The following is a 140,793-nucleotide window of genomic DNA, read 5'->3' as shown; positions in this document are numbered from 1 at the left end:
ACCCCTTTCGTTTTTTTCCGTTTTTGGGCGAAAAATTAAGTTTCTCCAATCTTCTCAAAACTCTGGATTATGATAGAGGGCTGTGAGACTTTCACCTGAGTGCAAAAATGGAGGCTCTAGACCCTTCCAGAGCTGAGATATCGGAATTCAAAATTTCGACCCGAAAAAAAACGACAGTGTTACCCCTTTCGTTTTTTTCCGTTTTTGGGCGAAAAATTAAGTTTCTCCAATCTTCTCAAAACTCTGGATTATGATAGAGGGCTGTGAGACTTTCACCTGAGTGCAAAAATGGAGGCTCTAGACCCTTCCAGAGCTGAGATATCGGAATTCAAAATTTCGACCCGAAAAAAAAACGACAGTGTTACCCCTTTCGTTTTTTTCCGTTTTTGGGCGAAAAATTTAGTTTCTCCAATCTTCTCAAAACTCTGGATTATGATAGAGGGCTGTGAGACTTTCACCTGAGTGCAAAAATGGAGGCTCTAGACCCTTCCAGAGCTGAGATATCGGAATTCAAAATTTCGACCCGAAAAAAAAACGACAGTGTTACCCCTTTCGTTTTTTTCAGTTTTTGGGCGAAAAATTAAGTTTCTCCAATCTTCTCAAAACTCTGGATTATGATAGAGGGCCACGAGACTTTGACCTGAGTGCAAAAATGGAGGCTCTAGACCCTTCCAGAGCTGAGATATCGAAATTCAAAATTTTGACCCGAAAAAAAAACGACAGTGTTACCCCTTTCGTTTTTTTCCGTTTTTGGGCGAAAAATTAAGTTTCTCCAATCTTCTCAAAACTCTGGATTATGATAGAGGGCTGTGAGACTTTCACCTGAGTGCAAAAATGGAGGCTCTAGACCCTTCCAGAGCTGAGATATCGGAATTCAAAATTTCGACCCGAAAAAAAAACGACAGTGTTACCCCTTTCGTTTTTTTCAGTTTTTGGGCGAAAAATTAAGTTTCTCCAATCTTCTCAAAACTCTGGATTATGATAGAGGGCTGTGAGACTTTGACCTGAGTGCAAAAATGGAGGCTCTAGACCCTTCCAGAGCTGAGATATCGGAATTCAAAATTTCGACCCGAAAAAAAAACGACAGTGTTACCCCTTTCGTTTTTTTCCGTTTTTGGGCGAAAAATTAAGTTTCTCCAATCTTCTCAAAACTCTGGATTATGATAGAGGGCTGTGAGACTTTCACCTGAGTGCAAAAATGGAGGCTCTAGACCCTTCCAGAGCTGAGATATCGGAATTCAAAATTTCGACCCGAAAAAAAAACGACAGTGTTACCCCTTTCGTTTTTTTCCGTTTTTGGGCGAAAAATTAAGTTTCTCCAATCTTCTCAAAACTCTGGATTATGATAGAGGGCTGTGAGACTTTCACCTGAGTGCAAAAATGGAGGCTCTAGACCCTTCCAGAGCTGAGATATCGAAATTCAAAATTTCGACCCGAAAAAAAAAACGACAGTGTTACCCCTTTCGTTTTTTTCCGTTTTTGGGCGAAAAATTAAGTTTCTCCAATCTTCTCAAAACTCTGGATTATGATAGAGGGCTGTGAGACTTTCACCTGAGTGCAAAAATGGAGGCTCTAGACCCTTCCAGAGCTGAGATATCGGAATTCAAAATTTCGACCCGAAAAAAAAACGACAGTGTTACCCCTTTCGTTTTTTTCCGTTTTTGGGCGAAAAATTAAGTTTCTCCAATCTTCTCAAAACTCTGGATTATGATAGAGGGCTGTGAGACTTTCACCTGAGTGCAAAAATGGAGGCTCTAGACCCTTCCAGAGCTGAGATATCGAAATTCAAAATTTCGACCCGAAAAAAAAACGACAGTGTTACCCCTTTCGTTTTTTTCCGTTTTTGGGCGAAAAATTTAGTTTCTCCAATCTTCTCAAAACTCTGGATTATGATAGAGGGCTGTGAGACTTTCACCTGAGTGCAAAAATGGAGGCTCTAGACCCTTCCAGAGCTGAGATATCGGAATTCAAAATTTCGACCCGAAAAAAAAACGACAGTGTTACCCCTTTCGTTTTTTTTCCGTTTTTGGGCGAAAAATTAAGTTTCTCCAATCTTCTCAAAACTCTGGATTATGATAGAGGGCTTTGAGACTTTCACCTGAGTGCAAAAATGGAGGCTCTAGACCCTTCCAGAGCTGAGATATCGGAATTCAAAATTTCGACCCGAAAAAAAAAACGACAGTGTTACCCCTTTCGTTTTTTTCCGTTTTTGGGCGAAAAATTAAGTTTCTCCAATCTTCTCAAAACTCTGGATTATGATAGAGGGCTGTGAGACTTTGACCTGAGTGCAAAAATGGAGGCTCTAGACCCTTCCAGAGCTGAGATATCGGAATTCAAAATTTCGACCCGAAAAAAAAACGACAGTGTTACCCCTTTCGTTTTTTTCAGTTTTTGGGCGAAAAATTAAGTTTCTCCAATCTTCTCAAAACTCTGGATTATGATAGAGGGCCACGAGACTTTGACCTGAGTGCAAAAATGGAGGCTCTAGACCCTTCCAGAGCTGAGATATCGGAATTCAAAATTTCGACCCGAAAAAAAAACGACAGTGTTACCCCTTTCGTTTTTTTCAGTTTTTGGGCGAAAAATTAAGTTTCTCCAATCTTCTCAAAACTCTGGATTATGATAGAGGGCCACGAGACTTTGACCTGAGTGCAAAAATGGAGGCTCTAGACCCTTCCAGAGCTGAGATATCGAAATTCAAAATTTTGACCCGAAAAAAAAACGACAGTGTTACCCCTTTCGTTTTTTTCCGTTTTTGGGCGAAAAATTAAGTTTCTCCAATCTTCTCAAAACTCTGGATTATGATAGAGGGCTGTGAGACTTTCACCTGAGTGCAAAAATGGAGGCTCTAGACCCTTCCAGAGCTGAGATATCGGAATTCAAAATTTCGACCCGAAAAAAAAACGACAGTGTTACCCCTTTCGTTTTTTTCAGTTTTTGGGCGAAAAATTAAGTTTCTCCAATCTTCTCAAAACTCTGGATTATGATAGAGGGCTGTGAGACTTTGACCTGAGTGCAAAAATGGAGGCTCTAGACCCTTCCAGAGCTGAGATATCGGAATTCAAAATTTCGACCCGAAAAAAAAACGACAGTGTTACCCCTTTCGTTTTTTTCCGTTTTTGGGCGAAAAATTAAGTTTCTCCAATCTTCTCAAAACTCTGGATTATGATAGAGGGCTGTGAGACTTTCACTTGAGTGCAAAAATGGAGGCTCTAGACCCTTCCAGAGCTGAGATATCGGAATTCAAAATTTCGACCAGAAAAAAAAACGACAGTGTTACCCCTTTCGTTTTTTTCCGTTTTTGGGCGAAAAATTAAGTTTCTCCAATCTTCTCAAAACTCTGGATTATGATAGAGGGCCACGAGACTTTGACCTGAGTGCAAAAATGGAGGCTCTAGACCCTTCCAGAGCTGAGATATCGAAATTCAAAATTTTGACCCGAAAAAAAAACGACAGTGTTACCCCTTTTGTTTTTTTCCGTTTTTGGGCGAAAAATTAAGTTTCTCCAATCTTCTCAAAACTCTGGATTATGATAGAGGGCTGTGAGACTTTGACCTGAGTGCAAAAATGGAGGCTCTAGACCCTTCCAGAGCTGAGATATCGGAATTCAAAATTTCGACCCGAAAAAAAAACGACAGTGTTACCCCTTTCGTTTTTTTCCGTTTTTGGGCGAAAAATTAAGTTTCTCCAATCTTCTCAAAACTCTGGATTATGATAGAGGGCTGTGAGACTTTCACCTGAGTGCAAAAATGGAGGCTCTAGACCCTTCCAGAGCTGAGATATCGGAATTCAAAATTTCGACCCGAAAAAAAAACGACAGTGTTACCCCTTTCGTTTTTTTCCGTTTTTGGGCGAAAAATTAAGTTTCTCCAATCTTCTCAAAACTCTGGATTATGATAGAGGGCTGTGAGACTTTCACCTGAGTGCAAAAATGGAGGCTCTAGACCCTTCCAGAGCTGAGATATCGAAATTCAAAATTTCGACCCGAAAAAAAAAACGACAGTGTTACCCCTTTCGTTTTTTTCCGTTTTTGGGCGAAAAATTTAGTTTCTCCAATCTTCTCAAAACTCTGGATTATGATAGAGGGCTGTGAGACTTTCACCTGAGTGCAAAAATGGAGGCTCTAGACCCTTCCAGAGCTGAGATATCGGAATTCAAAATTTCGACCCGAAAAAAAAACGACAGTGTTACCCCTTTCGTTTTTTTCCGTTTTTGGGCGAAAAATTAAGTTTCTCCAATCTTCTCAAAACTCTGGATTATGATAGAGGGCTGTGAGACTTTCACCTGAGTGCAAAAATGGAGGCTCTAGACCCTTCCAGAGCTGAGATATCGGAATTCAAAATTTCGACCCGAAAAAAAAACGACAGTGTTACCCCTTTCGTTTTTTTCCGTTTTTGGGCGAAAAATTAAGTTTCTCCAATCTTCTCAAAACTCTGGATTATGATAGAGGGCTGTGAGACTTTCACCTGAGTGCAAAAATGGAGGCTCTAGACCCTTCCAGAGCTGAGATATCGAAATTCAAAATTTCGACCCGAAAAAAAAACGACAGTGTTACCCCTTTCGTTTTTTTTCCGTTTTTGGGCGAAAAATTAAGTTTCTCCAATCTTCTCAAAACTCTGGATTATGATAGAGGGCTTTGAGACTTTCACCTGAGTGCAAAAATGGAGGCTCTAGACCCTTCCAGAGCTGAGATATCGGAATTCAAAATTTCGACCCGAAAAAAAAACGACAGTGTTACCCCTTTCGTTTTTTTCCGTTTTTGGGCGAAAAATTAAGTTTCTCCAATCTTCTCAAAACTCTGGATTATGATAGAGGGCTGTGAGACTTTGACCTGAGTGCAAAAATGGAGGCTCTAGACCCTTCCAGAGCTGAGATATCGGAATTCAACATTTCGACCCGAAAAAAAAACGACAGTGTTACCCCTTTCGTTTTTTTCAGTTTTTGGGCGAAAAATTAAGTTTCTCCAATCTTCTCAAAACTCTGGATTATGATAGAGGGCTGTGAGACTTTGACCTGAGTGCAAAAATGGAGGCTCTAGACCCTTCCAGAGCTGAGATATCAGAATTCAACATTTCGACCCGAAAAAAAAACGACAGTGTTACCCCTTTCGTTTTTTTCAGTTTTTGGGCGAAAAATTAAGTTTCTCCAATCTTCTCAAAACTCTGGATTATGATAGAGGGCCACGAGACTTTGACCTGAGTGCAAAAATGGAGGCTCTAGACCCTTCCAGAGCTGAGATATCGGAATTCAAAATTTCGACCCGAAAAAAAAACGACAGTGTTACCCCTTTCGTTTTTTTCCGTTTTTGGGCGAAAAATTAAGTTTCTCCAATCTTCTCAAAACTCTGGATTATGATAGAGGGCTGTGAGACTTTCACTTGAGTGCAAAAATGGAGGCTCTAGACCCTTCCAGAGCTGAGATATCGGAATTCAAAATTTCGACCAGAAAAAAAAACGACAGTGTTACCCCTTTCGTTTTTTTCCGTTTTTGGGCGAAAAATTAAGTTTCTCCAATCTTCTCAAAACTCTGGATTATGATAGAGGGCCACGAGACTTTGACCTGAGTGCAAAAATGGAGGCTCTAGACCCTTCCAGAGCTGAGATATCGAAATTCAAAATTTTGACCCGAAAAAAAAAACGACAGTGTTACCCCTTTCGTTTTTTTCCGTTTTTGGGCGAAAAATTAAGTTTCTCCAATCTTCTCAAAACTCTGGATTATGATAGAGGGCTGTGAGACTTTCACCTGAGTGCAAAAATGGAGGCTCTAGACCCTTCCAGAGCTGAGATATCGAAATTCAAAATTTCGACCCGAAAAAAAAACGACAGTGTTACCCCTTTCGTTTTTTTCCGTTTTTGGGCGAAAAATTTAGTTTCTCCAATCTTCTCAAAACTCTGGATTATGATAGAGGGCTGTGAGACTTTCACCTGAGTGCAAAAATGGAGGCTCTAGACCCTTCCAGAGCTGAGATATCGGAATTCAAAATTTCGACCCGAAAAAAAAACGACAGTGTTACCCCTTTCGTTTTTTTCCGTTTTTGGGCGAAAAATTAAGTTTCTCCAATCTTCTCAAAACTCTGGATTATGATAGAGGGCTGTGAGACTTTCACCTGAGTGCAAAAATGGAGGCTCTAGACCCTTCCACAGCTGAGATATCGAAATTCAAAATTTCGACCCGAAAAAAAAACGACAGTGTTACCCCTTTCGTTTTTTTCCGTTTTTGGGCGAAAAATTAAGTTTCTCCAATCTTCTCAAAACTCTGGATTATGATAGAGGGCTTTGAGACTTTCACCTGAGTGCAAAAATGGAGGCTCTAGACCCTTCCAGAGCTGAGATATCGAAATTCAAAATTTTGACCCGAAAAAAAAACGACAGTGTTACCCCTTTCGTTTTTTTTCGTTTTTGGGCGAAAAATTAAGTTTCTCCAATCTTCTCAAAACTCTGGATTATGATAGAGGGCTGTGAGACTTTGACCTGAGTGCAAAAATGGAGGCTCTAGACCCTTCCAGAGCTGAGATATCGGAATTCAAAATTTCGACCCGAAAAAAAAACGACAGTGTTACCCCTTTCGTTTTTTTCAGTTTTTGGGCGAAAAATTAAGTTTCTCCAATCTTCTCAAAACTCTGGATTATGATAGAGGGCTGTGAGACTTTCACTTGAGTGCAAAAATGGAGGCTCTAGACCCTTCCAGAGCTGAGATATCGGAATTCAAAATTTCGACCAGAAAAAAAAACGACAGTGTTACCCCTTTCGTTTTTTTCCGTTTTTGGGCGAAAAATTAAGTTTCTCCAATCTTCTCAAAACTCTGGATTATGATAGAGGGCCAAGAGACTTTGACCTGAGTGCAAAAATGGAGGCTCTAGACCCTTCCAGAGCTGAGATATCGGAATTCAAAATTTCGACCCGAAAAAAAAACGACAGTGTTACCCCTTTCGTTTTTTTCCGTTTTTGGGCGAAAAATTAAGTTTCTCCAATCTTCTCAAAACTCTGGATTATGATAGAGGGCTGTGAGACTTTCACCTGAGTGCAAAAATGGAGGCTCTAGACCCTTCCAGAGCTGAGATATCGAAATTCAAAATTTTGACCCGAAAAAAAAACGACAGTGTTACCCCTTTCGTTTTTTTTCGTTTTTGGGCGAAAAATTAAGTTTCTCCAATCTTCTCAAAACTCTGGATTATGATAGAGGGCTGTGAGACTTTGACCTGAGTGCAAAAATGGAGGCTCTAGACCCTTCCAGAGCTGAGATATCGGAATTCAAAATTTCGACCCGAAAAAAAAACGACAGTGTTACCCCTTTCGTTTTTTTCAGTTTTTGGGCGAAAAATTAAGTTTCTCCAATCTTCTCAAAACTCTGGATTATGATAGAGGGCTGTGAGACTTTCACTTGAGTGCAAAAATGGAGGCTCTAGACCCTTCCAGAGCTGAGATATCGGAATTCAAAATTTCGACCAGAAAAAAAAACGACAGTGTTACCCCTTTCGTTTTTTTCCGTTTTTGGGCGAAAAATTAAGTTTCTCCAATCTTCTCAAAACTCTGGATTATGATAGAGGGCCACGAGACTTTGACCTGAGTGCAAAAATGGAGGCTCTAGACCCTTCCAGAGCTGAGATATCGAAATTCAAAATTTTGACCCGAAAAAAAAACGACAGTGTTACCCCTTTCGTTTTTTTCCGTTTTTGGGCGAAAAATTAAGTTTCTCCAATCTTCTCAAAACTCTGGATTATGATAGAGGGCTGTGAGACTTTGACCTGAGTGCAAAAATGGAGGCTCTAGACCCTTCCAGAGCTGAGATATTGGAATTCAAAATTTCGACCCGAAAAAAAAACGACAGTGTTACCCCTTTCGTTTTTTTCCGTTTTTGGGCGAAAAATTAAGTTTCTCCAATCTTCTCAAAACTCTGGATTATGATAGAGGGCCATGAGACTTAAACCTGAGAGCAAAAATGGAGGGTCTAGACCCTTCCAGAGCTGAGATATCGAAACTCAAAATTTCGACCCCCCAAAAAAACGACAGTGGTACCCCTTACGTTTTTTTTTTTCGGGCGAAAAATGAAGTTTCTCCAATCTTCTCAAAACTCTGGATTCTGATAGAGGGCCATGAGACTTAAACCTGAGTGCAAAAATGGAGGCTCTAGACCCTTCCAGAGCTGAGATATCGAAACTCAAAATTTCGACCCCCAAAAAAAACGACAGTGGTACCCCTTACGTTTTTTTTTTTCGGGTGAAAAACGAAGTTTCTCCAATCTTCTCAAAACTCTGGATTCTGATAGAGGGCCATGAGACTTAAACCTGAGTGCAAAAATGGAGGCTCTAGAGCCTTCCAGAGCTGAGATATCGAAACTCAAAATTTCGACCCCCAAAAAAAACGACAGTGGTACCCCTTACGTTTTTTTTTCGGGCGAAAAATGAAGTTTCTCCAATCTTCTCAAAACTCTGGATTCTGATAGCGGGCCATGAGACTTAAACCTGAGTGCAAAAATGGAGGGTCTAGACCCTTCCAGAGCTGAGATATCGAAACTCAAAATTTCGACCCCCAAAAAAACGACAGTGGTACCCCTTACGTTTTTTTTTTTCGGGCGAAAAATGAAGTTTCTCCAATCTTCTCAAAACTCTGGATTCTGATAGAGGGCCATGGGACTTATACCTGAGTGCAAAAATGGAGGGTCTAGACCCTTCCAGAGCTGAGATATCGAAACTCAAAATTTCGACCCCCCCAAAAAAACGACAGTGGTACCCCTTACGTTTTTTTTTTCGGGCGAAAAATGAAGTTTCTCCAATCTTCTCAAAACTCTGGATTCTGATAGAGGGCCATGAGACTTATACCTGAGTGCAAAAATGGAGGGTCTAGACCCTTCCAGAGCTGAGATATCGAAACTCAAAATTTCGACCCCCCAAAAAAACGACAGTGGTACCCCTTACGTTTTTTTTTTCGGGCGAAAAATGAAGTTTCTCAAAACTCTGGATTCTGATAGAGGGCCATGAGACTTAAACCTGAGTGCAAAAATGGAGGCTCTAGTCCCTTCCAGAGCTGAGATATCGAAACTCAAAATTTCGACCCCCAAAAAAAACGACAGTGGTACCCCTTACGTTTTTTTTTTTCGGGCGAAAAATGAAGTTTCTCCAATCTTCTCAAAACTCTGGATTCTGATAGAGGGCAATGAGACTTAAACCTGAGTGCAAAAATTGAGGCTCTAGTCCCTTCCAGAGCTGAGATATCGAAACTCAAAATTTCGACCCCCCAAAAAAACGACAGTGGTACCCCTTACGGTTTTTTTTTTTCGGGAGAAAAATGAAGTTTCTCCAATCTTCTCAAAACTCTGGATTCTGATAGAGGGCCATGAGACTTAAACCTGAGTGCAAAAATGGAGGCTCTAGACCCTTCCAGAGCTGAGATATCGAAACTCAAAATTTCGACCCCCCAAAAAAACGACAGTGGTACCCCTTACGATTTTTTTTTCGGGCGAAAAATTAAGTTTCTCCAATCCTCTCAAAACTCTGGATTCTGATAGAGGGCCATGAGACTTAAACCTGAGTGCAAAAATGGAGGCTCTAGTCCCTTCCAGAGCTGAGATATCGAAACTCAAAATTTCGACCCCCAAAAAAAACGACAGTGATACCCCTTACGTTTTTTTTTTTTCGGGCGAAAAATGAAGTTTCTCCAATCTTCTCAAAACTCTGGATTCTGATAGAGGGCCATGAGACTTAAACCTGAGTGCAAAAATGGAGGCTCTAGACCCTTCCAGAGCTGAGATATCGAAACTCAAAATTTCGACCCCCCAAAAAAATGACAGTGGTACCCCTTACGGTTTTTTTTTTCGGGCGAAAAATTAAGTTTCTCCAATCTTCTCAAAACTCTGGATTCTGATAGAGGGCCATGAAACTTAAACCTGAGTGCAAAAATGGAGGCTCTAGAGCCTTCCAGAGCTGAGATATCGAAACTCAAAATTTCGACCCCCAAAAAAAACGACAGTGGTACCCCTTACGTTTTTTTTTCGGGCGAAAAATGAAGTTTCTCCAATCTTCTCAAAACTCTGGATTCTGATAGCGGGCCATGAGACTTAAACCTGAGTGCAAAAATGGAGGGTCTAGACCCTTCCAGAGCTGAGATATCGAAACTCAAAATTTCGACCCCCAAAAAAAACGACAGTGGTACCCCTTACGGTTTTTTTTTCGGGCGAAAAATGAAGTTTCTCCAATCTTCTCAAAACTCTGGATTCTGATAGCGGGCCATGAGACTTAAACCTGAGTGCAAAAATGGAGGGTCTAGACCCTTCCAGAGCTGAGATATCGAAACTCAAAATTTCGACCCCCCAAAAAAACGACAGTGGTACCCCTTACGTTTTTTTTTTCGGGCGAAAAATGAAGTTTCTCAAAACTCTGGATTCTGATAGAGGGCCATAAGACTTAAACCTGAGTGCAAAAATGGAGGCTCTAGTCCCTTCCAGAGCTGAGATATCGAAACTCAAAATTTCGACCCCCCCAAAAAAACGACAGTGGTACCCCTTACGTTTTTTTTTTTCGGGCGAAAAATGAAGTTTCTCCAATCTTCTCAAAACTCTGGATTCTGATAGAGGGCAATGAGACTTAAACCTGAGTGCAAAAATTGAGGCTCTAGTCCCTTCCAGAGCTGAGATATCGAAACTCAAAATTTCGACCCCCAAAAAAAACGACAGTGGTACCCCTTACGTTTTTTTTTTCGGGCGAAAAATGAAGTTTCTCCAATCTTCTCAAAACTCTGGATTCTGATAGAGGGCCATGGGACTTATACCTGAGTGCAAAAATGGAGGGTCTAGACCCTTCCAGAGCTGAGATATCGAAACTCAAAATTTCGACCCCCCCAAAAAAACGACAGTGGTACCCCTTACGTTTTTTTTTTCGGGCGAAAAATGAAGTTTCTCCAATCTTCTCAAAACTCTGGATTCTGATAGAGGGCCATGAGACTTATACCTGAGTGCAAAAATGGAGGGTCTAGACCCTTCCAGAGCTGAGATATCGAAACTCAAAATTTCGACCCCCCAAAAAAACGACAGTGGTACCCCTTACGTTTTTTTTTTCGGGCGAAAAATGAAGTTTCTCAAAACTCTGGATTCTGATAGAGGGCCATGAGACTTAAACCTGAGTGCAAAAATGGAGGCTCTAGTCCCTTCCAGAGCTGAGATATCGAAACTCAAAATTTCGACCCCCAAAAAAAACGACAGTGGTACCCCTTACGTTTTTTTTTTTCGGGCGAAAAATGAAGTTTCTCCAATCTTCTCAAAACTCTGGATTCTGATAGAGGGCAATGAGACTTAAACCTGAGTGCAAAAATTGAGGCTCTAGTCCCTTCCAGAGCTGAGATATCGAAACTCAAAATTTCGACCCCCAAAAAAAACGACAGTGGTACCCCTTACGGTTTTTTTTTTTCGGGAGAAAAATGAAGTTTCTCCAATCTTCTCAAAACTCTGGATTCTGATAGAGGGCCATGAGACTTAAACCTGAGTGCAAAAATGGAGGCTCTAGACCCTTCCAGAGCTGAGATATCGAAACTCAAAATTTCGACCCCCCAAAAAAACGACAGTGGTACCCCTTACGATTTTTTTTTCGGGCGAAAAATTAAGTTTCTCCAATCCTCTCAAAACTCTGGATTCTGATAGAGGGCCATGAGACTTAAACCTGAGTGCAAAAATGGAGGCTCTAGTCCCTTCCAGAGCTGAGATATCGAAACTCAAAATTTCGACCCCCAAAAAAAACGACAGTGATACCCCTTACGTTTTTTTTTTTCGGGCGAAAAATGAAGTTTCTCCAATCTTCTCAAAACTCTGGATTCTGATAGAGGGCCATGAGACTTAAACCTGAGTGCAAAAATGGAGGCTCTAGACCCTTCCAGAGCTGAGATATCGAAACTCAAAATTTCGACCCCCCAAAAAAATGACAGTGGTACCCCTTACGGTTTTTTTTTTCGGGCGAAAAATTAAGTTTCTCCAATCTTCTCAAAACTCTGGATTCTGATAGAGGGCCATGAAACTTAAACCTGAGTGCAAAAATGGAGGCTCTAGAGCCTTCCAGAGCTGAGATATCGAAACTCAAAATTTCGACCCCCAAAAAAAACGACAGTGGTACCCCTTACGTTTTTTTTTCGGGCGAAAAATGAAGTTTCTCCAATCTTCTCAAAACTCTGGATTCTGATAGCGGGCCATGAGACTTAAACCTGAGTGCAAAAATGGAGGGTCTAGACCCTTCCAGAGCTGAGATATCGAAACTCAAAATTTCGACCCCCCAAAAAAACGACAGTGGTACCCCTTACGGTTTTTTTTTCGGGCGAAAAATGAAGTTTCTCCAATCTTCTCAAAACTCTGGATTCTGATAGCGGGCCATGAGACTTAAACCTGAGTGCAAAAATGGAGGGTCTAGACCCTTCCAGAGCTGAGATATCGAAACTCAAAATTTCGACCCCCCAAAAAAACGACAGTGGTACCCCTTACGTTTTTTTTTTCGGGCGAAAAATGAAGTTTCTCAAAACTCTGGATTCTGATAGAGGGCCATAAGACTTAAACCTGAGTGCAAAAATGGAGGCTCTAGTCCCTTCCAGAGCTGAGATATCGAAACTCAAAATTTCGACCCCCCCAAAAAAACGACAGTGGTACCCCTTACGTTTTTTTTTTCGGGCGAAAAATGAAGTTTCTCCAATCTTCTCAAAACTCTGGATTCTGATAGAGGGCAATGAGACTTAAACCTGAGTGCAAAAATTGAGGCTCTAGTCCCTTCCAGAGCTGAGATATCGAAACTCAAAATTTCGACCCCCAAAAAAAACGACAGTGGTACCCCTTACGTTTTTTTTTTCGGGCGAAAAATGAAGTTTCTCCAATCTTCTCAAAACTCTGGATTCTGATAGAGGGCCATGAGACTTAAACCTGAGTGCAAAAATGGAGGCTCTAGACCCTTCCAGAGCTGAGATATCGAAACTCAAAATTTCGACCCCCCAAAAAAACGACAGTGGTACCCCTTACAATTTTTTTTTTCGGGCGAAAAATTAAGTTTCTCCAATCCTCTCAAAACTCTGGATTCTGATAGAGAGCCATGAGACTTAAACCTGAGTGCAAAAATGGAGGCTCTAGACCCTTCCAGAGCTGAGAAATCGAAACTCAAAATTTCGACCACCAAAAAAAACGACAGTGGTACCCCTTACGTTTTTTTTTTTCGGGCGAAAAATGAAGTTTCTCCAATCTTCTCAAAACTCTGGATTCTGATAGAGGGCCATGAGACTTAAACCTGAGTGCAAAAATGGAGGCTCTAGACCCTTCCAGAGCTGAGATATCGAAACTCAAAATTTCGACCCCCAAAAAAAACGACAGTGGTACCCCTTACGTTTTTTTTTTTCGGGCGAAAAATGAAGTTTCTCCAATCTTCTCAAAACTCTGGATTCTGATAGAGGGCCATGAGACTTAAACCTGAGTGCAAAAATGGAGGCTCTAGACCCTTCCAGAGCTGAGATATCGAAACTCAAAATTTCGACCCCCAAAAAAAACGACAGTGGTACCCCTTACGTTTTTTTTTTTTCGGGTGAAAAACGAAGTTTCTCCAATCTTCTCAAAACTCTGGATTCTGATAGAGGGCCATGAGACTTAAACCTGAGTGCAAAAATGGAGGCTCTAGAGCCTTCCAGAGCTGAGATATCGAAACTCAAAATTTCGACCCCCAAAAAAAACGACAGTGGTACCCCTTACGTTTTTTTTTCGGGCGAAAAATGAAGTTTCTCCAATCTTCTCAAAACTCTGGATTCTGATAGCGGGCCATGAGACTTAAACCTGAGTGCAAAAATGGAGGGTCTAGACCCTTCCAGAGCTGAGATATCGAAACTCAAAATTTCGACCCCCAAAAAAACGACAGTGGTACCCCTTACGTTTTTTTTTTTCGGGCGAAAAATGAAGTTTCTCCAATCTTCTCAAAACTCTGGATTCTGATAGAGGGCCATGGGACTTATACCTGAGTGCAAAAATGGAGGGTCTAGACCCTTCCAGAGCTGAGATATCGAAACTCAAAATTTCGACCCCCCCAAAAAAACGACAGTGGTACCCCTTACGTTTTTTTTTTCGGGCGAAAAATGAAGTTTCTCCAATCTTCTCAAAACTCTGGATTCTGATAGAGGGCCATGAGACTTATACCTGAGTGCAAAAATGGAGGGTCTAGACCCTTCCAGAGCTGAGATATCGAAACTCAAAATTTCGACCCCCCAAAAAAACGACAGTGGTACCCCTTACGTTTTTTTTTTCGGGCGAAAAATGAAGTTTCTCAAAACTCTGGATTCTGATAGAGGGCCATGAGACTTAAACCTGAGTGCAAAAATGGAGGCTCTAGTCCCTTCCAGAGCTGAGATATCGAAACTCAAAATTTCGACCCCCAAAAAAAACGACAGTGGTACCCCTTACGTTTTTTTTTTCGGGCGAAAAATGATGTTTCTCCAATCTTCTCAAAACTCTGGATTCTGATAGAGGGCAATGAGACTTAAACCTGAGTGCAAAAATTGAGGCTCTAGTCCCTTCCAGAGCTGAGATATCGAAACTCAAAATTTCGACCCCCAAAAAAAACGACAGTGGTACCCCTTACGGTTTTTTTTTTTCGGGAGAAAAATGAAGTTTCTCCAATCTTCTCAAAACTCTGGATTCTGATAGAGGGCCATGAGACTTAAACCTGAGTGCAAAAATGGAGGCTCTAGACCCTTCCAGAGCTGAGATATCGAAACTCAAAATTTCGACCCCCCAAAAAAACGACAGTGGTACCCCTTACGATTTTTTTTTCGGGCGAAAAATTAAGTTTCTCCAATCCTCTCAAAACTCTGGATTCTGATAGAGGGCCATGAGACTTAAACCTGAGTGCAAAAATGGAGGCTCTAGTCCCTTCCAGAGCTGAGATATCGAAACTCAAATTTTCGACCCCCAAAAAAAACGACAGTGATACCCCTTACGTTTTTTTTTTTCGGGCGAAAAATGAAGTTTCTCCAATCTTCTCAAAACTCTGGATTCTGATAGAGGGCCATGAGACTTAAACCTGAGTGCAAAAATGGAGGCTCTAGACCCTTCCAGAGCTGAGATATCGAAACTCAAAATTTCGACCCCCAAAAAAAATGACAGTGGTACCCCTTACGGTTTTTTTTTTCGGGCGAAAAATTAAGTTTCTCCAATCTTCTCAAAACTCTGGATTCTGATAGAGGGCCATGAAACTTAAACCTGAGTGCAAAAATGGAGGCTCTAGAGCCTTCCAGAGCTGAGATATCGAAACTCAAAATTTCGACCCCCAAAAAAAACGACAGTGGTACCCCTTACGTTTTTTTTTCGGGCGAAAAATGAAGTTTCTCCAATCTTCTCAAAACTCTGGATTCTGATAGCGGGCCATGAGACTTAAACCTGAGTGCAAAAATGGAGGGTCTAGACCCTTCCAGAGCTGAGATATCGAAACTCAAAATTTCGACCCCCAAAAAAAACGACAGTGGTACCCCTTACGGTTTTTTTTTTCGGGCGAAAAATGAAGTTTCTCCAATCTTCTCAAAACTCTGGATTCTGATAGCGGGCCATGAGACTTAAACCTGAGTGCAAAAATGGAGGGTCTAGACCCTTCCAGAGCTGAGATATCGAAACTCAAAATTTCGACCCCCCAAAAAAACGACAGTGGTACCCCTTACGTTTTTTTTTTCGGGCGAAAAATGAAGTTTCTCAAAACTCTGGATTCTGATAGAGGGCCATAAGACTTAAACCTGAGTGCAAAAATGGAGGCTCTAGTCCCTTCCAGAGCTGAGATATCGAAACTCAAAATTTCGACCCCCCCAAAAAAACGACAGTGGTACCCCTTACGTTTTTTTTTTTCGGGCGAAAAATGAAGTTTCTCCAATCTTCTCAAAACTCTGGATTCTGATAGAGGGCAATGAGACTTAAACCTGAGTGCAAAAATGGAGGCTCTAGACCCTTCCAGAGCTGAGATATCGAAACTCAAAATTTCGACCCCCCCAAAAAAACGACAGTGGTACCCCTTACAATTTTTTTTTCGGGCGAAAAATTAAGTTTCTCCAATCCTCTCAAAACTCTGGATTCTGATAGAGGGCCATGAGACTTAAACCTGAGTGCAAAAATGGAGGCTCTAGACCCTTCCAGAGCTGAGAAATCGAAACTCAAAATTTCGACCACCAAAAAAAACGACAGTGGTACCCCTTACGTTTTTTTTTTCGGGCGAAAAATGAAGTTTCTCCAATCTTCTCAAAACTCTGGATTCTGATAGAGGGCCATGAGACTTAAACCTGAGTGCAAAAATGGAGGCTCTAGACCCTTCCAGAGCTGAGATATCGAAACTCAAAATTTCGACCCCCCAAAAAAACGACAGTGGTACCCCTTACGTTTTTTTTTTTCGGGCGAAAAATGAAGTTTCTCCAATCTTCTCAAAACTCTGGATTCTGATAGAGGGCCATGAGACTTAAACCTGAGTGCAAAAATGGAGGCTCTAGACCCTTCCAGAGCTGAGATATCGAAACTCAAAATTTCGACCCCCAAAAAAAACGACAGTGGTACCCCTTACGTTTTTTTTTTCGGGTGAAAAACGAAGTTTCTCCAATCTTCTCAAAACTCTGGATTCTGATAGAGGGCAATGAGACTTAAACCTGAGTGCAAAAATTGAGGCTCTAGTCCCTTCCAGAGCTGAGATATTGAAACTCAAAATTTCGACCCCCAAAAAAAACGACAGTGGTACCCCTTACGTTTTTTTTTTTCGGGCGAAAAATGAAGTTTCTCCAATCTTCTCAAAACTCTGGATTCTGATAGAGGGCCATGAGACTTAAACCTGAGTGCAAAAATGGAGGCTCTAGACCCTTCCAGAGCTGAGATATCGAAACTCAAAATTTCGACCCCCCAAAAAAACGACAGTGGTACCCCTTACAATTTTTTTTTCGGGCGAAAAATTAAGTTTCTCCAATCCTCTCAAAACTCTGGATTCTGATAGAGGGCCATGAGACTTAAACCTGAGTGCAAAAATGGAGGCTCTAGACCCTTCCAGAGCTGAGAAATCGAAACTCAAAATTTCGACCACCAAAAAAAACGACAGTGGTACCCCTTACGTTTTTTTTTTTCGGGCGAAAAATGAAGTTTCTCCAATCTTCTCAAAACTCTGGATTCTGATAGAGGGCCATGAGACTTAAACCTGAGTGCAAAAATGGAGGCTCTAGACCCTTCCAGAGCTGAGATATCGAAACTCAAAATTTCGACCCCCAAAAAAAACGACAGTGGTACCCCTTACGTTTTTTTTTTTCGGGCGAAAAATGAAGTTTCTTCAATCTTCTCAAAACTCTGGATTCTGATAGAGGGCCATGAGACTTAAACCTGAGTGCAAAAATGGAGGCTCTAGACCCTTCCAGAGCTGAGATATCGAAACTCAAAATTTCGACCCCCAAAAAAAACGACAGTGGTACCCCTTACGTTTTTTTTTTTCGGGTGAAAAACGAAGTTTCTCCAATCTTCTCAAAACTCTGGATTCTGATAGAGGGCCATGAGACTTAAACCTGAGTGCAAAAATGGAGGCTCTAGAGCCTTCCAGAGCTGAGATATCGAAACTCAAAATTTCGAACCCCAAAAAAAACGACAGTGGTACCCCTTACGTTTTTTTTTCGGGCGAAAAATGAAGTTTCTCCAATCTTCTCAAAACTCTGGATTCTGATAGCGGGCCATGAGACTTAAACCTGAGTGCAAAAATGGAGGGTCTAGACCCTTCCAGAGCTGAGGTATCGAAACTCAAAATTTCGACCCCCAAAAAAAACGACAGTGGTACCCCTTACGTTTTTTTTTTCGGGCGAAAAATGAAGTTTCTCCAATCTTCTCAAAACTCTGGATTCTGATAGAGGGCCATGAGACTTATACCTGAGTGCAAAAATGGAGGGTCTAGACCCTTCCAGAGCTGAGATATCGAAACTCAAAATTTCGACCCCCCAAAAAAACGACAGTGGTACCCCTTACGTTTTTTTTTTTCGGGCGAAAAATGAAGTTTCTCAAAACTCTGGATTCTGATAGAGGGCCATGAGACTTAAACCTGAGTGCAAAAATGGAGGCTCTAGTCCCTTCCAGAGCTGAGATATCGAAACTCAAAATTTCGACCCCCCAAAAAAACGACAGTGGTACCCCTTACGTTTTTTTTTTCGGGCGAAAAATGAAGTTTCTCCAATCTTCTCAAAACTCTGGATTCTGATAGAGGGCAATGAGACTTAAACCTGAGTGCAAAAATTGAGGCTCTAGTCCCTTCCAGAGCTGAGATATCGAAACTCAAAATTTCGACCCCCCAAAAAAACGACAGTGGTACCCCTTACGTTTTTTTTTTTCGGGCGAAAAATGAAGTTTCTCCAATCTTCTCAAAACTCTGGATTCTGATAGAGGGCCATGAGACTTAAACCCGAGTGCAAAAATGGAGGCTCTAGACCCTTCCAGAGCTGAGATATCGAAACTCAAAATTTCGACCCCCCAAAAAAACGACAGTGGTACCCCTTACGATTTTTTTTTCGGGCGAAAAATTAAGTTTCTCCAATCCTCTCAAAACTCTGGATTCTGATAGAGGGCCATGAGACTTAAACCTGAGTGCAAAAATGGAGGCTCTAGACCCTTCCAGAGCTGAGAAATCAAAACTCAAAATTTCGACCCCCCAAAAAAAACGACAGTGGTACCCCTTATGTTTTTTTTTTTGGGCGAAAAATGAAGTTTCTCCAATCCTCTCAAAACTCTGGATTCTGGTAGAGGGCCATGAGACTTAAACCTGAGTGCAAAAATGGAGGCTCTAGTCCCTTCCAGAGCTGAGATATCGAAACTCAAAATTTCGACCCCCAAAAAAAAACGACAGTGGTACCCCTTACGTTTTTTTTTTTCGGGCGAAAAATGAAGTTTCTCCAATCTTCTCAAAACTCTGGATTCTGATAGAGGGCCATGAGACTTAAACCTGAGTGCAAAAATGGAGGCTCTAGACCCTTCCAGAGCTGAGATATTGAGATCCCACATAGCATGTATCCCATTATAAATATCTCAATATCTCAGCTCTGGAAGGGTCTAGAGCCTCCATTTTGGCACTCAGGTCTAAGTCCCATGGCCCTCTATCAGAATCCAGAATTTCAAGAAGATTGGAGAAACTTACTTAATCGCACAAAAAAAAAACGAAAGGGGTACCACTGTCGTTTTTTTGGGGCGAAAAATAAGTTTCTCATGCGTCTGAGGTCATACTAGTCATTTTCTGTGTGAATCTTTCTTTTTTTAGAACAAAACTTGAACATTATAACATTACAACTTTAATCGTAAGTTTTTTCCTTTATATTGCACATTTGTTTATTCATAACAAAATAAACCTAGGAATCAATCAATGCATTCATGTTAGAGTCATTTCCTGTGTGCATCCTGTGTTTTCTTGTATTTTTACAGTACTGGCAGGACGGTTACCAGCAAGTCACTGTATTTCGATTTCCAGTAACTCAAGGTAGTATCTCGTGGCCTCAAGATAGACACTATTTGAGTTACTATCTTGAGGCCACAAGACAGTTATAATTAATTTTTTTGACAAAGTGGGACTAGAGGGGCTCCGTAGAAAATGGATCTTTAACACGCAACGACATTTTACTTAAAGTATTTCTGAAGAAAACGAAAAAAAAAGGGTGGGACTTAATGTTTTGATCAGAAATAGACTGAGTCATGGAAGGTGGGTGGTAAAAACCAGAATAGAGCCTCACCTGAATGAGTTTGCAGTCAATGGGGAAAAGAAACCTATTAGGTCTTAAGCACTTATATATTTTGTGCATAAATCTTAGGCACAATGTATTGTGTTCATGTTGTTTTGTAAAACACTTGCTGCCATTGAAGTGGGATACGGGTAAGGTGATAGACAGGTTGTGGTGTGGTTAGGTTTAAGGGTAGGTTAAAGCAATGGTTCCCAACCCCATTCATAACAGTAAACTTTCAAACTTTTCCTAAACAAACACCTGATTCAACTCATTAGAAGAGACTCAACACCTGAAACAGACGAGTCAGATGCGACCGATATCCAAAATGTGTTGGGAAACACTGGATTAAGGGGTGAGGGGAGGATCAAAAAGTGTTATTACAGATATAATTACATTCTGGTACAATGTAAAAATATGTATTTACCATAGATTGTAAAAAAAGGCATTTAAATAAGTGCATTGTATCAAATGATTAATTTAAATGTAAGTACATAGACACCAAAATTGTCTCAGAAATCAGACCATATTTATTCGATCCCTTACTTGCTAGGTCCTTACATCCTAACATATTGGGAAAATGTTAGGATGTAAGGACATATGATTAATGTTAACGAACAGCCTGTGTGGCCATAGTGAGGTCAGCCAAATAAAGTTGATGCATTGTGATTAACAATTATCAAGTAAGTGTATTCATTTTGATTCCATGTTGACTTTGCCATTCATTCATGTAAAACAAACATCAAAGAAAGTCATGCCAGAAGTATAATTAGGAACTTTATTCTTTTACAAAAGTACAAATTTAATAGAGATGAGCACTTTTTTTCCAAACCAACCAAACATTCAAAAATTGTTAAATTTAGCAAAAATAGAAATTCTAATAGATATGTTTTTCAGACAAAAGACAATCCCTTGAACAACAATACTGTTTGTCCAAACGTCAGCACAAACAATATGAATTAAAACCAATCTGAGTGATGGAAAAAGATTTTGCCTCAGATCTCAAAGGAATCATTGCACATGACATGACATGAACGTTGACCGTGTCCCAATATACATCTGTACAACGCCAAAAGGTACATGTCAAACAATGTCATTTCCTCTCCTACTGCACGTCATAAAGGGCAGTTTGCAAATACTTGCTATTTGAGACATAAAATAATGCCCGATGACAGATACTAAATTTATTGTGAAATTGAATTTCATACACAAAAGTACAGGATCCAAAATGCAACATAAGTATTCTAAAATCATTACTGCAGTCTGAAAACCACCCTATTTTGAATGTATTTAAAAAATGGTCAAATTAACAATACGTACAACCTGCCATTTCTCCACAAATAAGTTACGAGAGATCCTGCTCTAGAATCGTTGTTGAAGCGATGCATATTAGTATTAGCATATTAGATAATTCCATGCCGTGAATTTGATTAAAAAACAATGGTGCCCTAGGAGGGCCACGTAAGGCACCATTTCACAGTATACTTAACACAGACACTAGTGAAACCGTACACACATTTAACCCCACACTGAGTGTGCGAGACAAAACTGTCACTGAATTTCAAAAGACCATCCAATAGGATGAAAGACAGTCAGTGTTTTACAACACAGATTTTCTTCATTTTGCATAAATCTGTAACAAAAACCCCCCCCCCAAAACATCCACACGTTTCCTCGGAGACTTAAAGATGAGCTACTTATAAGTTACTAAAAATACTCCAGACTCATTAGACCTCTAAAAATTTGCATTCACATTTCCAGTGTCTCTATTGCAAACGAGGCTTTCGGTTAAAAACAAGTCCAGCCGCTATTTATATAAAACAAATCTCAATCTCTATCCTGAAACGTAAAACCAGTCTGAGTTCAAGTTAATGAATAAAAAGATCAACATTGCTCAAAACGATGGCTCATTAATCCAAAACAAAGGGGAAATAAAACCATAAAAGGGTCACCCAAAGGGGATAATCACATGGTGTCCACAGCTGCCGGCTTACGTGCTTTTCCAGAACCTTCTCATCTCCAGAACGGCCATGTTTAGAAGTTTCACAGCAACACGCTCGTACTGATCAAAGAGTTCATGCCACAGGTGAGTCTGAAGGCACAAACCGGAGATGAATGTGGAGAAGGAGAGGAAGACTTGAACGTATTACTGAGAGTCAAGCAGGTGGAGTACCAATCGTGGATGATCTCATCCATCTCACTGGATCAGGGCTACTTCAGAAGGGCCTTGTAGAGCAGCATGGACCTGGCTGTGGTTCGCTCCTGCTCCATGCAGAAGATCAAGTCCCTGAGGCTGACCCGGGTGATGCGCTGACGGGTCTGCCGGACTGAAGACGTGGAGGATGAGGTAGGACCGGTCGCTGATCCAGAGGAGCCCGCAGGAAGCTGAATGTGAATAATGTAAGAATTTATTAGGTCATTGTCAAAGGTTGATAAACGTTTGTCAAGGCTGTGATTGATGACAATAAATGGTTTCTACATTAAGTAAGCAGTTCATTTTTTTTCTTTTCTTTTTTATTTAAACAAACAGCCCACAGTTAGGAAAAAAAAAAAAAAAAAAAAGGTTAATTTTAATAAATGGTAACATTTATTAAATGTCTGCCTTTGCGGTTACCAACATTTTACTGTATAAAATCTCTGGTCTGCAATTAGCCTATTTAAAAAAAAAAAAAAAAAAAATAATAATAATAATAAACAATGTTAAAAAGAAAACGTTAAAACAAATTTTAAGATTGGATGAGGTCGGATTATTGTGCTTTTAATTTAAAACCGTAAATTTTAAATGGAATTTAATTTTATTCCATTTAATTTAATTTATTTAATTTTAAATGGAAAACAATTATATATATATATACATATATATATTCATTCATTCTCAAATATTTAATAGGGTCAGATAGTTGTCTAATTTAAGAGCAAAAGGAAATAAAATGAAACCTTTTTTATTCTCAAAGATTAAGTCAGATTGTTTTGTGTTAAATTTAAAATGGTAACAAGACAAAAAAGAAATAAAAATCAGGGTTTATTTGGGTTTATTTAAAATAGTCAAAACTAATTAAATCAAATAAAATGCAAAATATAACTGAAGTCTTTGTGCAACCTAAATCTGAACCGAACCAGTCTGTCCTTGATTTTTTTTTTTTTTTGGATTTTTGCAGTAAAGACCTAGCAGTCATCAAAGATCCTTTGGTTTTGTGCTTTTTGTGTGTTTGTCAGCACACCTGCACGACATGTGATCATCTGTTCTCAGCTCGAGGCTAGAGAACCACACCTCATGCCCCAGGCAGCAGACTTTTGATCTCAACTACAGTATCTCAAAGCAGTTCCTCTTCAGATTTGACTCAAACAAATGTGAGTGGGAAAGAGTGAGATCACAGCCACACTCTTACGAAAAAACAAAGATCATTCAAATAAAATCTATGCTTACATATTACCAGTAAATACGATGAAACAGAGGGCTAATGACCAGCTTTCGCAACATTATGAATATTTACGTAGTCCACCTTGAGGGGAAAGACCTTACAACCAATTTACTGGAGGAGTGAGGAAGATCGCATGTGTATGGTATTCATCAGCCGTACAGGGGGTCTAGAGCGTGACATCACTTGGCTAGAATGAGGTTAGGGTCTCCAGCCTTCACTGAATACTAAGTGTACGTGAGAAGGTGTAAGATGGCCTCTGGGCACAAAACACACACCACACCCTGCAGAAACAACATGCAGCTTTGTGGGATCTATAGCACCCTCGTACATGCTACACACCCTGAATGACTGCAACTCTCACACACACCCAGGGCTGGCAAAGCTCACGACATGTTTACGCGGGCAGGTCGGTGCGTGGTCTTGTACGCAGTGTAATGTTAGCTCATTATTCGAAAATTGTTAGCAGCACTTTAAAGGAAGAATGAAATGCAAAACTAAAATCAGAGATTACTGCCAAAATTTTCACCGATTAACCACACCCAGAAGAGACTGTTCCGGGAAGTTAAGTACACGATCAAGGGATAGCAAGCCACTGGTTAGATATAGCACACACTGTCTTAAACATGAAATCGATGCCAAGCATTGGATGCTGTATGTGTGTGTGGAGAAACACTGTACTTGGTGATTTCAAATTAATAGGTCAATGACATCTTACTTGTTCAAAAACGTGATTCTTACCAGCAACGACTTAAAAATACTATTTTTGAATTAAGTTTAATTTCATATTTTTTAAAGCGTGCATAAAGGTAAAACATGTCCCGATCTTATATAAAGAAAGTCTTATTTAAATAACAAAGCATTTTCATTACAAAATCAACATCTTAAATTATAAACATTTTGCAGGTGGTGACATGTGGTACAACTAAATAATGCTATTGTTGATAAATTATTAAATTGTTTGTTAATTGAAATAAAGCTGAAATATATACATATTTTTAAAGTAAATATTACATGGAACACTTAAAAAAATTACCTAGGCAACTAACTAAACAATACAAAAATAAATCAAAGCTTAATAGAAAGTATTATGGCGTTATCACTTAACATGGCGGTTATATATGACATTTTTATCATTGAATTGAAACTTGTTTTTCAAAAAAAAAAGTTTTTCAAAACCATTTTATCGTTGACCCATAATAAAATATTAACAAAAAGCAAAACGTATCTCAGTAAATATTCGTAAAAAAAAAAAAAAAATCTAATATGTGATCACCTAAACTCTAGCCTTTATTAAGAGACAGTTTTACTTGCTCAACTCGATTCTGCAGTACAGGAAGACTGCGTTTCACAGTTAGCATGTGTGGGTGAACACGCTCAGGGCATTTTGCCACTATCCTAGTGGTGCGTTAGAGATGGAGCTTGTTAAGCCTGCATAAATGTGTAAAGATATGGATGAATATATTACAGATGTGAGCATTAACATGCCCCAGGCACTGAGAGAAATGTATTTTTTAAACCACATTAGTTGTGGAGGGGAATGTGTATGGTGCACAAGCTATCTTTTCGAGTGTCATTAGGGTTAAAGTGTGTTGTAAAACCCTTGAGTTGTGTTTGTGTGTTCACTGTGTGTAGGACTGCAAACACCTCCAGAGGAACTGACTCCAAACCCTGAAGAGATGAGGCAGCTTACACTTGTAGGTCTCTGAAAGCCATGAATTGAGCAGAAAGGCATGAAACGTATCCTTCAACCAGATGTAAAGGTCTTGAAATCTTCAAAACATGTACAAGTCATGCAAGAAGCAGCTCTGCTCCGAAGCTACCCTAGAATTAAGAAAACCTTCAACTCAAAGTGACCAAACCACCACAGAGAAAACCCTCTCCAGACAAAATGGAGAGAAAAAACCTTATTACTCCACCTTATTCCTCCAAACGACTGTGAGCACTTCTGGCCTCTAAAGGTTAGAGAGTGCCTGAGGGTTCTGTGTGTCTCCAGCGTTTGGGGAAATGACTCGCTTTGCCTCTGCACGAACACAGCCCAGTCTCTGCAGAACTGCCGCCCGGGGCTACACAACCCTGCTCCACTTCACTTTAACCCTATACAATCCGGCTTTTTGATGGCAGGCTTTTACTTTGATCCAGGACCATCTAACCTTGTGCAATTACAAAACTATGAGAGACAGGGTTGGGCTTCAAAACAAGCCGCTTAAACCGCAACAATCATCAGGCTAAAAGATAAAGATTCTTTAAAAGATAAAGAACCTTTAACATCCATTGCAAAAATAATTTTTTAATGGAAAAAGGTTTAGATTATTAAGATTAAGTTCTTTGGAGAACCAAAAATTTTCCTGCGAAGACACTAGGTCACTAGGACTGGGTAATAAATAGATTTCTCAATATTATTCGATTCTCATTTTTACGAACCGATATCGATTCTTAAATCTCTAGAATCGATTAGTCATCCTGTTTCATTTGAATGAATGGAACATTGTATCGCGGCTGCACGCATCCAAAACATTGCAATAATCTTTGTCCTTTGTTACTATTGATATGAAACAAAGTCTCAAATTTCAAATTACGTCCATTTTCTTTAGAAATTCAAAAACATAAATAACGATTTGGCGCTGTGGCGTGAGATCGCTCTGGCGCAGCTCAAAAGAAGCAGCAGCGCTGATCTCTCTTCCGGCTTAATAATACCAGTCACAGCACAAAATAAACATGAATGAGCATCTTAAAGTGTGTTAAAAGATAGAGTACAACTAATCGAAATCCCTATCATGTCACAATGATTCGCTCAATCAGCGTTTCAACCGTGGAATGACATCAGTTAAACAGCTTGTAATCAATGTCATGTATCGTCATATTTACCTCAGAAAACCCACATAAACTCGCTAGAAAAAATAACTCTAGAGAGGAGCATTTTGCTAAATATATACACCATATTACATATGCATTATAATCTTAATGTTCTTCAATATTTAATAATGCATATTTGAATAAATCTGGTAAGTTTTTATGACAGCCACCATTTAATGTTTATATTTCATTTAATCTTCTTATTATAAAAATAAATAAAAGTGTAATTTAAGTGTTTGTATAGCTACAAAACAGTTCATTATTACCTTCATATTAGGCCAATGAAGCCTAGGCTGCAACTAGAATCCCATAGTTTACAACATTAGTTGAGATTTGATTTCCTTGAGAAAATTTGCCATTTATTGTTACTGATATCCAAAACAATCAATATTGAATCGAAATCAAATCGAATTGCAAGCTTGTGAATCGAATTGTGAAATTTGTGTCAATACCCAGCCCTAATGGTCACTTTTCCAGCCCATTTATGACACAGTCCTTTTTTGCGGTTCGGTGTGTATTATCCACGGATTAAATCTGTAAAGTAGTTGACACTACACGTAATTAAAAAGTCTTGCTGTGGGGAAGGGGATTTTCTAATTAGTGAAATAGTGGCAAAGCTGCAGTTCCTTTGCCTCCAGTGAAGTTGAGGAGCTGAGGGGCAGAGCTGGGATAAAATCCAGGCCTGCGGCCCCAACCAAAACGAGAGCATGTAAGGTTTTGTGGTTTTCCATCATTACCTCACACACAATTAAGTAGAGACAAAACAAAGTCTAACTGGTGAAGATACTACTATAACCCTTAAATCGGACATTGACGGCCAGAACAAGAGCCTGCTAGCTTAGCTTCCAAAAAAAAGATGGCTGACACTATGTATATTCTGTGAGTGAGATCACCCTCTATGGTCGGGTTGAAAACAGTCCCTACTACTGACTGTAGTCTTTAGCCTCTGGCCAAAAAATCCTCCGATGACGCAAAATGACAATCTCTCGTCTCAGGGGGATATGAGGGTGGAAAGTATGGTAATTTGAAAATACTACCGGTACATGTTTTCTACAAATACAAAGCTTAATGCTAAATCCTGAAGTGTCATGAAGTGTCTAATTTGACACATTGACAATCTACATCTCTCAAATTTGTGTGGTAAAGATCCACTGTGCAAATTCACAAATATTCAGCACACATTTTAGAAACAGCATATCCCTTTCTCACTCTCTCAGCACAAAGAACCGGGACGCTTCAGGCAGCACTTGCGGGAGAACGAACATTCTGCCTACATCTGCCTGCAATTCAAACAGCTCTCCCACATTGTGTTGCCTGTATAAAAAAAGAGCACTTGTCAACAGCTTACATGGCTACAAGGTACACATTAACCTCGAGGGCGATGCTATACAAAACACACAAAGTAGCTCAACAAAGATTGTGGCATGATGGTCTTCAAAAGACTCTTAGTTTGGAATACAAAAAATGTTCCATTACAGTGTACTGGATGGTGAATATCTCGACAACTACTGATTTTGAGTCTCAACTTTCAAAATAAGCTGATTTAACAAACATTGTTGCGGTCACATTCCGAATGGCGAAATACACGCCTACTGTGTTTCAATCCAGAATAAACACAATGTATAAAGAGTAATAGCATGAGCTGTAATGGTAGCTGAACAGCTTGAGGGAATCAGGAGGGTAGGCCAAGATGGTGCCAATAGCCCTCTGGCTTCTACATACACATAGGGTCATTGCGGTAATATGAAACAGATTATTTACACAACCAACCAGAGATCTCTGGCAGTGGGGGAGAAAAAAAAAAATGAAGGGCAAGAAATCTTAGAATGTATATAACCATTTAGATTTACTCCAAGCCGTCAAGTCGACAAACACACCGGAAATATATCTGCACGTTTTTTCCTCTTAAATGCAATGATACTAATATAAATATGAAGAAATTATTCATTATTTTATGTATTATTATTATATAATACATAAAAAAATATCACAAATGATTTACATAAATTAGACCACCATTTTGTTTTTATTTTTATAGCATCAACAAGTAAATGCTCTTGAATTCTTTAAGGGTGCTTTGGGACTGACTGTTCTGGTTAATAACTCCAGAAAGGTGTTTACATTTAAGATTTAGATACAAACGGATCTGTCAATGTGACTTGTGCAAGGTTGTAACTTGTTCTAACTGATGAAATGGAGTGCGAATTAAACTAAACGCAAGGAAGGACATGGCGAATCGGGAAGGAAAGCGATAAAGAGAGAGAGGGAACGAAAGAGAAAGGAGAGAAGTGTGTAGAGTACGACTTGAATTTAATATTTCATGATTGCCTGAAGGATTTTTCACAGATCAATGTGACTCTGTACCCAAGCCAGTGTCAGCCAGAGAGCGTCAGGAGAAAGCAAGAGTGAGAGAGGGCAAGAGAGAGAGAGAAAACAGTTGAAAGTATGAGATTTATAGAGTGAAAGACAGAGAAAAGAGTTAAAGGAGGACAAGCATAAAAAATTAACACAAAAAAAAAAGTGACAGTAAAAGAAATATTTGGCTCATCGGTTTAGGAGACTGTTAGTCTTCTAAACACCAGTGTGTGTTTGCTCCATGAGACATACACCCTCCACTGCCTCCGTGCCGTGGGCTTCGCCAGAGGCACACATTACCTCCGTTAATGGGTTTCCATTTGAGCAGCAGAAAGGAAGCCAATAACCTATCCACACTAATGGATTAGTCTACATGTAGGCAACCTCTGCAGCTAATCTTGGACCAACTGTTTTCTTTCTACACAAAACAAAAAGGAACAAAAGGATGTCACCATATGTGGGTACAAAAGTAAAATTCTTGGGGGGGAAAAAAGAGAGGGTAAAAACTAATCTTAAAAGCTATATCAGGCCAATAAATCCAAAAGAGTCTCCAACTGTTCTGATGTGCGTCACTAAAGCCAGCTTTCACAAAAAAAGTTGGAGGGAACACTCACCAAGTTGTCCTTCCATGGCCATCATGAACCAATAAACTTACAATTTTAATTAGCAAAGATTAACAAGGGAGGTAATTAATTTCTGAGATGGGCATCTTAAAAGCGCCAAAGGCTTGACTTTGTTGACGGAGCCGAATGCTTTTTCATTGATGTGGGCAAAATAGAGGGGCATCATTATAAGCTGGCGAAAAGCATGCACTTGCATTCTAAAAGAGTTGATGGCTGGAAACGTTCCTCTTTGAGGTCTATTGTGCTTTTATTGCTGGAACTGAATTTAGAGCACCTTATCCATTTTACCAAATTAGCCATGTCAGGTAAAAAAAAGACAAAAGGGTGCAACACCAAGAATGAAAACACAAACAGACTGCAGTAGTAAAACTACTCTGAAACACGTTGAACATGAACTGGTCATGAAAGCTGAAACATATGGTTGGGCTGCCATTCGGCATTGCAAAATGGCAACAATGATGCTTAAATTGGAGCAAGAACAACACACAAACCCCAGAGCAATGGAAAAAGGTAATGTTTTGAAGAGCCACGTCTCTTCCGGTCTCCTACATCCAGACAGGTATAAGGTTTGATGATACGTTTTAAGCCAAGATAAGGTCAAATGCATTTGTGGTCTCACCCAGTTCTCAATCTGAGCATCAAACCCGAACCATCATGTGAAGTTCTCAAACACACAGTAGGAATAGAAAATTCCATCTCCTTCATCCTTCAAGGCACTTTTCTCATGGAGAATGATGCAATATTCCACTCCTCACACATCAAGACTTTTATAACAGTATCCCAAGGACTGAAATATTCTGGAGGTCCTGCTCTTCATTTGATCATAGCTACATACTGCAAGGAATTTTCCATTTTGTCAACTTGCTACATACTGCAAGGGATTTACCATTTTGTCAACTCCCTGTACAAACTAGTGTAAGTCCATCAAGTGTTACATATTGCTTGTGTCTTTAAGCAAGATTTCTACTATGCGTGTTGCTGCAGGACAAAAATAAGTGATCTACAGAGAAATATTTCACAAATATTTCATATCATGCATAAATTAGGGTTATAAAACCACAAAAATATTTAAGACAACATCACAGCAAAATCTGTCTCCATTTAAAATAAATAAATAAAAACCGTAAAAAAACAAAAAAACAAAACACATTTCTGACTTAATTTGAATTTTCGGTAACTGGTCCTCTACCTTAAAATGCTTTTCAGTCTGACACTTTTCTGGGTCGAACAAATAAACCCAATTTAACCTCCCTTAATATATTGGATGAAAAAATGCCTGTCAAAGCAGGAATTGATCAATACAAAATTAAGAAAAACGGAACACATCATCACTCTTACAAAGCCCAAACAGCTAACAAAGACCTTCCACTTCTTGCAATGATAGCCTGGGGTCAGAAAGAGGCAATTTTTGGCATTATGTTATTCCGCGTAACCCCTAAAAAACTGATAACAGACTCTTCATGCTCCTCCTTATCATGTCAAAACACATGCAGATAACCCACAGATAGCGCACACAAGACTCATCACATCACTGTGCATAAAAAACACTGGAGCTCCAATCAACCGGCAAAATCTGCCACAGGAACAAGAGAATCTGTGTGAATTTTATATTAATGATCCGACTTTACACAACAGTAACAAACCGCAGAGATAAAGCACAAGGTTAAGGCATGTAGGGGACAGAAAATGGGGGCCTTCTAGAAACCTGAGGATGAACGGACAAAAAAAAAAAGAAGATTTTATGGCTTACGTCGGCTTGAAATATTGTGCACAAGTCATACAGACAGTTTTTTGGAAGTTTAACAGTGCCAGTGCCCATTATGGAAAAATAGCTCTGGATACTATGCAATTAGGATGCACCAATATTAAAATTGTATTACTATTTTGTCTAAATAAAATTAAAAAACGAAAACAAAAATTAGGAAAAATTAATCTTGATTTTGAAATTAAAGTCGCAATGAAACGTAAATAAAAATAAATATTTTCTTACGTATTGTGTTGATTGATCAAGCTTGCAGTTGAGGGATGAGTTGTAAGCTGACTAAATGATTGGAGAAGTATGGCATACTTCGAGAATGTGTCATTAATTAGAGAAGATGTATAGAGAGATCTGTCAACTTTCTGAAACATCAATTTAGATCAAGAATTACAAGGTCAAAATGGCAAATAATGGCAAATGGCATATATATATATATATATACACACACACACACAAATGCAATCTATATGCAGTTTGTCTTTGTTGCAGAAAATAAAGTCATACAGGTTTAGAACAACATGAAGCTGAGTAAATGAAGACGATGTTCAATTTTGAATGAACGGTCCCTATAATGATACATTCAGAACAACCATACTCTCAGTTCAATGACTGGTAATGTTTAAACTTTAGACCGCTGCTGCAAAAAGCTATGCTTTGGTAGTGCTCATTACTGGCTACACATTTCAATCTGCCTTTGGTATTCCATGTCTGCCCCCACATCCCCCTCCCTCCCCGATCCAGTCTCTGCCCTCTGGCCGATCTGGCAGAGGGGGAGATTTTAATTGTGGCTATAGAACTCTGCACGGTTCTTTGCCTGTGAGCGAGCCCTCACTTCAGTGAGTGAGAGCTTGCTTTAGTGATATTGGGTCCAGTCCATCCCTTCAGGCTGCTTTTAATGGCCCTCTCCTCTCTTTCATAGCCGGGGCTGAGATTGTTTTCCATGTGATGCCTGTTAATTCTGCTGCAGGGAAGGGCAACCGTATATTCATTCTCCTTTTCTGTACGAGAGATACATTTCTTCTTGCTTTCCGTCTCCATTTTTCCTTCTCACAATACTCGCTTTTCTTGACTTGAACTGAAAGTTAGAGCCAACATGTTACAGAAAGCATTCAGGCTGAGAATGCTTGTGGTTAGTGGATGCCAAGAATCATGGTGATCTTGAAAAAAATAAAAATAGTAGTAACAATATTAGATGTGCACAGACAAAAAAATAGTAATCAATGGTGCATCCATATTTTCAATTTGTATTTTTGTTTCAGAAGAAGGTTTGGAACACAACAAGGCGTGTAACACTAACTCTTCACAAAATTTATAGCCAACATGTTACACTTATGAAACTCATGCAGGGTGAGAAGATGATAACGGTTAGTTTTGCATCGAGAATTATGATGATCTTCCGAAAAAAGAAAAGAATAACAACGGTTCAAGAAGTGCACCAGATAAAATGAAAACATCTTCTCTTCCTCTTTTTCCACATGGATTGTTTCTCAATCTGTCATCCTCTTCATCCCCCTGGCCTCAGGACTGAGATGAACATGTTAATATGGGCTGCCCATGTTAGGACAGCTCAACTCTGAACCCTCATGTGTGATCTGCCCCCAGGCTCAGTCTGGTATGCAGGCCCACAGGAAAGGCACGGCCTTTATTACAGCGTGCCCTAAAACTCGCCCTTCAGAAACGTCCTCATCACCTGCCCTTGTGACTAATCTACCCTCGAGCAGTCCTGCAGGGCTGCCCTCTGGCCTAAACGCTTCATCAACCCAAAGACAGACGGAATAGCAATTAAACAACAAACCGCCTCAAGGGCGTCGAGGCCAGACAAAGGGCAAGCCGAAAACTGCGCACTTTCCTCAACCGCTGCAAACTTGAGTATTTTATCACTATGTCCCCGACAAAGTTCCCCGCAGAACGACACCACAGGAAGCTCACGGAGAGCGAACAGGGAGCAAGGACGAGGTATTTTGCTGTCAGGACACGGGGTGGGGGAAGAATGAGTGGAGCCATAATGACATGGCTGCCTGCCGCTCCGGGCCATGCTGCCCTTCAGGCACATTGCTGTGATGAAATCTCTGACTGGACCCTTCAGAGCAGGCCCAGCCACGGACCTCTGGGCGAAGAACGACCCCTTTAGAAAAGTCATATTCACTTTGCTCCACACTGAGGCAGTGTGTGTGTGCGCGAGTTTCTGCGCACATGTTGGGGGAGGCACTGCCGAAGGCAATGTTGAGTTGGATGTGAAAGACAGAAATGATGGGATGAAAACAAAGAGAGAAGACATCTACTTGCCTTCATTCCGGGACGCATTGGATGCAAACGCTCTTACCTGTGACACCAAAAAAGGAATCTGGGAAAGCATGGAGTTGTGTAATCGAAGTTTGGTTCTGTTTGCTGATCTGTTTTGGTTATGTTTTATGTGGGTGGATGAAGGTAATCCATAGTGAAAGAGGTCGGCAGTGCATTCATAGAGCAGAAATAATGCTTTTATTTGGTTATTTATGCTCTCCATAAAGGGACATTTAGTGCCCTCCACTGCAGCAGGCTGTTCCAATGCAAGTAAAGAGAAGATCTAAAACATGTGGCGGATCATTAGAAGGCAGCCCCTACTGTTAATGTTAATAGTGGTAATGATCGTTTATGTGCAATATCATCTGGCACATCTCTTATTGATAATTTGCCATGGGCGGCAGCATGTGAAGTCACATTATTTACATAGAACTGAAATGACACTCGCATCATTTACTAAATTAGCACAAATAAGCTTTACCAAAGCCAAAAAAGCCAATAAGCATAGCTCTGGTTGGGGCATTTATTATGGTCATATATTAAAAGCGTGTGAGTGCAACAGTCAAATGGCAAAACGAAAAATATTTTTGTTTTACCAGGTTTTTTGACAAGATTACCAGTGCTTTGTAGTTCATTCACCTCAAAAGACATTTAATAGATGTTTAGAAGAACACAATCTTTATTCCATTTCATGTTACTATTTCATGTTTGTAATATGAACCACATGAGCTGGTTAGTTTGGTTTATGGCAAACGTGTCTGGTCATTGTTATACTACATTAAACTAGAAAACTACAAAAATATGTTTTTTGAACATTTGCTGGGTTTAAAGAATTTTGAGAGAATCAGAAGCTGACATGCTTTAATCTATTTAGCATTGGCCCAAATGAACCTTAGTTTGGAGGCCCATATAAATAAGGGCCCAAGGTTCTTACCTCTGCACCTGCTGAGGCCCCAGGAGAGTCAAGCTTGCGTTTCTTGCGGGGTCCAATGGCAGCAAGAGCTGTGAGATTGGCATCCCGCTGCCTCATCTGGGCGAGTTCCTGTTGCTGCATCTGAATGGCAAGAACATACAATCAATATCAACTGCATGAATGGTATAACAAAACAATTCATGCATTGTCTATGTCTGTGAAAAACAAGTCCCCAAATAAGTATTACTGTGCATCACATTCTTTTACTTGAATTATCATTTTCAAATATTTGCATTCTGTGTATTTTACATTCATTCCAAACTGCCCTGAAGAGCTCTATAGAGCAAATGAAGCTCCGAACATCATGCACAGCTTCAATGCAGCAAATAACTCAGAGCTTTTGCCGTATCTGGGTGCTTAATTCAATTTCTTTTCACGAGGGAATGAGAGAGAAAGTGAGTGAGTGTTTGAGAATGAGAGAGCGAGCGATTTTCAAAAAGCACAGCCCGCAGGTAAAGTCATCTCACCCTAGCAGGCAGTGACAGAGCCAGCCATGCCGGGAGGGATGGATGAGGAGGGGGGCAGCGCGTCCTCTGTTCCCCCGCTCGGAGTGAGTGCTGCTGGGCACAGATTGCAGAGAGAGTCCTCACCTCTCCTCACCCTGACACTCACACCACTGCGGCCATGAACTCGCAAAACAACACTGGCAGCAAGAACGGTTTTGTGTGTCATCGACAGCCCTATTAGAAAGTGCATTCACTGAGCAGAAGTGGCCACAGGAGTTATGAAGTGAAGCGGGGGAAATGTGGGACCAAATAATTAGAGGTGGGGTACAGGACGGATGACGTTCCAAAAAGAGATTCCCATACCAGGAGGACCTGGAAATGGTTTCATATTGTTAAATTTACTTATAAATAAAATAAAAATTAATCTTATGATTTTTGTTTTATTACCATTTTGTTTCATAAAATATGTCTAATATTCATAATATATATATTACAAGAAAATACTATTTTTATATGCATGCCTGTATAAGTGTGTGTATATATATATATACACGCATATATGCACACTTTTTTGGTGTAATAGGAACAAATTTCTGGTTTTGTTTCAATCGATAAAGTGGTACTTCCATTTTTGATGTACCTATAGACTATTCTACACTAATATTCCAGGAATTATGTAAATCATTGACAGAGTGACTGATTTTCATGGTGTATGTATATTACTTTTAATTGACTGAATTTGTCACTTGTGCTGCTAAAAACAATTTGTTCAAATAATTGTGCAGCCTGCCCCTCCTTTCACAAATACAAACTAAATAACATAATGAAGAGGGAGAAATTGACAAACCGCTAATTCAAGGCAACGTTTACATGCTAATTAAGCCAGGGTTATGCTAATCGGAAGGGAAGTTGTGCACATTGCATGCACACGCATGGATGCCCGGAGAGAGCGAGCTGACACGTAAACATGCCCAGTGCGACTGCTGCATGTCAGTGATCTGGTGCACTGAACTTTCACCTGACCCTGACAGCTACGGTGAATGGGCCCGAGGACACATAAAAGACGCAGACGGCATGGTGTGTGAATCTATTTGAAGTAATGGGAGGTAAGAAGGCCCTGAATGGACACAATGCAGCCACTCTTGGGGTGTAAAATGGAAGGTTCTAGAAGGACAGGCACTGTTTGGTGTTGCCGCCTGCAGCTAGAGTGCTGACTTGCGTTCATATTCGATTATTTGATGAGGAGTGAAAGGGGAACCTAGTTATGCCATCTGTAATCCGGAGCTCTGTAGCTCCACATAATCACTGTTTAATGACTGACCTCAATCACAAATCCTGCTGCTCAACTTCAACACGGTTGCACTGTGAATACTGATTGAAGATTCTCCAATTACCTCGCGCTGCAAAACTACAGCTATGTTTCAGAATGGAACGGTAGCATACTGCTCGCTTACTACACAGGATATACTTTAAACAATTATACATTTTTTTTTCGCAAATTATCGCATTTAGATTTGCATTTATTTGAAATAAAAATATTTTGTAACATTATAAATGTCTTTACTGCCATTATTGATCAATTTAATCCATCCTGACCTCAAAATTTCAAACAGGAATGTATTTATATCTAAAATATATAATAATAAAAAACACATCTGCATTTTCTTTTGTATTTTCTTTTTGTGTACTTGCCCATAAGGCTGAGTTTAGAATCTACTAGTTTTGTTGAAATGCCATTTTCTCTCAATTGCCTACCTGTCTGTTAGCGAGACAGAGAGACAGGAGGCAGTGAAGAAAGAAATGCTTGTTGTAGTCTATAATCATTTACAAAGGTCAGGCAAGAAAGAGAAAGGCAGAGACAGTGAGCCTGCCAGCACTGCTCTCCATCTCTATTGATCCTTATCTGCAGTCCGGCCCACCAGAATGACTCGCCTGAGAGAAACACCTTAATAACGGCACAGGTTGATGCTGAGTGTAGCGGTTCAATTAGGGGCGCTGGATGAAGTCAAGGATATGAGAAAACACGAGCGTGATTCTTGATCCTAATTCCAGGATGATGCTAGGAGTCTTTGATATGCTGAATATCAGCTGCAGTGTTTTTCAGTGAGTGAGTGAGTGGCAGTTTTGGGCTCTGGAGGTTTTGAAGGATCTATCACCTTCCAGAACGCCGTATTAAGAAGGTGAAGCATGCGGAGTAAACTCTTAATGAGCCAACAATCCAAGAAAATAAGACGGCAGAGCAACTTTTCAAAATCTGTCTGTGTCACAGTGGCATCAGAATATGTATACAACATGGGCAGTTATGAAAATTCTAGCTGCTAAATTAAGTTGTTGATTGGCTTCAACAACATGACGAATCAGTCAATATAATCTGTGCAGTTAAAAATATGATGTAAAAACATAGCTGACAACAAACACCTTGAGGAGTGTTTAACAATTTTAAAATGTAACAAGTTACAACACTAAAATACATTATAAGTATATAATTTAAAGCATTTATTGCAAATTAAATAAAGGTTAACGGCATTATTCTTGTTTTATATATATATATTTTAATTTAATAAAAAAAGTAATTGTTTATTAGTATTACACACACACACTACACACTATATATATCTAAAACTTAAATTACAATTAAATATTCAGCTATTTTTTTGAAGAATATTTAATAAAACGTAAATATATTTCGGACATCAATAATTGTATTTATATATTTTTAAATATATCTACATTTGCAATAATCTCTGTAAACTATACAGCTATAATGTAATTTCAATGTAATGTAAATATATTTGCATGTTAATTTTAATACATGAAAAATATTTTACAGACGCACACACAAACACTAAAAATCTGCGATATCTATATATATATATAAATATATAAAAGACAACCCTTTAACACGCCCGACTCCAACGTCTTCTTTCAGTAAGAAGTTGAGGTAAGAAATCAGGAGATTTGGAGAAGAGAGGAGGAATCTGTCTAGGCTTTAAGACAGGCCTTCAACAATGACGAGGATCTGATATCTTGCTTTGAGGTGAATCGTGTAAATAAATATATAGAACTGTACTGTTCAGCATTTCTATTTAGTCTAGTTAGCTATACTGTGATCTGAAAAAAGATGCTTCCAAAGAAGCTTCAAGAAGTGCTTCTCTGTTTCTCCATAACTATATGCCCTCAGGTAAGAAAAACAACAGAGTGCTGAAACAAACAATATATCCACAGCAACAGAGAGACAATGGGCTATGCGGCTCTAGATTTGAATAAAACATGCTTTGAATGATCACTGGGGTTCAGAAAAAGTCATTTTAGACGGATGAGATCCAACAGTAGTTGTCAATACAAACAGAGACATATGGTGACATTGAGACATATGGTGTGTAAAAAGCTTATTTACAGAAAGGGAGGGGATTTGACAACAGAGACATGTGTCTTTTTCTAAAAATGGGCCAAATTGCTGTATCCAAAATTTTAAGTTCCTGCTTGGCATTCAATGAAAATTACAGCCTGAACGCAGTTCACTGGGCTAATGAGGAATCTTTTTTTAAGTAGTTTTTAGTAGTTTCAGGCGTCCAAACAGGGCATAAAAAATATATAATAATAAAGATCCATCTATCTGTCTATCCATCCATTCATCTATTTATCTATCTATCTACAGTATCCTAAAGGATTATTAGGAACACCATACTAATACTGTGTTTGACCCCCTTTTCCATTCAGAAACGCCTTAATTCTACGTGGCATTGATTCAACAAGGTGCTGAAAGCATTCTTTAGAAATGTTGGCCCATATTGATAGGATAGCATCTTGCAGTTGATGGAGATTTGTGGGATGCACATCCAGGGCACGAAGCTCCTGTTCCACCACATCCCAAGGAAGCTCTATGGGCTCTATGCACGGCGTTATTTCCGGTGAAGGATTAAGGATGCTCGATAACTTCCGCCGATCACAGAGTCCAATGCAATACTGAGAATTTATATTGAATTTTATACTCCATGGTTATACTAATGAAACGTTAGTCACAAAAACAGATAAAACAGACACCCCTCGTTGTGTTTATGCTTCTTTTTAAAATTATATTAAATAAATATAACTATATATAAAATTACATCTAAACGTATGTACGTTTCGTTTCAAAGACGGGAGGACCGTAAATATTGAAGACTCTGCCATAATCCCGTTTTCTCCGGTTTTCCTCCGCTTTAATCTACACAACCGGAAATGGACGAGCATCCTTACGTCAAATACGGAACTTATGCGTGCATATAGCCCATTGGGTTGAGATCTGGTGACCGTGTTGGCCATTTTGAACTCTGTCATGTTCAAGAAACCAATTTGAAATGATTCAAGCTTTGTGACATGGTGGATTATCCTGCTGGAAGTACATAGTTTGGTACATGGTGGCCATAAAGGGATGGACATGGTCAGAAACAATGCTCAGGTAGGCCGTGGCATTTAAACGATGCCCAATTGACACTAAGGGGCCTAAAGTGTGCCAAGAAAACATCCGCCACACCATTACACCACCACCACCAGCCTGCACAGTGGTAACAAGGCATGATGGATCCATGTTCTCATTCTGTTTACTCCAAATTCTGACTCTACCATCTGAATGTCTCAACAGAAATCGAGACTCATCAGACCAGGCAACATTTTTCCAGTCTTCAACTGTCCAATTTTGTTGAGCTCTTGCTAATTGTAGCCTCTTTTTCCTATTTGTAGTGGAGATGAGTGGGTATTAGCTATTCTTCAGAAGACGTGGAATATAGCACATCATTGTATTATAATATAGCATATGAACCCTTTTTTTTTAAATACTTTTGGTGATTTAGAATCCATTTAAAGATGACAGCACCAGGGCCCATGCATTCTTATTGCATGGAAAACAGCAAACAGGCCATTCTTCAAAATATCTGCTTAGAGTATTTTTGCTTTCAATGGCATTAAACCTGATGAAAAATTCATAGTGCTCAGACATGTCATGCCCCCACAAGCCAAAGATTAGCCCATATTAGACTCATTATGGCAGCGGTGCAGTGTGACATCTGAGCAAAATGATGACTTCTCCCCCATACTGTAATAAACTTGTTAGCAGACGTATAAGACCATTTGTCTCAATGTCAGACTAAATGATGTCAAAGTCATAGCAATGGTATAATCATGAAAAATGTATGTCGAGCACTTTTATTAGTACTATTAAATAGTCTTCCATAAAGCTCACCTCTTTAGCTTTCTGTTTAAGCCGGGCCTGTTCGGGATCCTCCTGCCTCGAGCGACTCTGCAAGCAAAGAGAAACATTAGAACTAAAATAGACTGGTTTAAATTATATCCAGCATTTATATAAACAATATTAGAGTAGAAATATATGTCCAGAAAACAATCAAAAGGTAACAAAGTATAAAAAAACAACTCTAAATGTGTTCATACAAAAGAAAAAAACAGAATACAGATTTGGAACGAAAGCATTTCAAGTAAATAAAAGTTTTTTTTTCCCCTCGGTGACCTAGTCATTTAACCTGACATTTACCTGAACTTTTGATGTATATTGAAAAAACAATGTCTCCAACTAGGACGCGTCAAGTAACTCTACCATGTTGACAAACTGCTGTTACGCGGTGATGTGCATGTAAATAGGTCAAATTTATTCCCAAACAATACTTGTATGAGACCAACAACAGCAACATAAGAACAATTATCTTCTGGCTGACATCTCAATTACCCGACTGCATTAATTAGAATAGGGACGGCGCTGCACTGGGAGTTGCTTTGGAGCGGGACATTGTCAGCGTCATCATCAGCAGTTGTCGTTTAAGTCAACTAATTACCTCTTCTTTCATGTTGCCATGTCATTTTCCTGTGGGAAATTGTCCCACCCCCACCAAATCTTAAGGAGTGAAACTTCAAGAGAGAGCAATGCATGCTGGGAAGTTGCTACTAGCCGTTTGTTGCTGCTTTGGAATCTATATGTAGTCTCAAGTGTTACCATCACAAATGAAATAGTTAGAAAGTGATGTGCGAGTAATATTATTTCCTGAACAGACCTATATATAGGGATGGGAATGAATGGGTTTGGTTAGCCTATTTTGCTTCATGTGCTTGGTCATTATTGGCCAGATCAGAAACTCTGTTTTACTTGACTTTGCTTGCACTGCCAGCCTACCAATACTGCGGCTTAACTTACTTATAATTATTAATAATAATAATTTAACTATTGTTATTAATTGCCATTAATATGCAATGTTTTAGAAAAGCATAAATTAGTAGAATATCCAGTCTTATGAAAACAGTAGGACAACATACGTTCTTAACATTTTTTTAAAATTACTTTAAATATTTTATGTACACTTATTTAGACAGTTTATTATTTATATTTTTACAATTTACTTATAAAGGGACGGCATTAAAATTATATGCATTTTAAGTTATATAGCTTGAAAACGATCAGCTAAGCTTATCTGTGTGAAGCAGAATTTCAAAATCGGTGCATCCCTGCATTTTAATTATAGAAATTTAGTATCGAAAACCAACATCCCTTTAAGTCCATCCCTGCTGATAGCACTTAACCTGTTTAGAACCCAGAAAATCCCTCCTAATCCTCGTGTCTGGCTATATAGCAGTTTTTTAAAAAGCCATGTAGTCTTGATTAATTTATAAGCAGTGTTCACTTGATTAGTGCCAAAAAGGTAAAGGTAGTGATGCCTTAAGGTTCATCCATTACATATAACATGATTTTTTCCCCCAACAAACTCAGTGAGTGAGATGGTGTCACTTCCTTAGAAAGAAAGCAACTTCAAGGCAAATTTAAAACATCCTCTCTCGCTTCCTAACAGAAGACTCATTCCTTTTCCCTGATGTACTCCAGTCCAGGCAACAGTACAATCAAATCAACTCGAGACTGGATAAATCCCTCTGGCTTTGCCATTACTGCAATTTGCTACAGTATGAAGCTGGAGAGTGCAATCTTGTGTCTTAATAACACTGTCTTTCCTCTCCGAGGCTTAAAAGCACAACCGGTTTTCTGTTAAACAGTGGCCAACTCGTGCAGGAAAAGCTAGTGTATGCTGGCAAGGTGCTGATGGGCAGACTGGCGCCGATGGCCACACCCCCACATCACTCAAACCTACTTTTGCGGCTTTCATTAGTAGCTCCCGTTCCTCGTCATCTTTCCTCTGCTTCTCGATCTTCTCCAGCTGCTCAAAGAACTTCAGCTGGGTCCGCACATCCGACGCCTGCTCGTACAGCTCCTCATCCTGGGGAAACAAAAAAACAAAACTCCTCATCAACAAGTTCGTCACCTTTACGTTGTAATAGAAGTGAACAAACTTTTCCCCAGCTTGCCTAAAGTTTCACTCTTTTCCCTTTCGTACATAAATGAAAGTGAAGTTAGTAGGTCACCCAGAGCTAATGGGATAATTGTGCGTTTCGCAGTGTTTCTGCAAGGCAACCCCGACTCTCTTTCCTGCGATAGTTGTTCTAGCGTTGCAGGTAAAAGAGCTGCGTGAGGCGCAGTGGAGGACCAAAGCAGAGCGACACACATACACAGGAACCTTCACATTTTGTGCACTTCTAAGGCTACAGCCTATTAGCAGCGGGAACGGCACTGCTCTTCTCATCTCTTCTTGCATGCTTTCTTTTGCGCTGAGGCTGTGCCTAACTCGCAGGGCCAACTTTTCCAGTCTCCATTCAAGTCTGGCTTGTTTTTCGCTGATGTCAACGGGCTGACTTCATACAGCTGTGCCAGTTACTCATTTCGAACAGTTTGTTTCAAATCACAACATGACACCATATCCTCTTTGCGACATTCTTTTTCTGCTTAAAACAAAGTTAAAGTCTAGATTTTAACGTTTTACTTCTCAAGCTGCATTACATTCAATATTCTATGATAACAAGGTTAACAAAACTACCATATATTAAAATATAATAATACTAATAATTAAAGGGATAGTTCACTTTGAAATATTTTTTTTTGATATGTTTTAGCTTACCTCAAGGGCATCCAAGATTTAGGTGTCTTTGTTTCCACAGTATTTTCAATTTTGATATTTTTGGGTCAAACCGTTCTTGTCTGTCAGTCGTATAATGGATATATTACATATATTAATAAAATGCTTGGTACTTTTTACATGATTCAATCCTCACAGGCAGAAGTTTCCATATATAAATTGTCTAGTGTAGTCTACTTTTTACTAGTGTATCTAGACTCATGATCAAAACTCTGGTTAGGGTTAACATTAAAAGTTACATTTTCAGCGTGAAGGACATATAATGAGAAATGTTCAGTGGGTAAAGTCAGTTTGTGGTCTCTCTTTGAAGTTTTGGAGTGAGTGGTTTAGGCATTGGTTCTTACTTTGCAGGAGTCGGCACGGTGTTGCGCAACGGCAGAGACTTTCTCCAGCATGGAGCGCAGCCTGGACTGAGTGGCGTGAGAAATGAGAGTGACCGTCTCCATTGACACCTCAGTCACGCCGAACTTCTTGGCTGAAACGATACAAAGTTTGGTGTTAAAGTTGCTTGGGAAGGTAGAGCAAAAGTGAAGAAAAGCGATTCTTTGGTCCTGGAGCGTTGAACCAATTAAAAGACAAGTATTATTGTTTTCCCTTCTCAAACCTGCCTCATGATATGACCTAATTTAACTGGTAAACACTTCACAGCCACACTTAGCATCTGTCACACCCACACACTCACTTCACATCACTCTTCACATCATATCCAGCAGGTGGCGCTAGCACCACCTCCCCGTTCCCCCCTCCAGCCATCAAGCTGAAATCGTCACACACACACACACACAGTACTCCCCCGGAGGAAGATTTACATTTTTAACACACTCCACCCCCTGGCGACAGCATAACAACCACAGCCGGGCTCCATGTAATAGCACATATCCGCGGGCGCTCATTGGTATGCACTGTGTGCTAAATCAAGCGCACGGGGGGAGAGAGTTTGCTTAAATACAATAACGGAGGGTGCTTTTTTGGATAAAATAGAGCCAGAGACCTGCCTCATCTCAACGTGACAGTCTCCTGTTTCTTCGTGCTCTTTGGGATATCTTTAAGTGATCTATGTGAAGGTTCATTGATGGTTGAACTTGATTATAGACCCTTTTGGTGTTGATGTACACATTTTCCCCATTTAATTATTCTAGTATGCTGATTTGCTGCTCAAGAAACATTTCTTATAATCAATATTGAAAACAGTTGTACTGCTTTATATAGGGATTTTAAAAGGAACAGCCTTTATTTGAAATAGAAATTATTTGTAACACTATAAAAGTCATTACTGTCAAAAAATGAACCTAGACTTAGCAACCTAGAAGGCCTCAGCATCACCACAGCACAACAACATGGCTGCGGGTATTATGGGGACAAGCATGCTCAAATTGTCTTTGCAAAATAATCTACAGGTATTTAGATTTGAATCCATCTAGTGTTTGAAATGTGCATTGTTCGTTTAGGCAGGGACATTCAGAGTGTGCATGCAAGTGACCTTGTCAGGGAAGAGGCCTGAGGCAACCTCACATTTCAGCACAAAGCAAACTACCAGAGAGCCATCAGAAGACAGCCTATAAAGTATTCATCTATAGCCCAGGGACGCCTCAAGCTCGGACATGGGGCACTCATTAGACTGACTTAGCAAGTGAGTGACCAGCGGAAGTGCACTAGAAAGTGCTCTAGTCTTACGCGAAGATCAAGGAGAGGGGATTTGAAGAGTACTAATCATTGAATCTCTATTTTTAAGTCTAAGGTGGGTCAATAGATAGATAGATTTTCAAATAATTATACAATATATATTACACAGGTATACAATCTTTTTTGGTAGAACGCAAAAAATAAATCCAGCCTAATTATACAGTGCTTCGTTAACACTCGTTATTTGATTTTGAAATTATAAAATACAAACTATGCAGATCCCTTCTATTCATATGGCTGAAATGTTAATCTGGCCCAAAATTATTAGCTATGCAGTTTTTCTTTATGGCATTTAAATCAAGAAGCCGAATCATAAAGCTTTGAAAAGAGTGACACATCTTTCCTGTCTCATCGGGCCAGCTTTCATCAGCTTTTTGTTTAAATCCATTCATAATCCCACACCCATTTAAAGATCCTCCCTCAAACAACGTCAGTCAACACTGATACAGTAATTAGACAGAATATTAACTGCCCACACAGTGGCGGTACAGCCTAAACCTCTTTATGACTGTAAACCTGCCAGGAGAAACTGATCCTGACAAGCACATTGCCAGACTGCCGCTCCAGTACATGAGAGTATTGTGGTGGTGAGCTATTTTATACCAGTCTCCAGGAGACGTTTGTGGAGCAGGCTGGCAGGAAGGAAGGCCTCGTCCTTACAGGAACGGATCTGGGTGCCCACCAGCTCCGAACCCGTGGCCAAGATACGGGCGTTCTCCTCGTTCAGGTTCACACCAGCCATGGATGCTACGTCATTGATGTCATCATCATCCCTGCATACACAAATGGAGGAGATACAAGAGCTTTACCATAGATGAAACAGGTATATTATTATTTATAAATGTATTCAAATATTTTGTGTTATAAAAAAAAAAAACATATTTATTAATATATATATAATACATACACGCATTCACCTAAAGGATTATTAGGAACACCACACTAATACTGTGTTTGACCCCCTTTTAATATTATATATATATATATATATATATATATATATATATATACAATTATATATATATATACAATTATCTCTTGTACTTGGATAAAATCTGACTTTTGTACAAAGTAATTTACATAGTCTGTCACACTTTTTTATATTTTCATTAAATGTATAAATTGAGCTGCTATATATATACATATTTATATATGTAAGCAAATCTTGCAGAATGAGTTTGATACCAAACGCATTTCAAAGCTTTACTGAATCTTTTTTAAATTATTCTATTTTCTTTAATATATAGTCATGAACATGACTTCATTCCATCACCCTCATTTTTACATTCTCAAATTCTGTGTGCACACATTAAAATAACTAACAATTTTAGAGAAATGCTGCCTCCTACTGGACACTTAGAAAACCTACCTGAAAGTCCCACCCCCAGGGTCATTTAGCTTTTGTTTCTGATTGGCCGAGGCTTGAAAAGCCACACTCATGGGGTTCCTCACTTGCAAGTGCGTCCCAACAGCACCTGCAATAAAACTTGTAATTATACTGGGGTATTTCTTTTAGACTCTTGCATGAGAAAAGGAACAATTAAGCCTCAATCACTTTCCTTTGGTGTGTTTAAAATGGTCTCTAAGCTCATTAAGTCTCTAGCTTACCTTGAGTACGAACCGTCTGTGTAATCACCACCGGCATCCGTGTCGGAGTAGCCTGAAGCCCAGGCCTCTTAACAGCCTAAAGAGAACCAAACCACAGAGCATATGACATTTTTTTTAGACACGTTCTGGACGATATAGCTTTTGTAAAGCTTCAGAAGATATTCAATAAGTCACTATATTAATAGATTTGCTCTAAATTAAAATGTTTTATATTATATAAAGCATAATTTCAACCAAACAGCCTCAAACAATTAGACTCAATAGAAGAATGTTTATCACATAGACAAAAATATTTATTTATATGCATTAATACTACTTTTTTTTAAACTAATTTACAGGGTTCCTACACATTTCCATTTCAAAATTCCATACTTTTCCAGACTCAAATTTCCAAACCTCTCTGTAGATTTTCAGACCATATTTAATGTGTGCACCATTAAGCTTTTTTATATTCCCTTTCATGCAATGTGTAATGCAGCTATCTGCAAAGTTATGAAGACGAAAGAGCACACTTTAAATAAAGTTATTGTTTCTCAAAAGAACCGCCTAAAAAAAAAAGTCACCAGGAATTTGAATCTTACTTCTGTGATGGCTACACATCACTGGGTAACACATTTATTTTTTCATGAATAAATGAACAATGTTAAGTTGTCTTGATTGATATTGTGAAGCAGCTTTGATACAATATCTGTATTGTGAAAAGCGCCATATAAATATATTTGACTTGACATTTGCCTAATGCCCACAACTATATAATTGTGTAGTTCTCCGTCTAACATATGCACTATTATTAATACAGTTAAAGATACAGTTCACATGTGCACCACAATAAATTAGAAATATTATCAGTTTGTTGATGGGCATACATTTGGTCTTTAGAAAACATAACATGATCTTTAGAAAACTTTATAGCAAAATTAAAAAGTGCACATTTTCACATTGTAAATGTTACAAATATTCAATGTGTTTTGTGTTACGGACTTGAATATTCAATATAATGACCAGCCCTACAATAGACCATAGGAAAAAATGAGTACCATAGTGGGAGTCATGGCAGCACCCGGCCGGATGGTAGATATGCTGGTGGGTAGTGTGCTCGGCGCTGGAGCTTTAATGGTGTTCACCGTCAGTGGTGTGGAAGTAGTCGAGGCCTGAGACAGCTGAGTTAAAGACTGCTGGGAGTTCAGAAGTGTCAGACGCAGAGCAGGCAGGCTTTTCTGTACAAAGAGAAGGGGGAACAGATTTAGTGTAATTTAGAACAATAAGTGGAACTGCTTTATAAATGAAAAATAATGAGTCCTACCTTTAGAAAAGGGATCAGGTATGGTTGAGGAGATGATTTCAATTCTGTCTGCAGGCGATTTGTAAACTCCTCAGGCTCAATTTTTGCATCCTTTGCAGATTTTAGAAGGCAAAATGCATATCAGTTCAAATGTGCAAATATGAAAACAATTGCTCTTGTTATACATGTACTTCTATAAATAATTTGCTACAAAGATAGGAATTCACAGTAAGGAGTTTTGTTGGAAATTGGTGCCATTAGGTGTGAATTCAGAAATATACACTGTAAAGGTGGCAAAGAAGTGCTTCAGCAGTTGCATTTAAATGCAATTACAACTGTGTACTTTGAAAAGCAAAATGTAGTCAAGATTTTATGCGACAATGTCGTTACGCTGAAAGCACAAATCAGGTTTAACATGGCTGTGTAAAGAGACCTTTACTGGCCTATCTGATCAGGGGAAGAAACTCATATTTTTCAGCCCTGCAAATGCTGACATAAACAGTTTAACATGAGAAAAGCACAAGATGAAATACTATCACAAAAAAACTGCTATATCTAATCTTAAAAAAAGTAAAAAAATAATAAAGTGGTCCAATCAAAACACTACCACTAGAGATGAAGAGATGACACCTTTAAACACTACATGGCTAAAGCTTACCAGCAGATCCTGCACTAGCGCCTTCACATTCCTAGATGTTTCCGGGGAGGGTGAATTATGGGATGCCAGTTTGATGAGAGTTGCAAGGAAGTTCTTGCACTTCTTTACATTCTCTTGCATTTCCTGAAAAGAAAATTCTGGTATTTTACAAAAAATAATGAACTAGAATCCACATCTACCAATAGTTGAGTCAGACTTCATTTGGTTAAACTAGTCTAAACGGTGCTCTATACATCTTTTTATTGATTGTCTGATATTCTTATTTTTGATTACTCTTATATTTCAGATGTAAAGCACCTTGTTGACACTTGCTCAGAAAAGGTGCTATAGAAATAAAAATGACTTGCTACATGATGAATGAAAAGAGTTTAAGTTGAATAGTACCTGAGAGAGGACAGGTGCTCTGTTGGCTGGGGCAGCGGCAGAGGTCGTGCTGGGACTCTGAGGTGTCACAGAGGGTTTGAGGACTGTCTGTGGTGCAGGCTGAACACGGGCTCCTGCTGTAATGACTGTGGTGGTGGGCTTCTGAGCTGAGGTAATCGTTACCACTGCTGTCTTCTGCTATGGAAATAAAGAAAACATGATGAGTTAAGAATTCTTGTCTCAGTACAAGTAGTCCTGCACCGTCCTGGTCTCGTGTCTCATGCTGAGCAGGTTCCCTCTACAGTGACATGACAGAAGAAATATTTTGCCTGAGCTTCCAATTTGAATGAAAAGTGGTGCAATAACAAGACAAGGTACCATGAACTAATATAAAAACATTTACCATTTTACTTTACATTGTTCCAAACGTGCATGTCATAATTTTTTCAACAAAACAGACACAAATATAACTTTTCCTTATACCTATTTGCCATTCAATGAGTTCTTACACTGGCTGTCAAACAAAAAGTTCACTATACTCCACAAGCGATAGATATCAAATCTAAAACCACTCTATGACTTTGCATTATAAACAGATCAAATCCAAGTATGGCACATATGATGTTTGGTTTTGAACCACTGGATAAATAACAGTGTTTATTGTTAATGACATTTAATTAGTGTCACATTTGATTTGAGAGCTCCAGCAAATGTAAATTATCTGTCATTTTTTTTCTTCATACAAAGCTTCAATAGGGCTTCAGAACAGAAGTCACATGGACAACATATATGGTGCTTTTTTGTCCTTTTGTAAGACTTTTCAGATATTTTCCATACAACAAGAGTTTGTGTGCCAAAAAAAAGAATAAAAAGTATGCCAGTTTTGAATAGCAAAATGAGAAAAGTAGATGCTCATTTTCAATTCAGAATTATTATAATTAAAAGAAAGTTGCAATGGAAATGAATGGTGATGGAGACTTCATTCTGTCTGAAATGTAAATCTTTCATGCATTGGGAACAACATGATGGTGAACTATCCCACTGAACTTTATATATGAAAAGTCAATTAGCTCAATAGATTCATTTAAGTGCAATTTTAGCAACTTCAGTCACATTTACCATTGTTCTGCAAATTCCCATGGGCGAAATAAAGTCATTTCAATAAGATCAGTAAAATCCAAGTGACAATTCTGCACAAGGTCAAAAGATTTCCCCACTCAGATTTCATTCACAACAGTTTCAAATTGGTCATGCAGATTTTCTGTGTTGATCAACAGAAAGCTTGTTTACATTTTATTTTAAAGGGACATTTCCTCCAAAAATGAAAATCGTGTCATTTTTACTCGCCCTCATGTCGTTCCAAACCCGTAAGACTTTCATTCATATTTGGAACAAAAATGAAGATCTTTTTGATGAAATCTGAGAGCTCTCCATCCCTCCATTGACAGCAACGCAACTACCACTTTAATGCTTCAAAAAGTTCATAAAGTGATTGTAAAACAACCATATGAATCGAGCGGTTGAGTTCAAATTATCTTTAGAAAATGAATATTGATCAGCAAACAAAAACAGAAGCTCAAATGAAACTGCTTGACACACGAGAACAAACCTCACGCTGAAGCTCAAACGTGCTGGTTAACACGAGAATGAATCTCATTGGTTCTCGGACGGCAAGTGAACGTGCTTGTGCTTCCGGTTACCACGACTAATGTGTGAGTTTATGAATCTTCGTATGTGAATAAAAGCCTAAATTGAATCTGTTAATCATTATAAAGCGATCGTGTCTCTTCAGAAAATTTTGGAATATACCGCACGATTCATGTGGATTATTTGAGAAACTTTAGTGTTGATTGCATGAAATGATGCATTGTTTACTATTATTACTACAATAAGTACATGTAACATGTACCAAGGACACTGTAAAATAGTGTTATTGAAAGCTTCTTGGTTTTTCAAGTGACTTCTGTGTGAGCTCTGCTTCATACATCACCACATTATTGGCAATTGACCTTTTTAGCCCATGAAATTTTGCTAATGTGATCCTTAAATTAATAAATCAATCATCTGCAAATATTATTCATGTGATATCCAACAAGAGTCTTGCTCATACCTGGGCAACAGGTGTGGTGACTCTGAAAGCCGCTCCAGCAGTGGGTGTAGCAGGTCTCGGTGACATGGTGGCTTTATTTTGGTTCTGAGCTTTGGCCTGGGCCAGGACCTGCTGAGGAACCAACGCCAGCTGACCGGCCTCCGTACGTACCAGCACCATACCTTCAGAACAACACAGAGAAAACGGTGTGAACAAATCACATAGAGGCAATAACAATAGCCACAACAAGTATTCAAATTAGTTAACAAAATTTAAAGGGACAGTTAATTTACTCTTATGTTGTTCTATATCTGCATGACTAATTTTGGTTTGTGGAACATAAAAGATATTTTGAGACATGTCTTAAGGTGAGGTCACATTTTAGAAAATGCATAAAATGTCAATAATGTAGCGATGTTTGAAGCACAGAAATCACTTTCAAACAAAGCATTTTTTTTGTTGTTGAACAACATTACAAATCCACATGAGTCATGACCAACTTGAACCCGTTGTGAGATTTTTCGCCCTCAAGTGCAATTCCCAATAAGGTGTAATCCTGTTGAAGTGACTGGATTTCGCCAGCGAAAATGCACAATCTTTAGATTTTGATTTGCCAGTGCAATGACATTAAATGGGGTCCATCCAATGTCGTTTTGGACCCCATTTACTTTCACTATATGCACAAATAATGTCCTACAAATATCTTTATGTCCCACAGAAGAAAGAATGGCATGCAAGTTTGTCAAATAGCATTAGAGTGATTAAATGTCCATTTTTGGGTGAATCATTCCTTTAAACCATTTTTTTCACAGCCGAGCTATTACCTGGTGGTATGGTGAATCCTGGTGGTAACTGAATAGTAGTTTGTTGCTGGGGTCTGACAATCAGCTGGGTCGTAGGTGCCCCTGGTCGCTGCTGGCCCGTCGTGGTCGCTGTCACTTGAGCGGGCGTACCAGGTCTCAACAGGGTCGTGTGCTGTCCTACGAGAGTGGTTGTTGCCGGCTTTGCAAGGACAGAAGGGGTGCTTACCACAGGATGTGAGGTCACCACTGGACTTGAGGACACAATAATTTGAGTGGGCGTGCTGGGGTGCAACCCTACAGGAGCCCCAAGGAGCTGGTTCGGGACGATGGCTTTAATCTGGTTTTGAGGGTCAGATTTGGGCTCTGTGTTTGTGAACGCCACAGAGGTGGAGACAAGACCAGTGCCCTGCATGGGCAATCCTGAGACTTTAGGGTCACCTCCGTTGTGTACGACACTTGTGATGGTGTTAGGAGGCCTGTGCAGTGCTATGGTGGGGTTTGCTTGACTATCTAGTGACACATTCGCATGTGGCAGTGTGCTGTTGGGCTGAGCGGACACAAAAGCAGTATTTGTACTAGTAGGAGCAGACATGTTGCTTTTACCAGTGCCTACACCTGCACTAATGTCAATACCGTTTACAGAAGCAGGCGCGGAAGCGATAACAGAAGAGTTTAACGTGCCACTGCTTCCGTTCACAGTCTGTATTCTGGCGGGAACCGTCCGGACAGCAGCAGACGCAATGTGATTTGTATTGGAATGAGAGTCTGTTGGTGCTGCGTCACTTGAACAAGTTGATGAATTTGATGAATGATATTGCACCCGGTTCGTTGCTGTAACGTTAACTAAATTCGCAGAGGTACTGGGCAGGTTCGAGGTGGAGGGGACAGAGCTGGACGCCGCTATCCTGTCCGGACCGTTTTCTTGAGAGTTTCCCTCCTGGTTTCGCTGTGGCTGCCGCTGCTGCCCCAGTGTTGTTCCTACTTGGACGGGCAGTAATTTCCCCAAGTGTGGATTTAGCGCGTTTGCGGGTCTCCTGATGTCACCTTGAGGACCCACCGCCTTGTTTTGTCCACCCAACTGCGATTCTAACGAGCCTACGAGGTCACTGACGGCTTTTTCGTCCACTTCGGAGTACAGCATATCTTCCAGTGGATCGGGGACACCCGCCATCTTTGTGAGACGCTTGTGAAATGCGCACGGCGCGTGCGTTGTTTTGCTGCTGAGGCATTGTGGGAAACGTAATGACATCATGGACAAGGTTTGCAGCTGTTGTCATAAGCCTGTCATATCTTAAAACAAATTTGGAAACTGCCTCATAAATATTCAGTGTAAAAATAAAAAATATATAAATGTATGTTTATTTTTAATGTATTGTACATGTAATTTACAAATAAATAAATGTAAAAATAAAATAACAAAATAAAAACCTTGTATGATACTGATAAATGGTGAAACATCCCTTCATTTATTATGAAATTGTTCTCAGTCACCTTGTTTTTAGTCAGATTTATATTCATTTATTAGGCATCCAGCTTTCAACTTTGTTTTGGAAAAAATAAAATAAAAATTTAATGTTTTTTTCACTCAAGTATTTAAATAATATGCTACTTAAAAATAAGACTAGACTTTGTTCTAAATATAGCTAATATTAACTTTGAAAAATAATAAAAAGTAAAATAAAATACAATGTGTTAATATATAACACATTGTAAATCTTTAATTAAAACAAACATGCCTGTCATATCACAATAAGCTCTACTGTAGTTTTGAAATTACCTAATATTTTCATCTCAGATAAAAAATTCTAATTATACTGATATATTTAAATTGTTATGCACAGATTCTCTTGGCCTACCCTACTTTTAAACTGAAACAGAATAATCATGTTTTTGTTAAAAAAACAAGAAAAGTTTTATTTTGCCCTTGTGTAAATAACATCAGGAATAAGAGTTTAGTTTAGAAAACTTTGATTTTATGTGGGCCTCTTGGCTCTGCGTAAACACAACGCAACAGTGATTGTGTTTGGTGTTTGGCTTATGCAAAGATCACGTGGTACAGAGCTGCACCAATAGGATTGAGAGTCGTGTTGTACGGCCCAAATATTGAAAACACCAGTATCAGTTTTGATCATTTTCATCGGTGCTGTCAGGAACAGTAAGTACATGTTTCAAAATATGCCAGAATTCACGTCTTATTATTAATTGTTTTCATTTAAATGGCATGTTTTCGTAGTTGTTGTTGATAATGCGATTGGCTTATATGAGACATAATGTTCATGTTAGCAAGCTGGCTAAATGAGTTCGTCAGTCTTATGAAAGTTGGTTTCGAAAGGCGTATTGCGGGGGTTTATCATTCTTAATCAATTAAACAATATAAAGAAAATATATGGCAATATTCAAAATATAGTAGAAATGTACCGAATACTGTAACGTTACATACGCTGGCAAACGCAATATTCTTAAAAATAATATAATAAAAAAAATACTGTTATATTTAATAAATAATTTTATTAAATAAATAATTTTATTAAATATATACTTGAAATTTCATTTTTCAGTATGAATAAATGTTAAAAACAGCAAAACTAGTGTTAATCAAGGGGGCGTGGCGCATGGGTAAAGCTAAATATATGTAAGAGTAACGATATATAAACACATCAGGAATATTATGATGTGCAGCACATGTTGAAAATCCTATGGATGAATTCCACTGTACAAAGAAGTAACATTGCTTTTGTTTATTTTATTTCATTTCCTGAAATGTATTCATAGATTCATTTTAATGTGACATTACATTGTTATTAAGAGGTATAGATGTTCATTGTTTAGACAGGTCCAACTGACACAATTCAGCTATCTCTTCTATCATCTTGTCCATCAGCCAGAAGCATGGCCACGGCACAGTCAACACTGATGTTCGCAGTGTGCATCCTGGTGATAACAGAACTCATACTGGCCAGAAAGGACTACTATGACATCCTCGGTGTGCCAAAAGACGCTTCCGACCGTCAGATCAAAAAAGCTTTTCACAAGCTTGCCATGAAATATCACCCTGACAAGAACAAGAGCCCCGATGCGGAAACCAAATTTCGAGAGATTGCTGAAGGTCGGTTATACTGTACACTACCCTCAAAAGTTTGAAATAATTTCTTTTTTTGTTTTTTTAATGTCTCTTATGCTCACCAAGGCTGCATTTATTTGATTAAAAATACAGTAATATTGTGAAATATTAGTAACTTTTTTTTTTTAACATGTAATTAATATACTAATTCTCCAGTGGTTCCCTCGAGATTTTCAAGTGTGTTTTTATAATGGGATTTCCTTGTTTTATGAGTAAAATAATAACTGTGGTAAACATAACTTGACGATACTTGAATGTTTTTTTTACACAAATTACTCACACCCATATCAAAAATGCAAATTTTGAAGCTGTATGCAAGTGATTATCGATTGTTATTGTGCTCAAGTGTTAATAATGGTTCTTATCAGTATCACTGTTATCTGTTTTTATGTAAAACATGTTTTTTCCAGGATTCTTTGATGAATAGAAAGTTCAAAAGAACAGCATTTATTTAAAATATAAATATTTTGTAACATTATAAATATTACAGCTTTGCCATTGTAGGAACAAATGACATTTTAAAATATATTAACAGTTCTTGTAAATTGTAATAACATTTAAATAAATAAATTCAGCCTTGATTGAGCATAAGATACTTCCTTCAAAAACATAAACTTAAAATTTTTCCAAACTGTTGTCTGGTAGGTGTAATCATGTATTCTGCTTGATTAACTACTTAATATAGAGATCTACAATTAAATAGCATGTTTATTAGCAAAGATTCTTCACATTACTTTCTCTGTCATGAATAATTTTTGAAAACTCGTTCTGCAGCATATGAAACCCTATCGGATGAGAAGAGGCGGCGAGAGTATGACCAGATAGGAGACAATGCATTCAGCAATGAAGACATGAACGGAGGGCAGCGTTTTCATCATTCCTTTGATTTCAACTTTGACGACATGTTCAGAGACTCCGACATCTATAGCCAAAACAGGCACGCTCGCCAAAAACGGCACTTTGACGAGCACTTAAAGGCCCACCAGCAAGCACACAACCGCCACAAGAGACACTTCCAGGGCGCTTTTGGTACCGGAACCTTCGAGGACATGTTTGAAGATATGGAGAAGATGTTTACATTTGACAGACACATAAAAAGAACAGAGAGCAGGTTTCAGGGCACGACCAAACAACACTGCAGAACGGTGACCCAGCGAAGAGGAAACATGGTCACCACGTACACGGACTGCACCTCATCCTGAACATTAGCTCGGACTGTCACGCTTGTGTTTTTATGTCTGATTTAGATTGAGTTATTAATCTGCTGCTGTGATGATGATTGGGGTTTGATTTTACCTGTGACTGATCCGTTATTTAAGATGCATTTGGAGTCTACAATTGACACTACATTGGATAGTGGCCTCTTAATAGCCTCAAAGTCTAGGTTTAGACTTTTTATGAGTTTGTTTTCATCCCTGCAGCACCAAAACATTTAGAAAAGGTCATTAGTTGATTGATGAGAAACTATTTGATGACGCTCTAATATTAGTGTGAATTAATGTTGAAATCGCACTTTCTTGACCATATGAAGCAAGTTGTTATGCCTGGTTAACTACTAAACTCCCCTGTTATATCGAAAGAATGAATGTGCAGAAATCCTGAATCATCATGACAGACCATTTAGCTCTTCCATTAACTTTTCCACTTATCCAAGGTTGTTTTGGTGCTGAGCACTCATAATATGAATATTTGGGATTTACATCTTCATAAACTGCTCTTTTATTTTTATGTGAAGCTAAACAAATGTTTGCTGCATTGCTGTGAATGATATAGTTTCCCCAAGTAATTTCTTTCAAACTCACACTTATTAGTTAGAGAGGTGCCTTTCCCACTTATTGTGTTATATTCAGTTTATTGTGATCAGATTGGAGCACTTTTATGACCTCATGTGTATTATAGTTTGCATGGCTGAGAGAAAGTCAGTCTCTGTTTTTGTCATGTACATCAGTTATCCGTTTGGGTTTGTAAACAGCTTTTGGAAAGTACAAGTCTGACATTGTTCTCTAAGCCAAAGTGTATTTTGGCTGAACTTTTTATATGTTTGTAACAAAACATAAACATTTGATTGTTTCTTTTTATATGGCAGTGTAACCCCTAAAAAGAAACAAGGGGAACATACCAACTTAGCATTTGCCAGACAATGGTTTTTTTTTGTAAATACCATGTATAACCCAGCTGTGTTTCTGTATGACATCACCTCATCTGTGCTGTGACCTGTTGTGTTGAATGATCCCATGTGCAATATTTAAAGGCAGCTGTCCTGTTGGTTTTACTGTTACCCGCTGACATAGTTGTTATGTTCAGAGTCTTGGTAGACTCATCTGGCACTTTCTTTATTTTAATCCTATGGATGAAATGTAAATCTTAAATAGCCTATTTGAACCCAGATGTATGTCTACTTGGGTTAAAAATAAATTGTGTTCAAAATTATTTGTTTGAGGACCCTTTTCTTTAGAATTTTATAAAACATTAATTGCTGTGCTGTTGAGATACAGGAGCATTTTTAGTATGCTCAGTAAACTTGGAGTTTCTGTCATACATAGAATTTGTCATATATTTCAACAGCCATGGGACAGAACAAGAAAAAGGCATGTTATATAATTATTAATATTATTGGAGAAGTTTAATAAACTTACATTGATAGGTTTGCTCTGAACCCATTTAAAAAAAATGACTTAAAAGTGTTTCGTATATATGAAAACAATATATCTTTTTACGTTTTGTATTTAACTGTTAATAATTTATCCAGTTCACGTTTGTTTAAAAAAAAAGTCTATTATTAATGAACATTTCTCTTGGTGTTGATGCTGTCAGACAACCATATTAATAACACCACTTGGCTACATGTGTTGTAATTTATTATGTAATAGTGGTACTTGTTCTACCTTACCCAAAACATGTTTTCCTCTCCAAAATATTTTGTTGCACCCCATAGTTACGGTTGCCTTGGCGCATCCACTCAGAAAAATGCTTGGTTATGTAGTTTATTTCCAGAAAATTCAAAAGTGGGTCAACAGCTGTTGTGCCGCCTGAAACTACAAGTCCCACAATGCACCATCAGTGCGCAGTTTTTCCGCGGCCGGGTTGGTTTTGGTTTTCATGGTGTCACAGTGAGGGACATTGAATGACTTTGTGCCGTGTTTAGTCGCGGTAGTCTCTTTAGCAACTCGTTTTGACAGTGGAACAGATCGTCAACGCGATGGAGGCTCTTATTCCTGTCATTAACAAACTCCAGGATGTTTTTAACACAGTCGGGGCGGATATTATCCAGCTGCCTCAGATTGCAGTGGTGGGAACGCAGGTAATTTTGTAGTTGCTGTTTCCATTCAGACTGATACAGGTTTATGGTGGTGTTTCAAAACCTAGTAGTGAGTTAACGTTACCCACCTAGACTGCATTTCGGAATGGAATGGAAAGTTCGAGGGCGCCTATGAAGCCCCTATCTAACGTTATGTGGTTCACTCATTTTGGAACACAACCTATTATTAGCTACGTTTTTTTTCCCTGCGACATTGTTTATATTATATGGCAAGATCAACGACAAATAAATCAATGTCGTTTTCAATATCCTGACAATTAAGACGATAACATTTAAATCTTTAACTAGCTTTCAAATAATGTTATCTGCGCTATCCAGCTAACTAGCGTGCTAACGTATGCACTCTCTTGTTTCCTAATTCATGTTTAAATAGTTGACCTCAAGTATATTATCATTATGTGTCCATTTCTACTGTTAGGAATTTGTTTGTTTTAAAAGCACGAGTAATATCATAAAGTAAATTATAAAGCTGTGCTGGTCTGAGTACACTTCTTAGCTAACACATGATGAGATGCGCCATGGTAGGTCTGAACTTGACAGTTCAGGCTGCATGTTGTTTGGACTGAGCAGCTGCAAGACAAGACTCACTGTATATCAAGGACCAAGGTGAAAATGATGATGGACGTTACACTAGATATCTGCATCATTTCATTGTGGAAAATACTGCATAATTGATAAAAAGTGTTGTAGTAATATGGAGCTTTAATGTAAGTAAATCAGAGACTGACTCATCAAGGAGAAGAGTTTACTACCATCTGCCTTACACACTTTAGGTATAGTACGTTTAAAGAGTCTTAAAGAAGAGACTTTCACTGACCTCTTAAGAGGATATGGCTGTCTGGATGGCAAGTGTTGTTATCCCTGTAAACCTAACATATTAAATAGAGGTTCGGAAAGGTTACCACACAGAGTACCAACCTATCATTTTCCAACCAATAGTGTAGGCTATTTGTGTGGAAAAGTTAATCCAAACTCAACTTTTTCAACTCGTTTACACCTTTACAACCCTGTTTTGGGCCATTTAAGGAAAGAAAATGTTGGATCCCAATGATTTTTTTTAATGGAGCATTTTATTAAACCTTTAGACAAATTATGTGTTTTATACTATGCTCCAGACTTTTATGGCTCATAAAGTATAATATGTTTGGAATATAGAGGTTGGTTTGATTTCAAAAAAGTATGATGAAGTTTTGATAACTTTATAAGATACTTGCATAAAATGTGTATAAATATCATTTGTCACTATATATCTCCCAATAATATATTATTATATAGTCTTAGTTTTATGATCAAAGCTCTATAGTTTTTATTAAGGTTCAAAACATAATGCAGTTCAATATAAACAGCGATGAACATCTTGAAATATTTCTAGCAATATAAAAAAATCATTCTTATGTTTTTCTTTATAAAAATCAGGAAAGATCTGTAGGTGGACTTTTTTTAGAATGATACTAAAAAGCCTTTTACTTGCTGATAATAAACTATTAATCAGACGACAGAAGATATGTAGTAGATTGTGTGCAACTGGTTTTTCAGCAAAATTTTTTGATAATGTTGATAATTTAGAGGGCTTAGAAATTCATGTATGATATAGTAACCTTTATAGACATCACGTTATCTTTACAATTTTGACTTTGAACGTCCGTTTTCGTCGTAGCTCTGTGGCATCGCTATCGAAATTAATTTAGGTGGTGAAGTGGATTTATTTATTGTAGAATTAATGAGAGTTATCATGAGCATTGGAAAGCCAATGTCAAATATCAGTAGACCGGGAAGATTTAAAAAGAGCAGTTCATTCATAAATCCGTAAAATCTTACCTTCATGCTGTGCAAATACAAACTGTGCTGCTCTGAAAAGGGGCGGAGCTACATAACTTCAGTACGGTTAAGCTGTTTAGGTACATGTTTGATCAGCAAGTGAACTTTTAGTTATGGTTCCAAACAAGTAAATGTTCATGTAATTGACAGTCCGGATTTATTTGTATTTTGTGTGGTGCATCTGATTTCCAGAGCAGCGGGAAAAGCTCTGTGCTGGAGAGTTTGGTTGGCAGAGACCTTCTGCCCCGCGGGACGGGCATCGTCACCCGCAGGCCTCTCATCCTCCAGCTGGTGAACGTAGACCCGGAGGACAGAAGGAAGTCCAGCGAGGAGAATGGTATGTACTACTTGGGATTTAGGTGCTACTTTTTCTCAAATTCAGTGGTGCAGTGGTGTCAGGTACTTGTTAGGTTGCCATCTGCCAAGTTAAGTCAAAAGAGAATGGAAACCATAGTGTGCTTTTACTTTAAATGAACTGTGTGAACTATCAATACACATAGAATCCAGTCCGTAAGAACCTGCTGAACCTGATTTATTTCAGATGACGCTTTTAGCATGGGCATCTCTGCATTTGTGTGGATTAGGCTAACTAGAGTCCTATAAAGACTGCACTGCTGCAGGCTAACACTCTGTCATCTCTCTTTAAACGCAGAGCCCAATGCCTGGAAAAATGAGCGCCTTTACAAAGGTCTCCTTTTCCTTGTTTCTTACCCTTTTGCTTCTGTTGAGCAGCTTTGTGTTTTTTTCTCATCCTGCTTCCATTATTAGATTTTAAGCTTTAGTTAAACTGCTAGTGCAATGGCTTGGCTTAAATCAGTGGTTTTCAAACCTGTCCTGAAGCACTCCCTATTCTAATACACCTGATTCAACTCGTCTGCTAATTAGTCAAGACTGCAAGACCTTAAGTGGGTGTGTCATGGAATGACACATTGTATGATTTTGGGCTGTCCCGGATGAAAGATGACCAATCGTGGTGATTTCTGTGGTCTTCTTGGTTCCTGAACGGTGGTCTTACGTCGTACATTGAGAGAGGTTCAAAAACGGCCGTTGATCGTCGCGACATGGCGCTAAAACTTAAAACTACTTACCTCAAGCTCCATTTGCAAAATTGACATGCCAAGTTCGCCTCTTTTCCCTAGCCATGGCAGTGTCCATGTTCTCCTCTTTTGGAGAATGCTCATTAAAACATGCAATTTGACGTCACTTCCAAGATGTTGGCAAGTCCTGCTTCCAATGAGCATAAACGTAAAAACATTAACATTAGACATTAAGTTTAATAATAATGTAATAATACCTTAGTTTTTTTCTTTTTATCAGCTGTGATTTTATGTTGTTTTTTACTTTGTTGCCATAATTGACACAAAAACACATCATGCTCTTGTGTCAGGGCAACATCATGTGGTCAACATGTGAATGTGATGTCTAATTGCCTGAAATTTGCTGAGGTCTGAAGTGGGACATTTACAGTAATGTGGCATATTCCCATGTCCAACCTCGTCTGGAATGCAGCATAACTTAAAAATGGGCAGTGCTGGGTGGAGTGCTTCAGGACAGGTTTCAAAACAACTGGCCTATACAAACCCAGACTGAGGAATGTAGAGTACAATCTAGTTTCAGATTGAAGTGGTGACTGGTGAGTATGAACGATTTGGGTCTCAAAAGTGACAATGACAGTGATATGATGTGAATTTGTCCTCTGCATTTAACCCATCCATGTTAGTGCACACACATCGAGTTGTGAACACACACATACACACTGCAAACAGTGAAAAAGGTATATAAACCATATCACACTGCAAAACGTCTATTTACTCACTAAAAACTAGTAGTCATCAACTACTATTTATTTTAAACATTACTTTGTTGTGAAAAGTCGAGTTCTTTAATAGAATAGAGTTTTAGTTTGAGCTAGGTAGGCTGTGCTACCCAATGCACTGCACTTTGCCTTTGTTTTGTAGCAGTTTTTGTTTAATTTGCTGTCATGGTGCTTTAAAAAAATAAAAATGATGTATTGATGTGGAACAAAAGCAAATCCTACTTGCAGAGTAAACTCTGTTTACAAAAGTGAAAGTTACATTGTGTCGTCAATATTTTTCCCACAGGAGTGGATGGAGAAGAGTGGGGGAAATTTCTACACACCAAAAACAAGGTATGGAAAGCAGCACAATAGATGTTTGGACAAAGAATTCACAATCACCAGCAGCTAAGGTCAAATGTGTGTGACCCTTTTAACCTTTTTAGGAGTCCATTATGAACCATTTAAGAATAATAATAATAGTTCTCATTGACTAAATTTTGCTTGGATTAGTTACTGGAGAACTTCTCATGAACTTCTCTTTCTTATGCTATTATTTGCTAGTTGTAAAAATGCATGTTTAAGATTAAAAACACATGAAATTTTATCTTAACATGTTTATAAAACCACCAAGACTGTGATTTTTGTGCACAGGTGGTTTCTTTTGAAGGTCTCCTACAATAGTCTTGCCTACATCCAAGGTCAATTTTTTCTTAATTTTCTCATAATATACATTGCAGCTTCACTTCTTTTGTCACACTGTCTGAAACAGTTTGACAAAGGATTCAGTCTCTCTAAACCCCTCCTTTATGAGAGCCTACTCTGCTCTGATTGGTCAGATGGCCCAGTCTGTTGTGATTGGTCTACCGCTTACAGTGTGCGTCAGAAACAAAATGGCTATACATACTGCAGCACTTCTATGAAAAGTAACAATGGAGACGGTTTTACAGTATCAATTCCAGTCCTCATCCTTTGGAAGTGCATGCAAAGTAGATTTGTTTTCGTCTCCTCGACATGTCCACAACTCGAACCAAACTCATCCAGGCCCAGGCCTCAACTACAACTAGTGTTTGAGGGCGAGTCAAAGTAGAAATTGTTAATGGGAAGCCAATGAAAAGGAATGGCATGATGCGAATTACAATAACTCTGTTCTTTGATTTTTGAAACTTTGCAGACTTTTTACATTCACAAAAAGCTATATTACACACTGCATGAAAGTTGATATCCAAAAAAGCCTAAAATGGTGATCACTTTAGTCATACTCGGATAATTACACACACGTTTGTGCATATGCACAGTTAGTGAATAAGACCCTATTTCTCAAGACACATGTTTAAATTGGGAATATTCAACACCTCACATTTGAGTAAGTCCAAGTGGAAAAGTTGTTACATCAAAGAGACGCTGCACAATGTTGGTTTATTCAGACATTCTGGCCGTCAGACACCTTTATGTGCTACAAACAACAGTGCTGAGAGTTTGTTTGATTGTTTGACAGTTGAAGAACAAGGCCTTTAATTCATGAACATCAAGAGCGTGTTGGTCCAAATGATCACTGGAGATAAACTGCAGTGTGGTCTTGTGTCAGACACATGCTTTGTATTAACCTCATGTTTCCCTGATGTGTTTCTTGTTCTCTTTAATGTTATAGTTTCTGTGAAGTGAGATATCATGATCGTTTATATTGTGTCTCTGCCTTTTAGGTCTACACAGATTTTGATGAAATCAGGCAAGAAATCGAAAATGAAACAGAAAGAATTTCTGGCAATAACAAGGTATGGACTACATGAGATGATGGTGTAATTTTGAATCCTATATGTACATTACCATTTTACATTATGGGGTCAGTACGTTTTTTTCTTTCCTCCTCTCAACAAGGACTTATAAAGGTTTCTAATTCCAAAAATGCTTTTCTTTTAAACGTTCTATTCAATCCTGAGAATCCTGAAAAAATATGTCACTGTTTCCAGCAGCTTAACTTTTTTCAACATTGATCATTACAAGAAATCTTTCTTGCGCAGCAAATCAGCATATTAGAATGATTTCTGAAGGATCATGTGACACTGAAGACTGAATTATTTCACAATATAACTATTTTCCACAAACAAATCCAGCCTTGCTGAGCATAAGAGGCTTCTATCAAAAAATCTTACTGACCTGTAACGTTTGAACTTTAATGTTGTTTCTATATGCATTAAGCTCTGCATTTTGACTAATTCAGAATGTGGAGGGTCTTATAAAAACATCTTGTGTCATTGTTTAACAGGGTATTAGTGATGAGCCAATACACCTGAAAATCTTCTCACCACATGTTGTCAATCTCACGCTGGTCGATCTGCCTGGCATCACAAAGGTGTTTGATTCAAGTTCAGCTTGGCCTGTTTGAGTATTCTGTTTGTGGATGATTTTTTTTTTGACGCTGACACTGATCTATTCATGTTCAGGTCCCAGTGGGAGACCAGCCCAAAGATATCGAGCTGCAGATCCGTGAACTGATCCTAAAATACATCAGTAATCCCAACTGCATTATTTTAGCTGTCACTGCAGCGAACACAGACATGGCCACCTCTGAAGCGCTGAAAGTGGCCCGTGAGGTGGACACAGATGGTCAGCATATTTACGTTGATTTTACTCGTGCATTATTTTTGCTCACAATATCTGTATCTTTCACTTTGTGTGATGTGATGTTTCTCCGCATAGCTGTGTGATGCAGATTTTTTCGAAAAGCAGCATTTTTATTTTCTCCTACTGTCAGGTCGCAGAACACTGGCTGTGGTGACTAAACTAGATCTGATGGACGCCGGTACTGATGCAATGGATGTACTTATGGGCAGAGTCATTCCTGTCAAATTAGGACTGATCGGAGTGGTCAACAGGTAAAAAAAAAAAAAAGATAAATGATTATTAGCAAGACTGTCAATCTATTTAAAGTATTTTAACAATTATCATATATATAAATGTCTTTATGCAGGAGTCAGCTGGACATCAATAATAAGAAATGTGTGGCAGACTCCATCCGTGATGAGTATGCCTTCCTGCAGAAGAAATACCCCTCCCTCGCCAACAGAAACGGGACCAAATATCTTGCCAGAACATTAAATAGGTGAGAATTTATGCTTGAAACATCACAGTTTGTTCATTTTTGCTGAGCAAATCTGCTTTTAAAGTATTAAAATCTTGTTTTTCCCCATCAGGTTATTGATGCATCATATTAGGGACTGTTTACCAGAGCTGAAGACGCGCATCAATGTTCTAGCAGCCCAGTATCAATCCCTGCTCGGCAGCTACGGCGAGCCGGTGGACGACAAGAGCTCCACCCTGCTGCAGCTCATCACAAAGTTTGCCACAGAGTACTGCAACACTATTGAAGGGACGGCCAAATACATTGAGACTACAGAACTGTTAGTTCCTCTTATCTCCCAGTTACTGATATAAAGCTAATCACAGTGCTAGTGCTAACCACAGTTGTTTATGCTATTTTTTTTTAGGTGTGGTGGTGCAAGAATTTGTTATATTTTCCATGAGACGTTTGGTAGGACACTGGAGTCAGTAGATCCTCTTGGAGGACTTACAACTATAGATGTTCTTACAGCTATTAGGAATGCTACGGTAGGTTGCGTCTACATCCTTTTGTTTTAATATGGATACGAAATAAAGACTGCAGCCTGCAGTGCTCTGAATTGTGCTGCGGTTTTCTCAGAGTCTGCAGATTTCTATTTTAGCACAACTCCTCAGAGGGACATTTAAATATTAGAGTGACTGTGGAGGTATATCTAATGATAAAACGGCTACTGGTTTGAGAATAAACCACGATAAAATGTCTGATGGTTAGTATTATCGTTTTGTTTTTTTAGTTCTCATTAAAACAGCATTGTATTAAATATTGTATTTATTGTTCACCTATTGTCTTTAATAATTAATTTTTTTAACTTTGATTTAAAAACTGTATAGTGTTGCCAATTTTGTTGTTAGGTTTCGATATAAAACTTGATTGATTTCAAGTGAAAAAATTATTTCAGTGTGTGTATCAGTACATTTGAGCATTTTCAGCATATTTTAACAATACAGTGTTTAATATATGGAACTGGTACTTATGTTACCGGACTGACTCAAAACGCAGATTTCGGTGCCTCATTTCGGTGTCACTTAAATACCTCAGCTGTCTGTTGAATCAGTTTACTACAACAATAGAACTTAACATATTTTTAAAAATCCATAAAATCTCATTAAGAGCTCATTGTCACAGTTGTAAACATGATGTCGTTCTTCTTCCACAAGGGGTTTCGCGTCACAGCATTTAAGGTGATGCGTTCTAAAATAACGCTCACCTTTTGCAGGACATGCGATAAGTCAGGAGAGTTGTTGTATTTTGCCAGAGAAGGCAAACAATGTAAAAAGGATTGCTGAAATTTAAAGCTGGTTTGTAGCATACCAAGAATACAGACTTTGCTGTTATTAGTACTGTACTGTTATTTAGTGGTAAATTATTGGAGTTGGTTTAGGTGGTTTAGGTTTTATTGTGAATTTATGATGTAAATTTGTTGTTTTGTATTTGGACTACTTATATTTATATATACTTAAATTTTATTTTTATTCAATTTTAAGAATTTTTTTATTTTATTATTTTTTTTTTTTCAATAAAAAAAGTATTTTTCAACGTTTTGAAGCTCTTTTTTTAAAGTATTGTTTCAGGCACCGTTTTAAAAGTATTGTTTTGGCACCAGCATTGAAAAAAACCAAAACAAACGATAGTGACAACTGATTATTTTGGTCACTATAACGGTGATTTTACACACCATTACTTATCTCAAGTTAGATCACATTTTGCAGCATCTTCGGGTATTTCTGTAATGGAGTTCCTGTGCGTTTCCTCAGGGTCCACGTCCGGCTCTGTTTGTGCCTGAGGTGTCGTTCGAGCTGCTGGTGAAGAGGCAGGTGAAGCGCCTGGAGGAGCCCAGTCTGCGCTGTGTGGAGCTGGTGCATGAGGAGATGCAGAGGATCATTCAGCACTGTAGCAACTACAGCACTCAGGTAGACCGCAGACATAGGAGACGTAACAGTTTTTGCCCTTCATACTATTTGTTTTTATTATTATTAATTATTATCTTCTATATACTAATTGTTATCTTCTCATTTTTGCCAGGAGTTGCTTAGGTTTCCAAAGCTCCATGATGCCATAGTAGAAGTGGTCACCTCTCTGCTCAGGAAGAGGCTTCCAGTCACCAATGAGATGGTTTGTTTGTTTTCACTCATGCTCTTATTCTTTTACATGTTATGGCCCAGCAGTTTATGTGCATGTATTTCTTCTCTAAAGCTGCGTTTGCTCTGCTCCAGGTTCACAATCTTGTGGCGATTGAGTTGGCTTACATCAACACAAAACACCCAGACTTTGCAGATGCTTGTGGGGTCATGAACAACAACATTGAGGTTTAGTGACTTTTTGATGATGATTTAAATTAGATTTCTGATTAGAAAATGTTTGAGTGTGAGATTAATATTTGTTGTCTTCGTAAACAGGAGCAGAGACGTAACCGAATGAGAGAGATTCCCTCAGCGGTGCCTCGTGAGAAGGTATGATGTTAAATCTTGAGCGATCAGTGAACTGCGTTTTCTCACTGGAAAATGCAAGGGGCTGCTGTTTGCAATGTTCTTTTATCTCTTTTCCTCTCTGGAAAAGTCTTGCTGCCTTTTCTTCCAGTTTTGATTTGAATCGGACTCAAATCTGCTGCTTTCCTCTCTAGCTGACTAGTCTCTTCTCTTCCTGTGTCTTTTTTTAGTCCTTAAAAGGTCCTGGTGGGCAGTCAGTGTCGCCCACCGAGTCTGCTGAGGGTGATGGGTCTAAGGTTTGTGGCGCCCCTGTGTAGGGGCAAAGCATGGAGTTGATTTTCAACCCACTCAATCTGCTCCCCCTGACCTTTAACCCCAACTGCATGGTCACCAACCACTAAACTGACGGCAGTTTTGGTTTTACTCATCAGAACCTTCTCAAACTACTGTTGTGATTTTAAAGACCCAGTATTTTTACAGTTTGTAGCCAAAATCTGTGTTTTATGTATTGGTTTTAGGCTTCGAACTGAACAAAAGCTTTGTTCACACATAAAACATAGATGCACTGCATGGGAGGGTGCATAAACACTAGTTGGTGCTCAATCCTGTCTTGTTCTTCCTGTGTATGTGTATTAGATGGCCGGAGGGGCTCAAGGGGAGCAGGAAGGAGGAACAGGGACCTGGAGGGGCATGTTGAAGAAGGGAGAGGAAGGCCAGGGTGAAGACAGGCACAAACAACAGAGCTCTGTCCCCGCCAGCCCTCAGAGAGGACACGCAGTGAACCTGCTTGATGTAGTGAGTCCATAAAACTTTTGATTATGCTACAGAAATGACTTAAAAGCTTGCAGTGTGAAAGTAAATAAACACCCGTAAGTATTTGTGGTCTCTTTGAGAGCTGTTCGCTAACAGGGTCACAATGAATTAGTGTTGATTTGTTCTGATCTCTCGCAGCCTGTGCCAGTTGCTCGGAAACTGTCTGCTCGCGAACAGAGGGACTGCGAGGTCATCGAGAGGCTCATCAAGTCTTATTTTCTCATTGTTCGTAAAAACATCCAGGACAGGTATGTAGAAACCGCATTTAACCTCTACACGAGACTATGGAGGAACCATGAATATGAGTTTCTAGTTTCAATACTCACTCAGTTTCTCCGTCTCTGCAGTGTACCAAAGGCTGTGATGCACTTCCTGGTGAACCATGTGAAGGACAGCTTACAAAGCGAGTTGGTGGGACAGTTGTATAAACCCGCCCTGCTGGACGACCTCCTCACGGAGTCAGAGGACATGGCCCAGCGCCGCAATGAGGCCGCAGATATGCTGAAGGTGACGTCAATCATTTATATATAATAATTATTATTTATATAATGTATGTTCATGTAAAAAACGTGTTTAGCAGTGCCGAGTAGCCTTTACATTTATACATAAAATTAATTATAATGAATATTATTATTATTAAACAGTAAACAATAGTATGACAATTTATTAAAAATTATTATTATTATATATAAGTAATAATGAATATTAATGCAAAATGTTTATATCTGCAACCTTTACAATAATATTATTAATTTAATAACAGTACTAATAATTTATTGTTTAATATTTCATAATAATTGTAATAAGTAATATATAATAATAGTATTGTATATTATTGTAAATCTACTAATGAGTAGCCTTTACATTAAGAGTAATTGTTATTATTAGTAGTAATAATTAAATTAAATGTATAGTTATGTTAAAATGTTTCTAAATGCAGAGTAGGTTTTAATTATTAAAATGTTAATTAAAATTAATTGTTTCTAAAGTAAATTATTTTAATTGTATTAATAATTTATTTTTGCTATTATTAAATTAATAATAATTCATATTGTTGTAGAGGCTAATCTGCATTACTTAGCATTAAATTAAACTTTGAATTATACATTATTTTAAAAATGTTGTATTGTATTTTATCATTAAATAGAAAAATAGAAAATTTTAAATGTTTTCAAACTGGCATCCTTTCGTCTGCCCATAGGCCTTGCAGAGAGCGAGTCAAGTGATCGCAGAGATCCGTGAAACGCACCTGTGGTGAAGACCTGCGCTGATGTACAGCCCCTTTTTTCCTTCTGCTCGAACCCTGCGGTCTGCGTCACCCGTCTCGATTTCACAGACAGCCAACTTGAAAAATGCACTGGTGTCAGTTAGTGTGTATTGAATATAGTTTTATGTATGCAACGGACTCTTCTCGAACTACATCAAGGCAGCACATATCATGTCACACCTGCACACCGTCCCAGCAGTGACCCCTTTCATGTATGTAAACTGTCGTATACGCTGCAGGTAACGTGTGCGGCCTGTTAAAGGACCATGTGTCCCTGATGTAGTCTAAATTAAAGGTAGTGATATAAACCGATCAAAGCGTTTGTCATTATGTTGTAGCTTCATTTGGTATGATTGGATTTCTTAAAAATATCTTTTTGCTGTCCAATAAGACAGTGAACATGGGATTACATTGGAAAAATCTAGGACCACCACACTACTCGTTTCTTTTGTGTAAATGTGCACCTTTAATTTGATAGCATAAATTGATACTTTTTTTTTCATTGTTGGTCATATAAAATAATAATGAGTCAAACTTTGAGATTTATGTAGTTTGATGCAATGTTGGTGTTTATGTGCATGATTGTCATACATAACAGTTAATTTTATGCTGCACTGCAACTTTATATATTATAATATATTATATTTATTATACATTTTTAATCAAATGCTGCAGCTATTTATTTTGAATTTACAGATAATATAATTTATTAATATTATTGACATCACTAATGAGTACACCACACAATGAACAGTCAGCAATAGCATTTATTTATGGCAAAATGCAGAGCAAAAATGTACAGGCAAGATTTTTTTTTTTTTTTTTATGTTCAGAACAATGACTTTTAAATGTCACCATCAATCAGACAAACAAAACGAATGCACGAGGAAAAAATCCTCTCACATCTTCTGCTGTCAACAACTATCTCAGCCTTCCTCCCATTTTGCCTTTGCCGCGTCCCTTGGCACTAAGAGATAGAAAAGCAAGAGTTTAAAAATAATTTTTGGATATAAAACCGAATGACTCAACACTTCTAGCGGTTGGTGAGATGTGAAACTTGTGATTATTACCTCTGGTGATCCTGGACGCGGCAAATGAGCTGATTTATCTGTGAGAGACAGAAACGTGACAAGTGCTAACAGGATACAGTGATAATGAACACAACCTATTACTACCTCAGTCGGTCCACGCTCCAGCCGTTGAAAGTGAACTGAATTTTGTGAATCTGTTAATTGCTGCAAAACCTCAAAAACGACCTTACAGAAGCGCCATAAAGCCCCACAAGCAATTTTAAAGTAAGTAAAAGAAGTTTAGATATCACTTACATCATATTTCTGGCGTTTCAGTTTTTCGTTGAGATCGTATTTTTCTGCTTCCAGCTCCATCAGCCACTGCCACAACTCATTGGCTTTGTCTCTGCAACGATTGATAGAAATATTAAGGTGGGTTCACGCAGAAAGCGTTTTGTTTTTGAGCATTTTTCTCCATATAATGCACTTCGATGGGAACCGAACGGTTCAAAGTCCAAAAGACACTTTCAGTACAAACTGCAAACTGTTTAAAGGGCTTTAAACGATTCCAGACGATATTATTATTATACTCTATATTTTCATACTCCAGGCGTGTTTAGACCTTTATTTTGAAATAGTGTGAACATGAAAAATCATGAAAGAAGGGTAGACACTTCAGTTTGTTTTCATGCTAAGTACATAGCATCCATTCAATTATTTAGAAAAAAAAAGGTCTGAATTTTTTATTTTTTTTAAATATAAAGACAAAATATATAGATTCACCATTTGTGGCAGAGGTGGCAGCGAGCCATAACGCACATAGGCCTAACTTACTTGTTATTTTTGTATGTTTCTTAGAGGTTGAATTCATATCAAAATCTGCCAAACTTCTCATATTACTTCTAAATAGGATGTCTACTTCATATATTGTATGAAAATTGTGAAAATAAATAATGGTTCACATCACTCAAACACATATGGAAACGCAGGTGCCCTTATATGGGCAGTAATGGAGTCTGGTTGTGCCCTAGTGAAAAAGTCTTACTGAAAGCTCATTTTTGAGATATCGACCTAAAATTTGAAACACAACTTGTTCAGATTTTTGGCTTTGATTTGAGTCGCCCAGGTTTTGAAAATATGACTAATTAAATTTTCATAAACTCAAACTTCTTTAACTTTTTTTCTGTTTCACTTTCTTCATTTATTTCACTTCTACAAAAATCCGCCAAATGTCTTCTATAAAACGAGACTGATCTTACGTCTATAGTCCAAAGAATTCTGGAATCACAACCATTTAAGTTCAGTACAGTAACAGGTTAATGTAATTCATTCCTTGGCTTGCGGTCACGGTAGGCTACTATTATTCTGGGTTCTAAGAAATTTAATTATTCTCATTCTAGTTCTAAATAATGAATTATTTCCTGCAGGCCTGTTTCCTGCCCTGTCCTTAGCAACAACTAAATAAAAATACTGTTAGAAATTATTAAAACGTTGGACATATCAATCACTTTGGTGTCTTGTTTTTTTATTATTAAAATGTTATATAGGCTATAGTATAGTAGTATATCGTACCTGAGTTTGTCGTCACTCAGGTGGTCAATATTCAGTGGTTTTCGGCGGTCGGCCAGGATCTTCTTCTTTTTCTCCCTCTCGGTTTGTTTCTTGGCACCTTTGCGTCCTTCACCCTTTAGTTCAGGGATAATTATAATATTAGTGAAAGAATCTGCAAAAATAATCATGTAACTTGACAATATTTATTGACAGCCTTAAATATGATGAACACTGACCCTTTGTTGTACGCCACCGTACTGCTGGGTCATGTTGGTGAGAGCTTTCTTCTTCTTGGCATCTTCATCATGCTTCTTTCTTTGCTCTTCCTGCTCCTTCCTCTCTCTCTCTTCCTGTAAACAGTTTAGATTGTAGATTGGTTTCATCTCTGGTAGGAGTCTGTGGTTCATTATTTTACTTCACTGACTGGACAAATTCATTTGGTTTTGTAGAAATGATTCAACACCAGATTAGTTTGACAATATAGGGTGGATTTTGCTAACATCCTCCACAAAGGTAATTCAAAAGTGCAAATTCAAGACTTCTTTTCTGGGGACAGTGTTTGAAACTGCCTTTTTACAATTTTTATGATCATATTTGCATAAAGCACTGGTTTGGCAGGTGTTTGTGCAGAATTTGACAGTTACTCACAGCGAGTCTGGCCTGACGCTCTTTCTCTTTCTCTGCTCTTACTCGCTGCTGTTCGGCCCTCTCTGCTCGCCTCTTCTCCTGTTAAAACACAAATTTACATAATTCTGTTCAGAAGTTCCTCTTTCAGGATCTGTGAGGTGTTTATCCAGTTAATGTAGTTCTGCCTCTTTTTTGATTTACACGTTTAACAAAAACATTCATGAGGAAAACACTCACGATTCTGTTGACCAGACTAATGAGTTCCTCTTCATCTTTCTGTCTCTGGAGGAAATGAGCCTCTATAAGAGACTGTAGTTCTGTTAAATCCTTCTCCTGACGCTTTTTTTGGATGTCCTACATATACACACAGAGAGAGATAGAGATTTTAGGGTTTGAAAGTGAGAGGTGCATTTAAAGGGAGTGTAACAGAGAGGCAAATGTCCTACTTACATCAAAATCGACTTTATCTCCCTCTGGGATCTTTGGTGCTTGGATATTTGATAGATACCTGAAGATAAAAGATTAAGACATTACATATATATATATATATATAAATTTAATCTGATATATAATGATGCATACAAGAGAATAATGGAACTTACTTTGGTTTGGATTTTGATTCGTCCACTATATATATTGGAGAAATATGTTTTTAACAGCAATTGATTACAACAGTTACAATAAACAATTAAAAACAAATAAAAGGTTATCATTATTATAATATAAGTATTGTCGATTTTTTAAACTTTGCTCAGATTTACCAAATAGCATCACTTTTATTTACAGTATGAATTTACTATTTGTAGTTATACTTGGTGTAAACAATATTTAACAATGTAAATGTAGGTAAATGGCCACTTGCATTGTAATAAATAAATACATTTTGGAATTATATATGTAAAATTATGTATATAGACAGTGATACAATACCTTCCTCCCTTTTATAAAATTAGATTTAAAAAACACACACAAACACACAGACAAAAAGATTTATAAGCACATGGAATTAATTGCAAGATTGATAACTTTTTTTTTTAAATATTTGCGGAATTAAAACTGTTACTCACTGAACCCCCTCATCCATCACATCTTCTGTGTCAGACATGACTATAACGGTCAAAGATTTCATGTAGCATATATTAAGCAACAACAACAACAAAAAAAATATATGCAATACAAAATGCCAAAATACATAATGCTCGTTATTCCTATATAAGGGATTGGGTTTGGAGAATATGCTGAATATACTGATTTATCTTGAAACTCTTACCTGGGTTGTTCCTCGGTGATCTCAGTGATGGAGCAGCTCTCTTTTAGAGTGCGTTAGAGCATCGGCCCTCAGTCTCAAGGCTAACATACTAACACACCACGTGACCCCATTGTCCTCTCATTGGCTTGTGCTGAAAGCCTTCTTCTATTGTTAGACTGTCAGATGCATTTCTGTCAAGTTCTAAAACCAAACATTCTCTTCGACCTGCTCATAGTCGGCCTTGTTTTGTCACCCCGTGAAATTCAATCCATTCAGAGAAAGGAGCAGACAGCTTGTCTCGAATGACAATGATTGTAGAACAGAAAAGACACAGAGGCAATGTGTGCATGTATCGTTACTTTACTGTGTAGGATTGCTTGAAAATACAATAATTGTACAGTTGTTGGGATCATCATTCATCACTGAACTGTTCAAGTAGGAAATATTTAAAAAATGTATATATAGTTTAGCTATATTACTTCCCAAATACTTTATAATGCTATCTTTGTACGATTTTTATTACTGTCTTAAGGGGCGGTCACACTACACTTTTCGTTCCATTGACCTCCATTCATACGGTATGCGTGTGTATATGTCAGGCCTCAAACGCAAGCTCATGCGAAAAGTTTTGCATTTTGATGCGTTCCAAAGTTCAAGTTTGGGGAACTCGGACCTTCGAATTCGCATTACGTGACGTTACTTTACATTTTGAATGTAGGCCTATTACTATTTGTTACATGTTGAATTCATGATTATAATTTCCTTTATAAAAATGTGACTAATGTGACCCCGCGGATTTATCAGATGTGTAGTGTTCATAACATGACTTTGAGACTCCAAGTGCAAAGCATTTGAATAAAAATCATACTGGCAAAAGCTGCATCAGCAAAGCACAATCAAACATCTCAACCACAAGCATTAAATCATGTGTCAATTCAACAGGCCATCTGAAACCCCAGAGGGAAGATGAGAAGTTCAAAAGATTTTTCTGTTGTATTTTTATTATTATATTTTTATCACTATTCCAATTAAAATCGATATTAAAATTACTCACAAAATTGTCACTAATGTGACTGCATCTATTAGATATAATGGTTACTGGTAGCTGTTTATATAGTTAAATGTTTATATAGTTGAGATTGAGATTTTTGTTCAAATTTGTTTTCATCTTATAGCATTATGAACAGCAGGAAAAAAAAATAACCGTAAGCATGCATTAGTATAGCAAAATAAATAAGCTTATTAATGTTTAAAACGGAGGTGAAAACACTTTCCACTTAAACACTTGCGTCCAATCAAACTCTACAGTGTTTTAGCGTAAATGCACATGTCTCTTGTTAATGTTTGATAGTAATACTAATACTTTATTATGCATTATTGGAAGATATTTTTGTATGATTTATGTTTTGTACTGTGTTTGGTTGCCACTTGTTGTAAAATCTGTGTTCTGAAGTTGCGAAATGATGCACATATTATGCAAGCGTCTTCCATTTTGGCTGATCTGGGGTTATTCGGATGTCCTTATTTTCTTGTTCCTGTAGAACGGAAGGCAATGTGTTGTTAAAGTGTTAATGAGTTCGCAAAGAGACTATGCAAGAGAGTTACATTTGCTCTACATACGTCATGTGTATAACTCAGCAGGCTTTTTCAACACATCCTCAAATACACGAAAGCAAATAGACTAGCCATCCGCACCTGTTCCCAGTTAGTGAGTTAACGCGTTGGGGCCGTGACCCCGACGAAAATGCACAAGTGACATTGTAATGGGTGTCTCAAGTTGTTCCACAAGTCGGACAAATATCTAGTTCATTGTCATCTATGTGACTCTCAAGGACAGCTGAAAGAGAAGGGAGGATTGCTGCCACTAGCTTCTTTGTTAACATCTTTGCTAGTATCTTTGAATGAATAATAATACATCACAAAAAGCCGAATCCCTTAGAATATGTGCTAGATGTGGGTGTTAAGGCGGGTAATTTGACAATGTGATACTTTCATCCCTCCTGTAACTCTAAATATTAAACTGCTTTGCCATGGGACATCATGCTAATCCAGTGATTCACGTCTATGCAGGGGCACGACTGAACAGCTGCGGGAGGGAATGCGATGCGTTATGATGCTACACGAGAGGTGCTGGGTGAAATGAACACACTGGAATTATGCCTGACACGCCAGCGGTTCGTGGAGTACCAATGCAGGAGAACAAGGTCGGTGCTTTAAATATAGAGTGGCGTGATATGCGAACGAGAGATTTACAATAGCACTAGCCAGTTAAAGACATTTGCTGTCACCGCGCCGCTGTCAGTTAAAACAGACAGCGCTCCCACTCCCCATGTTTTAAACTGTTAAAACATTCTTCATAATATCTCAAAGTCTTTTGTATATACAGTATATGAGGGTGAGTAAGTGATGACAGAATTTTCATTTTTAGATGTACGATCACTTTAACAAATGTAAAAAAAGGCCTATATAAATAATGATATTTGGAACTGAATGAGAAAGAAAAAACTAAAAACTACAGGCACTCACCATTTGTGACGAATTTACTTTTGGCTGCGAACACCTGGGGAAAAAAGCAATGTATTATATTTTGAAAAAGTCTTGAATGAATGAATGAGGCATTTATATAGCGCTTTCATGTGTACTACTGTACACCCAAAGCGCTTTACAATCATATAAGGGGATCTCTCCTCAACCACCACCACCATTAAAGCAATGTCTTGCTTTAGGTATTTTAAACCTAAAACAAGGCATGCACTAATATATAAAATGTGGCCTAAAGCGATAACCGATATTTTATATTTGAAAGCCAATAACCGATACTATTTGAAAGCCGATATTGATACTTTGTACTATGGCCAATTTTCCTTATATATGTAAAAAAATCTATTGCCATACACATAAATAATATAATGCCTAAATAATGCCACCCAGTCATTGGATAACATACAGTATGACAAACTAAAATAATCCATTATTTATCGGCTTTAAGATATCAGACTTTTTTTCTTATTGGACCGATTACAATAACATAAAAAATTAACATATAGCTACCGATACCAATGTTCTGGTGGCCAATGTATATTGTGCATCCCTTATTCGTACGATGTGATTTTTAGAAAAAAGATCATCACGAAGGCCCACCCCTAAACATTAACTTTACTTGGCCATAAGCAGATTGTACAAAAACGTACTAATGAGATTATACAAATTCATACTAATTAGACAATATTTCACCAAAATTTAAAATAGTTACAAATTGCCATGAGAATGTGTTTTGTCAATGTGTGAAAAAATATTATAAGAGCAACTTTTGGGGGGAAATTAAAAATAAGAACATAAGCAAGCATTTTAATCTGACAGAATATTTTAGTTATGCCTGAGAAAGGGACAATATAAAATCAATATGCAGTATAAAATGAACCACTAAGATAAAAGGTCTTTTTGGAAACAGGGCCATCACTTGAATTAATTGGCTGAGGGCTGAGATAAATCTTTCACATATATTCAGCAACTTAAAGACTTGCTAGTTAATTGTAAAGTTGGTAGGTGAGCCAATAATTTGTTTGAAGTGAATAATTATTCATAACATCAACAGGTATCAGACGTGGTGTTCCCGTTATACCTCGAAATCTGTTAATGTCTTTTCTGGGCTGGTGAATGGAAATAATAACTGACTTTGATGGATTGAACACGTCATTATATTTCAACCTCAGCTCACCTTGGCAGGTGTGGAGCCCTTTGTTTCCCATGGGCCACGTGGTTTAGTGACATCAGCTGGCTTCTGGTCCTGTCAAAACACAAAATTACAAACCAGACTCCATTAGATTTGCATATATATATATATGAAGAGTTCAGATGCAAAAGCCTCTAAGTGCCATTTGAAATTTTCTTCTAGAATGATAATTTTTATCAAGCTTGTGTATTTAAGTTCAGTAATTTCACTTAAATGGCAATAAAGATTACCTATAAATTGTCATTTAAGTGAAATTACTGAACTTAAATATACAAGTTTGATAAAAATCATCATTAAAGAAGAAAATTTCAAATGGCATTTAGAGGCTTTTGCATCTGAACTCTTCATATATAGATTCCATGAACAACCTATGTTTCCTGTATTAAAGCTTACGTTTTTAGAGGGGGAAGGTGAGGGTAGAAATGTGTATACAATCATATACATATCTATAATTCTAGCGTGTCTTTTTTGTGTGGTGTGTGTGTAAGGATTTTCGTTTTTGCCGTAGTTTTCTATTTATTCCCCTTTTTTATTTATTCAGTTTATGTTTTCTGTTTCTTGTATTTGCTGCCTTGTTAAATATTTTTGATGTATATAGAATTCGCTTTTTCTAATACAGAAAACATTTTATTTGAAAAAATTGTGATTGCTGCAATTCTTAAATCTAAACCAGAATCAGATGGTCAAATGCAATACACTAAAGACTCACTGGAGGGCCACCCTGCACCATACAGAATATAAGAGTGTTTACTTACACAACCTGTGTAAAACCACTCCTTACTGTTCCAGTGAACGTTTTGCTTTCTATGATTTCTTAGAAAATGTAGATATATAAATTATATGTTAAATCATGTAAACCTAATGTTCTACTTTAAAGACGTCTTGAACATTCGGGGGGACCGAATGTTTTTTTTTTCTGTTTTTTTTCTTCTGTTATTGGTCTTTTTAAATCATTTTAAAACAACCATAAAGATTTCACTAATTTAAAAAAAGCTGAAATAAAATAAAATGTAAATGTTACATGGAAAAACATTGTTGCCTTGGCATCTAACTGAAATAAGTTTAAATTGAAGTACTAAAATGACACATAAAAAAACTAAAACTGGAATAAAAAATTTAATAAAGAAATGTTAAAATGACAAAAGCACATCACAAAAACGTTTAAACTACATTTTAAATAAAACTAAAATATAAGCTTGTTATAATAATAAATACTATAAAGATGGATGGATGATAGATAGAAGATAGATAGATAGATAGATGGATGGATGGATGGATGGATGGATGGATGGATGGATGGATGGATGGATGGATGGATGGATGGATGGATGGATGGATGGATGGATGGATGGATGGATGGATGGATGGATGGATGGATGGATGGATGGATGGATGGATGGATGGATAGATAGATAGATAGATAGATAGATAGATAGATAGATAGATAGATAGATAGATAGATAGATAGATAGATAGATAGATAGATTAAACTAAGACTCACTGTTTTGGCTGGGGGTTTTTCTGGTTCAGGGGCTGGTTTCGGTTCAGTGGACTTCGGCTCTGGAGTCTTTGTTTTCCAGCTGTTAATGCGCCCAGCCACGCCGATGTTCAGACCAGCTGTTTCCTGATCGGACATTTAGGACATTTTATACTTCTGTTTTCAGACAAAATAATCCTGCTGTATCGGTTTCTTTCAGCAGTCATGTACTAAAACAGCTTCTCTCCTCTTGTACCTTGGTGACCGCTGGGGGGCTTGCAGGATTTGGGGTGGGATTGACCACATTCCCCTTCTCCCACATACTCTTGATGCTCCGCAGCCCTTCAGCCATAGGTACGTCCACAGGAGATTTGGGTGACCTGGTCAACTCTTTGGTCTGGTGAACAGATAAAGAGTCTCATACTGGGTCATAAGCGAGAGATGGCCGCTCTAGTGTTCGCGATTCCTCACCTGAACAGCAGAAGTGTACTGCTCCAGTCTGTTTCCAATCTTGCAAACTATTGGAGTGTGTGACGTTTTCACCGGACTGGATATATATATAAAAAAAAAATAATCAACTGAGTATATCCCAGACCCCAGTATTTGGTCAACTGTTACCGCATACTATAAAATTACTTCTTACCTTTTTAAAGCAGATTTGTTAAGAAATTCAGCTTTCTCACCAATCTGTCAAATATACAAATACAGCATAAAGTGTATCACATTAAACGCATTAGTTTCATATCACCCAAAAACATTGTGCTTTTTTTGTAAGTGACACTAGAATAGGTCCAAGAGCCACTGACTTTTGCAGAGGCGCTCTTTGGAGCGATGAAGGGTGCTTTGCTCCCTTCTTTCGACTCCTCCTTCTGTTTTTTTTTCTCGGCTGCCTCTGATCGCCTTCGTTCAATCTCTTCCTTCATCTTCCTCCTCTCTTCCTGTTCATTTTAGTGGAGAGAAGACGACAAGGGCCACATTATAATAATCACAAAAAAAGTCAACCTATTTTGTTTATCCTGGAACAACATTCCTGTCCGAAACCTAACCCTACCCATAACTTGTCCCTAAAATCAGAGGCAAACGATAGGTGAAAAAAATGTAGAAGCACCTATAGGCTTACCCTGGTTGTAAGCCTAAACTTGACATAAACTGTAAACTTTACTTGTCTCTCAAATCTGATTGGTTGATTAGAATGTTGTTCCAGGATCAACAAAGATTATTGGAACATGTTGCACTGTCTTTGTGAAATCAGGTTCTGTGCAGCCATCACATCAAATGTTTTGTGCAGTAATTAGTTTGTTCACAAGATGGCAACACTGGGCTGACCCGCTTTTTCACAGGCAAAAAAACCCAACCAACTACTGGAGATGGCAATCGTTAAGATGGCAATCAAATAAACAATAGATGCCCACGTTAAGCGCTTGTGTGACAAGTAACAACTCATTTTATTAGTAATGACTTCTAGAGATACAGGACAGGGATGAAACTTCTAGTTCACGTGCCGAGCGCCTGTGTTTCCACACGCTATCAAATAGTTACTCATAATTCCTTTAAAGCAGATCATTTCACTCGGCGGCCATCTTTGAAACATCTGTTTGAATGGGGAAACATCAAATTCTCCAAAGCTGTTATGATTTTATTTCAACTTTGAAACAACCAATGAAATCTGACTAAAACTGTCTCATAAATTTCTAAACGCTCCAATCATGAGAAAAAAAAAAGAGCATTTTTCAGGCAGGACTAGCTATGCATGTGCAGTCCTAAGCGTACGTCTCAGAACACTGACTGTTTCTAGGAGCTTCCAAAGGCAATGGCTTTATACCAATTAGTTCATTTCTATTTAGAAGGCGGGACTTATTGCACCATATTGTCCTATTCATATAATATAAGTGTCTTTGTATATCTAAAGTCTTTGGTATACTTTGGAAGCCTATGTGTTCGACAGTGCACAATACACTAAAAACCGGAGTATACTTTGGGGTTTAGTCTTAGATTTTAATTCTTGACAATTTGATTGATTCCAATTTATACACTATTTTTACCAGATAGCATGCCAGAATAGAACTAGCATTCATAGCAAAATCTTTGAGAAATCTACCCAAAATCATTTGCACTATACGTCAGGTTATGCTACCCTATCTCACGACCAATTCGTACAAATTCGACGAATGATTAAAAAGTGGCTAATTCGTACGACCTCACTCGTACGAATTCGTACGATTTTGTCTAAACCCACGTGATGGGTAGGTTTGGGGCGGGGTAAGGGGTAGGTCATTCGTATTGAATTGGCCAATATGTAAAATATGTACGATTTAGCAAAATGGTACTAATTCGTATGAGTGAGGTCAAATGAATTGTTACGAATTAGCCACCTCGTAAAATTCGTACCAATTCCTGTGAGATCAGGCTGGGTTATGCATTAGTATCAAGTTAACTAAATACTGCTATACTGTCTAAATATATACTTAAGAGTACATACTTTCCCACCAGCAGCACAACACTTTTAGTAAGCATAATTAGTATGCAAATTAGCATTCAGCCATACTTTATCCTTTACAGGTAGAAAAACAAAAACAAATCTACCTCCTCTTTGGCTTTCTTTTCTGCCAGCTGTTGTTTCTTCTGCTTCTCCTCCTCCTCCAGAACCTTCTTCCTCTCCTCCCTCTTCTTCTTCAGCTCTTCCAGTTCAGCCTCGGCCACTTGCTGCTTCTGCTTCATCTTCTCCAGCGCCTCGCTTTCCGTCTCGTTCCGCCGGCGCTTCAGCTCCTGCAGCTTGCGTTCTGCTTCCAGCTTGGCGATGGGATCCTGCTTCTCTGTTTCAGGAGAACGCAAGCTGGTTGGACTAAAATGTGAAGAAAAAAAGGCTTTACACTCATTGTGGCTCTCCAAAAACAAATAGAATCAATTGTTAAATGACAAATCAATCTGTCTGTGCCTTAGTGTCTTCTCTGGTTTCTTGGCTTTGGCGGTGCTTTCAGCTACATCTTGTGGCTTTGTTGACACTTTTAGCTTTGAATGGAGAAACAGTAAATTAGCTTTGTTATTTTATTTTCATGTTGAGCTGTCCTTCTGTCAAACACAAACGTTGTGATGCTAGAGTTGTGATGCTATTTGGACCATTCACTTACTTTGTCACGCAAATGGGAAGGTTTTGGCTTTTCCTCCATAAACTGAAGAGACAAAAACAAGCACCATTAGTTTGAACAATTGATTTTCTAACATAGCAATCAATGGGTATTGCATGTAGAATTGACCACACTGCATGCAAATTACACAGCAAAAACAGAGCAACACAGGCAGTCTTGACACAAATATTGCATTTTCAGAACTGTATATTTGTGGTCAGAATGATTGGCAGCCCAAGTAAATATGATCAATATGCATTGTTTATCCTTTTAATCTTTCATTCAAAAAAATCGCACAAATCTAACCTTTCATTGAGGTAAAAGAATTGTAAGTGGGGGGAAATCACGTTATGAAATAAATGCTTTGATCATATTTACCAGGGATGCCAATAATTATGACCACAACTGTAGAAAAGTGATATGTGATCATAAATGGGTAAATCTTATGAAAACATGTCTAGGTGACATTTCACCACAAAATCAAAAGGAAAATTAAGCAATTATTTTTTTAACTGTGACACACTCTAAAAAAATGCTGGGTTGTTTCAACCCAAATTTGGGTCAAATATGGACAAACCCAAATGTTGGGTTAAAAATGCAATTGAAAAATATACAGTTGAAAGTGAAAGTTGAAGTTGGTTTAAAATTTTAAATTACATTTTTAACCCAACATTTGGGTTTGCCCATATTTTACCCAAATTTGGGTTAAAACAACCCAGCATTGGGTTAGAGTGCACCCCCATTGGTAATTCCCAATATTCTCAATGCTAATTCTCATTAGATTATTATTACTGTAATACATACATTTTTTAGTGTATTACAGAACAAAAGTTGTGTACAACAATGATAAACCAGTATTAATTAAATGAAACAAATACAACTATGATTTATATACATATTTAGATTATAAATCTTACAATTTAAATAAAAAAAACATTTTGTATTAAGGGAATGAAACATCCTTTAGGGGGTGAAATGACCTGAACATGTTCTTCACAGGTTTCATGAGATTCACACTGTGTCCATTCAGTCAAATGGAAATGCGGAATAAAAGCGTGAGCTGTGCATACTAATGTGATTTCTATGCATCACTCGGGGTAAGAGGCGAATACCTCCTCCTTTTTTGATTTGACTTTTTCTTCAAGTTTGGCCTTCGTTTCTTCAGCCTCTTTCTTCCATTTTGGCTTTTCCTGAACCTCTTTCTTTGGAGTCACAGGTTTCTCCTCAACCTTCTTCTTTGGTGTTGATGGTTTTTCTTCAAGCTCCATCTTCAGTTGTGGTTTCTCCTCTTCTTTCTTTGGGGTTTTGGCCTTCACTTCAACTTCCCTGAATGATTTTTTTGGTGTTTCTTCAACAGATACAGGGGGTTTCTCTTGCTCTTTCATAGGTTTCTCAGCCGCCTCCTTTTCTGGAGCTTTATCTTGAATTCGAACCTTCAACTCCACAAGTTTTTCTTCTTCAGGTTCCTTTGAATGTTCTTCAGGTTCCTCAACATGTTCTTCTTTCGTTACCTGCTTTTCTTTCTCAATCTCTGGTGTATCTGGCTCCACTATGACTTCCACCTCTATTTTGTCCTCTTTTGCTGGTTCTTTTCTTGATATCGGACTTTCAGATTCTACATTTTTCTTTTCTAAATCTGGACTTGCTAAATCTACATTTGTTTGTTCTTTAGTCTCTATATTTTCACTAACAGATTCTTCCTAAAAATATAACACATCATTTCAGACAAATAACTTAATTCAAAGACATTCACCAATTTTTTTTTGTTATAAACTCAACTTTTAAGAACCTCATACCTCATTTGGCACTGCTGGTTCTTTGGGTTTCTCCTCCATGGATTCCTGTAACAAATGAAGTGTCAGAATAAACGAATAATGCAGAAACCACATGAAATGCCTCGCTAATGTACTGAACCTTCATCATAAGTTGGAATGACAGCAAAAAATGTTGAGGAAATGACCTGTTCTCTGAGGTAGGACCTCTGTGGTCTGTCTTCCTCTTCTGGTTTGTCTATCTTCTCTGAAGATTCTTTAGGTTCGTCTACTGCTGTAAATGACATCGAATCCGACTTTACCGCGATTGTCTCCTCAACCTCCACGTTGCTTTCCTCTATCTTTTCCTCCTCTTTTATCTCTTCCTTTTCCTCCTCTTTTATCTCTTCCTTTTCCTTCCAGGAATTGGTTTCCACTGAGGAAATGTCATTTAGGGAGGACTCTAATTTGTCGTTTCTACGACTTGGCTCGTCCTCTGTGGCGGTGGTGACCGTTTCATCCGTGATGGTGGGATCAAGTTCCTTCTGTCTCTCCAAAGCTTCCTTCATCCTTTTCTGTCTCCGCTCCTCTCTCTTGGCGATCTTCTCCAAGAGAGTCTGATCATCATCCTCAGCTGGAGCAGAACTAGAGATCAATGAGGACGTCTCTGTACTGAAAACAACACCATTATCAGTGTAGCCGAGTGCTTTTATGAGTTATAAAAATATTTTAGATTTTATATCATGCTTTGGTTAAGTTTATAATTAGGTTTTTACATTACATTTACATTAAATAAATAAAAAATACACTTTATTTTAAATCAAAACATTTGATGTAAAGAAACTTTATAAATGAATTCTGGTAAAGTTTTGTAAATAAATTTAGATTGGTCTACAAATGTGTTTTTGAGCATTTAAGCCTACAACTTAGTAAAAAGCTTTTCATTTCGAAAAGTTTAATTTTTTTTTTATGTAGTACATGACATGCAGACAAACATATAATTTGTTCCCTTTTAATTCATTCCCTCATTTTAGTAAATCGTGGCCATGTTATGCTTGTTTGTAAAACGAGGGAACACTTTTTTAATTTGTAGCCACGATTTAACTAAAATAAGGGGAGGAATGAATAAAATGAGGGAATGAATTCTCAATTCATGGCCACAATATTTATATACATTTTTTATTCCAGCATTTCATGTGTAGTGCTTTGTACATTTTTTCACAAAATGTATGAAAAAGATGCTTTTGGATGGGTCTACCTGTTTGTTTCTGTTGTTGTGTTACTCAACTCCTCATTCTCCATATTGCGCAGGCGTTCCTGACGGGCTCGTCTCCGACGCTCCCGAGCCACTTCCTCATCATCATCATGAGAGTTCATCCTGTAGAGGCGGCGGGACACAGACATGAGTTACAGTAAGACTCTCATTCTTCCAAATGAATGCAGACAGACAATACTGACAGATTTATGAATGCTTCTTGGCTCAGCCCTGAAAGACCATGTGAGAAATAAACATCACCGAAGAGTCAAATTTGATAATACAACCAAATGTAATCTTAAATATACAGAGTCTACTAAAAAACATGATCAGATTTTTAAGCTAAAAGAGTAGAAATTAATATGTGCATAAAAATGTATTATTATTAAATTATTTAAATTTAATAATTGTATTAATTAACATAGTTAAGAGTATTTTTTAAAATGTAGTATTTAAATGTATTGTTTTTTTATTTTATTTATTTGTTTAATACATTAAAACATTGACCATGCTAAATGTGGTTGTTTATCTATAATATTTTATATTACTAAAAAAAAAGTTAAATTTTTTTTAAGTAAAAAGCATAAATTACTGTATAATTTAAAGTAAAAATCTATATTATCTTCATGCGCTCTTACAATAAAGTACTGTTTGTAAATACAAATTGCAAGTTATTTTATAATTTATTATTAGAAAAAATGTTCCCAGAAGTCTCTATATTACTATGAAAAGGCCACTTGTTACTTTTAATTTCCTCTAAATGTTCTTTAATTTACAATATTTATTATAATCATACCCAGCATTGAAACGATTGAAATGTATAACCACGTTACATCATCAAAAAACACGGCGATCCAATGCCAATGCAAAATACTTTTTTTAAGACTTTGAGATTCATATAAACAGTTTCTTATGTTTATTTATGTTTGGTTTACCAGCTTGCTTAAGATGCCAGTCAGACCCGAAAACCTCAACTGTAATGAAATCTTTGAGGCATGGGAGTATACAGAGAGATGTTTGGACTGCAATCTGAGGGGAAATCTTTGTTAGCATCTTAGCGTCATGGTAAATTAGCCAGATTGTAAATCTTTATCCCCTTAGAGTTGCCTCATTGTCGGTCTCAGATGTTGCACCCACAATGTTGTGCTCAAATTCTCTCTCTTGCTGCTGAAGTTGAGCGAGTCCGTCCTGGCTTGAGTTTGTCATGGCATGTTGGTGTATATAAGGCAGTGAGAGCGCTTGAAATGACCAATTGATGGAGGATGGGTTTTATTTTTTCCCCCCATCTCCTCTTCACTTCCCTTCCCAATCATTTGCAGATGTTGTAGATGATAGAGAGAAACCCATAACAGGGACCGCAATTTTGTTTCTCAGACCTAAAAGCGGAAATCCGAAACAATCCGGTCCTCTCAGGGAGTTCCATTTGGAAAAGGTCATCCAAAAAGACAGTCAGATGGAGTATCTGTGATTTTCTTGGAGGAATACGTGTCTTTTGTAAGAAGTGTTTCTGGATGAATACAATAGCTTTCAGCCCTCCCGTGCTACAGATGAAATGCAATGAGAGATGGAGGGAGAAAGCTCACACTCCTGAGAGATACTGAAACATTTTGGCTGAATCTTGGAATGAAAGCAGCAGTTATATTACATTCAACAAGACAATACTTGTTCACTTACAATACAATATTGTGAGTACAAAATACAAGTAATTTTAAAATGTAATATGAAAACACAGTATAAGCATTCCTTTAAGTACTATAGAAAGGCCACTCATGATGACCAAAAATCCTCTAAATATGGACTGATACAATAGATTTTTGAATTTTTTGGATGCCGCCATTGTGGCACAAAATGAATGTAGAATGAATCCATGTAATTCACATGCTGAATACTGTATTAAATTAGAAGCCACACACCATTTCTTTGACAGTCTAGTTCATACTCGGATGTTTGAAAATTAAATTGGACAGAATTATGATGGCATTGTTCTCTGAAGTGGTAAAATTGAAAGAGCAAACACGCTCAGAAAATATGCTGATGCATCTGAGTTGTTTAATCAAGCACAAGGGATTTAGTGGCGATGCCATGATCACTTCCTTTGACGGAAATATGCGGGTGCTCTCCGTTGCTGTTTTGAACTGGAAACCATGACAGGCGGCTGGGATTTGGGGGAGTTTGGATTCTTTAGCATCAATAATTTTCATAGAGAATATTTCTTTTCCAGATATGATTCCAATAAAGTTTGTTTTCTCCACTACAAAGCCAGTGGATGTGGTAGAAATGCCTTGAGGTTTCTTTCTTGAGACTCATCCATCTCAATAAAGTTTTTCTCTGGGTCATTCCAGCACATATGCACTGAACAGCTTCTGAGACCAGACTGAAATATGACATTGTGCAGCAGAAGTGAAGGATTACACAGAAGAGAAATATATCGCCCTCACTCAGAGTTTAATATGCACACAAAAAAGCAGAAAGTGTCAGAATTCATCATTTCTCTAGAAGATGAAAGGCTTTTATTAAGGCGTGGTGGATTTGGCTTGCGGGAATCAACTGGATTCGAAAGTTCCTTTTTAGATCGGATTGTTGCCACAATGAAGCTTAAAAGTGATTTTTTTTTTAATTTATGTGTAATTTTCAGTCTATTGTCTCATAGTTTAATGTGCTGAGACCACAGGGTCAAAGACAAGATAATCTATGATCATGAAAAACGAATGATGACCATGATCTTTGATGCGTTTCTCATTTAACACAACAATGACTTTAGAGCCAAATTTAATATGTGATTAATTTGCAGCTAATTTGATTATTATTCGATCTGCATGTAATTATCATGTAATTAATTATATATATATATATATGTGTGTGTGTGTGTGTGTGTGTGTGTGTGTGTGTGTGTGTGCATGGATGGATGGATGCATGGATGGATGGATGGATGCATGGATGGATGGATGCATGGATGGATAGATGCATGAATGGATGGATGGATGCATGGAGGGATGGATGGATGGATGTATAGATAAGTAGATGTATACATATTAGGGCATATATGAAATTACCCCCAAAAAAACATTTAAATTAAAGTAATTATTGTGTTAAATCAAAGAAAAAACATCAAATTGAAAGTAGCTTTAGAAATAAATATATATATAAAATATTTTTTAAATTCTTTCTAAGACTTCTATTATTTTAATTAGGCTCTTTATTCATTATGATATCAGGACAGTGGTGATTTTTGACTTTTTGCCATCAAAAAAAAAATTATCCAAATGTATTTTATGCTTATCATAGAAGTTTCAGTCTTTCAATATGAAATGTATTTTTCATGCATTTCTAATTAATTAACATTAATCATAAGAGTCCATTTTTAACCAGATAGTCTTCTCCTCCTTTATCTGAATAGATATCATAAAGACTTTTGTATAAAATAAAAAATTCTCGCTGTAAACACTGTAATCTTCTAGACCCTAAATATTGCAATTGCAGAAACGGAAAACATGGAAAGTTTAAGACTAACAGTGTATGCTATCATTAGAGCATCTTCTTGCACCCTTGCCACAGACACCATCCATTAACCTCACTACCTTCCACAATTACACAAACAATACGAAACTGTTCATCTGCATTCCAAGCTGTGCTAAAATATGATCAAATGTGCTGACAGTCATGTGTAACATTAGTACATGCTGTCATCTGTTCTCTGGACTGAGTATTACCCCTCACAAAGAGCAGTAAAGTATCTGTCATCTCCAGATCAGTCCTTACATGGAGCTCTGGACAGTGGGAGTTGTAGAGGGATGGAGAAACTGCAGCTCTCGGTCTATGAGTGGGCCAAGTCATCGTGAACTATAAACACTCCGAACAAACCTGGCCTGCCAAACCCACAGCACACATTACCCATGCTAATAGAAACTTTTGTTGTATTTCAAGAATTAATATGACGGGAATAAAGGGTTGCAGGCCTTAAATGACCATTTTAAATGTCCATACTTTATATATTACACAAGAACGTTGATGTTCGCTGCTGGAAAGGACTATAAGCGGTTCTTGAAATAAAGACGGATTTCCACAGAAGGCTTGCGTAAAAACAGACATGCATAAATAAATCTAATCTGGTTTATACAAACCCAGTGCAAACACAGAATAATTGACATTTATTGTGTACAAAAGACCTGTAATGCAATAGAATGCTATTTCTCTTTTCTTTATAATGACAAACAATTCTCCCTTAGTGAGCTGCATTGTATCTACTAAAAGCAACATGAAATCATAAGTAAAATCTTAGACAGATAAGTAGGTCAATTTTACAAAATGCACAGGTCACCATTCGCAAATAAAAAAATATTTAAACATTTTTTTTATTCTACATTTTATTGTAAAAAAAAGTCTCATAAAGAGAATTAAGCCAGTTTATGACAATTTGAAGATTTTTTTTTTGCTTCTTGTTACATTAGTTCCATTATTGTTAAAGGTGATTTTTATTAGAAAACTACTATAAGGTCACATAAATAATAACTAATGTAAACAATACCTTATTGTAAAGTGTTACCAAAATTACTATAACAAATGTATTTTTATTGAAATCATTACTTAAGCAGTACAAAACAAACATTTAAATAATAGCATATCATTACTTTTTCATTACAACTAGGATAATCAGGGGGGGAAAAAAGCTTTTCTGATTTCTTTATCTTAGGTTTTGCGGTAAAACTTTGCGGTTTTAACTAACTAGTGCACATCCCATCTGCCAGTCGAACCATTCTGTGTCCGAAAGAAACCATCACACTCTTAAAAATATATACCCAATGAGCGTCTGTCCAAAATCACATATTATCTGGATTTACTCTACCGCCCCATCAACTGTAACAAAGCACCGTAAACATAGGAAGACATTTACAAGCATGTCAACCTTTATAAGGAATAGAGAGGCGAGCAGAGGCTCTGTTGTTTGGACCTCGCAGACACAGGCCTCTCCAACTTGGCCAGAGTTTTTCAGACAGCTCTTAAAATAGTATTCAGTTCATCATCGGGATGACAGTGATCTGAATTTTATTGAAATGATGATTGATGGTGAAATCGATTGACTGTAAATTCAATGTATAAAAAAATGAGGTAAAGGCAGTGTGTAACTTACTTCTCTGCCTCCCGCTGCATTTCTTCTCGCTTCTGTCTCCGTATCTCTCTGCGACGCTCGAAATCGAACTCCTCGTCCATGATGATTCACGCAGAGTTCTTTGGGTGCAAGCTGAAAGAGAGGAAGACAGTCAGACAGTGTGATCCTGATCACTCTAATTCAAAGTCAAGACGCTCCCTGTCAGCTGTTTGGCTTATAACTCACCAGGACCAACCACAACATTCCAGTTTCTTGATTCAATTTCCCTGGAACAACTACCAGGAAAGGCAAACTTTGCCCACATTCAACTTAACCACTAATCCTCCTCTAATATTTAACATTTTTGTATCTTCTTTCCATTTTCTCACCTTTCTCCATACATTGTACTTATCATTTAGGTTGCACTTTATTTTACGTTGCACTTATGTTTACCTACATGCAGTACAGGACTGTAAAATAAAGTGCTTCTGCCTTTTTTGAGAGAATTTTATTAAAATAAATCATGCTTTTATGTTTTCTGATTTTAAGTCCAACACATTGCTAAAACGGAAATGACACATTTCAGTTAAACCGTGCGCATTCGCTTGATAAAGACAAAGCCAAAAATCGTATTATGCATGAAGAGGCAATCTGCCAAGTGCCCAAGTGCCTTCACCAATATAAACAAAAAAACATACATTTTTGGTATAATATATATAATAACTTGGTAATTCAGTGTTTAACTAGCAGCTCCAAACAGAATTTGCGTAAATTTGGAGATGGCTCTCACTGCAGAACATTAAATCCACATCGGATCCACATCCAACTCCTCCCACCTTACATACACCTAAACGTACCCAACTCCGCCCCCTGATCCCTAAACCCAACCCTAATCCTACCCATCTCCACCCCTTGAATCTTGATCCGACTCCCGTGGATCTCATGTACTGCATTGAGGTGCTACTGTAAATTTGGGGTGCATAGGTTGCCTCGTGAAATATTAAATTAACACAATTTTAAGTTGCATTTTAAGTTTCTTTTCTTTCTATTTGCTAATTTCTTGTCTTTGTCGTTTGTCAATTGCTTTTCTTCATTGTAGAATTCCATTGGACAATTCACTTGTTGGGGCAACCATACAATTCGAAGTATACTAGACTGTCTCATTGGACAGTAAGATGCATCCATTTATTTATTTTTATTCAAAAAGATTCATTAATTTTATTGTTATCCATTTATTTAATTGATCTTAAAACACGACAATAACTTATTCCTTCAGTTTATTTTTAAGTGTCACTCCTACTTTTCTATATTGTTGAAGCCATTGAATTGGTTGGTCAGCACTTCAACATCCAAGATAGGGAACTAATTTTGTTAAGCATTTTATAGTCGTCTCTCTCCATTTTATATTATAATACCTTTGCATCGATGTGGGAACAATTAGGTTGGTGGTGTGACAAAGCCTGTTCTGTGTTCTTCTCTACATATCACATGTGTGGAGTGCTGGGCTAGACAGCAGGCTAGAGGTGAGTGGACCTGTTGGACGGCTGCTTCCACCAGAGCTGCAGGCGTGTTTGGTTTGGCTTTCCTCCAGAGGCAGAGGAAGAAGGCTCTTGCACCACAAGAGTCTCCATATGTGCATAAACTGAAAAAGTCCTATAATAGTGACCTCATGTGAAGGCTTTCTGGGTGATAGACGCAGACGGCTTTCCTGAACCTTCTTAACCTCTGCCTACAACCCGTCACATCTGTCAACAGAAGGCTGATGTGCTTTGACCACGGGTTGACGCATAAGACAATATGTATGCAATTTCCTACATTCGCATTGGGCTTTTTGAATAACATGGTGTGAGAACGTTTTGGTGACCCCAGTGGCAAATTAGCAAATTTATCGTATTTCAATTGAACACTTTTCACTGCATTCATCAAATGCTACTAAAATGCAGTTTTCAGCACTTTTTAAAAATGAAATTTGTGCAATTGTCTAGTAAAGTAACCAGTGGACAAGAAGTGGTCCATATAAACCTTTGTAGAAAAGGTAATTTAATTGTTAAAAATTTGCACGAGTTTGCAGAAATGTAAGTTTAAGAATTGAAATGACCAGCATAACAAAGGATATATCAATGTACTAATATACTGTGTGATACTGAAATTACAAAAATCTGAAAAATGTAAAAAAAAAAAAATATATGAATGATTTAAAAGCATTAATTATTAGCATTAATATCATATAATATCATATTCTAAAACTACTTTATTTGCACTGTTTATTTATCAGTTTTAATGCCTTTGAACCCCACTGCATCAGAATAATATTTTTTGTGATATAGTTTTAAAAATCTATTTTTATGTTGGAACAAAACTTTAGGAACAAATAGAGACATTGACGATTTTAGGAATTTTACCTATGTAAAATAGCTGATATATAGGTTAATTAATTTCTTAAACCTATTTTCCACTTTCTGCTCATCTTAAAGGGGGTTTCAATAAAACTTGGCTGATTATACAAAAATTGAAATCGCTGCTACCTGACTAGACAAAAAAGGCTGTTAGATTCCCTTTTGCAAAATAGGTTGGAAAACACCCATAATGCACTGGGCATGTTGCCGTCCAAGGCCACTCCCACCAGTCTGCTATAGAGCCGCTTACGCTTACCGTTAAAATCCTGCCTTGCTTTAGTATGAAGTACTTCTTAGCAAACTTTTAGTATTTAGTTCTTTGTTCCCGGAGTAAATGTGAGTGATTTAGAGTGAAATGCCTTCGGTTTCCAGTGACGCATCCAGCACGTTGTAGGCTGCAAAGCTGCGGCGGAAATTCTGAAAAACCTTTGTGTTCGTAGTGAACATTTCCAATGGGATGTATATCCCAAAAGTATGTCATCCAGCAGACTTTTGCTTACAAATAAATGTGAATTTCTCCAGCTAACACAGACAATGACTAAATGTACTACCAATGCATTCTCATCCTTGGGCGTCATATAGTGACGCTTTTGACAATGCATATACTTCCAACGCACATGGCACCTTTTAGCATCAATTTAACATGCTTCAGTTATGGGTAGGTTTAGGTCTGGTGTAGGGTTAGGGTTAGACCCTGGTTATACGTTGGATGTATACGCATTGTCAAAAGCGTCATTATATGATGCCTTGGGAAGAGAACGGGCTGGTACTTACATTGTGACAATATAAAGCAGGTTGAAAATGGCGAAGCTACACTTTAACTCTTACATACAGTATAGAGAAATTACAGAACGCTTTTGGGTATAGTAGGCATGTTACACATTTCCCAGACTCCCTTTCCATGTCTAGTCTTCCTTCCACAAAGTATCGTAGGATCCACAAATCATTTCCACATGACAGATAGAGAACACATTTTAATTTACACATCTGCGACTGATTCCAGGTCCTGGGCAATTTGCCCTCTTCATGGTTTTCATTCTTTACCCAGAGTGTTTGAATGCACTATAGACTCTAGTATGACCAGCATAATGCTTTTGCTCTAAAGCGCAAACAGATGAAAAAAAAAACAAAAAAACTTGATGATGATGTCCAAATGCATTAAAAAGATGTATATACCGTATCCTAAGCCCGTAATGGAAGCCTGTGTGTTAGGAAGTCAGAGCAACCACCCAGGTAAGAGTGGGTGAAGCCGTTTACAATGACATATCGAGCTGTCTTGTGGGTTTTCTATAAAGCTTTAATACGTGCGGACAGGACAAATGTGTGGAGCCAGAATACACATCAGGGTGGGATCTATACGTCCTAGCCAAAACCAACAAGAGCTGTCCAAGATGCTGAAATGTTTTTCTAGTCACTGTTAGAGTACCTGCTTTTCACTTGATTTATTCACTTATTCAGACCTGTTGCTACAAAGCATGAGGAATGATTATTACATTAGGAAGTACCTGTGCTATAGTTTAATCTCTGTAGCATCACTCTGGGGTCTCTTTCTTCTCATATTATAAAATAATTTCAACTGAAATTAACATCTTATGTCCAATATATATATATATATATATATATATATATATATACAGTATATATATTACAGTATATATATATATATATATATTATTTAATAATATATTAAATATATATATTTAATATATTATAATATATTTACAGTATATATATTAATATATTTATATATAATATATTTATAATATATTAATATATAAATATATTTATATATTAATTTATATATTATATTTATATATATATATTAATATATATACTAATATATTTACAGTATATATATATTTATATTTACAGTTATATTTAAAGTAGACATGTAATTGGGATAATATGTAGGATAATGCAGGCATTTTTAAACATTCTGATATCATTTGCTGTACAATAATATAAAGCCCATAGTTTGTGTTGGAGTGAAATGTGGAATCATTTCTCACTCGCTCTTCGTGTCGGCGCACACCACAAGAGTTAAACAATAAACCAGAATAATAGATCATTTGCTCATCTACAGCATATTTGCACAACTTTTGAGGACAAGATGAAAGATTTAATTTATGGCACGTCTGTCATGCTATTTCACACTATCAAAGGAGGCTGTGAGATGTTATGTTTTTCTTAAACCCGTCTTTTTGATGTGTAATTAGCATTAATGCTGGCAATTACACGAAAACCTCAAATCACATCAAGATCATCTCGCCCTAGCAGTAGAAGCAGCTGTACACTGGCAGTGAATCAAGCCCTCTCAATTCACTCCTCTACTTCCGTTACACCAATCTCCAGATGCACAAATCAGGGGAACCCCAAACAGAGGTGTGCTGAATCAATGGCTAGGATCGTAAAAGTCAGACCAGATAAATATGTGAAGGCTTTTGTACAATGATGTGTAACAGGACGGAGTTTCTGCTGACTGGTGAGGCATTGCTTAACCAAAAATGGCTAAAGATGCTCACCCTGCGAAACTAACATGGGCTTCAGTTCAGAGTGGAAGACTAGTATCTATAAATAACTATAGTGTATATCACGTCCAGCACAAAGACATGCTTGTCTTTTATTGCTTTTTGAGAGGGTTTGTGTTTTGTGCGTTAGCAGCAAGCGTTACTAAAAAAGAACATGACACTCTTACATTGCTAGCAATGTAAGCCTTTATTCCCCAAATAATATATCAAGCAAACTCCTGGAGCAATCAAGACACTTAGATTTATATATATATATACACACTCTCAGAAAGAAAGGTACAAAAGCTGTCACTTTTCAAAAGGTACACTTTTGTACCCAAAGGCTGCATATTGGTACCTTAGTGGTACATATTAGCACCTAAAATGTACATATTAACACCTTAAATGTACATATTACCATCTAAAATGGACATATTAGGACCTAAAATGTACATATTAGCTCCTGAAATGGCCATATTAGCACCTAAAATGTACATATTAACACTTAAAATATCCATATTAACACTTAAAATGTACATAATAGCACCTAAAATGTACATATTAACACCTAAAATGTACATATTAGCACCTAAATTGTTCATATTAACACTTAAAATGTACATATTCGGACCTAAAATGTACATATTAGCACCTAACATGCACATATTAGCACCTGAAATGGACAAAAATGTACCTTTTGAAAAGGTACAGCCCCCGTGACAGCTTTTGTACCTTTTTTTCTGAGAGTGTATATATTTATATACCATAACGGAGAAAGTTAAGAAATACATGCCTGCATCTTGACATCCTTTAATGAACAGAAGTAGCAAAAACACCCGAATAGCAGTGATTAGTCATGACTCTTGATGTTTTGAATAGGTTTGCCCTCTATTACCCTTCTGCCTCTGTGTGATGCCTCTCATTTCTGTACACCAGCTGTTAAACATTGAAAATTTGGGGAAATGGCATTACTTAGTACACCCCTGAAGCACTGGAGCACAAATTGTCCTCAGAGTCCTAAACTGTAGGGTCTCGATCATTTAAATGAGTCATTCTCTTTCTCTCTGGCCTGCCCATTTCCTCCTGAATTAAGGGTAGCATTTTTACAGTGCGAAACAGGAGGACCAACTTACCCGTAGCGCTAATGATTTTGAAAGGAAAAGCAGCCATTTGAAATAGGCATATGGTGAAGTGAAGTTTTGAAGCATTGCATTACTATTGTTTCAAAATATTGCATTTGTGCTCTCAAAGTTCCTTCCCTAAAACTCTCACTAGCATGCAAAGAGGAAACATTTGCAGACTTCTGTCTATTTAATGCATTCCAGCAGACCCCCTCAAGCTGAGTCGAATAAGAATGTTTCTGATTATAATCAGATCTGTGCATCCTACCGTCAAAATTTAAGATTTATTCATTTGAATTTCATATACGATTTCCTTTTCAATTTGGATTACATAAACTAATAAATTTAATGTGATGCATATTTGTCAGCAGGTAAAATTTCTACACTCAAAAACTTGTGGCATAGTTTATTATTAACTATTTGCATCTATTTCATTGAAGATAAATATGTAAATACATTCAGTTTATTAGTAATATTACAGAAATCCTACCTGTTTAATGTATGGATGGCTGTTATGTATCACATTAAGTTTATTAGTTAGTTCATGTTAAAACTAAGATGCAATTCAAATACATTAATCTTAAATTTAGATCTAAATATTTTTGAGTGCACAAATTATCAGTCATTTCCAGCATGCCATTTTGAAGTAAATATTAAAGCATTTTAAACGTTTCAATGTGCTATTGGACAGGTGGCCGACTATGACCAAGAATGGTGTTTATTTAGCAAAACAACCCTAAAAAGGTAAGAATGATCCCACTTTTAACTATGTTAAAAATTTAGCAAGTAAAATCCTCAGTGTACAAATTGGTCTTGAGAGTGCAAAGGAGTTGGACTGCAGAACACCGAGATGCTTGGAAAGAAACCTCAATTGCAGTTAAACACATTCCAAATTTCCTGGGCAACAAGACATTGATCATGGCCAGACGGATCCACATGTGTCGGAAAGGAGATGGTCTCATGCCTAGTGGCTTATACCATGTAAGGAAAAGACCTGACTTGGCACACGCGCACTCCAGCGTCAAAGCTTTTCCACAGCTTGACACCTGGATAACGTATGATAAACAGTATGTTGCGAAGGAACACATTCAAGGAGTAAACCTCAAAACGAATTCAGGATTACGGCCTTGCGCACAAAAAACAGCTGCAGACTTCCCCATACATATTTTTGATGGACCTACCCTAAGAAAGTTCAGCTTCGTCTCACTCTGACCTCACACCTTTGGAATGCTACATGTGCCAATTGTCCATCATTTTTGGTTAAGTGGTACACTCCAGTTCCAATATATATAATTCCATCCCAAAAAGTGTTTGCTGCATAATTCAAGGCAGCACTATGGAAAATTTGTCTTCAAATTACCTGCTTTTCAACATCTGGCAGCAATGAACTGTGAACAGTCTAAGGAATTGTGTCTTGTTATATATTACTACGAATGGTGCTAAAAGTCCAAATCCAGCTACTAGCACAACTGAAATAACTATAGATTACTTTGAGTGCATAGTCTGGTCCATCTCCAATCCTGATGGATTAAGCTGACAGGAGGTTTCAACAGAAAATGTAATAGGTGATTGTGATTTTTAAATATCCCTTTTTAGTTTTGAATATTCATACTGGAATGTCTGCCAATCAAAGCAACCAGTTTGATATCAATGTCACTTTCCGTGTGGTTGGATGATTCCTTTGAGCACAATGATTCTACCTGATCCTTAATGGGCCCCTGCTGACCCAGCATCCCTTGCTCTCTGATTTCCCCCCTGAGTCTGGGCACTGAGGGCCAGCAGCATTCCCAAGCTTGATCCCATCCCACTCCGGAAACATAGGGCAGTACTCCTAACATCCTGCCCGCAGTCTGTGCCAAGGCCCTGTTATCGCTGTGTGCTGAATTGCCTCCAGATTCTGTTCAGCTGCGCAAAACACACACACTGCCGCTGTGCATTCCATACACTGCTTCATCTGTCACCAGATCTGCACTCTGGGATATAATACTGAGACATTCTCAAAAAAAAAATGTCTGTAATGGTTTATTTACTCAATCTTAAAATGTAAGTCGCATGACATGCATTCATCGTGAAATATTTTTTGGTCAAAATGTTTAATTATGTACAGTATGAAATAAAAGACATAATAATAATTATAAGAAATAATAATAATATAATTATAATTATAAGAAATAATAATAATTTTATTATTAATACATACTTTTGGGCTATATTATTTATTTATTCATTTATTAGATTAAATGTATTTATGGCCATTATTATTTTTAATTTTTAAATAATTTTGACTAATTTTTTTTTTTTCATTAAAATGTAATTAAATTAACAGTGTTCAAATTTTTTGTTACCTTTCTATATTTTCGGTGTTTTTAATTTTCTTTACAAAAATAAAACCTATAGGCTGCTTAATGGCAGGTTCAGCTGTGACAACTTACCCCATACAATACAGCTTAAGAACATGCCTCTCTAATTGCTCAGTGTCTGAACAGTATCTATTTTCCTGGGAAATAACATGAAATAATAAGAAATATTAATACCATTTTTTCTTGCTAAAATTATTATTATTTTTTTTTTTAGAATAATGTTTTTGCTAAAATTATTATTGTTTTTATTTAATTGTATCTTTTGCAATTGGTCAAAGTGTAAAAAGCATCTATTTTGTTGGAAAATAACAGTGACAATGTTCAAGAGCTAAAAGAGTAAAGACTCTTTGTGATTGCCCCAGTTTACCCTCTATACAATGAGCAGAAACGATTTTAAAGTAGCATGATGCAGGTGTACTAAAGCTATGCTATGCAGGTGTACTTAAGGTGTAAAGCTGGCCGTTAAATGCAACACACACACACATACACACTCATTAGAAAGATCCAAAGGCTGCATGAGCTCATGCTAAAAACAAATAGTTAGTGATTTTGTGGGAGACCCTCCAATTAACTTTGACTGTAATTTAAAAGCAAAGGGAATCTAGATGTTCTTGACAAGGGAGCAAGTGCCAGGGGGAAACATTTTTCACACAATTAATTTGTCTTGCAAAGACTACAAATTTAACTTCCAGTAAATTATGTTGCCATTAGAAGCATGTTTTAATACATTAAAAGCATTAATATAAATGAAAGCATTTCCATTTGAATTCAAAAACATATTAAAATGCTAAAATGAAGCACTATGCTTCTAACCCCTACCTGTAACAGACTGGAGCAGGTTTCAGTGCGCTCTCCAATTTAGTCTTCAAGTGTGATCGTGCTGCTGAAAGGGCACTGAAGGAATTACATGAGTCGTGACTCCACATTTTATAAAATGTGCAGCATTTCAGACTCCGCCTCTGCCTTCATCACATCAAAGCATTTGGCAGCAGTTTTCCTCCGCTTTCCTCCATCCATAAGTAGCCTAATAGATCACTGTCATATATTACACTTGTAAAGCCCCCCACACAAAAAAAAAACACAAACTACACGAAAACAAAACAAAGAATGAAAAAATACACTTGCAATTAAATTACACTAACCCTACTAAAAAAACAAAACATCTTATGTGGTTTAGGGTACGTTTACAGAGATCTGCGTTTTTGTTATTTAACTGGAGACCGTTTTCAAAAACGTGCACTTTGAAACCTGTTTTTTAAACGCCCCATTGGACATTATGGGTGCTTGAAAATGGAAACGGGTTTCAAAGTGGAAGCTTTTGAAAACGGTCTTTGTGTGAACAACAAAAACGTCTCATCTGATGTAACCGATGTTCTCTGAATAGGGAACGAAACGCTGTGTAGCTAAAGACGCAGTGGGAATGCCCTCTGGGTGTGCCGATTGTCTGAATCCCTTATAGAATCACACCAATTCATTGGCTGATGGCGCAGGCGCTGCCCCGACGCTCTTGCGTTGTAATATTACATTAGCGCGCCATCTGCTCCTAAGATTTCTCTGCCGAAAAAGGAAGCTTGTCGGCAGCGCAAGGAGCTTGGCAGCGAACGCAGTGTCTTGTTCCCTATTCAGAGAACATAGGTTACATCAGTAACCAGAGACATTCTCTTTCATAAGTTCACTCAACGCTGCGTATAGCTTAAGACGCAGTGGGAACGAAATACCAAACTCGCCAAGCTAAGCGCTGCCGTAACTGAGACCAGATAGCTCACACGACTGGTTCAAGTAGATAAAACTTGGGAACCTGGAGTCATGTCAAGATCCAAACTGTAGAATGTGACAAAAGTGCAAATTCTGAAAGTAGTAATTCTGATATTTTGGTGTAATTGGCCAGGTTCGACGCCATATTGAATTTAACGTGGTAGAAAACGAGGTTGTGAGGGATATACTTCATAGCACGCCACACACTGTATAAAGGTCCTAGATCACTTCATTTTCACAAAAAGTCTCATACTGGCAGTGAAGATGAAGGCTACATTGTGTCCAGGACTCTCTAGGCTTCAGACAAACAGAACAGTTCTCAAATTAGATCCTTGGCAGAGCTTTTAGTCAGATTCCTGTGATGCTTTTTGTACTGTTTCGAGACTCAAGTAAGGGCCGTCAAATCCATGTTTTGGTCCATGACAAATGTTTTCTTAAAAGGAGTTTATATCGAGTGTAATCAGAAACTGGCTGTCCGGTCACGTCTTCATAGCACAGCAAATAAACTCAATGAAAATCACATTACTTTTTAATAAGCACAGAAGAAGATGGATGTGGCATGTTTTCCCATGAGCATATAACATTTTCAAATGTATATACTTCTAAAAGACCATGAGGATATGTTTTAGTGCCTCTCTTCGAACATTCCAGCGCAACAAGAAAAATGTGAGCGATTAAGTTTAATGAATATGTACTGTGCCAAGTGCTACATCCTATTGAATAACCAAAATCAGTTTCCTTATGTCATTAGTGCTTTCTGTAATAATAAACGTACCATCCACCACTATTATATTTAGATCATCATCTACTGGAGAAATGTCTCCTCAGAGAACACAGTAGCAATGCAGCGCCTCCTCCTGGTTAACTCAAGTGTTTTCTACTTTTTCACGCACACTATTCAATACACATTAACCCATTTTATTCAAGTCATCTTTATTTTTATATATTATTCTTTCAGGAAAATGTATCAGGGATGTGCTAAACCAGAGCAGACCAGTTCTTCTGGGTAGTGAAAAAGAAAGTGAAACTACATAAGATGTGCCCCGGTTAAATAATAGTATGGTAGAACAGGGATAGAACATGTAGACATGTAACAGTGAAAGACACAATGGATATTATAACAAAAACAAGACACATATAGCATTTCTTTACTTGTACAGTACAGTGTTGGACAATAAAAAACACAAAAACAAAATTATTACAGTGCACAGACTTTATAAACCACAACTATGTCTTAGTTTTACTCGCTAGGTTTTCTTTGCATTTATGTTGGTTAATGTCGGATGAGATAAAGAAAGAGCTAGCGTTGGTAGCATTTGGCATTGCATGATAAAACTGAATATAAGTTAATCTTAACACATATTAACTTTAAATATATTTATGGTAATAAATACATTAGACATAAACAAAATGACCTTTTTAAATAATCCCACCCAAAATATGCTACCTGTAGTATAAAACACACATTTTTTAACAATTTAATATTATAACATCCAATTGAGTCTCTATTTTTATATATATATATATCACTTGATGGATTATGAATATGAATCAAATAACATTAGGTTTAATCTGTGCCTTGGAAGTCCAGACAGTGGAGTGAATAATTTGTGCTTATTTATATTTTATTCAGCAATGGCACATTAAATTGGTCAAACGTGACATTAAATAGTAATTATTGTAAAAAAAAAAAAAAAAAAATCTATTTCAAGTAAATGTTGCTCTTTTTTAACTATATATTTATCAGAGAATCCTGTGTCACAATTTCCACAAAAAATATATTAAGCAGCACAACTGTTTTCAGCAAGATGAATGAGAAGTTTCTTGAAAGGATCATGTGACTGGAGTAATGATAAAAAAATTCACATTATATTATAGTAAGCAGTTATTTTAAAGCAGTTCAGAATATTACTGAGTTTACTGATATATATATATATATATATATATATATATATATATAGAATTTGTTAAATATTTGTATTGACCTACAATAACAAATTCTATTAGAAAACAACGGATGGATGCTATTTTTACCCAAATGAAGGCACTGGTTTTCTGCGGCCTAAAATCCATAGATAATAAAAGTAACAGGTTCAAATACAAGAGTTAAGAAAAAATAACACCACATTAAATGATCATTTAAAAAAAATAATGTTATATCAGTATCTGCTTCATTATTTGGTCTACAGATCTCCTGCAGTGACAAAATATATGCAGCAAGTCTGCATTTGGGATAAGTAACCATTGCCTGAATTCAATACTAACATATAACTCTTCTAGACTCTTAAAGTACCAATCTAAACAGGACGCCTACCTCGGACAGTGCATCAGGACATACTGAACGACTAATGTTTCTGTGTGAACAATTCCTATCTGAAGATTCTGACATTTTCCTCAAGAAAACCCTTATTTATTTTCTGCATTAACCTTCCCTTGATCCTCCACCTTTTTGATGGCCGCCTGAATTTTGGCCTGGTCGCCCAGGAGCTGGCGTGGCTTGACCGGTCGGAGATTTTCATCCATCTCCAGTAAGACTGGAACTCCCGTGGGCAGTGTTACATTGACAATGTCTGTTTCCGATATATCTGTTGAGAAACACAGCATATACATTAATTAGCATATTAATGCATATTATTTGCATATTATTTGATAATGTTTAAAAACAAGCTATTAAAATGATAGAATATTAAATAAAAACAGGATTAAGAGCATTTTTGGGGGTTTTATAACTTGCATCTGAATGTTTAGGGATTACTGAAGGCCTATATGGTACACTAATGTTCAAAAGTTTGGGGTCTATAAGATTTTTGAAATGTTTTTGAAAGTCTTGTGTCTCACAACAAGGCTGCATTTCATTCAAATACAGTAAAATGGTGAAATACTGTATTATTACAATTTTACTGTTCTCTATTTAAATATATTTCAAAATGTAATGTATCCCTGTGATGCAAAGCTGAATTTTCAGCATCATTGTCAAAGTAAGATATTTTTAAGACTGTTTCATGTGTATTTGTTCATATAATGAAAACCGGATGCCACTGGCTTTCACTGTATGAACAAAATATCTTCTTTTGTGTTCCTTCTTTTGTGTTTGGTAAAAAAAAAAAAAAGCACACTGACAAAAATATATATTTTTCACCTTCCAGATGTTTAAGCAAAGCTCTGCAGCTGTTGCCGTGTCCAGAGATGAGAACTGTTTGGCCACTCTTGATCACAGGTACAATGACATCATTCCAGTAAGGAAGAAGTCTGTCTAGCACTTCCTTCAGACTTTCCGTTTTGGGCAGTTCCTCTTTCGGAACGTCACACGTACTGTATCGGCGGTCATTGTAAATTTCAGCGTAATAGGGATGTGACTCATGAATGGGGGGCGGCATGATATCATAGCTACGCCTCCACAGTTTAACCTGATCCTCGCCATGTTTCAGCGCCATCTCAGCCCGATTGAGGCCGATCAGGGCACCGTAATGCCGTTCGTTTAACCTCCAGGATTTGGTGACTGGGACCCACTCTTCTCCCATGGCCTCCAGCACCAACCAGGCTGTGTGGATGGAACGGCTCAGTAAGGAGGTAAAAACCTGGTCGAATTGATAGCCCTGCTTTTTCAGGAGCCTGCCGCATTCTTGGGCTTCCACCACCCCGTTCTCGCTCAGTTTCTGGTCAACCCAGCTGCAGAAGCGGTTCTCCTTGTTCCAGGCCCCCTCCCCATGCCGGAGCAGGAAGAGTTTGTGTTTGGACATCCAGAAAAGGCAGTATGGAAGCCTGAAAGATATGCACATGCTGATTAATAACGTTACTCTATGACAAATCTCAACTGCTTGATTATGAATGTCAAAAATATCATTGCCCATCTCGATTCTCTATACTTATTTACTACAGTATGTACATCCAATAAAACATGATAATGAGTTCCAGTTACTTGTAGAATGACATTTAACTTTAAATATAACAAACTTAAATATAATCACCCTGCATCAATCTATCTGGAGAACAGAACTGAAAGGTTAAGGGTCATCAACTAAATGTCAATGCTAATTTAATAAATGGTCTGACCAACTCTAATATTTAAAAGCTAAATCGGAAAAAACTTGCGTTCGCAGGATAAAATGTGGTATTTAGATTTACATAATTAGGGAACTAAAAATGAAACCAAGTAGCGATCAAACTACTGTATGACAAGAACACAACTGAACTAGCCTGCTTGAATGTCATAATGAAATCCTACCGTGCACGCAAAAACGTACTTATCTGCTTAAATTAATCATAAGATGAAAGGCAGGTGAAGATGAAAGAAACATTGGAAATGACTATGAATTACTACATACTCACCTTCAGATGAGAAACCGCCCAGCCCTGAGTAGCTACAGCCCAGCAACAGGAACTATCAGCAGCATCAACGAACACAAACGCGAGTGACACTTCTTTCAGCCAATCAAATTCGTGATTCTCCACAAGTAGGCGTGTTTAAGCGTACAGTGACGAATCAGAACTGCCGTTATTTTGAGGTTGATGGCGTCATGTCCAATTTTGTATACAACTATTACAAACCTTATTCGCCTAATTTATCAGGTATGACCAGTTACTTTATTTCAAATAATGTGTTAGAAGTTCTGGAATATATCATACGGTAAAGTGTAAAGTGATATGTGCTGCCAGAAAACAGAGCAATACAGTCAGAAAACATTGAAATAACTGTGAAAACAGTGAAATCTTTATTGTTTCTCGATATTCACACATCTGATCACATAAACATCTCGTACCAATATAAACATTATTATATAATGACAAACGCAATTATATAATAATCATATATTAACATAAATAAATGTTTTATATGTGTCGTAAAGCACATAATGTTTTAATAGGCTATTTGAATTGATAACTGTGGTCATAACAATAGCACAGCTGTTTTTTTATTCATCCAGCTGTTTGTGCAATAAAACAAACACAAAACCACAATTAAATAGCAGACAAATGTTGGTGTTTCAATAACCTTTAGTTCACGTTGGATTTAATATGTGAAATAATTAATGATAAATAAATTGTTAAGAAGTTGGTCCCGCAAACAGCTTCTTCCTGCCCTCCATGCCTGACATGGCATCCACATTTTTACGCCAGTCGGTCACTTCCTCTTTCTGTGTGGATTACAAGTAAATGCATATTATTTGTATTATTTGTACATATTATTTATATGATTATTGATGAATTAACAAACAAGAAAGCACTGAATCTATAAATGATATTGATAGATGTGTTGATTAAATACCTTTTCCTCCTCTTTCTTCACAGTCTTGAGGTTAGCTTTAAAGTCGATGGATTCCTTGTGTCTGGCACCGAGCAGAGCCCCCAGCATGGCATCCGCAGACACCCTCACTCTCTTCAGGGCAGGTCTCTTCATTTTACCCTTCAGCTCAAAGATTTTATGGTTTAATTCTGCGATCTATACCAAAAGCAGCAATGTAAATGAATGCATCAGTTAACGCTTTTACGTTTAGGTATTTTTAACGCAGGTTTAATGCAAAAAAGTACCTCCTTATCATGTTTGCCAACTTTAGATTCAATGTCATATCGTTCCTCATCAACAACATCAATCTTTTGATGAAGGTCTTTGCACAGATTCTGTAAGCAGAACATCAGCATGTAAGAAAGAACATTGTCAAAGGAATTCGGTCAAAAGACTAAAGAATAGCAACCTGTAGGTCCTGTATGGACATCCCAGACAGTTTGATAGGAGGAGCTCTCTCACTGAGCGCTTGCTCTCGCTCAATCTTTTTCTGTTCCTTCTCCTCTGCCAGCAGTGTGCTGGCCTTCTTCAGTATTTTGGTCTGCAATGCATTAAAATGAGGATGCATAGCCATATATTCATATGTACACAATGGTAGTTGCTTTAAAATATATTCATACATAAAATGAATATACTAATAAATATATACCAACCTTTAAAAATAACCGCCGAGATGCTGAAATCTTGGGCTTTTTCTGAAGAAGAGAGCCGATATGAAATGAACAACATTGTGACCCGGCCAGCTGCAACGTTATATAATAATACCGCAATTAAATAGTGTTTAAATACTCACCGGACTGATACATATAGAGCCAGGAAAGAAAAAATATATTTAACAAGTATAATTTCTATCTGATATTTATTATTTTATCATTTCCATAACATAATATTTTAAAAATAATACAAATTTCCTAAAATACTTACATTGCTTCAGACATGTTAGTGCCTTTGTTTTTTTTTCCCTGGAGGTTTAACAAATGAAAAGAAGGTCCAAAAATCTAAAACAATATTAAAATAGACTTCCTAAAAACAAGGAACATTCTGATGTAATGTCAATGACAAAAAGGTAACTACTATATCTATCTAAGAAGTTGTCATAACCTGAAGGTCCTTACCTCTCAGATGATGGAAGTATGATTTTGTTTTGGCCAAAGGGAGGAAACTCAGCAGATTTATAGATTCTGATGCACACTAAAATAGACCTCTGTCCACACCATTATCATTGTCAAATGCTTCACATCTCAGGCTTCAGAGCAGCTGGTGCTGAAATGCACTTTGTTATCTAGACTAAGGGTGAGCACAACAATACTCCAGGATTAATGAGACTATATGTGTCCAGTGTACGCATTGTCTTATCCAATGTTGAGGGTTAAGTAATCAGATTACTTTTTTCAAGTAACTAGTAATGCATTACTTTTAAATTTTAAAAAAGTAGTTACTTTTTCAAATAGTCACTTTGTTTTCCCATTATCCCCATGTTCAGAGAAATATTGTATTTTTAGATTAAAAGTGAACATATTTAATTATCTCACTTGCACAAAAACAGATTCAGCATTTATCAAAATAAATAAAAACGGTGAAATGCAAATTCAGAATTGACCAATGTTTTTGCTGCTGGCCTTCAATGATCCAATTCAACCATAATAATAAGCACAAATCACTTAAGATAAACCACATTTGTGTTTCTTTTTATTGTTTTCATTGCTGAAGTCTGAGGCTTATTCATTTCACTTTTGGTGTGAAAGGGCCATTTGCCAAAAATATAACTTTTTTGTAATTAAAATACAAAAAGCAAGCCCAGTCCAGGTGAGAAAAAGTAACGCAAAAGTAATGTAACATAACTTTGCGTAACGCAATTAGTTACCTTTTTATGGAGCAACGCAATATTGTAACACACATCTTTCCCTAACACTGGTCTTATCCAATTTAATCTGAACTAAATTTAAGTTTCATGTCCAATTGTTCTTTTTGGAGATACTGTACTTTGGCGTTTGTTCTTTTCATACAGTTTGCACTGTATATATTGGGAAAAGAACAGTTTGATAGCCACATATCTCAAGACTTTAAAGGAAAAGGTTAATAATCATATCATATTTGTTACGTCCAAGGATGTATATTTTTGCGAAGTACATGGTACTGTGATCTGTGTTTGTTTTCTTTGTTGTTTTGGTGTCTCCTGCTCTCTTTTGGCTCCTCCCACTTTTTCACTCTGGCAGGTAGCTGCTTACGTCTCCAGTTGAACCTGCTTATCAACCAGGAGAGACGCAGCATAAAAGCCAGCAGAACTATCATTCAGGGAGAACCTTTCTCCGGAGCATGGTCTGTGCCCTGTCCTGCCCTGTCCTGCCCTGTCGTGTTCTGTTGTTGAAAGCTGTTGTGTTCCTTGTCGTGGACCTGTAGCCTGGATGCCAGCCCGAACTCCGCCCACAACATTTTTTGGACGGGAAGTTCGGTCTGGACTCGATCCATTGAGGAGAAATTATGATCGGTTCAGAAATCTTTGGGCCAGTCAAATTGCCTAATGAAAAGCCACGTAATGAAAAGCCTGTAGTCGTTGTGGTTTCTCCTTTGGTGGCACTCATGGAGAAGTAAGTAAAAGAAGTAACACTCATTATTTAACTTCTAAAATATATAAAGTAGGCTACGTTCTGTATTTGAAAACTGCGCTATGCAAAGGAGTTGACTTATGCGTTGTTCTGATTGGTTGGTAGGTCTACCGACTATCCAATTGAGTGCAGAGGTTTTTTCTTTTGTCCTGGTTCGGTTACGACACGCCTCATAATCAAAGCCCAATGGAGGAGATTCAGACTCATATTCTTTCTTTAATATGAGTATGACGAAGTCAGGCTAGTGGACCTGTGCAACACTGCCTCTTTCTGTTGTTTTGGCCTAGAGAACTGTTGCTTTATTGCAGCTTATTGCTCTGTTGCTTATTTGTGAGACGTCCCAGTCCATACCATTTTGCTTCATCATTTAAGCTGATATTTATCTGATAATTTGCTTTGTTTATTGTTTGGGAACTGTAAGGAGGTGGGTGTCATTTTTATTTAGCAATCCCCTGTTTTCTCCTGGTTTGTGGTCAGGGAAGAAGAGAGTGTACGTTTCTGTTATCTATTTGTATTTTCTTTTAGAGTTTTAGTAAGAAATTGACTCCCCCAGGCTGATTAAACTTTTGTTTGTTATTTTGGCATTGCCCTCTCCGGAAGTCTTTGTTTCCTTCCCAATTTACTCTCAAAGTAAATTGTTGTGTTAACTTTTGAATTACATTTTTGAAAAGAACTTTGTTGTTCTGGTGCTGTGGCAGGGCCCTGACTATTGCTATTTAAAATCGTAAACTTTGTTACGTTCTGACCCCTAGACATTCATAAGATGTAACATATCCTAGTTGAAAAGGACATTTAAACAATTTTTGAAGACATTTTATGTAGGAATATAACATGATATTGCATATTTTCCTAAATTCTATTAATTCAGATCTGAAATGATTTGATATTTTAATTTATATATTTTATAGGCTATATGAATGATATTTTCCCAACCATCAATAAGGGATATAACAGATTGACATTCTGATTTTTTCTTCTTCCTAATACAGCATGTTGTTGCGGGCTGCCACCAATAGTTCAAAAGAAGAACTGCAACTGTATTAAATATGACAAAATGCATAGAAAGAGCTTTTAATTTTAAAAATAACAAGTGTTAAAACATTACATTTGGATTTACTGATCAGATTCTCTTTTCGGCATTCAAGGTCAGTTCTGTATCAGTACATGGTAACACTTTACAATAAGGTGCAATTTGTTTACAGTAAAAGGCATTAGTTACTTAGTTAATGAACTAACAATGAAAGATAAAGCATTTATTAGTATTACTTAATGTTAATTTCTTTCAAAATTTTCAGATTAGTAGATTATGAAAATCTAAAGTTGTTGTATTTGTTAATATTATTTAATGGACCTGAGCTAACATGAAGGCTGACAATAAATAGCTAACAATTTTTTTTTTTTTATAAACTTAAGTTAATAAAGACTGTAAAAAAATGTATTGCTCATTTAATGTTAGTTAATGCATTAACTAACGTTAACTGATCCTTATTGTAAATTGTTACCCTCCATTCTGTGACTCTAGAGTGGTGTTTATGCAATAAAATATATAAAATAAAAAGATGAAACAAAATAAATATATTTTTATTTTATTTTTTATTGTGTTAGCCGATAAGACTATTACTTTATTGTCTCTGGTATAGCTGTTTAACATGGTTAACTCTTATTTCACACAAGCAGTCTATTTATAAACGCATTCTACCATTATCCATTACAATCACATAAGCCTATAACATTGTTAACTCTTATTTCACACAAACAGTCTATTTATAAACGCGTTCTACCATAATCCGCAGTACAATCATGACCAAAACAAGATCAAAATTCAATCTTCGTCACTCTTTCAGCCCCTCAGCATACGCCTTCCGAAACCAGGCCATGATAGCAAAGGAATACAAATCTGAGAATAGATTTAATACAGTGTGAATATGAATAGGCTACATCAAGAGAAAATGTTTTACACTTAAGACACTCCGATTTTAAAGTTTAGAAATTGGCTTTTTAAAAGTGCTGCAAAAAGCTTTCAAGTACACCTGGCTGCAGCTTACAGAAAGGGGCGGGGCTACATGTGTCACTTAGCCCTATGCCTACTCTGATTGGCTTTGATGTGTTCGTAGTCTGTCATTCAAATCTATATGAACTGGAAAAGCTCTGGAGTTTCACATGGCCTTCATTATAATGAAATAATATGATATTGATATGATATTTTCATAAGTGTGCTCCAAATAATTCATAATAATGTCAGATTGTGCTAGGTCTGTCTTGTGTCTCATTAGAAACCTCACTTTTACTGGAGTAATATTAGATTACATATCTACTTCATGTAGACTTCTCCACTTAAAGGAGTAGTTCACTTTAAAAATTACTTTTGCTGATAATTTACTCACCCCCATGTCATCCAAGATGTCCATGTCTTTCTTTCTTCAGTCGAAAATAAATTAAGGTTTTTGATGAAAACATTCCAGAATTTCCTCCATATAATGGACTTCATAGTCCAAATGAGAGTTTCAGTGCAGCTTCAAAGGGCTTTAAACGACACCAGACGATGAATAAGGGTCTTATCTGGCGAAAAGAGTGGTCATTTCGGTCAATGACTCGAAAAAAGATTTGTTCGCTTTGATGAACGAGTTCAAACAGGAGAGTCACGAACGCGCATCACAGAACAGAGCAAGGCGAGCATTTGTGCTTATAAAACTTAAATTTTTTTATTTCATTTTTAAATGGCCAATCGTTTTGTTAGATAAGACCCTTATTCATTGTCTGGAGTCATTTAAAGCCCTTTGAAGCTGCACTGAAACTCTCATTTGGACCTTGAACAGTTTGGTTCCCATTGAAGTCCATTATATGAAAAAAATCATATAATGTTTTCATCAAAAACCTTAATTTCTTTTCAACTGAAGAAAGAAAGACATGGACATCTTGGATGACATGGGGGTGAGTAAATTATCAGCAAAAGTTTTTTTTAAAGTGACTCCTTTAAGTACAAGGTATACGTACAGCCCACCAGGAATAAACATTTAATAAGTAATTTCTCTTGCCAATGCTTGATAAGGCTAATGATGTGATTTTATCAGCCGCAAATTACTGAAAAAAATGTAATGAAACTAAAACTGCCCGTAGGTGGCGGCAAATCATTGTCTTAAAGAGTGAGTCAACTCAATCACTCATTCAAACGATTCGTTCAAAACGAGCCGTTATACCTTTTACGTCTGTCCAGCATTAAACATCTTCTTTCTGCCCTCCATTCCTGACATGGCCTCCACATTCTTACGCCAGTCAGTCACCTCTTCTTTCTGGGGAAGGTAGAGACACACAATTATGAAAATTAGTACTGCTGTCCATTTAATTTATTTGATATATACTTCTATCATACCTTCTCCTCTTCTTTTTTCACAGTCTTCAGGTTAGCTTTGAAGTCAATGGACTGCGTGTGTTTGGAGCCCAGAAGAACACTTAGCAAATTTTCAGCCGACAGTTTCACTCTCTTCAGGTTAGGCCTCTTCAGCTTGCTCTTCATCTCATAGATCTTCTGATTCATTTCCTGTATCTTTATCAACACAGACCACATTTGCACCATAACGCAGTCCTTTGACCGAGCTGCTAAAGCTAACCGTTTGATTCAGTGCTAACAGAACACAATAGCGTCATCATTGAGAACTGATTATCAAATGCTGATGTTTTTCTTACCTTTTTGTCATTTTTGGCCACCTTAACGTCAATGTCATAGCGTTCCTCATCAATCACATCAACCTTGAGATGCAAATCCCTGCAAAGTTTCTACACACAAAACAGTGTCAACAAATTAAAATATGGTGGTAACACTTGATTCGAAGCTTGCATTGGTTTTCATGCTGTGTAGAGCTATTTCCTATGGGCTTCGTGAGGAAACTTCAGGTGGTTCGAGTTGATGAAAAGCTAATTCTATATTTTTTAAATGTATTAAATTAAATATATATAAAAAAGTTAACTTAAACTAAATACATAGGCTAATTTTAAAATAAAACACTCAAATGTAATGTTTTCGCAAAAATCATTGCATCCAAGCAATGAAAAATGCCTGTGCTATTAAATAAAATAAAATGTTAACTTAATATCTGAGAGAGTTCTTCAAGTAGCCTAAATTATTTAAGTCAAAGGGTTCAGCTATAAAAAAAAAAACTTTGGAAATCCCAGCTGTAGAGTAATACATTATATATAATAAATAATGGGAACCAATAAAAAGTGCAGCTTGGACATTCTCCTAAATAAATTGTTAGATTTCACAAAATAAATAAAAAAAATGTCATAGGTTTCTAAAAGGAAAAGTTGAGGGCACAATTGCTTTGCTCATGTCCTCTGCGAAGGTTATGAGGGTCAGTTGGGGGGTTAACCATCTCTTTAAGTTCTATAAATGGTGTTCGATGATCCATTAAATGATTTAATTGTACCTGTAATTCCTGTACTGACAGGCCAGAAAGTTTGATGGGAGGAATTCTTTCACTCAGCACTTGTTTCCTCTCCTTCTCTTTATCCTGCTTCTCTACCATCAGCATTTCCATTGCTGTACTCAGCAGCCTCATCTTCATGATGACGGGTCCATTGTAATCACGTCAAGGAAAAACATTGAATACTTTTGGTATGAATGAATGTAGAATCTCATAACATTAGCAAATAAATGGCCTTTATTAGAGTTGGCCCTCACCTTCAACCCCAGCCGACGGGCTGAACTTATCTTGGGTTTTGGCTTTGGTTGGGGTCTTGTGTTCAAGCAGCCAGTGGAGGATATAGATAGAAGAGAATGTTGATTGAAACATATGATATGACAGATATCATAATTCAAATAGTTGGTTATTACTGATTAAGATGGAGATACTCACGCATCAGACATGCTTCTGTAGTTCCTGCTTATCTGCAAAATAAAATAACTATTTCAAACAATAATCACTCTGAAACACATGTTAGAATATTAACAAATGAGCATATTCAGGATAAGCATTTGAACCCTATATCCGGCGGTGTCATTTCAGAATTATTTATGCACTAATATAGTATTTAGTATAGCATTTTTAATTTGTTTTTGTTTATATTTTCAGTTTTAACATTAGTTTAAGTTTTAATGATTTTATGTGCTTTTTAATTTATTTTTATGTATGTTTAAGTTTATATTTATATCTAATTATTTTATTTTATTTAAATGTGATATGGTGTTACGACCTGACAAAGAAAATTAAAGTTTAATATAAATATTAAAAAACTATGATGTCCTTTTGCAAGTCTCGGTTATCACTTTTCAGATGCATATGATAGTTTCACTACCATATACAAAAATCAAAACTTTTAATCAAAAGGCATGCATTACAATAAAAACTTTTTAAATACATTTTGTATATTTAATAAATATGTATAATTTATGCAATCTTTGAAGAATCATGCATAAATTTATTCAAATTCCTTAATGACAGTGGTAATCGGACCCTTTAATCCATGCGTTTGACCTATAAGTTCTCTACACGGCGGTAATAGTTCTGTGCATAGTTTAAGCAGAGGTGAAAATCTTCCAGGATTGTCGCTAGATTGTGCAGGATTGTGTGCCCAATTCCTTACCAGTTTTGAAAAAATCATAATTAAATCCTTTAATACATACCGTCACAGCTAGATAATCTATAAACCTGAGTATAATGACATATTTGCCATCAAAAATAACCAAACACAGCTGTTAGCCGCTGAAAAAGTCATACCTGCTAGAAGAAGAAAAGAGAGGAGTGTGAGTTGTCTGACAGAGGAAAGAAGAAAATCCTTCGATTTATAGTTTCAGCAAATGAGAACGTCTTTCTAAAATAGAACTCGTCTGTGCCACTGACATACTGTTCACACAGTAAACTAGCAGAGCACTTTCTTTCAGACAGAGACTAGCAGCTATGCAGTGTGGACCGGTTTGAATGACTCGTTTTGGTTGCCAAAACCTTCCATCAGAGTGGCCAGTTCAAAGGTCTAAAGGTGATGCTCGTCATAACAGAGACAAATCTGATTTAAAGGGTAAATAAGGCAAACTACAATAAACATTTTAATCTTATTAAGATACAAAGTTAAACAAATTATATTATTAATTCATATTAGAAACATTGTCTGCATGGGGATAAGAAAAAAAGAGTGGAAGTGGGACAAGGTTTTGGCAATCTAAATTCATACCAGTTAATTGAAATGTGATGGCATGCCATGACATCTATCTCATGAACGTGATAATTTCCAAGCACATTAAGCAACTGATAGCTGGCAGAACGCGATGTGGTGTAGTAAATCATTTCTTGGGACAGTGAGCAGGTGGAAGGAGAGGACAAATTGTAAATTCAATTCAAGGGGGATGGTGTGGTCGTGGGGTAAGGCGAGCGTTCACTTCATAAAAATCTACATAGGCAGTATTCATGAAATAATATACATATAACTAGTATTTTATGACTGAACACCACTCTCTCTCTCTCTCTCTCTCTCTCTCTCTCTCTCTCTCTCTCTCTCTCTCTCTCACACACACACACACACACTTACAATCCTTGGCCAAACTACCTAAACAATGTCTTTAAAGGGCACTGAAGTGTTAACAGTCTAAACATTATCTACAGATTTTTAGTAAGAATAAAAATAACTCCATAGTTTCAAATAACAATTATTTTTGACCCCCACACTTTTCAGGGTTTCACAGCGGATGGTAAAGACGAAAAGAATAGGGTGATCATTTCTGATTGGAGTGCATGCATTCACCCCCCTCCAATCCTCTCTCTCTCGCTCTCTCTCTCCCTCTTTCCCACACACACACAATTGTCTTTCATCCCTCACTGTCACATACATTCTGTTATTATAAATAACTGGATAGAAACTCGAAATTCGAGCGGCCGACACTTGAGTTCTTATGTCAAGCTATTAGCGTTACAGTTTTGCTAGCTGTGGTTTGAATGGTTTCTGGGCAGATTTCAAAAATCATTAATAATTATAAAACACATACATTTAGCTAAAATATGCATGTGTGCATTATCACCTTGGTGACTGCATTCACTTTTATTAAACACTTATCAAATATCATGCCATTAAAAAAAGTTCTCCTAGCCATTTTGAACTACTCGAAAAATGATGCAAAATTACTTAATTTTGTGCCGTGCGTTACATTAGTTCTGGTTGGTCAATTGCTGTTATTTACACTCTCAGAAAAAAAGGTACAAAAGCTGTCACTGGGGCTGTACCTTTTCAAAAGGTACACTTTTGTACCCAAAGGCTGCATATTGGTACCTTAGTGGTACACATTAGCACCTAAAATGTACACATTAGCACCTGAAATGTACTTATTAGCACCTGAAATGTACACATTAGCACCTGAAATGTACTTATTAGCACCTGAAATGTACATATTAGCACCTGAAATATATTAGCACCTAAAATGTACATATTACCACCTAAAATGTACATATTAGCACCTGTAATGTACATATTATTACCACCTAAAATGTACATATTAGGACCTAAAATGGACATATTAGCTCCTGAAATTGACATATTAGCTCCTGAAATGGACATATTGGCACCTAAAATGGACATAATAGCACCTGAAATGGACATATTAGCACCTAAAATGGACAAAAGTTTACCTTTTGAAAAGGTACAGCCCCAGTGACAGCTTTTGTACCCTTTTTTTCTGAGAGTTAGTTAATTATCATACAAAGAGAATTGTACTATTTAATTTGCATGGTAGATGCTTTTGGTCATTTATTGTAACAAGGGGAGTGCCATCCCTCAAATCCCCTCTCAAATGGAGCCCTGGGTGGAAGCACTGTCTTATTATAAAGTGAGCTGCCCTTCTCACACCTCATTCTCCCTGAGAGGTGACACTCTAAGAGACATGCAATGAATTACCGCCTGCCATTTGTCCTGGATTTATTTTTAGGCCAGATGATGAAATGCCAAATGCAAGTTCTTGTCTTTAAATGGCTAGTGTTCCTATCAAAACTGCATCAGCCAGCATGATAAGAACCACTCTTTTTTGCTCTGTTCAGTATCATATTATATCGCTAGTTATATTTTTTATTATTGCTCTATTTTCAAATGGATGGAAATGAAAATTTTAGTAGTCTCGCTACAGTTGTCATCTGTCAAATTATACATGACACAATGCAAACTATGCAAAACATTTGAAAGATTACGCGTCACCAATGTTTTTGGAGCATGCCCAATTTTAGTCCAATTTTAGTCGATTGTGTAGCCTAGCGATTAGCTAAAAGTAAATGCACTCCAAAATTGGACTGGCTTGATTTTAGTTGATCTACTGACATTTTAAAAAGACAGATTATTGCTTTAATCCGGCTTTTTTTCTTCATTTGAACCAATTTACAAATATTGTTGATTGATGTTAGAACAACTAAAGGAATTGCCAGGACGCAATGTTATGTATGCTATGAGGTGAGGTCAAATAGATAAAAAATGGATGGCCTAAGCGTAAATGCAAAGCCTATCCTGCTACATTTAGGGCTATTGTTGTATCAAAACATCTCCAGAGATTGTTTGTTCTGTTTCATCTCTATTGCTGGCAGTTAGTTTTAATAAAGTAATAGACAAAACATTTAGTCTTTCTGATCGGTATTTATTTTATAAGTCAGAAAAGAGCTGAACATCACATAAATCATTAAGTACCACATCAAGTAAGTCCGAGACATTGTTTTCTTGTCTAAATTAATTTGAAAACATGCATCCATGAATGAAAGCTATTATTAAAATAGTTCACTTTGTATGAACTTGCATTGATTCATTTTGAAATGTTTTTGAATTTCTTGAATTCTGATGTCAGATCTCATGTAGTTGCTATCTGTAAGAAAAAAAATTCATTGCTGAAAGCCAAGGTGAAATATTTCATGCAAGACGTTTTCTATAAGAATATAGATTCTTGTTATTTAAGAATAATGTTTTAATTCACCATCTATTGTCCAGCATCGAACAGCTTCTTCCTGCCCTCCATTCCAGACATGGCCTCCACATTCTTACGCCAGTCAGTCACCTCTTCTTTCTATCAGAGGAACAGGTGTAACAACAGGTATATGTTAATACCTGATAAGCAGTAATTAGGAGTTTATTGAGGCACAAGTAGTTAGGTAGTAGTGCGAATTGGACCCTTATGTAAAGTGTGACCAAATTTCAATTATTCAGTTTTGTTCATGACTCACCTTCTCCTCTTCTTTCTTGTGTGTCTTGAGGTTGGCTTTGAAATCCACAGACTCTTTGACTTTGGAGCCCAGAAGAGCGCCCAACATGGCATCGGCAGAGATCTTCACCCTCTTCAGTGCAGGTCTCTTCATTTTGCCTCTAAGTTCGGTGATCTTGATGTTTAAATCTGTAATCTAAAGCCACGTAAAGTTCATTCAAGCGTATTTCTATTGAATCTAATAAGATACAAAGGGATTCTCTTGATGGTTTAGTACCTCCTTTTCATTTTTGGTAACCTTGGCTGAGATATCGTACCTTTCTTCATCTACAACATCAATCTTTTGATGAAGGTCTTTGCAGAGAGCCTGAGAGCACAGTATTGTCAAAATTACTGGAGTGGTTGGCAACAATTTTTTGACCATTTTGTTTTGTCTTTAATAATGAATTTTTAAAATTGATTAAAAAACGAATAAACCATAATTTGCACAAATTGAGTTCATTTGCATTAAGTATTTGATAATCATAATTATCTTAGAAATTAAATAGTTATTTTAACCTGTTAACTGTCAGCCCTCTTTTTGAGCATAGATCTGAACTTAAATGGTTGTAATTCATAAATGGTTTTGGAATACAGAAACTTTTTTTAAAGGGATACTAAACTTTTTTTGGAAATAGGCTCATTTTACAACTCCCTCAGAGTCAAACAGTTGGGTTTTACCATTTTCGAATCCATTCAGACGATTTTTTTTCCTGATATTTAGAAGAATATCAGTAACCAGACAGTTTCTGGTCTCATTGACTACCATAGTAGGAAAAAATATATACTATGGTAGTCAATCAGGCCAGAAACTGTCTGGTTACTGATATACTTCTAAATATCAGAAAATCGGCTGAATGGATACGAAAATGGTAAAACTGAACTGTTTAACTCTGGGGGAGTTGTAAAATGAGCCAATTTCCCAAAAAAGTGGATTATCCCTTTAAGAAGACCCCCAGCAGATTATTGCAGAAGTTTAAAAATTGTACGTAATAAAAAGAAAGAAGCTGCATTCCAAATTTAAAGTTGAGAAGAGATCACAACAAATTAGCCCACAAATGATTTAAAGAACCGTTTCCATAGTAAGACGATGTCCAATTCCAAAAGTGGTTCATTTCATTTCATCGGATCAATTTATGATATTTTATAAAGGAAAAGGGCAATAAAAAGCGTAACAAGTGTCCCGCTACCAGGAAACCGACAGTTAACAGGCTATGCTAGGTTTACCTGAAGATCTTGAACAGACAAACCGGACAATTGTAGAGGTGGCACTCTCTCACTCAAGGTGGTCTCTCTCTCCCTCTGCTTATCTTCCTTTTCTTTTACAAGCATAGATGTTGCTTTCTTCAGGAGCTTTGTCTGAAGCAAAACATATTGCTAAATGCATCATCTTTAGAAAAAACAGACATTTCTGTAAAACAGACAGAACCAAATACCTTTAAGAACAACCTCCTGGAAGCTGAAATCTTAGATTTGGGTCGCTGAAACAATAAGCACATTTATTGGGCTCTGTTCATTTTTATATTTTATTTCCATGTACAAAAAGTTAAAGTTATAAAGTCCACTTACCTGTCTAAAATGGCAGTTTTCAATTTATGAAAAGGAATAGTAACAGTAGTTTAAGGAATAGTAAAAGTATGGTAATTTATGAAAAGTAGGCATGTTTTAAACATGTACATGTACAAAAGATAGCTGATACTGTACAGTATGCATATAGATATTAACAACTTAAAAGACAGAATACTTACGACTCAGACATTGTGTCCTTCTAAGTGCAAATCTAAGTCCAAAATCTGAAATGTAAAGATTGGTGACTCACTTCATAAGCATAATTTTGGAGGTACATGCAACTTGAACACACACACACACACACACACACACACATATATATATTTATAACACAGCTTCTCAACATCACACAGTAATAGATTTCTGATGGATGAACCAGAACCAGAAAGCCAAAGAAAGTAGGAAGCCAAAGTTGTAATTTATGAAAAGTCTCAATTGTTTCTCCTAGACAGCAATGAGACTTTTACTTGAATTTCCTACAGGTTCAAATCAGATCTCAACAAAGTAACCAATCAGGTCTCATTAAATCTCATCTCATTTATGTCAGCACTTGTATCTCATGGGTAATCCTGTTATTTTTAGAGCAATCACATGCATTGCTTTTACTGTTAGCTGTGCCAAATAGTGCAATTCTTCATACCTGTTTCTCCAAAGACCACTCCAAGTGACTGAGTAGACTGGGACAATGTCAGTACACAAGGAAACCCAAGCAAATTTTATGGCCTCTTTGGCTTCCTCTGAGTGGCTCACTAAAATAGACTGAACCCTTTTACCCAGATCATTTTACTCAACACCACTAAAACACAATTGCATACATTGTCCACTGCCAGTCCCTCTTCGTTTCCCATTGTTTGACCGTACAAGGCAGAAAAGGATTTGCTGAAGTCAGCCAGTAGCTGTATGACTGCAACTTAAAGTGACCACAGAGTCTAATGAATGGTTTATTTTGGAAGATAACATGATATCTTTTAATTTGTATATACATGCAAAGGGTTTTCTACACGTCCCAAAGGGTTTTAAACTTGGCTGATTCGAACGGCATTGAATATGGGTAAATATACACACAACATTTGGTAACTTAAAACCAGTTATGCAGATATACAAGTGCAGAAATGCATGTCAAGGACACAGTTTGCTTTGCAGGGGAATTGCATGGTGACACGACACGTTTTGTTTGTTGAATGGGGTCATTTAATTTTGGAATGCCATTACATTGCAATTTTTACTTCCAGCAGTGTAGAATGTGTTACAATATCTGATATGTTTTATTCCACTAAACAGCACTAGTTCACAATATTGCATACAATTAATTTCCAGTCCGATTATTTTTCTCATGCATATGTGATGTATTTAGCATATCATATACACAAAGTATCATATTTAGTTTCAAATGTAAACACATTTGCACAGAATGTCCACAAATTGCAGCAAAACACAGGAACTGGTAAAGACACACTAAGAGCTAAGCTCACCTACAAAAACACTTAAACTATGAACATTATAAACAGTGTGTGTGTGTGATTGACTTTATTAGTCGTAACAAATCAAAGTTGGATTTGGTTTGGTTTTTCTTGCTTCAAAACCATGTGTGTTTCCCTGCCTTGGCACACATCTGTTGCTTTCCTTTCTTGTTACAGAGTCTGAAAAATTAGGAAAACAATGTCAGTCAAAAATGCTTGTTTTTTACAGCACTCAAACACGGTTAAATTTGACAAATTAGCTTTGTACCTTCTTTATTGTCCAGCAGTAAACAGCTTCTTTCTGCCCTCCATTCCTGCCATGGCCTCCACATTCTTACGCCAGTCAGTCACCTCTTCTTTCTATTAATGGAACAAATAAATAAAATAGGGATGGAATGAGTTTGTTGGAATGAATGCGTTTATATTTCTAAAAGACTGAAAGGCATCACCTTTTCTTCTTCTTTCTTTACTGTCTTTAGGTTGGCCTTGAAATCTGCCTTCGATGACATTTTGGATTCAGTCAGCGCACCAAACATGGCATCATGTGACTTCTTAACCCTCTTCAGTTTGGTTCGTTGAGTTGTACCCTTCATTTCCCAAATCTTCTGATTCAAGGACTGGATCTGAAATGGACCACAACAACGGTAACTTGCAAAACTTACCTTTTTGATGTCAAATTTATGTCAAAAAAATCTTAAACTTAAAAAACATAAACGTAAATGATAAATTTTGCCTTGGCAACTAACTGAAAGAATTCATTGTTAATAATAATTACAAGTTGGTGTACCATAATAACTAAACTGAAATAAAAACAAGATATGTAGAAATGTTTAAAAAAAAATTACAAGCACATAACAAAATGACCAAAATCTAATGTAAACGTATCTATTTAAAACTAAAAGCTAATTCTAAATAATAATAAATAATATAATAGTGTATAAATAGTAAAATAGCACTGTTGCACCTTGACATTATTAGTGACAAGCTTTACCTTAGAGCTGCCACAGATAAAACACCCGTTAACATTTTTATTAATGAATAAACTAGGATTCATGTTTTTTTTGTCTTTCTAAACGTGATGTAACATAGCAACCATTACCTCTTTTTCATTTTTATCCACTTTAATTTCGAGATCATATCGAACCTCGTCAGCAGCATCAATCTTGCGGGAAAGCTCTTTGCAAAGTTCCTGCAAAAAAAACATTTGTGTGAAATATATATATATATTTTTTTTTTTCTCTTTTGCATATTATTGCAGAACCTTTTATTCTAGAAAATACCTGGAGCTCCTGTGCAGAAAGACCAGATAGTTTGAGAGGAGGAAGCCTCTCAGTAAGAGCTTCATCTCTGTCTCTTTTATTCTTCTCTTTTTCAGCTGCCAGCATAGATGTGGCCTTCTGCAGTAATTTGCTCTGTAATGTAACAGCACTGACGTGACTATGAAGTTCCAACAGATTAGCACATAGCTTAGCGCATAGCGCAACACACTGCTAACACGGCTGGCCATTTCGTCATGGATTCTAGTCTTGACTTTCATTACTGTAATGAAGTTTAATATTGTATATTAAATATAAATATGTGAGCATAAGTTTAAAGGTGCTATATGTATTTTTTAGCAGCCTCTATCGGTGATGTTTCAGATTGCAACCAAATTTTTACAAGAGTGGGATGAGTGACGTTAGACAGTAGATCTACATAAAATAAAAGTTACATCCTAAAGCAACAACTTTTTGTTATCCTGGAACAGTCTTTTGTGTTCTTTTCATGTCTCATCTATGTTGTAGTTTACCTTGCTGTTTCATTACAGTTTACCATTATTTCAGCATATCTGAAAACTTGTAATTTATCACAATAAAAATAGCGGAGGTCTCTCCATAATTCAAACGCTCTGCCGATGTTGATCCGTGTTTTCGTCCTAAGTCGATCCGATTCACGTTTGCTCTGATGAGCTTCAGCAGATACATTTTTTTTTTTTTTTATATATTTTTGTGGAGTTTGTTTTGGAGTGTGTTTTGTGCTGGAGGCAGTCGTTTTTTGGTGTTATCAGACTTCATGTAGTTCGCTGCAGTGCCGTCGCATACACTGTATATAAAAATGAGGGAGGCTCGAGGACGTGCATACACGTCACATCCGATGGATTTCGCAGAAAATCCGACCCCGAAACTTCACATAGAAATAGAAATACCGGCCTTCAGAGTTAATGTGGGATTACAACCCCGTCACACACAGCCAATAAAAAAAGGATTAATTTTAGAAAAAAGGTTACATATAGCACCTTTAACAAATCAGTATTACTCAACAAACATAAATGATACACTATTATTGAGATGTTTGTGATTTTTGAAAGAAGTCTCTTCTGCTCACCAAGTCTGCATTTATTTTAAAAAAAATACAGTAATATATAATAAATACAGTAATTATATATACGCCATAAAACATACATGAAATAAATGTAAATAAAGCTCTGTATGCAATAACGGTCTGCACTGCGCCACCGCAAGTCAAACGCACTTAAATCTGCAGTGCTCAGGTGGTACAGCACCCACATGCTACAAGACCTAGCTCTCGGAAACTATGAGTTTACACGTTGTGAACACGTTGGGTAATTACTATATGGCTTGGACACAACTTTACTCCAGTCTTCAGTGTCACATGATCCTTCAGAAATCATTCTAATATGCTAATTTGGTGCTCAAGAAACATTTCTTATTATTAATGTTGAAATCAGTTGAGCTGCTTAATATTTTTTGTGGAAACCGTGATACATTTTCATTGCAGGATACCTTGATGAATAGAAAGTTAATGTTTTTTAAATGTCTTTGCTGTCACTTTTAAATCAATTTATTGTGTTATTACTGAATAGAAGTATTTAAAAAACAAAATCCAACTTTTGACCGGTAGTGTATTTTATTAAAAAACACAGACTTACTTTTAAGAGCAGCCGCCTTGTGGCAGTATACTTTGTTTTTTTCTGAAAAGCAAAACAAGTCATGTTTAATCACTCCAAATTATTTTTTGACCTGCTAAATCTTATGAATTATTGTAAAGTTCGCCAGAAGGGAAGTGACTTACAGGACTACAAAGATGAATCCCCGAGCGCAGCAATAGGGAAACAAAAGAAACACCAAAATGGATTAACAAAAGAGAAAAATGTATCCACTTTACAGTTTTAAACATAACATTGTTGAAGTACTTACCCTTCAGACATGGTTATTTCTCTTTATGGACCCTAAAAAGGGAAGAGTTCTCATTAAAATGAATTTAAAAACACATATAAAGTGTTTAAATGGACCAGATGATAACGTTCCCTCTTCCAACACAAGTCACTATAACAAAGGTCATGAATCTGTTTCAGCTGATGAAATCATTCAGTGTGTGAATCTGTGTGTCAGATTTACGCGTTTCGCAAGGAAACATTCCTACAGTCCACACAGTCTGGAAAGGGGATGAGTGCCAAGTATTTGAAAGCCAGAGGAGTCACAATGTACAGGAAAATTTTATTTGGAGCACTCGTATCCAAAGAAGAGTGCTTTATATAAAGCACTGGTGCCGAGCATTCTGTCCGTACCTATTTTTTTTTTCATTCATACCTATTATGCTTGATAAAGCACATGGTTGTTACTTGTTAGTATTTCCAACCTGACTCAAGGTTGGACCCAAGCCCTAACCTTGAACTCACTACACTAGATGCTTTCACATGGATCCTAGTAGCAAGTTTTAATTTTATACTTTATCTTGATAGTTTTCTTTATTTTGTTTTGTTAAAAAGTGAAAAAAAAATCATTTAGATTTTTTTTTTAAAAGCATTTTATTGACCTCAATAAAAGCAACACGGAATTTGTCTATGGTTAATTCGTTCGTACAAATATAGGAACTAGTCATTTTAGAGTTCAATCAAAATCTGGTCACTAGGTCAGAGGCGTAGTTTGGTTCCTCACCTAGTTCCTTTGGATCTAATTGGTTCTGGGAGCCAAATCTTTCAAGAACATTTAAACTCTTCTCCAAGTTTAAGCTAGCCGTGAAACCGCCACCGTATTTCATAACATACATTCCTTAAAGTTGACACAAGCAACTTGTTACGAAAATACACAGCGTGGCACTCGCCAGTCCCGGTGGGGAGCCGCAGTCGTGACACGGGAGAATGTAGGACGGAAATGCATCCATCCTCCCAACGGTGAAAGTGTAATTATGGTTATCTCCAAATGTGAACTGTGATGAACAGATCGTACAATACAAATCCTCTCAATATCCTTAACAACATGTGTGGGTCCATTAAAATGTGATAGCTTATAGGACTTACCTTGAATTTGGAGACAATCAGGGCAGGATGTGTTGCGTGGTGGCGTGGAAGAAGAATAAATGTTATATGATTAAGTTTCGTGCCGGATTTATGGGTTGAATCCTGCATGTGAATGGCTAACTAAAATAGACCCCTGTTACGCCTCTTGCACACAAGTAGGCAAATATCTGGGCAATTTGTTTTCCACCTCCAGGACATGGACATGCACACTTCCAAATGACACACACTAGCACAAGGGTCATGCACTTCAATTCTGTTTTGTGTCAAGTAGCAACTGGAAAAGGACACCTTAGGTTAATGGGGTAAAACAATAATTCCCCAGAAGATTGATTATAATTTTTTAAAATTGTATTACAAGTTTTTGAATTGTTTAAAGATACAAATGCACTAATTTGCATAAATGATCAAAAATATGAAAACAGATCTGAACAGAAATCTCTTGGATAAAGCCAGGTTCAAAATTCCTGTTTGATTTTATTGACTAGAGTCAAAGGTTTTTGCAAGGGGAATTTTGAATATCTAATTTTATCACTCCATAATAGGAAAATAAACGGGGAAAAAAAACAACAACCATGCTTTTAGGGGAAAAAAATAATGTGTGTCAAAAGATATATGAGTAAACAAATTTAGGTAATTTTAACTTAAATTACATTATACTGAGTTTAAAAAAATGAGTTGAATCTTGTATAATTTATTAAAAAATAAATTTATTGAAAGTTGCTTAACTTATTTTGATTAACACAAAACATGTTGTCATAACTTATTGATCATATAATATTTTACAGTGCAGTAGTTGGCAACAAGTGCTACTGAATATTCTGCTTCAGTGCAGAATATAAATATTACACGAAATATTTTAATTGAAACGATTTAATCAAAATTAATTTAATAGGAAAGTCTATTTTTTTGTTGGCATATTTGATTTGCTAACTTCACAGTTATAATAAAATGTCCTCCTTGTAAACGCTAAAGTTAACTGGCCTCTTTATTAACTTGCGTGCTTGTGTTTGAGAACCATAAAGGTAAAGTTATCCAAAGCTATGATGCCTGCGTGCCATGTCTAATGGGGTGAGGGCAGACATAACTAATGTGTACTTGTTAAGAAGAGACTGACAGCACACTCCTAAAAGTTGGGTATTAATTATAATTGTACAGTGGCTTGTACAATTATAATGCATTCAAATCTCGTCCACAAAAAGCTGCATGCTCAAACCTATGCTTTTAAAAATCATGATGGTGACGTGTGCTCAATGACAATGTGAAAAATGGCAATTGTTTTTATGATACTGACCTTTCTGTTCAGATGGGTCATGTAGGTCCTGCATGCTGTGATCATTTATACTGTGATTAATTAATTAAGTGCCAGTGATAATCTTGTGCCATGAGTTTTGAATGTGTGACCGAATGAGACAGGTGTTTTGCAAGGGCTTCTCAAATCCTCTGCTGACTGCTGGCATGTAGCGGTAGTTATCAGTGTCAGCAGAACTTATGAAGTCATTTTAGTGCTTAAATGTGGAAGTTTGCTTGTTCTCTTCTTATTAAGTGTTAAGACTTTTGCATTAGTCTGTTGGTGTTTTTAAAGACAGTCTGGTTTTATAATTCTATCTGAAAATAAAATGTACTACAACTTAATAGAAAACTGCTGTTTAATAAGATGGAGAGAAAATATAGTATGTTTGTACAATGATCCAAATAATCCTACTTGTTACTCTTTAAACTGACATGAGCCCTCTAGTGGGCTTTTTTGCCAACAGTTTGCCTTTTAGACATTTTGCTGGTCACTTGCTGGTCTGTATATATATATATATATATATTCTAAAGATTGGGGTTGGTTTTAATGTCTCTAAAGTCTCTTCTGCTTACCAAGGCTGCATTTATTTGACCAAAATACAGTAAAACAGTAACTTTGGAAAATATTATTACAATTGAAAAGAACTGTTCTATTTGAATATCATTTGAATTTTGAAATGTAATTTATTCGTGTGAAGCTGAATTTAAAGCCATTAGTCTTTCCATGGCACGTGATCCTTCAGAAATCATTCTAATATGCTGATTTGCTGCTCAAGAAACATTTCTTGTTATTATCAATGTTGAAAATGGTTGTGCTTTCAATAAAAAAAAATCTTTGGTGGTTTATAGATATACACAATGTCTAAGCTATATATTATAAAATGTTGCTTACAATGGTTTTCAAAACTATAACAAATTGACGTAGTTCACTGGAGGAAAATGAAACTGTTAGGTTACATGTCTACACTAAATTGTTATTAAAGTTGTTTGTTCAACTAGTATCAAATATAACTGACAAACATCCGAACTCCTAATTCTACTGTGTAGTAGAAGGGCTTGATTTTAAGGCAGACTTGTTTGTGAGAAAAGCTTAATTTCATTGTGTGCATCAGGCAGGCTCCTCCTCCCCGTTATCTGATTTCCTGGTTTCCTCTGAATACAGATAGAATTTGATAAACCATAAGAGGATGTTCAGATCTGTTCCACCGGCACTTGTTCGTCCGGTGCAGTACCAGACAAGAACGTAACTACTTTGAGTATGATTTTTCTCTTTCTGTTCATTCTTTCATGCGTCATAATGAAAATCTCACCCCTGCATCTCATTGAACTCCCTCCGATGGAATGTTCTCAAAAGGTAAAGATACTGCTTCCTTCCCTTTTATATATAGAACATTAATGCTATGTGTGTGCTAATCTTTCATTATGCTGTTTTCTGACAGGGGGTAGATTGCAAGGTTCAAGTAGGTAAGTATGCTTTCTCTAAATTGTAATTAAGTTATATTTGGTTTGTAATAGTATGTTCATCAAATGTTTCTTTGACGTCTTAGGTAACTGTTCAGATGAGGGTTGGAAGATGCCAAGATATGAAGCCCCACGTTCTCCTCTTGTAAACCCCCTAAATGTAACAGCCAAGAGGGATGACAGTGGACAGTTTGTGCCAATTATATACCTTACATGGATCCAATTACCCGACAGTAAGGCAGACAATATCTTCAAGACTACAATATTTAAAAAAATAATCAAATAATTTCTGTCAAATTGCTTTTTTGGACAAAACATGTACATCTGGCCCAATTGTTTTCCCATGATAATTCTAACATGACACCTTCATAATCATATGACAAGACGTTTTATGCATGTTTAAGACAACTGTTATTAAGTGTCACTCGCTCAGTTATGACATTTTTAATGCAAATATGATATTGTTTGAGATGTCTTTGTTATGACACCTTGACATAAATAAGACAACACAACCTGTCATAAACATGACAAGCAGATTAATTATCAAATTTAAGAAACCACCCAGCTTTATTGGTCAACATTACAGGTCAGGTGGTTGGTTTTGACATTGGCTGTCATGAGCCCATTATAACTTTTTAATGACAAATTCAATTAGTACCACTGGTCAAAAATATTCATGACACAGTTATAATGGCCTCATGATGACAGCCAATGTCAAAGCCAACCACATGACAGTTTAACCTAATTTTTTGTCAAGTTGTCATGACAAAGACACTGACAGGTTATAATTTTATGGTTTTTGTCAAGATTTCATAACAAAGACATCTCAAACAATGTCATATTTGCATTCAAAATGTCATTATTGAGCGAAAGACACTTAATGACAGTTGTCACAAACATGCATAAACCCTACTTCATTTTCAAGACATATGTCCTGTCATGGTTATGAAGGTGTCATGTCGGTCTTATGCACACCCCTTCAAGTAAAGTGTTACTGTATTATTTTCCACAGGTAGCATATTCTCCCTCAAAGGGACTGAAGTGCGTGTGGTTGAAATGGCCACAAATCACAGCGTTTGTGTTCGTTACATTTTTCTTAACAGACTGTTGGAGACAACAAACCCAGAAGGGCTCATGGTGAGAGTACTAACTCTTGTATAACCATATACTAGGCAGTATTATTTATGCCACTGTTTTAGCTTTGTTTCTTTTCTTCATCATTTTAGTGGACTTTTTCTTTGGACCGAATTGGTGTCATACCCAACTTCAAATACCAGGTTTTTGTAACCAATTTACCAACGCCAGACATAGGTAGTTATACAATTATACGCGACATCCCAATTCCAGGTGAGATAAAATTTTTTTTAAAAAAACATCAATCTTTAAAAAAACTATTGAGGCTTGATAATTAGATACTGTTTATATTTAGATTTGTTGCAGTTATTTACATGAAATGGAAGTTGCAATTGCAGTAGTCTTTTCTTCCCTATTGTGATGAAGTGACAAACAGCTCATAGAAAGAGAAAAAATAAAGGGCGGGGCTTGATTTTGTCCTGATTGGATGTTTGTGGTTTGCTATTGGTCAATCTCATTTGAGTGACAGGATGCCCCGCCCTCTTGAAGAGAAGAGATGTCGCTGCAAGAAGGAGGGGAAAATTAATTTGATTACAGATTACAGGCATATATGAATACTTGGATAATTCATTTATAATAAATACTGCAATATTCCATAGAAAACAAGAATAGTCAATTTTGACTTCATGGTGACTTTAAGCGGACGATTTATCTAAAGCAAATGCTTGAACATGTTTTAAACAAAGATAAACCTGTTTGTCATTTAAGAGAGCATTTGGAATAACGAGGTAAAATGGTCAGTGAGAAACTCGAAGAAAAATGACTTGGTGATAACCATAGAATTCAAACCACATGAGTTCTCTGACCAATACAAAGTCTCCATCTGCAGTCCTGACCTTCACCCAGAATCATCTCACATTGTCATAAAGGTATGTTCAATATTCAGATTTAAAGAAAAAGACTGTATATGTATACCTTCATCATATAGTATGATGTGAATTCTGTTTTAAAGGACAACAAGACATTTCTAATGGTTAATTTCACACTGGAAGTATGGTGGCTAACTCACTGTAGTTTGGACTTGGTGGTGAGTTAAAGTATTATTTGTATGTGTGCTGTTTGTTAATATATAATATCAAGTAGTATTGGAATGTTTTGAGTCTTATATCATTAAATGGCTCAAATATCTCCTGCTCAACAGATTCAGCCACTGTCTGTTCAAAGCATGAAGAACTGTCTGGATTACAGAGAGAAAGTTAATATCTGTCCCTGTACGTAATACACAGTAGCATTAAATGTCTTGTTGTCGGTTTATTTTTAATTAGCCATTCAGATTATGATTCCCAGCAATGCAAATGTTTCAGTGTATGATCTTGATTGAAAGTAAAGTTCATTTGACCTCTATTTTTATTTTATTTGTATAGGCTACCATAATAATCTCATAATGTTAATGTCAGTTCTTCCAGATGCTCCTGTTGCTTTTATTACTTTGGTGATACTGGGACTGTTGTTTGGGATATTGGCAGCAGTTGGTTGCTGTGTTGCATTTTTGCAGAACAAGGACTCGCATAAAGGTTAGTGCAAATTAAAAGATCAAATAAATTAGTGTGTAACTTAAATTTGCAAAGACAAAGGTACAGGACTCAATGGATTTAGTGAGAGAAAGAACTACAATCCCATGAAGCATTGCAAATGACAAAATCAAATTAAAATGGTTATAGACTAAATAGTTGGAATTCATGGATAATGTAGTTTTCACCATGAATTCCGCTGTTAAATGCAATTATTAAAAAAAATAATGTGAACAGATGACCTCAACAAAAGCATATATCATCGATTAACAACCTCATAGCTCACAGTATTTTACGTTATCATTAAAAATCAATTTCCCATATGGAGAAAATAAATTGAGTTTTTTACTTCCGCAACCCAATTGTGGCATTCTATTTTGTAATAAAATCAGGTATTGGCTACATTGTTCTGCCCTTTTCAATTGTTTTGCTGATTCTTCCACTTACTCTTTATTTATTGAATACATTTTGAAGGCTCCTTAATAATAATCATGACTTTTGACAGAAACGCCATCCTCAGACATCTCTACCTGTGCAAAGGGTAAACTGGAGTGGAATCCCGTTCAAGAGCACAAGAGAGTCATCATCATCTACTCTCTGGACCACCCCCTGTACAAAGAGATCATTTTGAAGTTAAGTGCCTTCCTGAGGGCTAAATGTGGCACTGATGTCACTCTGGATCTCCTGGACTCCGCCTGGCTCAGCACAATCGGCAGAATTCAGTGGCTAGATACGCAAAGGGAACGAATCTCCAAGTCCTCAGACAAAGTCCTGATCCTGTGCTCTCCAGGCGTACATGCGAAGTGGAAGGCCATGTGCGGTGAGCGCAAGGCGAGACTGAAGGAGGATGAACGTTCACCCATAGGAGACATGCTCACGCCAGCCCTGAGCCTCATTATACCAGATTTTGTTCACGCTTCATCCTTCCACAAGTACATGGTGGCTTATTTCGATGACGTGTGCTGTGAGGATGATGTTCCAGCACCTTTTAACGTGGTGGTGAAGTACAAGCTCATGAAGCACTTTGAGGAGCTTTACTTCCGGATCTTAGACTTGGAAAAACATGAGCCAGGGAGGGTTAAATGCATTGAAGGCATTAGGGTGAATGATTACTTCAACTGTCCGTCAGGACGAGCCCTTCGGGAAGCTATTGAAACTTTTCACAATTACCAGCTGAAGAATCCAAACTGGTTTGAAATGGAGCTTTTGGACACTGATGATGAAAAAGAGGAAACCATCTTGGATTCGACGTTTCCTATAAACTATAACCCTGACACTGAATGCTATAAGCTGACTGAGGAACATAAAGCTCATGCATTTGTCAATATGTTTAAGTGTCATGATGAAAATTTCTTTAAGTATTCCACCGCAGAGACAGGCATATTACTGAACGAGAATTCTTCAGTTCTTACCACAGATGTGCACTCCAGTGGTCCGGTTCTGAGCAGCTTTACAACTATAGATGTGAAAGGCTTACCAGCAACCAAACCTGTCGCACAACATGCTTTATGTTTACAGCCTCTGTGAATCTCTTTGAATTAAGCTTGGGATCATCAGACTACTGTAACTTTATGAGTGTAAACTTTTGTCTACTGTATAAAAATGGCATATAGAGTTATGATCTTTTAGACTACAAATATAAAAATATATAGACATTTACTTTTGGCAGGTGTTTAAATCTAAAGCTATTTACAATGCATTCAATGTACACATTTAATATTTTTGAACCCATGATCCTGGCATTGCTAATGCCATGCTGTACTGTAAGCTACAGAAAAATAAATGTTTTCTATGATAAATAAACTGCTCAGACCACTTTTTTCCACACTTGAAATTGGTATTGTCTGTTTTTTCAGTAATTTTTGAAGTGTAAGGAATACATTTTCAAAGAAAATGGGTACACAATTGGGGTTGTGAGAACCTACAATACAACCAAAAAATGTCAATATTATTCTGACGCTAACATACATGATTTATTAAGAATGTGGAGTAGCAATGCTTTAATATATATATATATATATATATATATATATATATATATATATATATATTACACATTGAAAATTGACTTTATGTATTATTAAACCGGATACTTATTTAAGTATAGAGACTGTATTCTCCAAAAATAATTAATGAATCAACAGCAGTTCTGACATGAGTTCTGAGTAAGTCAATTGATGGGATTCTCGACCAGTTCAAACAGACCCAACCGGTTCAAAGTTCATCCTAGTGGAGTCGAGCCGGTAAGAATGCTGCAAATAGCTTAAATTGAGAAGTTATTATCCAAAATAAAAATTGGGAATGATTTAAGTCGAAGTCTGAAGTCACTTTTAGCAAGTAACGCGTGAGAAGAATTATAATGAGCAAACACGGCTTGTTTTCTTTCACTATTTACTGACCGGAACGTTGAAGTCCTGAATTGTTTACGTACATGTCCCGTATGTGGAATTTATTGTTTAGTGATTTCTTTTGAAACGTGTGGTGGATTGTTACGGTTGCATTTCAGCACGTCGCTTGTCTCAAACAAACCGAGCATGACACATTTTCCCCTTTGAATAGTTTGAAACCCTCCTGCAGGCGGTGGTTTATGGGTTTTGTCTGGTGTTTTCGAATTTGAGTTTTGCTGATCTGAAGATCCTGTTTTGAAGATGATGTGGAGGTTATCTGCTGTTTTTAGACGTTGCATTACAATTTCATCCGGCAGACATTGCAAAAAAGGTAAAGTAGCACAAACCACATCTCCACATTTAAGAGATTTACACTCAGAGAAACCTTGTCCTAATTTCAAGTCACTTTGGACGAATGTTACTGGAGGAACGTTTGTTCATAACTGAGTAACCTCTGCCAGGAAGTTCTGAGAAGAATACTTACTGTATGGTCAATTAGAAACATTTGTCGCAAACAATCACCTGACTCTGAGAACCAATTCAAACTGAGGTCTTAGGTCGCAAAATTTGAATGTTTAATGGTACAGTGGTTTGAATACAGTGTTGATTGGGTGAACTATTCCCTATTTCTCCATACAGACAGCCTGTTTACCATCCATCCTAATGTGAAAGAGGCTTTAGAGGATCACAGGCCAGTTGTGGCTCTGGAAAGCACTATTATTACACATGGAATGCCTTATCCTCTTAATCTCAGGTAAAAAAGAAGATAATAAATCTCTTACAGTGTTGTTAAATACTTATTCTGAATTTTCACTCACATCTTTATGAACTCAGGGTTGTCACATGCCCCTTTATCTTAAAAAAAACAAAACAAACCAGAACAAACTAATTCTAGTCTTTAAAGCTTTTTAAAGACTAGATGGAGAACTCTGAAACATCTGATACATATCTGGATTCAGTTTACCAATCGGCTGCATTTTCTCTGTATTTCAGCACAGCAAAGGAAGTGGAAGCTATTGTGAGGGCTGAAGGTGCAATCCCAGCAACCATTGGGATTCTTGAGGGGAGGATTCACGTGGGCCTTTCTTCGGATGAACTGGACTTCCTTGCACAGAGCAAAACAGCATTAAAAGTGTCCAGAAGAGACCTTCCTTATGTCATCAGCAAGGTCTGGAACTTATGTAAAATTGTATTTTTGAATCATGTGAATATACATTTTAATGTGAAATGTCTGATCTTTGATTATGCAGGGTCTGTCGGGTGGCACTACTGTCTCCGGCACAATGATTGTGGCTCACAAAGCTGGGATTCCTGTCTTTGTAACCGGAGGCATTGGAGGAGTACATAGAGATGGAGAAAACTGCACGTTTATTTAACAATTGTACACATAAAGTACAATGTTCTGCTTGTGGAACCTATATTCACTACCTATATTCAACGACTGACATATTATCTCTTGCAGCCTTGGATGTGAGCGCAGACCTCACTGAACTGGGTCGTACCCCTATTGCTGTTGTGTCTGCTGGGGTGAAATCCATCCTAGATATTGGTCGCACTCTTGAGTTCTTGGTAAGTGCTCAAACCCAGTCACCATTTTTTTTAAAACGATTTCATGTGAACACAAGAAAAATACTGGGTGGTCAAGTTGCAAGCTGTCTTTGCCATCATCTGATGCTGACTTAAAACATAAGTTCACTGATTTTCGACCCGATTATTATTGTTACAATGTTGGTTGTATATATAAATGAACAATGCTACTCTTTCTCTTTGTGACCTGGTCCAATAATTCCTCTTTATTTGTTTCATTTGTTAAGTTTCATCTCCAGGACTTTGAAGAAAACTACAGATTGTACTTTTATATTTTTGTATCCACAAAACCATTGTTAACAAAACCATTTATTAACAATTTGTTAACAAAACCATTATCGTAAGAGTAGGGTTTCTCAATGAAAAAAAGGTGGCAAATTGCAAGTTTTCCAACCTATTTGGCAAAAGGGTAGACAACAGCCTTTTTTCTCTGTTTTCTTTTGTCAGGTAGCAGACATTTCAATTTATTTCGCCTTTCTTTTATCAAAAGTTTTATTAAATAACATTTTGCCAGCAGTTATGTGCCTCTTTAAAATTAATCTTTAGAAACACTAATAATCTAATTACACTGAAAATTATTTGATGTTATCTTTTTGTATTTTATATTCATCTTATATTATGTATTTTAATTTATTTCTTACCATAATATTAAAATTGTTATAATAATAGACTAAATGTAATACCCCTAGTAAACTGGGTCAGTTTTGATTTCATCATATACACTTAAGTTTCCATTCATAGATCAATACTTTTATTTACAGGAAACTCAGGGTGTATGTGTGGCCACATATGGAGATTCAAAAAGCTTCCCGGCTTTCTTCTCTCGGCAAAGTGGATTTACTTCTCCTTACCATGTCTCTAGTCCTCAAGAAGCAGCAGATCTTATTGGCAAGTCTGAGTGTTTAAGCTTTTACCGCACCTACATTTGAGTAAATGTCAATATTACATATTTACCGAAAGCTGTGTAGTGATTGTAATTGAAAGAGCTAGTTGAAACAAAGATCATAGATAATGTTTCTCTAATGTAACTCATCCTGCTTAGTCATTCATGATGAAGAGCTCTTAAACACTCTCTTTTCTCAACAGCAAGCACACTATCTCTGGGGCTGCAAAGTGGTCTTCTGTTGGCCGTTCCCATCCCAGAGGAACATGCAGCCACGGGACAACTGATAGAAGACGCCATACAAACAGCCGTGACTGAGGCCAGGTAGAGAAAAATAATGCCTGGAGTGTGGACATAACAGTTGCCGCATATAATGATAAAACTTTTCTTTGTATATTTGAAGCTCAAAAGGGGTCACAGGAAGAGATGTCACTCCTTTTATCCTTCAGCGAGTCAATGAGCTCACTAAAGGGAAGTCCTTGCAAGCTAGTATCCATTTAAGACACAGGACATAGTTTTGCTTAATGCATTTATGTTCTTATATACTTAGAATGACATTTTGATTTCTAAACACTAATATAATTCATATCTACCTATTACATAGTGTGGTTGTAGTGTGGTTTGTGGTATTTTCCTGAAGTTCATTCATTTTCAGATATAGGACTCATCCATAACAATGCCAAGGTGGGCAGTCAGATTGCATGTGCTCTTTCTAAACACAAAGAAAAAAGTGGAGGCAACTTCAGAGGTGAAAGTAAGACCGAAAAGTCAATGGACCAGAGAATGGACTCCAAAACTGGAAGGGATATGGTAAGCTTTTATGGAAAGACTGATGCAAAATAAATGCATTTTATTTTCAGTGTTGTTGTTGTTAACTAAAACTAAAATGATTTCAAAAATAATCGTTAAGCTTTATTTAAATCTATGAATATTAGATGAAATGCTTGAACTTAAAAAAATAAACGAAAATTGGAAATGTTGCCTGAATAAATAAAAGTTGAGTTACTAAAATGACTAAAACTGAAATAACCACGAATTACAGCTAAATAAAAATGACAAAAGCACATAACAAAATTAAAATATGAACATAAAAGCTAATTCAAAACACACTTAACAATGAATTTCCTTCAGGTTGTTATCGGTGGGATAAATGTTGATTTTATCGCTAAAGGAACAACAAAGAAATTGGTGGTAAGTCTAAGAACAAGCTACAGGAGCTTAAGTTACTTGTTTATGACAGTATGCAGGTAAATATTTGTATTCAATTCAGTTTGGTCAGACAAATCCAGGAAGTGTGTGCCAGTCATTTGGAGGAGTGGGCAGAAATATTGCTGGTATGTTATGTGTCGTTCATATTATTAGAAATGAATATGTACAATTCCCCTTTTTTACAATTGTCCCTGTATTCTGTATTTCCTATAGATTGTTTAAGCCGATTAGGATACAGACCTCTCTTTATCTCTGCCATCGGCAAAGACTCTCACAGCGACGCTGTGTTGAGCTATTGTAAACACATGGTGAGTTATGTTGCTCTTGTTGGCAAAAAAATAGTTTTGTAGATCATTGTATTCTTATTTTATGGTTATTCTTATTTTTATTTTTTGCATTTTACTCATCAGAATACAAGTGCAATTGCCAGATTAGAGGACCAAAGGACTGCAACCTATTGTGCTGTCATAACTGAGTCTGGAGAGTTGAGCCTGGGATTGGGCGACATGGACATCCATAAGCAAATACAAGAGCAGTATGTACGTATATTCAAAGAGTTCACTACCGTTTAAAAGTTTTGGGGTCTGTGAGATTGTTTTTTATGTGTTTGTTGTCTTATGCTCACCGAGGCTGCATTTATTTGATCAAAATACAGTAAAAACAAATATTGTGAAATATTATTACAACTGTAATTTATTCCTGTGATGGCAAAGCCTAATTTTCAACATCATTACTCCAGTCTTTAGTCACATAATCCTTCAGAAATCATTCTAATATGCTGATTTGCTGCTCATGAAACAATTCTTATTGTTATCAATGTTTAAAACAGTTGCAATGCTTAATCATTTTGTGGAAACCGTGATACATTTTTTTCAAAGTTCAAAGGAGCAGCATTTATTTGAAATAGAAATCTTGTATAACACAATGTATAACTCTATTATTATTTTCTAAAAGAAAAATCTTACTGACCCCAAATCTTGTAGTCACTTTATTCCAGCAAAACAGAGGAAAAAATATTGATGACTCATCTTGCAATCACTCATTTTGTCCAATCAGATGCTCTTTAGGGTAAGACTGCCCTCTAATAACACCTGCAACCTACTAGCAAGTAGCAAATACGTCAACAAAGGAGCTTTAAAGTGACGGTAACAACTATTTTAATAGCATAAATCTTTTGTTTTTATGTTCAGGTATCTCAGTTTAAGGATCAACTTGCATCAGCATCACTTGTAGTTCTTGATGGCAACATTCCAGTTTCAACCATTGATTACGTGTGCTGTATCGCCAAGAAACATGCAGTCCCTGGTAAACTCATTTATCGAATAGCCTACTGATTCCAAGTGTTGACGTCATAGTTTCAAGTCAGATGTTACGTGCATATCTATGTCTTTTTCTTTCGCTGCAGTGTGGTTTGAGCCCACGGATGCTGATAAGGCCTGTAAGCCCTTCCTGTCAGAGAGCTGGAAAGCCCTGTCCTACACCTCCCCCAACCTGGCTGAGCTCTGCACCATGAATCAGACACTAGATCTGCCCACTCCTACAGGTAATGTAGTTAGCAACAACCTAAAATAATAAAAACGGTTGACTACAGGACAGGAAGTGTCAGAGCTTCTTGAATAGAAATCAAAGCATCATTTTGTTTCAGAGTTGCCCACATCGCTTGAGGATGTTTTAGGCTGTGTGCCGGCTCTCTGCTGCCCCCTGCTGGAGCATCTACATTGTGTGGTGGTCACTTTGGGTTCGCTGGGTGTGCTGGTGTGTGGAGAACATGATGCTGGAACTGTAAATGTGCAGCCACGAAAGCAAAATCGGGTATGACGGGCTTATTATTTAAATTATCTGTTGTCGGAGATGATTCAGCGATTGCGTCTCTCCTCAAAGAGTCAGATAGTTGTCATTGTCCAGTGGGACAGTAGATCATTTTATTCAATGGTGTGATGCTTCATTTTTAAATATTAATACTTCTAAAACAAAAGAACTGTACCTGTTTTGCCTGCTGTCATAAAGGGAGAAGGTAATATTTAGGGACAGTACTTGATGATAAAATGCATTTTGAAGCAAACACTGATATTATTAGAGAAAGCTCTCCAGTGTATCCATTTTTGAGGAAACTTTGTAGTTTTTTAATATGGAGTGATATAATCTATTTTATGAAAAATATTTTATACCTGTTTTATTGAATCTATCTTACGTTTTTCTATTATTTGTTGGTACAGCAACCCCAATGTGAGGAATAGGAGTAAATTGAGTAATAGTTATAATGTGCAGCAAGATAGGGACCGACTTAAGGAATATTACACACATTAATGAACAAAGGGCGACTAGAAAGGGCCAGTCAGTCCTTTCCGATCTCACCAATCCATTGTTTTCTGAATTTCAACTGCTTCCCTCAGGATGGAGATTTAAAATCCCTTTGTGGAAATCAAATAGATTTAGAGTTCCTTTTGAAAAATAATTCCTTTATACCTGCTGTTATCATGTTTTTAAATTACTTATAATAAAATGATTGTGTGTTGTGTTGCTGTACATGTACTATATGTTTACTGCTGTCTATAACAAATTGCCTTTCGAGGACAATAAAGTAAGTTCCCCTATTATGCTATTTTATTCTTCTAAAATAGGTTTACATGCATCCAAGGTTGGAAAACACTTTAATTTTACTTATGCTATAGATTACATATCACGTTAAATGTGTGAGCCTGCTCAGCTCTGCTCTGAATGGTCAGACAGCCCAGTCTGTTGTGATTGGTCTACTGTGCTCTGATTGGTCAGATCTCAGATGGCCTAGTCTGTTGTGATTGGTATACTCTGTTCTGATTGGTCAGATGGCTCAGTGATTGGTCTACTCTGTTCTGATTAGTCAGAAGGCCCAGTCTTTTGTGATTGGTTTACCACTTGTAGTGCATAGACTAAAAAAACGTCCCGCCCTACATTTAGTTTTCTTGTTTGAGAAGCCGTTTCACTCAGATATATGTCACAATAGGGAAGAAAAGATGATTGCAACTTCCATTTTATGCTGACTCTGTCTATGAAACCCTTTTCCTGTAAAATTAAAATATTGCACATTATGTATGTTTTTTTGTAGCAGAAGGGACGACTGTGTGCTGTTCATTATCCTGCGCTGGCTGTGAGCTCTAAAGAAACAGTAAATGTGTCTGGAGCTGGTGACAGGTATGTTAATCGAAGTTTTTAACATCATGTGCGATGAATAAAACTGTTTCACATTAGTCTCTCTCTATCTTGTCTAGTTTTGCTGGAGCAATGATGGTTGGGATCCTTCAAGGGATGGAAACAGACCGCTGTGTGCGAATGGGTCTCCTTGCCGCCCGCACGTCCTTGTTGTCTCCTCATCCAATAGATCCGTCTCTGACAGCTGATGTCATCCATCCAGAAAAGTCGCATTCTCAACCTTGGTCAAAGCCTAGATGTGTGTGGATGAATGACTGAAATACAATCGAAAAGAGGCAGAAATCTTACCAGCAGGCTTCTGCAGTCACAGTGCATCCGATGGGACATATGCTACTTTTGTGGGGTTTTATATAGCAAAACAAACTCAATGATTGGTGCATGCTGAGGTGTTTATGTTGTGGATACCACACATTTATGATTTTTTAATTTTACAGTATTATGACATACTATAATATACTTTTTTTTAGAGGCGCAGAGTTAGGACCTCTGTTTTTTAATTTCTGATTTTTAATTTATTAAACTACAATGTTATATAATATTAATAATAAAATAATAAAAACAAATCACAAACTAATTTTTAATTGTTTAATTAATGTATAATTATTATAATTATTATTAAATTGTAAAGGACATTAAATGTATATATTACACTACTATATAGTGAACTTCAAATAAAAAAATATGATATATTTAAAATAAAATTAATATAAAAAAGTTCTTGAAAATAATTTATTTTATAATAACATTTTTTTTTATATAAAAAATAGTTCTATCAAAAATTACTTTTCCTAAATCTGATAACATGAATTTGTATCGCCCCTAGTGACGAATCTAGAACATTGCTGATGTATGTTGAAAATTACTTTTACAAAATAAACTACATCTCCCACAATGCATTGAGAATCGCATCTTGCGCAAACTCAATGAGAGGTGACTGGTTACTGTATTCCCTCCTCATTTCAGTGTAAGATGGTGGTAAAGAATCTGCTACCTAAATAAACAGTAAAACTGAGTAGGAAACATCTAATCAATATTGAACATCTGAGCCGTGGAATAGTGCTCATTGCAAACTATCAGATAGGCACATCTGATCAGTTGAAAGGCAGAAACCCCCGCCTAAACTAGAGTCAATATCCCTTGGAGTGGAATCCCTGCAATACAGGACCAGCTAGTTGAAGTGAGTACCCTACAAAACAACTGCTTTAATCGTGATTCATACACCCGAATATAATTACTTCAGCGGTATTAGGTTTGCATATGTGCGTTGAAGCAGACTAACCCCGTGGTTAAAACATAAAACAGTGCGTTTAAGTGAAAGCTGAAGTCAAAGGTGGACTGGCAGCGGTTCCTCCTCTTGTCGCCGGGCCGATCAGTAGGAGAGTCGCAGGCTTTAGCTGTGTGTAGGCCGCAAAACAGAACCGTTCAGAAAACACTCGTTGTCGACAAAAATGTATGTGAGGAAAGTCATTTTATTCTTTTATATGCATTTCAAAATATGTGTGACTTTAGGTTTGTGTGTTATTATTTGATAGGAGTGAAATCGATGTTTTATGCGTTGTGTTATGTGCCGCACGTCAGTTGAAGTCTGTCCCAGCTGTGGAGACACCTGACCGGCTTTTAGCGCGACTGAAGCGCCGCTAGACATACATGATGTGAGATATAAATTATTGGGGTTTTATTAAAGATTCATAGATATTAAAATAAGGATTAAATGTGTTGTTAATTTAATTATTGTCATTTTGAAGCCGAAATGGGCTCTACGGAGGTCTTGCGAATCTAAACAATAGTGTTTGATCTGGGTAACGTTAATGTGAGAGATGTAAGTGGGAATCTTTCATATAAGCTTTCGCTAAAAATAAATAGTAATTTGCTTTTAGAAATATAGTTTTTCTGAGTGAATAGGCTATGAACTGCGTCGTTTATAACTTAAGTGCGTTTGTTGTGATACAATGTCAGTGTTGCACCAAAGACAGTCTGGATGTTTTGATTTGCAATTCATTTAACGTTAGCTATAGTATATTGTTGAGAATATAACTTTGGTTTAGTATTCGGTGTTAAAATGTGGACGTAATTTAATTTTATGTTTGTTTGTTTTTTAATCTGTGCGTGGACTGCGAATACCTGATACACTCATCTCTTATGTGACCCAG

At 37.1% G+C, this 140,793-nt stretch overlaps 13 protein-coding genes across 27 annotated transcripts in view; 5 read left to right on the top strand and 8 right to left on the bottom strand.

Annotated features, from left to right (window-relative positions):
- Positions 1–20,458: 20,458 nt before the first annotated feature.
- Positions 20,459–52,149, bottom strand: LOC120469105 (transcription initiation factor TFIID subunit 4). Of its 3 annotated transcripts, XM_089127440.1 has the most exons (15): positions 50,919–52,149; positions 50,116–50,276; positions 48,027–48,203; positions 47,643–47,765; positions 47,006–47,095; positions 46,740–46,919; positions 45,703–45,778; positions 45,464–45,569; positions 44,698–44,867; positions 42,756–42,886; positions 41,533–41,658; positions 39,630–39,686; positions 33,924–34,043; positions 21,868–22,079; positions 20,459–21,786 (listed from the first exon to the last, which is right to left on the bottom strand). In XM_089127440.1, exons 1-14 carry the CDS (start codon positions 52,147–52,149, stop codon positions 21,906–21,908), a joined length of 2,922 nt encoding a protein of 973 aa, XP_088983566.1. In that variant the 3' UTR covers positions 20,459–21,786; positions 21,868–21,905. The 3 variants fall into 3 exon arrangements, with proteins under 3 accessions (XP_088983566.1, XP_039513768.2, XP_088983567.1); XM_039657834.2 differs by having other exon boundaries at positions 20,459–22,079; XM_089127441.1 differs by having other exon boundaries at positions 20,459–22,079; positions 48,027–48,200; positions 50,919–52,111.
- Positions 52,150–52,902: 753 nt separating this feature from the next.
- On the top strand, positions 52,903–56,448 carry dnajb9a (DnaJ heat shock protein family (Hsp40) member B9a). Of its 2 annotated transcripts, none has more exons than XM_039657911.2 (3): positions 52,903–53,052; positions 53,779–54,003; positions 54,793–56,448. In XM_039657911.2, exons 2-3 carry the CDS (start codon positions 53,787–53,789, stop codon positions 55,218–55,220), a joined length of 645 nt encoding a protein of 214 aa, XP_039513845.1. In that variant the 5' UTR covers positions 52,903–53,052; positions 53,779–53,786; the 3' UTR covers positions 55,221–56,448. The 2 variants fall into 2 exon arrangements, with proteins under 2 accessions (XP_039513845.1, XP_039513846.1); XM_039657912.2 differs by having other exon boundaries at positions 52,979–53,052; positions 53,727–54,003.
- A 626-nt stretch (positions 56,449–57,074) lies between these two features.
- dnm1l (dynamin 1L) lies at positions 57,075–68,899 on the top strand. Of its 3 annotated transcripts, XM_039657848.2 has the most exons (20): positions 57,075–57,319; positions 59,348–59,492; positions 59,808–59,843; positions 61,258–61,304; positions 62,654–62,725; positions 63,217–63,303; positions 63,395–63,557; positions 63,706–63,826; positions 63,922–64,053; positions 64,145–64,351; positions 64,439–64,559; positions 65,826–65,981; positions 66,094–66,183; positions 66,285–66,377; positions 66,468–66,521; positions 66,728–66,793; positions 67,134–67,292; positions 67,449–67,558; positions 67,658–67,817; positions 68,512–68,899. In XM_039657848.2, the coding sequence occupies exons 1-20, from the start codon at positions 57,218–57,220 to the stop codon at positions 68,566–68,568; spliced, it is 2,178 nt and encodes a 725-aa protein (XP_039513782.2). In that variant the 5' UTR covers positions 57,075–57,217; the 3' UTR covers positions 68,569–68,899. The 3 variants fall into 3 exon arrangements, with proteins under 3 accessions (XP_039513782.2, XP_039513784.2, XP_039513785.2); XM_039657850.2 differs by lacking the exon at positions 66,728–66,793; XM_039657851.2 differs by lacking the exons at positions 59,808–59,843; positions 66,728–66,793 and having other exon boundaries at positions 57,076–57,319.
- Positions 68,900–69,326: 427 nt separating this feature from the next.
- Positions 69,327–73,271, bottom strand: tnnt2d (troponin T2d, cardiac). The gene is made up of 11 exons (XM_089127795.1): positions 72,833–73,271; positions 72,696–72,703; positions 72,368–72,392; positions 72,216–72,273; positions 72,003–72,119; positions 71,787–71,864; positions 71,375–71,488; positions 71,160–71,272; positions 69,903–69,993; positions 69,648–69,685; positions 69,327–69,544 (listed from the first exon to the last, which is right to left on the bottom strand). Exons 1-11 carry the CDS (start codon positions 72,892–72,894, stop codon positions 69,499–69,501), a joined length of 750 nt encoding a protein of 249 aa, XP_088983921.1. The 5' UTR covers positions 72,895–73,271; the 3' UTR covers positions 69,327–69,498.
- An 85-nt stretch (positions 73,272–73,356) lies between these two features.
- Positions 73,357–98,739, bottom strand: cald1b (caldesmon 1b). 2 transcript variants are annotated; one of them, XM_039657846.2, is made up of 17 exons: positions 98,645–98,739; positions 89,484–89,594; positions 84,359–84,478; positions 83,310–83,772; positions 83,146–83,190; positions 82,462–83,049; positions 81,353–81,394; positions 81,160–81,233; positions 80,808–81,066; positions 79,031–79,162; positions 78,868–78,911; positions 78,696–78,771; positions 78,481–78,621; positions 78,249–78,371; positions 76,733–76,801; positions 75,541–75,574; positions 73,357–74,549 (listed from the first exon to the last, which is right to left on the bottom strand). In XM_039657846.2, exons 2-17 carry the CDS (start codon positions 89,561–89,563, stop codon positions 74,536–74,538), a joined length of 2,304 nt encoding a protein of 767 aa, XP_039513780.2. In that variant the 5' UTR covers positions 89,564–89,594; positions 98,645–98,739; the 3' UTR covers positions 73,357–74,535. The 2 variants fall into 2 exon arrangements, with proteins under 2 accessions (XP_039513780.2, XP_039513781.2); XM_039657847.2 differs by lacking the exon at positions 82,462–83,049.
- Positions 98,740–100,492: 1,753 nt separating this feature from the next.
- bpgm (2,3-bisphosphoglycerate mutase) lies at positions 100,493–104,004 on the bottom strand. The gene is made up of 3 exons (XM_039657901.2): positions 103,910–104,004; positions 102,720–103,342; positions 100,493–102,165 (listed from the first exon to the last, which is right to left on the bottom strand). The coding sequence occupies exons 2-3, from the start codon at positions 103,318–103,320 to the stop codon at positions 101,987–101,989; spliced, it is 780 nt and encodes a 259-aa protein (XP_039513835.2). The 5' UTR covers positions 103,321–103,342; positions 103,910–104,004; the 3' UTR covers positions 100,493–101,986.
- Positions 104,005–104,280: 276 nt separating this feature from the next.
- LOC120469144 (troponin I, cardiac muscle) lies at positions 104,281–105,401 on the bottom strand. Its single transcript, XM_089127794.1, has 4 exons — positions 105,274–105,401; positions 105,110–105,199; positions 104,847–105,020; positions 104,281–104,715 (listed from the first exon to the last, which is right to left on the bottom strand). The coding sequence occupies exons 1-4, from the start codon at positions 105,292–105,294 to the stop codon at positions 104,626–104,628; spliced, it is 375 nt and encodes a 124-aa protein (XP_088983920.1). The 5' UTR covers positions 105,295–105,401; the 3' UTR covers positions 104,281–104,625.
- A 3,643-nt stretch (positions 105,402–109,044) lies between these two features.
- Positions 109,045–112,046, bottom strand: LOC120469143 (troponin I, slow skeletal muscle-like). The gene is made up of 5 exons (XM_039657913.2): positions 111,895–112,046; positions 111,155–111,244; positions 110,841–111,014; positions 110,668–110,760; positions 109,045–109,367 (listed from the first exon to the last, which is right to left on the bottom strand). The coding sequence occupies exons 1-4, from the start codon at positions 112,030–112,032 to the stop codon at positions 110,671–110,673; spliced, it is 492 nt and encodes a 163-aa protein (XP_039513847.2). The 5' UTR covers positions 112,033–112,046; the 3' UTR covers positions 109,045–109,367; positions 110,668–110,670.
- A 4,029-nt stretch (positions 112,047–116,075) lies between these two features.
- On the bottom strand, positions 116,076–118,022 carry LOC120469145 (troponin I, slow skeletal muscle). Its single transcript, XM_039657918.2, has 5 exons — positions 117,891–118,022; positions 116,902–116,991; positions 116,647–116,820; positions 116,400–116,489; positions 116,076–116,291 (listed from the first exon to the last, which is right to left on the bottom strand). Exons 1-4 carry the CDS (start codon positions 117,993–117,995, stop codon positions 116,403–116,405), a joined length of 456 nt encoding a protein of 151 aa, XP_039513852.2. The 5' UTR covers positions 117,996–118,022; the 3' UTR covers positions 116,076–116,291; positions 116,400–116,402.
- Positions 118,023–119,965: 1,943 nt separating this feature from the next.
- On the bottom strand, positions 119,966–122,981 carry tnni4b.1 (troponin I4b, tandem duplicate 1). Its single transcript, XM_089127796.1, has 5 exons — positions 122,622–122,981; positions 120,973–121,104; positions 120,792–120,881; positions 120,142–120,315; positions 119,966–120,052 (listed from the first exon to the last, which is right to left on the bottom strand). The coding sequence occupies exons 1-5, from the start codon at positions 122,682–122,684 to the stop codon at positions 119,966–119,968; spliced, it is 546 nt and encodes a 181-aa protein (XP_088983922.1). The 5' UTR covers positions 122,685–122,981.
- Positions 120,221–139,582, top strand: LOC120469112 (uncharacterized). Of its 6 annotated transcripts, none has more exons than XM_039657856.2 (19): positions 131,438–131,631; positions 131,948–132,106; positions 132,415–132,529; positions 132,769–132,943; positions 133,026–133,137; positions 133,238–133,344; positions 134,124–134,250; positions 134,449–134,569; positions 134,649–134,734; positions 134,901–135,055; positions 135,377–135,436; positions 135,516–135,579; positions 135,668–135,762; positions 135,865–135,993; positions 136,645–136,759; positions 136,860–136,997; positions 137,100–137,266; positions 138,540–138,625; positions 138,703–139,582. In XM_039657856.2, exons 2-19 carry the CDS (start codon positions 132,037–132,039, stop codon positions 138,899–138,901), a joined length of 2,121 nt encoding a protein of 706 aa, XP_039513790.2. In that variant the 5' UTR covers positions 131,438–131,631; positions 131,948–132,036; the 3' UTR covers positions 138,902–139,582. The 6 variants fall into 6 exon arrangements, with proteins under 6 accessions (XP_039513792.2, XP_039513790.2, XP_088983919.1 ...); XM_039657855.2 differs by lacking the exon at positions 131,438–131,631 and adding an exon at positions 131,638–131,826; XM_039657858.2 differs by lacking the exons at positions 131,438–131,631; positions 131,948–132,106 and adding an exon at positions 120,221–120,336.
- Positions 126,231–131,213, top strand: LOC148965078 (interleukin-17 receptor A). 4 transcript variants are annotated; one of them, XM_039657861.2, is made up of 10 exons: positions 126,231–126,636; positions 126,722–126,746; positions 126,830–126,976; positions 127,756–127,880; positions 127,970–128,054; positions 128,586–128,746; positions 128,830–128,904; positions 129,019–129,088; positions 129,242–129,391; positions 129,894–131,213. In XM_039657861.2, exons 1-10 carry the CDS (start codon positions 126,541–126,543, stop codon positions 130,913–130,915), a joined length of 1,956 nt encoding a protein of 651 aa, XP_039513795.2. In that variant the 5' UTR covers positions 126,231–126,540; the 3' UTR covers positions 130,916–131,213. The 4 variants fall into 4 exon arrangements, with proteins under 4 accessions (XP_039513795.2, XP_039513793.2, XP_039513796.2 ...); XM_039657859.2 differs by having other exon boundaries at positions 126,233–126,636; positions 127,970–128,090; XM_039657862.2 differs by having other exon boundaries at positions 126,235–126,636; positions 129,275–129,391.
- A 17-nt stretch (positions 139,583–139,599) lies between the features above and the next one.
- cnot4a (CCR4-NOT transcription complex, subunit 4a) overlaps positions 139,600–140,793 on the top strand; it is a 9,782-nt gene continuing 8,588 nt past the window's right edge. The window contains exon 1 of the mRNA XM_039657845.2: positions 139,600–139,820. The gene's annotated coding sequence lies outside the window, so the exon portion shown is untranslated. The remainder of the gene's footprint in view (positions 139,821–140,793) is intronic.

The sequence above is a fragment of the Pimephales promelas genome, chromosome 25 (assembly GCF_988280905.1).
Source record: "Pimephales promelas chromosome 25, fPimPro1.hap1.1, whole genome shotgun sequence".
Classification (NCBI taxonomy): domain Eukaryota; kingdom Metazoa; phylum Chordata; class Actinopteri; order Cypriniformes; family Leuciscidae; genus Pimephales; species Pimephales promelas.
This window is presented reverse-complemented; position numbering and strand designations above follow the sequence as displayed.

Coding starts and splice junctions, on each gene's coding strand:
- tnni4b.1 (XM_089127796.1), bottom strand. CDS start 122,684: ATGACTTGTTTTGCTTTTCAGAAAAAAACAAAGTATACTGCCACAAGG. Junction 120,316..120,791: donor TGGATAAAAATGAAAAAGAG/GTAATGGTTGCT, acceptor GGTCCATTTCAG/ATCCAGTCCTTGAATCAGAA. Junction 120,053..120,141: donor TAAAGAAAGAAGAAGAAAAG/GTGATGCCTTTC, acceptor TTCCATTAATAG/AAAGAAGAGGTGACTGACTG.
- LOC120469144 (XM_089127794.1), bottom strand. CDS start 105,294: ATGTCCATACAGGACCTACAG. Junction 105,021..105,109: donor TTGGCAAACATGATAAGGAG/GTACTTTTTTGC, acceptor CTTTTGGTATAG/ATCGCAGAATTAAACCATAA. Junction 104,716..104,846: donor TGAAGAAAGAGGAGGAAAAG/GTATTTAATCAA, acceptor TAATCCACACAG/AAAGAGGAAGTGACCGACTG.
- LOC120469145 (XM_039657918.2), bottom strand. CDS start 117,995: ATGCTTGTAAAAGAAAAGGAAGATAAGCAGAGGGAGAGAGAGACCACC. Junction 116,992..117,890: donor TGTCTGTTCAAGATCTTCAG/GTAAACCTAGCA, acceptor CTGTGCTCTCAG/GCTCTCTGCAAAGACCTTCA. Junction 116,821..116,901: donor TTACCAAAAATGAAAAGGAG/GTACTAAACCAT, acceptor ACGTGGCTTTAG/ATTACAGATTTAAACATCAA.
- cald1b (XM_039657846.2), bottom strand. CDS start 89,563: ATGGACGAGGAGTTCGATTTCGAGCGTCGCAGAGAGATACGGAGACAG. Junction 78,912..79,030: donor CAAAGAGCGCCTCTGCAAAA/GTCAGTGGCTCT, acceptor TATATTTGACAG/ATTGGTGAGAAAGCTGAATT. Junction 78,372..78,480: donor GCCCCCCAGCGGTCACCAAG/GTACAAGAGGAG, acceptor ATGTCCGATCAG/GAAACAGCTGGTCTGAACAT.
- dnm1l (XM_039657848.2), top strand. CDS start 57,218: ATGGAGGCTCTTATTCCTGTCATTAACAAACTCCAGGATGTTTTTAAC. Junction 63,827..63,921: donor CTGATCGGAGTGGTCAACAG/GTAAAAAAAAAA, acceptor GTCTTTATGCAG/GAGTCAGCTGGACATCAATA. Junction 67,818..68,511: donor AGGCCGCAGATATGCTGAAG/GTGACGTCAATC, acceptor GTCTGCCCATAG/GCCTTGCAGAGAGCGAGTCA.
- LOC120469105 (XM_039657834.2), bottom strand. CDS start 52,149: ATGATGTCATTACGTTTCCCACAATGCCTCAGCAGCAAAACAACGCAC. Junction 45,570..45,702: donor ACAGACGGTTCGTACTCAAG/GTAAGCTAGAGA, acceptor GTTTTATTGCAG/GTGCTGTTGGGACGCACTTG. Junction 42,887..44,697: donor CAAACGTCTCCTGGAGACTG/GTATAAAATAGC, acceptor GTATCGTTTCAG/CCAAGAAGTTCGGCGTGACT.
- bpgm (XM_039657901.2), bottom strand. CDS start 103,320: ATGTCCAAACACAAACTCTTCCTGCTCCGGCATGGGGAGGGGGCCTGG. Junction 102,166..102,719: donor TTTGCTTAAACATCTGGAAG/GTGAAAAATATA, acceptor GTTTCTCAACAG/ATATATCGGAAACAGACATT.
- LOC120469143 (XM_039657913.2), bottom strand. CDS start 112,032: ATGAAGATGAGGCTGCTGAGTACAGCAATGGAAATGCTGATGGTAGAG. Junction 111,245..111,894: donor TGTCAGTACAGGAATTACAG/GTACAATTAAAT, acceptor TTTTGTGTGTAG/AAACTTTGCAGGGATTTGCA. Junction 111,015..111,154: donor TGGCCAAAAATGACAAAAAG/GTAAGAAAAACA, acceptor GTGTTGATAAAG/ATACAGGAAATGAATCAGAA.
- LOC148965078 (XM_039657859.2), top strand. CDS start 126,541: ATGATTTTTCTCTTTCTGTTCATTCTTTCATGCGTCATAATGAAAATC. Junction 126,977..127,755: donor ATGGATCCAATTACCCGACA/GTAAGGCAGACA, acceptor TATTTTCCACAG/GTAGCATATTCTCCCTCAAA. Junction 128,091..128,585: donor ACGCGACATCCCAATTCCAG/GTGAGATAAAAT, acceptor TTGTCATTTAAG/AGAGCATTTGGAATAACGAG.
- LOC120469112 (XM_039657856.2), top strand. CDS start 132,037: ATGATGTGGAGGTTATCTGCTGTTTTTAGACGTTGCATTACAATTTCA. Junction 133,345..134,123: donor GTCGCACTCTTGAGTTCTTG/GTAAGTGCTCAA, acceptor TTTTATTTACAG/GAAACTCAGGGTGTATGTGT. Junction 135,994..136,644: donor AGCAAATACAAGAGCAGTAT/GTACGTATATTC, acceptor TTTTATGTTCAG/GTATCTCAGTTTAAGGATCA.
- dnajb9a (XM_039657911.2), top strand. CDS start 53,787: ATGGCCACGGCACAGTCAACACTGATGTTCGCAGTGTGCATCCTGGTG. Junction 54,004..54,792: donor ATTTCGAGAGATTGCTGAAG/GTCGGTTATACT, acceptor CTCGTTCTGCAG/CATATGAAACCCTATCGGAT.
- tnnt2d (XM_089127795.1), bottom strand. CDS start 72,894: ATGAAATCTTTGACCGTTATAGTCATGTCTGACACAGAAGATGTGATG. Junction 71,489..71,786: donor AGCGTCAGGCCAGACTCGCT/GTGAGTAACTGT, acceptor AACTGTTTACAG/GAAGAGAGAGAGAGGAAGGA. Junction 69,994..71,159: donor CTGAGTGACGACAAACTCAG/GTACGATATACT, acceptor CAATCGTTGCAG/AGACAAAGCCAATGAGTTGT.